This window comes from Diabrotica virgifera, chromosome 4 (assembly GCF_917563875.1).
Source record: "Diabrotica virgifera virgifera chromosome 4, PGI_DIABVI_V3a".
In the NCBI taxonomy this organism is placed as follows: domain Eukaryota; kingdom Metazoa; phylum Arthropoda; class Insecta; order Coleoptera; family Chrysomelidae; genus Diabrotica; species Diabrotica virgifera.
This window is the reverse complement of record NC_065446.1, coordinates 75,982,064-76,126,242: the sequence shown is the minus strand read 5'-3', so window position 1 is coordinate 76,126,242 and position 144,179 is coordinate 75,982,064. Positions and strand designations below refer to the sequence as shown.

The 144,179-nt window shown below is 32.4% G+C and overlaps 1 protein-coding gene across 1 annotated transcript; it reads right to left on the bottom strand.

The window, feature by feature from the left end:
- Nucleotides 1-60,718: 60,718 nt before the first annotated feature.
- LOC114332850 (uncharacterized) lies at nt 60,719-126,855 on the bottom strand. The gene is made up of 5 exons (XM_028282627.2): nt 126,622-126,855; nt 108,107-108,456; nt 90,537-90,810; nt 75,480-75,657; nt 60,719-65,167 (listed from the first exon to the last, which is right to left on the bottom strand). Exons 1-5 carry the CDS (start codon nt 126,659-126,661, stop codon nt 64,864-64,866), a joined length of 1,146 nt encoding a protein of 381 aa, XP_028138428.2. The 5' UTR covers nt 126,662-126,855; the 3' UTR covers nt 60,719-64,863.
- Nucleotides 126,856-144,179: the final 17,324 nt, after the last annotated feature.

Sequence of the window (144,179 nt, the reverse complement as noted above, 5' to 3'; positions counted from 1 at the left end):
AAAAATAGCTCTGGAAGATGCTTATAATAACCATCATAAGGAGAAAAACTTAAGCCGGGACCTAAAAGCACATGACGAATGTAATGTAACCAACTTACAAAAAGTTGCTTGTTTTGACCTACAAGCTGCTCTACCGACACCAAAATGAGACCTTTCCACTTTCTATTATAAACCTAAGCTGTCAACATTTGTCTCGATATGTCTCTATATGTCAACATTTGTCTCTATATTATGTGAACTTCAGAAAAAGGGGCTGGGAAATGTGCACAGCTATGTTTGGCACGAAGGAGAAGGCAGTAAAGGTGCCATAAAAATTGGTTCGTGCCTGCTGATGTATTTGGAACAGACATCTCTAAAAATTAATTTTGACGATTTGAAATTTATATTTTACTCAGACAATTGTGGTGGCCAAGGAAAAAACAAGTACCTAATTTTAATGTATCAGTACGCTGTAACTCATTTCAAAATTTCTTTTATAACTCATTGCTATTTAGTTGTCGGAAATACTCAAAATGAGGTTGACAGCTGCCACTCTTTGATAGAAAGAAATATTTACGAAAGGTTTAAAAGGGTGGCCTATTTATCTACCGACTCCCTACGCTATGCTAATCCGAACTGCTCGTTGCAAACAACCATTAAAAGTACACGAATTATGTCATAATGATTTTTTTGATCTGAAAATGTTAAATAATAAAACAGCGACAATTTTCAATGAAGATGTACAAGGAAATACTTATAATTTAAACGATATTTGTGAAATTCAGGTAAAAAAAAACTCTGGTACTCACTACTATTTTAAAACTTCATTTGCACAAAACGAGTACATATCAGTTGATACCACTAAGAAAAAAAAAGAAAAGCTTTAGAAAGCATGGATATTATAGCATTATAAAAGGCTAACACTGGCAGCCTGCCAATAACTGAAAAGAAGGAAAAAGACCTTATTAGCCCTCGTGGAGACAGGGGTGCTCCACCAATTCACGCTGATTTCTACCTGCAGTTAAAGCACTGTTAATCATGACTTTTCTATTACATATGAATATATCCTTTCTTATTTCGTTCTTCTTATAGTTGTTAATAAACAGATTTTTTCATTCAAGTAACTTGTAGTACTCTTTATTGAACCTTTATTTCAATTGATATGAATAACAAAAGAAAATGCCAGTTTTATATTTGCCTTAATTAGTCTTGAAAGACAAAATATTGATGTGCAATAGTGGCACAACTCAAAATAAGGGTTGAATTTAAGAGGTCTGTGTTACAATTCATTAAAGGCTACATAATCTTCTCCCAAATACACCAAAATTTATTTTTTTTTCAAAAATCCCAATCTAAGTAGTAAAACAAATAAGACAAAATTATTGACACTCAAAATTTAAACGCCCTTCTCTTGGCAAATTAGCAGTTTTTGGGTTGTGCCACTATTGCATACAGCCGACGATATAATATAATGCTTGCCCCCCCCCCTCCCAATCAAAATTTCAAATGACGCTCCTGTCATGCTTATTGATACAAGTATGTACATCCTGAAGTGATTCCAGTAAAAACTAGACTCCTATGGAAAATATCCATTACATTCTGCTTTTCAACTGATCCCTCCTGAACCGTATGGCATAAAATACAAAACAAGATAATAAAACGTAGATAAGAATCAAATAATAATATTCAAAAATTCGAAATCAAGAACAAAAGATTAATGATGACTTTGTTGGAAGCTCTTGAACTGATCTTGTTCAGTAAGCAAATTACAGAATCGTTTACCATCATAGCCAATATTTTAATATGGCTGCTTTGTGACGTGGCTGGCTATATTTCAAGCGTAGCAATGTAAACGACAAAAGTTAAATTAATTTCAGTCATGGTTTCTAACGCGAAGGGGCTACAATTAACGGTCGATTGTCATTATTGTCTTCCTTTTCCGGCATCTTGAATTTATTCTTGCCTCACAAGTCTCCCACAGGTATAAGAGAAAGTATTAAGAACTTTCCGAATCCTTTTGTGTTATACGGTTGTTAGGTTAACGATAACTTTAGACAGAGCCGGGGTATGTCGTTAAAAAGAGCTCGACATAAAATTTTATTTCGTCGCTTTATGTTTGCTATCTAGAGAATGTGAATTAGTTATCTCATAAAAATTTTTAAATTTCGCGTTTATTTTACTACAAGTCAAAATATCTTTTGTTTAAAATAAGTTTTTATTGATATTTTTAAAATTATTATTTTTATTGTCTCTCTATAAAAATATAATAGACAAGGTGTTTAATAACAAACATTCAATTTTCATATTCAATATTATTCTTCTTCTTCTTTTTGTATAGACATGACCCTGTCTGTTTTTTCAATGTGCCTCTGGTAAGTTGTCGTTCCCTCGTTTTCGTGGTCTTCCCACTGATCATCTTCCTATTGGGGAACCGTCTCTCGCTGTCCTGACTACCCTCTTTGTTGTCATTCGGCTTATGTGGTCATTCCATTCTATTCTTCTGTTTCTTACCCAGTTATTAATGTTATCCACCTTGCATCTCCATCGTATATCTAGACTTCTAGCTCTGTCCCATAGAGTCTTACCATCGATTTTTCGAAGGGTTTTCATGTCCGCTGTTTCAAGCAATCTTTTTGTCCTCTCTGTGTCGAACCGTGTTTCTGCCGCGTATGTCATTATTGGTCTGATGACTGTTTTGTAAATTCTGCCTTTCATTTAGTTTCCGATATTTTTATTTCTCCATATTGTGTCATTCGGACAACCTGCGGTTCTGTTTGCTCTATTCACTTGACCTTCCACTTCTGTTTCGAGCTAGATAGTGTGATGCCTAGGTATTTAAACTCTATCACTTGTTCTATTATCTGACCTTCCATCTCCAATTTACATCTTATTGGATCTGCTGTTATAACCATGCATTTTGTCTTTTTTGAGAAAATTAACATGTTAAAGTTTCTGGAGGTTATGTTAAATTGGTACAGCATACGTTGTAAATCATCTTCACTTTGAGAGATTAGTATTGCATCGTCTGCATAGCAGATTATTTTAAGTTGTTTTTCTCACATATTAAAGAAGTATGTTTAGAGAGGAAGTGAAGATAAAATGTGAAGAAAAGAAGAAAGCCTTTTTACAATCCAGAACAAAACAATCACAACAGGCATACAATCACTACAAACGAATACCCGATATTAAACAATCTTTTTATCACCCCGTATATCACACAAAAGCAATTTGTTATTATATCTACACATGTGCGGGCTACTAATTTCGTTAACTAATTGCAAATCATACACAATATTTTTGGGAAATTGCACATTATTTTTATGGCTAAATAAAAACCTTTGTTTGATAGTCGCGTAGCCCCAATACTAGTGCCACAGAGAAAAATTTACATTAGAATCATTAATCGAGTCAATTCAAACAGTCAATATGTGGTTTTAAATACGTTCCTTCGATTCACTTCAAACAATCAACATGTAATCTCATCATGACTATCAGTAATGACTCAAGTTGTTTTAAAGGTGTATTAAAAAGTTACGCAGTTAAAATTTAACGACTCAACAACACATCTTTTATGCATGGCACCTTGTTCCGTGAACTATTTGCTGCGTTATATTATTATCGTATAAAGATATATAGTCCGTCCCCTATAACTTTCCCCATGCGGTACGATTTATTTTCAATCAAATTAAGTCAAAACATAAATTGAAACGAACGTCGATGTGTATATACATTTTGTATACTGTATACTATATACTACATACATCGGCGTACGTTTCACTTTCTGTTTTGACTTAATTTGATTGAAAATGAATCGTACCGCATGGGAAAAATTATAGCGGACGGACGATATGTCTGTATTCGTATGTAATGGATGTCCAAAATTTCACGTAAGATTCTCAGTAAAAAAGTGTTGTTAACAAACAAAAAGAGCTGAACAGCTACCAGCTAAGGGCTAGTAAAAATGGAGCGTTACATTAGAGAGCGGTTTCACTGTTAAACAATATTTTAAAAAGAATGAAAGTTTGGCGGACACAGTTCTAAAATTTCGTAATAATATTATGGGAAAATTGATTTAATTTCGGCCACTGAGTCATCTCACTTAAAAAATTCAGAGAGTCTGCATCAATTGGTGATGATAAATATACTGCTCGTCCTAAAACAAGCCTCCCAAACGTCAATATGGAAGCAGGGCGTGAGAGTGTTGGTGAAAGTCCAAGAGCATCAATTCAAATTGCAAGTTTTAAGAAGTTCTGAACAAAATATACTCATTGAAGATCTGAATCTTCATAGTCCAAAAGTTCAATTTATATAAGAATATGCTTGAAAGCTTCAATTACATATCAACCAGTAGATTCTGAGTTTACGAGAAAAATCATCCACAGGGATGAAGTACATTTTTACTTTCATGACTTTGTTAATCGTCAATATTGCTACATTTAATGTTATCTAGAACAGGTGTCAATAAAGCCACGATGGAGAATATGGTAGCCAACATGACATTAAAAAATAGATATGGATCATTGAACTAGAAGAACGCGAAGAATAAATACGAAAAATACCTTTATTTCAGTGCATTTGATAATAGCTTCATCGAGTAAATACATAGTGCACCAGTAAGGAAGAAAATCAATATCACATGCAAGTGGATTACTCAGATGCATAAGAGCAGAATAATATCCACAGATACGTATGACGGTACAATAAACCTGAGGGCACCCCTAGCATTTTAGGAGGTATATTTATTGTCACCAAAATTATAAAATTTAGTTGTTCATGACTTGACTCACGGGCTTAGCAGCCCAGGAATTTGAATCCAGCGTTTCGCAGATCACATTGTAACTAATAGTTACTAGGGAAAGTTGTCCAGTACTGCTGCGGATCAGATGTCCTTCATCATAATTAGAGACTGGAAAATATGCACTAAAAAATGTCTAAAATATGCATGCAATATGCATTTTAAAACAAGCTGAATATGCACAATTAACATGCAAATATGCATTTATATATGCACTTATTTTTATATGAATAATTTTATGGTTTACGTTAAATACATAAATAAATAAAAAATAATAAAAATAAATAAATAGGTTTGAATTTAAACCAAATTGTATTATTATTTCTTAATATATTTTTTTAACTTCAGGTTTTGTGACAAATAAAACGGCAAAATATTTTATTTTGACCACAAGATAAATAAGAGTACAATAAAATAAATGTACATATTTTTATTGTTACAATATTGATTCATATTTTCTAAACTAATATTATAAAAAGAGTACAATAAAACAAATTTACATATTTTTATTGTTACAATAAATAATCATATATTGATTCATATTTTCTAAACTAATATTATGTCTTCTATCTGTTAATATTTGTTTATAGGCAGAAAAAGATCTCTCAACGTCACAAGATGTAATTGGGGCATATTTAAACTTTGCTATTAGAGACGGATTCATATTAATATTTTCATCGAAGTTTCCAAAATTGATTATATTATTTATTGAACGCAATAAAGTGAAACCCTCATTTTTGTTTAAAACGTCATCAAGTTTATCTTTAATTTTTACTCCAATTTCCCCATTCAGATTTGTTATTTTCTGTTTAACCGAATCAACAATAGACATACTATTGTGAAGACATAAATTTTGAGCCTCTAATTTTGTAATTGAACTTTCAATGATATCGAAATTCGATTTTATATACAACAATTGATTTTTAATAGACTTTTCTTTAAAAATATTTTGACAGTTATCAATAGCGGTACAAGTCGGATCAAAACTTGAAGTAACGCTTTTGATGTCGTCGTAGTGTTCAGATAAAAATATAGCACTTTTAAGCCAAGTTCCCCATCTGGTTAATACTGGTTCTGGTGGTAAAGGAATATCGGGAAGCATCTCCCTATATACCTGTACACGTAGTGGTGCTTTCAGAAATACTTTTTTTACATTATTTATTAAGGTGTTTACATTGGGAAATTCAATTCTAACTTTCTCTGCAACTCTGTTTAGGCCGTGCGCCAAACATGTACAGTGAATTAAATTAGGGAAAAAGATTTTAAGATTGGATGCAGCTTTCATCATATATGAGGCGGCATCACTAAGCATTAATAATATTTTTTCAAATGGTACTTGATCAGGTAAAAAAAAATTTGTTAGGGATTCGTTAACAAATCTAGCTATTGTAGCATAGTTTGTTTTTTCCAAACATTTTACACTAATTAAGTATGAGTTTTTAAAATCGCCAGAGTCGTTAAGAACTCCAACAATTAGATTCGCAATTTGTCGACCCTTTGTATCCGTTGTTTCGTCGACGGAAATCCAAAGATATTCGGCTTTTAACTGATTTTTAATACTCGTCATCACATCTTTGTAACATGCACTGACATATTTTTTCCGAAGAGTTGAAGAACTTGGTATTTGAGCTGGTTTATCTTTAATCTTGCAATAAGTTTTTAAAAAGTTTTGACACGATTTATGTTCTAACTTGTGCAGAGGGATATTGCAGTTCAAAAAAAAATGGCATAAATCCTTTGCAAAGGTTTCTTGCCCAACTGACGTATTCTGAATCTGCAAACTGTTCTGTAGAATCTGCTGGCGAGGTTTATTATCATTTTTTGATAGCTTAGTTTGGTGAAGTGAAGTTTTTATGTGTTGAACTACTTGGAATTTCTTTTGACATGGAATCTGGAATATAATGATAATGATGTTTTAGATGTTTTCGTAAATAGATACCTACATTAAAATGATCAAACTTTTTAAACCTCCCCCAATTTTTTTTTATTTCTCAAAGTGAAATTGAAATCGTCAAACAATAAAGTACAGTCAGTGTACCGTAGTATACAGGGTGGGCCACTCTCAACACCTCGCTCTGTATAAGCCAAACCGTTGCGAACTTTAAAAAACAGTTTTTGAAGAAATGGGACGGTTTGTCATTTTAGAATAGACAGACACATAGATGTGCAAAGAAGTTTGATAAGTTTAAAAATCTATTGAAGTGGAGAACTTACCTTTTTATCACAAATGGTGCAAAACATACTTTCACTGTCGATAACTTTTAGATGATTGTTACTTCCAATCCAACTTCTGAGAAGACTTGATTTTTCCCTTGCTACTTTAGGCATTTTCACAATAATAATAAAATGATTTTTTTACACAGTATAGTCAATAACTTGCAATCACAAAAGTTGAATAATCGGCGATTGATTTAAGACTAACCATTCATAAAATAAAATAATCTATCCTACCCTTAAAATGCTTAAAATTTCGTTTTGGTTGGTTTTCCCAGAATAATTCATAGTTGGCCGACACCAGCAGCAAGTACAGGTAATATTTGTAATGTTATTCAAAATATAATCGGTATTTACTTAGGTAATTTGTAAATTCTGAGAAGTCTATAAATCTTAAATATCCGGATAATGATACCTGCAGCTATAAATAACGCCCATTATGTTTATGGGTACAACAACAAAGGAGCTTAACAGCAAAATATTTACTTTCACATTTTATTTTAATGGATGTTGATGTTACTAATATATACCTTATTTTTAAATGGGGTAGAGTAAATTCCCATCAAAATATGCATTTATATGCTCTTAAATCTCCAAATATGCAAGGCATATGCATTTATGAAAAACATGAGAAATATGCAGCATATATATGCATATGCATTTTGCATATAATCCAGTCTTTAATCATAATATAGACAATTGGTGCCTGAAAGAGAACCTCTCTAATAACCCTTCCAAAACTAAATTAGTAACCCTCTCTAATCAAAAGGAAGCTTACTGAACTTCTTTTTTTTTTCTTGTGCCACTCCTATCGGAGACTGGAAATCATCATGGCTATCCTGACCTAAATAGTTCATTAGTGGTGCAGTCAAACCACTCTCTCAAATTCCGCAACCATGACATTCTTCTACGGCCTGGATTCGGTTTTCCTTCTATTTTTCCTTGCATTATATTTTGAATTAATGCATATTTATGTCCTCTCATCGGGTGACACAAATATTCGAGTTTTCTTTCTTTCTTTCTTTCTTTCTTTCTTTCTTTCTTTCTTTCTTACTGAACTGAGTGAGTTTCTATTTTTTGGGAAGGGACTAGAAGAACCAACGAGTTCAAGTATCTAGGAGTAACTCTTGAGTCCAAACTCAATTGGTACATTTATATTACCAGTATAAACAACAGTAATAGTGCTACTCGACTCTTCTGGAACTGCAGAGGAGTTGTAAGTAAAATCTGTGGCTTTAAACCAAAGGTAATCTGTTGGCTACACACATTAGTGATATGACCGACAGCTACTTCTAGTTCGGTACGTTGTAATAGTATCTTTAGAGTCTATCACAGAATTATGTTATAGTAATAGAGAGTATATAGTAGAAGTGTTAAGAACTTTCCGAATCCTTTTATGTTATACGGTTGTTAGGTTAACGATAACTTTAGACAGAGGTGTGTGCCGTTAAAAATAGCTCGATATAAAATTTTATTTCATTGCTTTATGTTTACTATCTAGAGAATATGAATTAATTATCTCGTAAACATTTTTAAATATCGCCCTTTATTTTACCACAAGTCAAAGTATTCTTTGTTTAAAATAAGTTTTTATTGTCTCTTATAGACAAGGACTATAAAACTAGCAATTAATGACTGCAAGTTATGAAGTAATAATTAGTCAAGTTGTTTTGAAGGTGTATTAAAATGTTGAGCAGTAAATATTTAACAACATAGCTTTTAAGTACCTTACCATATTTTGTACATTATATGGTGCTTATTCATGTATATCGCCGCTTCGCAAGAACGTAGGCTTAAGTCAAAAAAGACGATTTTAGAGGAGAGGCATTTTAAAATTTTATGGAAATGGTTATGAGCATAACTTCTAATAAGTTGTTACTTTAAAGAAATTACCTATAAAATTTTGTTAGAAATATATCTAAATACAAACTGTGATAACTAGATAAATTTATAAAGTGTTTTTGTTAACCCCTATTACATTTGAGTCTTTTTTCCTCAGAAGAATTTACTTTAAATTTGTTACAACGCTGACCTAACTAAAAAAAGGTCCTTATTTTAGAGAGAATTTTCACAAAAACTAATCGTAAGTAACCCGTGTTGAGCTGCCCCCCCCCCACTTGCAAAAATCAAAAAACAAATAGCCCTGATTTATGAGCTATTTATGAGCTCTCATATTCCGTAAACTAAAAATTTTGAGCTCGTTCCACTGAGCAGGAATTTGATACTTTACTACTTAAAAATAGGAATATTGAATCGGTTTTTGCGGCAGAATTACGAGCTATTTATGAGCTCATGAAGTTATATAGTTTCGATTTTTGAGCTTATCCCCTTCACCCCCAAACAACCCTTTAATTGATTTTACTTAAGAGAAAAATGCTGAGAAAACTTAAAATATGTCGTATTGCGGATATAATTCCTATAGCTTATACACTCTAAGAATAAACTATTAAATCACGTGCATTTCGATTATTGAGCTACAACCCCTTCGCAAGAAAACCACCCTATCTTCCCGGCTTAAGAGAAAGTTGTACTTAAAATGCATTAAACTAATTATTTGGCGACTACATATCATTGAATAATTTATAAGCTTCCAAATTACGCGCATTTAGATCAGTAAATTGCAATTTATTTTGTATAGTGCAGTCACTGAAGGTAAAAATCAACGATTACTTTCAATTTCGGTGACCCTTCATCGATTTTCACGAAAATTGGTCAGTGGTTAGAGGATACGTCAAGAAACAAAGGTGACATGGTACCACCTTGCGCCTTAACCCTAAGGGTGGATACCGCCCCTTCTCGGGGGTGAAAATTATTTTATTAAAAATAACTGCACAAATGAAGTTATTAAAGATCAAAGATTTTAATTATTTGTGAAAAAAATGCATGTTATGAAGCGGTTTTTCGTAAATCACTGAAAAACTGTAAGTTTTTACAAAAAAGTTAATAGTAGTTTAATTCGTATAGCTTATCTTCTAAGAATAAACTCTTAAATGACGCGCCGTTCCATTATAGAGCTACAACCCCTTCGCAAGAAAACCATCCCATATTCCCGGCTTAAGAAAGAGTTGTACTTAAAATAATTTAAATTGATTATTTGGCGACTACATATCGTTTAATAATTTATGAGCTTGCAAAATATACGCATCTCAATTATTGAATTGCCATTTTCTTTCTATAGTGCAGTCACTAAAGGTAAAAATCAACTATGACCTTCGATTTCGTTAAATCTCCATTCATTTTCACGAATTAACAATAACAACTTGGGGTTTTAACCTGGGGTATATGTCACCCCTTCTCGGGGGGAAAATTACTTTATTAAAAATAACCCCACAAATCGAGAGAGGGACAAATTGTAAGCAAAATTTGTTATATAATGTGATTAAAATAAATCAATACTTTTTGAGTTATTAAAGATCAAATATTTTAATTTTTGTGAAAGAAAATGCATGCTTTAAAGCAATTTTTCATAAATAACTCAAAAACTGTAAGTTTTTACAAAAAAGTGTTTATCACTAAAATTGAAGCTAATAAAAAATATAATAAATTGCTTACTTGAAAAACCCTTTAATGTTAATTTAAAGTAAGTTATTGGTAATTAAATGTATATTTTTTTCTGCGACTGTTCAAATCTAAGGATTCAAGCTTAAATAACGGGAAAGAGATGCATTTTATAACTTAGGTACTAAATACTTGTCAAAGTACTTAGAAATATCTATCAAAAATGAGCTCCAGAAAAAGTTGATAGCATCAAAATCCGCTCACCAATTTTCGTGAAAATGAATGGAGATTTACCGAAATCGAAAGTCATAGTTGATTTTTACCTTCAGTGACTGCACTATAGAAAGAAAATGGCAATTCAATAATTGAGATGCGTATATTTTGCGAGCTCATAAATTATTAAACGATATCTAGTCGCCAAATAATTAATTTAAATTATTTTAAGTACAACTCTCTCTTAAGCCGGGAATATGGGATGGTTTTCTTGCGAAGGGGTTGTAGCTTAATAATCGAAAGGCGCGTGATTTAAGAGTTTATCCTTAGAATATAAGCTATACGAATAAAACTACTATTAACTTTTTTGTAAAAACTTACAGTTTTTCAGTGATTTACGATAAACCGCTTCAAAACATGCATTTTTTTCACGAATAATTAAAATTTTTGATCTTTAATAACTTAAAAAGTATTGACTTATTTTAATAACTTTATATAATAAATTTTGCTTATAATTTGTTCTTTTATAGATTTGTGCAATTATTTTTTATAAAATAATTTTCACCCCGAGAAGGGGCGGTATCCACCCTCAGGGTAAAGGCGCAAGGTGGTACCATGTCACCTTTGTTTCTTGAGGTATCCTCTAACCACTGACCAATGTTCGTGAAAATCGATGAAGGTTTACCGAAATTGAAGGTAATCGTTGATTTTTACTTTCAGTGACCGCACTATACAAAATAAATTGCAATTTACTGATTTAAATGCGCGTAATTTGGAAGCTTATAAATTATTAAATTATATGTAGTCGCCAAATAATTAATTTAATGCATTTTAAGTACAACTTTCTCTTAAGCCGGGAAGATAGGGTGGTTTTCTTGCGAAGGGGTTGTAGCTCAATAATCGAAATGCACGTGGTTTAATAGTTTATTCTTAGAGTATATACGCTATAGGAATTATATCCGCAATACGATATATTTTAAGTTTTCTCAGCATTTTTCTCTTAAGTTAAATCAATTAAAGGGTTGTTTGGGGGTGAAGGGGATGAGCTCAAAAATCGAAACTATATAATTTCAAGACCTCATAAATAACTCGTAATTCTGCCGCAAAAACCGATTCAATATTCCTATTTTTAAGTAGTGGGGGGCTGACTCAGCCCCCCCCCCCACTAAAGTATTAAATTCCTGTTCAGTGGAACGAGCTCAAAATATTTAGTTTGCGGAATATGAAAGCTCATAAATAGCTCATAAATCAGGGCTATTTGTTTTTTAATTTTTGCAAGTGGGGGGGCCAGCTCAACACGGGTTCGTAAGTACAAGATCGGTCGTCCTTGACGAGACGTACAAGCACACAAATTTAATGTGCTTGTACGAGAGCACAAATTGCTTCATATTCTGCGCTATTCTGCGGCGTAACTAACTTAAATCTGTATTCATACGAAAATATTAAGTATTTAACTAATTTCGCGCTAAACAAATATAGACACTTGGTGCCATCTCTTAGCGACTATTATTATTAACGTCATAGGTATTTATTTACGCGATAGATACTGTTATTTTTAGTTATAATATGTTACCGGCCAAATCCGATTTCAGGATAAACTAGTTTGTCCTGAACGCGATAGGATAAACCAGTTTGTCCAAAATCCGGTAGGATAAACTAGTTGGGCCTAGTCCAAACTAGTTGATTCTGATATAAATACGCACACTCCAGGATAAATTATATAGACTAGCATAAATAAACATTATAGTATACCAAGAAAGCCAAAATCAGTAGGCAAACTGAATAAAACTCTTTGTAATTGGAAAAATGATCATTTTATTAAAATGATAATGATTGGTCGTTCGAAATAATGGATAATAATTGGTAATATAAACAATCATACTATGAGAAGTAGAATGTGTTTTTTTATAAAATTAATAATTATACCTCACTTATAATAATTATTATTTATTTTTCCATGATATGCTTTGGTGACACTTAGAATTGCGGAGCATCATTTCTTTGTTTTACTTGCATCTGTTAAAGAAGCTATTACCGAAGAGAAAGTTTCTTTATCTGAAAATGACATTCAAATAGCTAGAAAAAGTTTAGCTGATAATAGTGTAAAACAGGCAGGAAAATGAAGGCAACTTTTGACAAGTTTCATTTACCAGCCAACAGTGAAGATAATTTGATTATACCAATTCCAGATGTTGACAAAGGAGAAGTGATCTCAGAAACATTGGAGATATTATTAAGATCCCTGGCAAAGGTTTTTACAAAGTTGGCATCAAACATGGAGTAATTAAATTAAATTGGAATAAATCCTTTGTAAAAGGTATAAAATTTTATTAAAATCCCTAAAGGGCTACATCAGAACAAAACGTTTTCGATTTTATTACAAAATCATCATCAGTGTAAGACAGTCTGTCAACTCAGTTGCCGTAAAGTCATCTTAATGTAAGCAACTCTATTTTTTGTATCCCACATGTTGGGAAGTTAAATACCTTACCTTAGTTCATTATTCCTGTTGCCATTTGCCCATCACAAGGCATTTTATGTAAATATGCATCCATAAAACATAAATTTTATATTTGAAGGGTTATTATCCCGATATTTCTTTGGTGGCTCAGCTAGCATTCAGACTGTCTTACACTGATGATGATTTTGTAATAAAATCGAAAACGTTTTGTTCTGATGTAGCCGTTTAGGGATTTTAGTAAAATCTTATACCTTTTACAAAGGATTTATTCCAATTTTTGTGATTGATGGTATACAGCCAACTACATGAAAAACTTTCTTTCCTTGTGGATTTTAATTAAATTAAAATAAGTGCCGCCAAAGAATTCCATGGAAAAATAAATAATTATTGTTTTAGGTACAATTATTACTTTTATAAAAAAAACAAAGCTTTTATGTTTGGCCTAGGCCAAACTAGTTTATCCTACCGGGCCTAGGCCAAACTAGTTTGTCCTGAAATCGGCTTTGGCCGGTAACATATACATACATATCGCACAACGGCGCAAACAGTGTCATAAGTCAAAAAATCAAGGTATCGAGAAAACGACGTTAAAATTTGTGCTAGAAATTTTCTGGGTTTAATTCAAAAACTTTGCCACAAAAATCATACAGTCATTTCTTTATAAATTGCAAATGTGGTCCCAGAAAATCGGCTTTGTTTTTTCTAACAACAAGACCTACTCTATGGTCTTTAGTAAGAATAAAATCAATAGCAAACCTATAATAACTCTAAATGATATTAACATAAAACAAGTAGATTCAACAGATTTTCTGGGATTGCGGTTCGATAGTCACCTGCCATGGACTGATCATATCAAAAAAATTGCATTATCTTGTCAGCCAAAAATAAACCTCCTTAAAATGCTTTCTAACAGATATTGGGGAGCTAAAACCAATACTCTGTTACATTTATATCAGTCACTCATCCGAAGTAAATTATATTACGGTGCAATATACTTAGTCCTGTCGCCAGGGGGGGTACAACGGCCTCCTTAATTCAGATGGACTTACCCAAGTTTTTTTATTTATTTTGACCCGTAGAATACGAATTTTTTGGGTAACAGGTGATCCGGATGTCGATAAGATTGTTATAGACAAAGAACTTGAGGAATTACATAACAGTGATTTCTCGCAAAACAAAACATCTTTTTGTATTTTTTGGGTCAATCTAGGCAAAAAATGCTCTGACAAGTTTTTTCGTAGGATGCATAGTTTTCGAGGTAACCGCGGTTGAACTTTCAAAAAATCGAAAAATTGCAATTTTTGAACACGAATAACTTTTGATTAAAAAATAAAGTAGCAATTCTGCTTACCGCATTTGAAAGTTTAAGTCAAATTATATCGGTTTTGATTATTTGCATTGCTAAAAATTTATTATTTTATTGGTAAACAAAGCTATAAACACCTAGTGCGTGAGTGATGTTTTCAATGATTTCTCATTTAAAATCGAACGAGTAGGTACAGTAGCTACAAGTGCAAGCGAGGCAATTTCTACGTAGCATGCGTTAAAACGCATGTATTAGGCACGGGAAACACTATGTGTTTATAGCTTTGTTCAGCAGTAAAAAAATTAATTTTTAACAATGCAAATAACCAAAACCGATATAATTTGACTTAAGCTTTCAAATGCGGTAAGCAGAATTGCTACTTTATTTTTTAATCAAAAGTTACTCGGGTTCAAAAATTGCAATTTTTCGATTTTTTGAAAGTTCAACCGCGGTTATCTCGAAAACTATGCATTCTACGAAAAACTTGTAGGAATATTTTTTCCTTAAAATGACCCAAAAAATACAAAAATATGTTTTGTTTTGCGAGAAATCGCTGTTATGTAATTCCTCAAGTTCTTTGTCTATAATCTTATCGACATCCGGATCAACTGTTACCCAAAAAATTCGTATTCTACGGGTCAAATTATATAAAAAAAACTTGGGTAAGTCCATCTGAATTAAGGAGGCCGTTGTACCCCCCCTGGCGACAGGACTAACTACTCAACTGCTAGCAATAATATGCTTCAAATCTTGGACATTATCCAAAGCACATATTTAAGTCTTGTACTAGGTGCTTTTCGTTCTAGTCCAGTGGCAAGTCTTCAAGCTGCACTAAACGAACTACCTCTATTTCTAAGAAGACAACATATGTCCTTAAAATACGCTGCTAAACTGTATATGTAATGATATCCGTAATCCTAACTACCGGCTCCTACACACAAATTACATTTCCCACGACTGTAGCAAGAAATCGAGGTATTTAAACTTTAAAGAACTTATAGCGAGTTATGGATATAATACTAATTTGTTTAGATATTTGCTATCCATAGCCCCAACTCTACCACCCTGGACAATTAATACTCCATACATTAATACTTCTTTAATGTCCCACCCAAAAAACGACACAAGTCCCATCCTCATTAAGAAATTCTAAATGACGACTATATTAAGATTTTCACTGACGCTTCAAAAACCGAAATTGGCTGTGCCGCAGCATTTACAACAGATTCTATGGAATACGCTATACTAATATATATTTATTGCAGTGTATTTACTGGAGAAGCTATTGCAATTTTAAAAGCACTTGAATTTTGCCAAACTAATACAGATCCTAATATTCTACTAATCACAGATTCACTATCAGTACTTCAATGCATAAAACAGATCTATCCATCTCATACTCTTATCCAAAAAATTAAATGTATGATATATTGTATGCAGAGCAGAAATATAAACATTCACTTCCTTTGGGTACCTTCACACATAGGTATTTCAGGTAGTGAAAAATCGATGCCCTAGCACTTAAAGCAACTACTGACGAACACATTGATATTATCTAAAGAATTCCAATCGCAGATATCAACTTGAATAGCTCAAAGCTTGAATTGTTGGGATACGAATAGCTTAAAGCTCAAAGAAACCAAACCTTACATCAATATCCAGCTCCAGCTCCCTGAATAGAGAAGAGAAAAAGTGGTAATAAACCGATTAAGAATTGGGCATAAAACATTAACCCTTAAGTACTTAATCACCAAAGAGCTACCACCGCAATGCTCATACTGTAGATGCCTAATAACAGTCCACCACATTCTTACAGAATGTCCACTTTACTCGTATGAACGAAGCATCAACAACATTTCTGAAGAACAAAGTCAGCTGAAGAATATATTAAATTATAATTTATTCAGTACAATTTTAATTATCTTAAAGATATACATTTATTTCGTAAAATGTAATAATTATATTGTAATTGTTCAACATCCGCTAATAGTATGGTATAACTAGACCCAAACCCAGACATCCAAAGTGAAAGTTATCCTCCAACACCAAATGTTCTATATGGTCCACATAATGTTCAGAAAAAAGTCACACCATTTTGAGCGTCCGGTTTGGGAGGGAGATGGGGGAGAAATCGGTAAATTAGTAGTTTTTTTACGGTTTTCGTCAATATTTCTAAAACTATGTTTTACCGTAAACAATGTTCTATACAAAAATGTTCTAAATAAAATGTCAAACAAAAAAGGTCCTATACATAATTGTTATAAAATTAACAGTACCAGAGTTACGGAGGGTGAACATGGAGGTATTCGATATTTTTTATATCTATTGGGCAACTTTCTACTGATTTTCTTTAACAGGATTATATTTTATAAATCAAATTTGCTATTTCAGTGGCCTATGGTATGTTAATGATAAGCTCTTGAAGAAACGTCAACCTCACCACCCAAAATTATCATCAATTGACCAAAAAATATAAAAAGTATCGAAAACCTCCACTTTCGCCCTCGGTAACTGTGCAACCGTTGATTTTATAACAATAATGTATCGGACCTTTTTTGTTTTAAATTTTATGTAGAACATTTTTGTATGGAACATTGTTTACGCTACAGTATAGTTTTAGAAATATTGACGAAAAACTTAAAAGAAAACTACTAATTTACCGACTTCTCCCCCATCTCCCCCCCCCCCCAAACCCGACGCTCAAAATGGTGTGACTTTTTTCTGAACATTATGTGGACCATATAGAACAATTTGTTGTAGGAAGAAAACTTTTATTTTGGGTGTCTGGGTTAGGCCTTTTTTTGGACCAATTATACTATACTACCTCCGTAACTTTGGAACCGTTCATTTTAGAAGGATTATGCATAGGATATTTTTTATTTCAAATTTAATGTAGAACATTTTTGTATAGAAGGTTGTTTATGCTAAACAGCACAGTTTTAGAAATATTGACGAAAAACCTAAAAAACTACGAATTTACCGATTTCTGCCCCCTATCCACCCCAAACCCGACGCTCAAAATGGTGTGACTTTTTTCTGAACATTATGTGGACCATATAGAACAATTTGGTGTTGGAGGATAACTTTCACTTTGGATGTCTGGGTTATGCCATCTTTTGGATCAATTCTATCATACTATAATAACAACTATTAAAATTAGTATAATAACAACTATTTTAGTCATTTACAAGGTTTTTGAAGCACTACAAAATAGTGTATTAATTCTGCTATAATTATTAAAAATATTTATATTTTTTTTTTAATTGTGACAATATATATTTAAAGTAACGAAAAATTTACGAAATATTATTTATTAGAAGTGGTTCTTGCAGTAGAGAATATAATATTATTATTATATGGTTAACAGACTTATACTTTTTAATGATATAACTTTAAAAATACAAGTAACAACATTAAACAAAGAATATCTAAAAAGGAAAGATAAATGAGTGATAAATGTGTCACTTTTCTTGAGCACATACGGAGATTGTTTTGAATAAAGAAATCCTATTTACTGTCTTAACTCGACAAACGACACTTAATGTACATCTTATAGATGGACAAATGCCTTGCATAAGTCGATATGTGACACTTTTTATGTTCCGTGCATCGGTGATTTTGGTTAATCACATAATAGACCAGGGCACATCTGTAAAAATATTAGTACATTTGGACGTTGAAAGGTGACTTAAATTTTTTTGCCGAAATTGCTTGAAAATAACTCAAATAATAATATTTGAGTTATCCTTCCTCTCAAAAAGGTCCGGAACATTGTTTAAATAATCAAAATGTCAAAAAATTAAGGAAAAAATCGATTTTTTTCTTCGTTTTTTGATTATAACTCTAAAAATATTCATTTTCGAGAAAAGATGTACTAACATAAAAGTTGTGCAATTCAATTTTCTACAATATAGAATTAGTTAAGAATTCCAAAAATAGTCACCCTTGTTGCAAAATAGCAATAATTGCGAAAAAACATACAAAAACAAGTATTCGCATTTTACGTTTTTCAACCATTTATGCTACACTTAGGAACTTCATATTTCCCCCAGAAAAACTTTATGATACAGTAAAGCAGTACTGTAAATTTCATTAAGATCGGTTCAATTGATTTTGCAAAATAAATTTTGCAATCCAGCTTTCGCAAAAAAAAATCATTTGTTCAAAATGTTACAGGACTGAAACTAAAGCAGATATCAAGTTGAAATTTGTTTTGCATATAGAAATGTACTGTACCTTTCATTTGGTATTTGCAAAACTAAAATCGATTAATTACCACGGTGTCAGGAATTTTTTTAAATAAACATTAATTATTGGTGCTACGCGCAGGACAGCGGATAGTTTGCTCTGATTGGGCATTCCAATGACCTTTGATAATGATTGATACATTTTATTTTTTATTACATTTCGAAATAAATAAATAAATTTGTTTATTGCAAAATCAAAACACATACTCTATCCTTTGAAATAACACTTTTATAGCAAAAATTTTCATTGTTCATATATTTTAATTAGAGAGTTTATTATTTTTAAACATATGCAATTGTTTAAACAATATTTCACAAACAGTAATAAAATTAGTTTCATTTTTGTAGAATTAAAATATTAAAATACAACAAAATATAGAGTAAGAAAATAGTATAATAGATAAAGATTGGAAGAAATTTTGGTGAAAATCAACTTGTGTGAATTGAACACCGCTGTCCTGCGCGTAGCACCAAAAATTAATGTCTTTTTTTTTAATTTTCCTGACGCCGCGCCATGGTAATTAATCGATTTTAATTTTGCAAATTGGAAATGAAAAGTACAGTACACTTCTATAAGCAAAAAAACTTTCAACTTGCTATCTGCTTTACTTTCTGTCCTGCAACATTAAAAAAAATGAATTCTTTTGCGAAAGCTGTATTGCAAAATCTATAAAACCGATCTTAATGAAAGTTACAGTGTTATTTAACTATTTCATAAAGTTTTGCTGGGTAAAATATGAAGGTCCTAAGTGTAGCATAAATGGCTGAAAAACGTAAAATGCGAATACCTGTTTTTGTATGGTTTTTTCGCAATTATTGCTTTTTTGCAACAAGAGTGACTATTTTTTAAATTTTTAACCAATTCTATATTGTGGGAAATTTAATTTCAGAAATGAATAGTTTTAAATAGTCCATGTGGTGAGACCGCTCCCGTCGGAAAAAAATTTCTGATTCGGTTTCTTTGTGGATTCCTATTAAAAAATGTCCCCTTTAAAAAATCTGAAGGGTGCCGGGCGGAATTTTTGGGCAGAAATTGTTTAAACAATTTTTTTAAACAAATACAAAAGATCATGTTTTTTGCTCTGGAAAATATATTTTTAGATTTTTTGGGTCAATCTAAACAAGAAGGGTATCCTGTAATTTTTCTCAGAAATTGATAGTTTTGGAGTTCTAGGCGATTTAAAATCAGAAAAATGCGAAAATATGCATTTTAGAGGCTTAAAAACTCATATTTAAATTAGTACTTTTGAGGTTGCCGGATACTTAGATTGAAGACTGAATATTCAGCTTTAAGATTCTGAAGAGTGATCACGTCTAGCATTAATTTATACCGTTGTTTTTTAATTGTTAAATATGCGTCTTTATCCGATTTTTTTGTCGGTGCGGCGCGCTCCATTTCAAAAATCTCCTATTTTCATCCGAAAAATATTTTTTCTAGATTCTTTGAGACATTCTAAATAAAATAAGTTTCATGGTATTTTTCTCAAAAGTTAATAATAGTTTTTAAGTTATAAGCGATTCAAAAAACCCGAAAAATGACAAAAAACGCATTTTCGGATATTAAATCGCTTATAACTTTAAAACTATTAACTTTTGAGAAAAATGTCAAGAAACATTTTTTATTTAGAATGTCCCAAAGAATCTAGAAAAAATATTTTTCGAAGGAAAATAGGAGATTTTTGAAACGGAGCACAAAAAAATCGGATAAACACGCATATTTAACAATTAAAAAACAACGGTATCAATTAAAGTCAGACGCAATCACTCTTCAGAATCTGGAAGCTGAATATTTAGTCTTCAATTTAAGTATCTGACAACCTCAAAAATACTAATTTTAATAAGAGTTTTTAAGTCTCGAAAATGCGTATTTTCGCATTTTTCAGATATTAAATCGCCTATAACTCGAAAACTATCAATTTTTGTGAAAATTTACAAGATATCTTTCTTGTTCAGAATCACCGACAAAACTCAAAAATATATGTTGCGAAGCAAAAAAAACGTGATCTTTTGTATTTATTCCGCCCGGCACCCCTCCGATTTGTTTAAAGGGGACATTTTTGAATAGGAATCCACAAAGAAACCGAATCAGAAATTTTTCCAGACGGGAGCGGTCTCACCACATGGACTAAAAGTTATAATCAAAAAACCAATAAAAAAATTGAATTTGTCCTTCATATTTTGACATTTTGATTATTTAAAGAATGTTCCGGACCATTTTGAGTGGGAGAATAACTCAAATATTATTATTTGAGTTATTTTCAAGAAATTTCTGCAAAAAAATTTGAGTCACCTCTCAAATCACGTCCATCTCAAAACAGATGTACCCTGGACTATAATGACTCTAGTTTTATCTAACGACAAATACTTTAACTATAAACGTAACACTTTTGACATAAGATTTTGTAGTTTTATTAAACTGTGGTGTCATAACACTGATTTTTTTTTAGTTGTGACACTATTTTGAGCAGAGATGCGATATGTATATACTTCGCAAAACCTATTAAATCATAAAAACCTCCAAACCCATTATTTACGAATCAACGAAGATGCGCGAAATTATTTTGAAAACTGCTGGAACTATTGTAATGTTTCAAAGAGATTTTGAGATATCTTACTGTTAAACTGGCCTGCTTACAGTGGAGAATAATTGTATTGTTTAATAATTAATAATGACAAAAAAGACTGTTCAGATTGTTACATTGCTGGAAAATGGAGCAAGCCACAGGGATGTGGTAAGACAGTAATTAAATGTTAGTCATCCAATTGTGCAGAGAAGTTACCAACGGTTTCTTGAGACCGGATCTCATCAACGGCGACCCGGTACGGATGTAAAAAGATAACAGAGAAGATCGCGTTCTCACTATTACTGCCTGATGCTGGGACTATTGAAATTGAAAATGGTTATTCATTTTTGATTTACATGTTTACTTTGATTGGAGTACAAAGGGAACCATTCTCTTTGGAACTTTACGGCGCTGAGCAGATGGGACGTGAATTATAAATTATAAAATTCCCTCATCTTCTTTAGTCTCAGCATTCGTTATGGCTTGCAAATTTTAGAAGCCTCGGAAGTGTAACCAGAGAAGGTTCCCATTGTTTTATTATTTTATGTGCTATTAGATTGAAAACTTAGTCTTTTGCTAGCAGTTGCCGCTAGGGCATCCCTGCCATTTCGTTCGTTGCAATCCGTAACTGCACGTCGGGTTTTGTCCTGGTTGGCTCAGAGGGAGCAGCATATGTGCCTTCTGATAAGAGACTAATAAGTTTCGAAACCGGTAGAGGTGCTTGCTGCACTCTCTGATTGATCTAGACTATAATGCGGCTGTAGTTTCGTGTTGCAACGAAATTGAAAATGGTTATTCATTTTTGATTTACATGTTTACTCGGATTGGAGTACGAAGGGAACCATTCTCGTTGGAACTTTACCGCGCTGAGCAGATGGGACGTGAATTATAAATTATAAAATTCCCGCATCCCCTTTAGTCTCAGCATCCGTTATGGCTTGCAAATTTTAGAAGCCTCGAAGGTATAACCAGAGAAGGTTTCCATTGTTTTCAATCTGGTGGGATGTAGAGTAATATTTTTAATATTAGTTTATGGTTTATGTGCTATTAGATTGAAAACTTAGTCTTTCGTTAACAGAACAAGAGCAACAAGATCAATATAGCAACGGAGCCATTAGTTGCTGCTCCTCATAAAAAACGCAGACTTACATTTAATAATAATAGTCTCCCGTTTTATACCGCTCACGTGACTTTAGGAGTATAGCAGGGTAGTCTGCTATATCTAGGGCCTACGGTATATAAGGAAGGTAACAGGGCCAGTGCTACGCTTCAACCGCCTATTATTACCCCTGGTTTTACCCAAGGTACTCATTTTATTCAGGCTGAGTCGACCTGGGGCCTATAAACATTTAAAAATGTCTAGTTGTTCTTGCCGGTGGTAGGATTTGAACTCCGGACCACCGGTACGCTAGCCTAGCACACTACCACTCGGCTACGCCGGCCCTTAGACTTAGACTTACATTTACCGGTGATAAATCAATTGGACAATACACGATATTGATATAAATATCGTGTATTTTCGTATAGTATATTGGATAAATATGGTCCACAGAACGGCTTGAGCACGTTATGCTGCCTGCACTCGCGGTCAAACCGAGTTGTTTTCGGTGGTGGCTGAGTAATGTTTAGGGAAGTGAATTCTTTTGAGGCACACACTGATCTCGACTTGATTGAGAGGGGCACATTAAAAGCACACCGACATAATGAATATGCGTTATACGGTTATTAGGTTAACGATAACTTTAGACAGAGCCGGGTTATGTCATTAAAAAGAGCTCGACATAAAATTTTATTTCGTCGCTTTATGTTTGCTCTCTAGAGAATGTGAATTAGTTATCTTGTAAAAATTTTTAAATTTCGCCCTTTATTTTACTACAAGTCAAAATATCCTTTGTTTAAAATAAGTTTTTATTGATATTTTTATAATAGACAAGGACTGTAAAACCAGCAATTGATGACTGCAAGTTATGAAGTAATGGGTCAAGTTTTTTGAAGGTGTAAAAGTTATGCAGTAAAAATTTAATAACATAGCTTTCAGCACTACGCCATGTTTTATAGACTATCTACTGCTTATTTTATTATATTATTTTTGTATACATGTAATGTTATATTTCAAAATTAGTTTAAAAATAAAATAATTTTTATGTCAAAGGCCACGCGACCATAAATTTTCAAGACACTGTATATTTTAAATTTGTAAATAAAATAATTTAGAATTAAGAAGTGTTTTCGCAGAAGAGTGAACTTTTTTTTTTTATTAGAAAAAAGAAGTCGCATCCACCAAAGGGTTATTAGCGACGGAACAAAATATAAATAACAAAAGTAAACAACTACAGGTTGTACAGAATGTTTATGGATTTTAGATAATTAACTTTATTGTCGCAGGAATAGTTTTGACCTAGAGCCTGTGGTAGAGCGTTTGGGATCTTGTAGCGATGTCTTTCTTGGTCATATTTACTACAAACTATTAAAAAGTGTTCGACTGTTAATCGGACGTTACACTGATCGCATATAGGTGGATTACTCAGATTACTCTTTGTGAAAAGGTAAGAGTGCGTTAACCTGGTATGTCCTAGACGTAAACGCGCAACCGCAATTTGTTCTCGTCTATTGCGCGACGATGGAAACCACTGAGACACATTATTTTTTATTTTATTTAACTTAGAATTAGATTGAGACCACTCATTTCGCCACAAACACAACACTTTATTTTTAAAATAAGCTTTTAAGTCACTGGAAACACACTTGTCTATCGGCTCCGAAAAATCACTTAAAATTGCCTCTCGTGCAGTCCTGTCAGCTTCTTCATTTCCTGTTATTCCGACGTGTGAGGGAACCCATACAAATTGAACGCTTCTTCCATGTTCATGAGCTTGGGAAAGACCATGGAAAAATCCATCAATGTTTCATTGAAGTATCGAGTTGAATGTTGTTAACAGATTCGGAGTTAGCTGATACTGAGCAATTATCTACAGAAGAGTCACTGTCCAAGTCAGAAATCTCTTTCCCTAAATGGTTAAGAAGTTTCTTTTGAAGCTTTGTAAACTTAGTTTTTGTAGATCTATCATTTGCATATTGACAGCTGCTTTGTAAAAGATAGAGTAAACCAGGCATATCAGTTGTAAATTCTTTAACGACGCTAATAGCGTCGGGGGAGCCTTGGACATTATCAATCAGTAAGGACAATTGGTGGTAATTTAAAACGAATGGTGGGGTATGATTATCAATAAAATTTTCAAGAATTTCCCGTGTCGATGGGACTTTAGATGAGCGCGGTTTTTTTGGTTTAGAAGATTTGGGTTTTGCAAACAGATTTTGTGATGAAATTGCTGAGTCTGAAGGAGGAGTATCGATCTCACCAATACTGCGTTTTGTGGAAGAACTTGCGTTTTCGCAAGTGCTATTAGAGTTTTCACTTAAATGTTGTGGCTTTATTACCTTTGGAAGTACTGGAGCAGACTCATTGGTAATGACAGAAGTCGAGCTTGAAGTTTTGATTGTAAGATTGGTTGAAATGGTTGTTTCGGAAAGTTGTGGTGATGTATCAGTTTTATTGGAGTTTTCTGCAGTTGTATCTAATGGAAGAGGTGCTGATAGATTGGAGGATATTGCTTTAGGAGTTTGTGAAAACGGTATTGCCGCTGAATGTGGATGACTGAAAGTGTTGCTATGAGTAGGAGTATTAGTAATTTCTTGGTCATGGAGATTTGTAGGTGTAGGTGATATGCTCGGATTTGATAATGCATAACTTGATGACTGCTGAGTGTTTGGTAACTTGTGTAATATACTTGTTGGATCTGTTTGATTTGGTACTTCATTGTTTGAATCAATATGAGTTGATTCCGTTACTGAACTGTTATTGCATTGGGATGATATGTGTCCTGTATTTTTGCAAATAAAGCAGGTGAGTGTACCTTGTGACAAAAATATGCGGTAAGGTGTTTGGTCGAAATTTATTACAATAGAATCTGGAATTGGTGATGTTATAGGGCTTACATAAACTTGCCTCCGAAAGCTCAATATGTGACTATATTCGGGAAGAGTTGAGCTAATTTTCAGAAATGTTATTGGGGAAATAAGCTTTAAACCAATATTCTGTAATTCTTCAACTAATACTTGATGAGGAATTGACGGGCAGACACCAGACAAGACTAGTCTTTCTGCTGGAGAGACAAGTCTCCGTGCTGTTACAACTTCGCCGAGTACTTCTATAGAGTCATGTTGTTGCATGAAATTATCTACTACGGTTTTGTTTGCCAAATACATGCAGATTCTATTATAAGATAATCTAGATGAAAAAATAATATTTTTTGGGTTGATTATTGTGCCCAACGGAATTAAATAATCCTGCAGTTTAGCATTATCGATACAACTAAATACAATTGCTTGGGTCTTACTCGGAAAAGAATGTGAAGCGGCTGATGTATAACTGTTTGTGATATTCGAACGTTGATTTACTGGACTGGTTAGATCGGAAGGTGTGTTTACATTGTGTGAGGTCATTTTAAGCTGCGGTGGCGAAAGCTTCAGTCCGGCTCTGGTAAGTGACAAACCAACCGCATGCTAGCTAACCTCACAAAATGATTGAACGGTGGTGTATATTTATTATTTGACGTTTTCTTTTCACAATAATAAAGTAATAATTACGTATAGATGACTTACGTAGTAGTATCTAGTAGATAAACACTTTAATTTTAAAAAACTATTTAATAATACCACTTGTTTTAAATAAAAACTAGGAGTACAATATCAGTACAACTTCACCATACCTTGCCAGGGCCGGTCTCCAGAAGAGTGAACTGTTATAGTGATTTAGTTTCTAAGAACAGTTTGTGTTGATAAACATACTGTTTAGAGTTTAGAGGCTCAAAAGTAATGATTATACACGGCCTAAAATAATATGTCCTGGAAATTTAGATTTTAAGATACAAAGTGTTTTGTTTTATCAGACAAAAAATTCAAAAGAACGATTAGTGCGGAGAAACTTTTAATGTATTATTTAAAATAACCAACAGAGGATTATTTACAAATAGCCAATGCCTTTTGAATTGCTTTTCCCGAGTCAATGGGTAGTAAATATAGTAATATTGTGATATTGACTGCCAGCTATCTCGCCACCTTTGAATGGGCCTTCCTATTGCTATCTTCCCTATTGCCTCGTCACATGCTGATTCCACTCTCGTTGTCTCTGTCTTCCCCACCGTACTGTATCTTGTATGTTACAGAGATCTCTTATTCTGTCGTTCGGTATTCTGTCTCTCAGTCTTTTCCCAATTATTGACCTCAACTTTCTCATTTCTGATGTTCTCAGTTCGAATTTCTTCAATTAGTTCGTTGTTAATAATTACTATTTTGCATCTTATGGGTTTCCTCGGACACGCGCCAACTCGTACTCTTAATGACAAACTTTTTCAAATTAAAATGTACACCGGCCAATTCGTAACTTTTTTACTACCTGACTCTCCCAACTCGCAACTTTATACAGGTGAATTCGAAACCATTGTTTAATTCTAATACCACAGGTAGATAAGTTAAAAGGTAAGAAATAAATTTGAACAGTAACGGATTAAGCCAACACGGGGCATATAGCATATTATGTAAGCGAATGGTTCTTGGTTTGCTTAAAACATGTTGTGTATTATATGTACCTATAAAAAAATAACAAAAATTAAATTCTCTTAATAAAATAATTGAAACAATATGATATGTATATACCAGGGCGGATCTGTAAAAAAACGTCTATTTGCGGATGTGTGAGGTGGCATTCGGATTTTTGCAGATAAAGTTAGGTGACAACTTCAATAGTAATAATTGACTTATGCTCCTTCTCAAATATGCCCGGAACAATAATAAAAAAATTAAAATATTTAAAAATTTCGAAAAACATTAATTTTTCTAGTTTTCTTTGCTTATAACTTTAAAACGATTCATTTTGGAGCAAAGTCGTAAGGAAATAAAATAAAGACAGTTGAATTTTGTATGATATACGACTAGTTAAAAATGTCTTAAATTATTACAAAAATAGCAATGTAAAATAGTAATAAATACAAAATAAGGGGGCAAAATAAGCCTCTTTTTATTCAGTGTTTTTCAACAACTTTGGTTGCACTTAGAACCATCGTAATTCGCATAGAAGATCCTTATAACATACTTAAATCGTCCACCAAATTTCATTAAAATCGACCTGATAGATTTTGCGTAATAATTTTGCAATCTAAATGTTTTTAAAAAAGTTCAAATTTTTGAACAAAAAGTAGACCATGTAGAAGTTTGCTAATTTTTTCACATATAAAGAGGCTCTCTACCTATCTAATACACTTTACAGAATTAAAATCGGATTATCTAAGCGGCCTGAGCACTGTTTTAAAGTTATAAACAATTTTTTCGCTTATAAACAAATACAGTGTGGACGTTTGAGTTGAAATAAATTCATTTTCTGGAGAATGAGCGTATCTGGAGATAAATCCCGAAATAGGTCGATTTTTACTTTTAAATTCTAATTTTTTGGTATACATATCATACTAGTGACGTCATCCATCTTGATGGATGACGTCACTATCGCGACGTGATGACGCAATCGATGATTTTTTTTAAATGAGAATAGAGGCCGTGTATGTAGCTCTTTCGAAAGGCTATTCAATTTTGTATTCACTGATATAAAGATTAACATAATTATTTATACAGGGTGCCCAAAAAAAAATTTTTGAATTAATTTAATTAAGACAAAATAGCTATTTGTATAACAAGGGAGGAAAGTGCTACTTTCCTCTCGAGAATGAAGTTTACTGCCCGACGCGTAGCGGAGGGCAGTAATCATTCAAGGGAGGAAAAGGCACTTTACTCCCATGTTATACATATGGTTTTTCCACCTTCCTCAAATTTAATTTACTTTATTTTACTTAATTTATTTATGTAACTAACCAACAAAATTTATTAAAACTAAAACTAAAAAGTAGGTACAATATAACTGTCAACTGTCAAATATAAGTCAAATTATTAATGTAAACATTGTTAAATCAAAATAACAATTTACTGTTTTTTACCACTCTGCAAAATACAGGGTGTTTTATAAATAAACGTTAAAATGTATACTTACGTAATAGAAAATAGATATTATACAGGGCGTCAATAAGTTATATTTCATGAATGAAATACCATGACGTCACCTTTACTTTTCCTCCCTAGGGAGGAAAAGTACAACTTTGCTCCCCACAATCAGGTTCGGAAAAGTTTACTTTCGGTAGAGGTAGGTGGAAATAGTTATTTTCCTAACTAGTGCGGAAAGTGATACTTTCACGCACGAGACTGCCGTTGACCCGAACGATGCGATAGCGGAGTTCGGGCAAGCAGTCGAGTGCGGGGAAGACACTTTACACATAAGTAAGAACAATATTTTTTTCTAGGGCCGTACGTTTGGAAAAAATCTACAAAAAATAGAGTTATATCAATTTTTGTTTATAAGTGAAAATACACAAATTAATTATTTGACAAGGTTGACGACGATTCAAAACCATTGTAATTGTCCACTGATCTGACTTTTAAATATTATGTCAAAATAATTGTATTTCAACGAATTATTTATAGTAATTGCACAAGAGCTCTAAAATTATTGAATTTTTCCCGAGTGATACTTTGACAGTTTTAATTTCACGAGCCGAAGGCGAGCGAAATTATGTCGAAGTGTCATGAGGGCAAAAATTCTATATTAATTTTAGGGATCGAGTGCAATTTGTTGCGATTATTCCATGAATGAAACTGTTCAAAACCAAAATTTTATTGTAATTTATTTATGTAAGTACAAATTACTACAATTAAACACACAGTTATTATAAGTATTTGACGGTTGAAAGTCATCATTTTTATCATTTTTAAAACATTAATTGCCATTAATGTCACTGAATGTATTTTTTTCATAGCAACGAAGGGCATCTGACGTAATATACTTGACGACGGGAAATTATCAAAAATTATCAGTTTAATTTGTATTTCTGCAGCTTTCTATTGGTCAGAATCTCATATGAATGAAATAATCGCGCTAATTTCATTAAAACATGAACACAATAAGATAAATTTGAAATACATTAGTAAATAATATCTGAATATTAGTTTATTGCATGTATTATAATATATTACAATGCCATATTACAAGGTATTTTACTTTCCCGCACGCCATGCGGGAAAATTTACGTTCACGCACGCCGTGCGGGAAAGTGCAACTTTCGGAAACGAAATACGTGCGTGAAAGTGGCTCTTTTAGCACGGCCGTAGAAAAAAGAATGTAGGTAATCTATTTAATGCAAATTACATTTTACTGCAGTCAGAAAACAGAAAAAAATGTGAATTTGAAAAATAAACATTGCTTTTCCCTTAAATTAAATGTTAAAACTGCTCAGAGGCTGGTGGGTGGCAACTAATATTGAATTAAATGAAAAACAATAGTTGTTTATCAAATAAAACATTTTTTTTTTCTGTTTTAGGACAACAGTAAAATGTATTTCGAATTAAATAAATTATATACCTACATTCTTTTGTCTCAATTTAATTAAAAAAAATTTATTTCGACTTTCTCATGTAACTAGTCCAAGAGTCTCATGTAACTAGTCCAATAACTTTTACACCACCTTCAAAGAGGGTAATTTATACGAGTACATACCTGAAATACCAGTATTAGTTTATCAACATCGTTAGTAACTACTTAAGAAAAGAAAGTTACAAAGTTACCGGTAGAATAGTTGATGGGTTACCAAAAAATTATCTGGCGGCAGGGTTACCAGTTGGCCTGTAATTAGGATGGGGGATTAAAATAGTTAGGAATTCACCGGGACCCGTTCCCTCGACACTACCAGGAACTTGGTCTTAGCTGTTGATATTTTCATGCTGTAGTTCTTCGCCACTGTATTTTGTGCCATTCACTTTAGTTATCCTAGTTATCGGAGATTAAGATTGTGTCGTCAGCATGACAGAGGATTTTTATCTATTTTTCTGCCATATTTTATCCTTTTCCTGTACTTTTAATGTTTTCTATGATTTCGTACATTACTAAGCTAAAAAGCAATGGTCTCCAGCTATCCCTTTGTCTGATTCCCGAATTGATTTCTACTTCCGATCTAAATTCTACAATTAAAAACCAGTACATCATACCATAGGTGTTCTAGGCGGAGGCGAAAGTCCATATGGGGTAAAAGGTTTTTTTTTATTTAGCACAAGTGCCTCGACAGCTAAGGCCATTTACATGATACAGTTGATTTTACAATCAGATTATAGTGTAGTGTGTAGTGTTTGTGTTAATTAAATGTCTTGTTACTTAGTAAAGTCGACTAAGTTTTCGTTACAAGGAGACGCTTATTGTATCCGAAAGTTTGCAGTCCCTCCTGATCCTACAAGAATAAGAATTATTTTTATTTCTAATAAAGAAAATTTTTTAGCCAGCTGATATTCAAACTTACAACCCTTGGATCCAAAGGTAGGCTCTCTTCCCACTGTTTAAAACGTCTATAAGACTGTTTGTTAAACCTATATACTCTTGGTATATTATAAATTAATCAAATATACTTGACTGTGGCAAAAGACATAATGATTTTCTTCTAAGTAATGCTGTTTAACATTACCTTAATCCTTAATCCTTTTTTCGATTCTATTTGTGTGTAACTCATTCCCAAGCCTCGCTAGTTTTACAAGTTAGGAATAGATTAAATCACTCTTAAACGGTTTTAAGCTGTCTTCAAAACTAATTAAAACGAAAATCTTTATTAATTCGATTTAATTCATTAGAAGTCTTTTCAATTAAGCTTATTTAAATTAATTACATATATCAAAAAGAGAAAAGAAGTTTAAGTTCTAATTAAATGGGAATATAATTGTTGGAAGGACTAGGTATTTGAAAATATTTAATAAATGTATTGAAAACAGAAAATTTTATCCAAATATAAATAATACTAGGGGAGGTAAGGATGCTAAATTTGCAGTAACTAAAGCGTTATGGGGACCTACCTACATGGTTGTGAATATTAGGTCCTAAAACCAAAAAAAGTTAACCCTCCTAAGGCGGTGCTTAGATTCTTACGTAAACAACGGTGCGGGGTGCATTTGCACCCCATCTGTATATCCATTTTTTTTATATGTGAACGTCGGGAAAATTAATTTGAAAGATAATTAGGAGCTCTTTATTATAGTACGAAATATAATTTTAGAAAAAAGTACTCGTTTCTTCTTAAAAAAAATTATTATCGTCACAACACAAACACATGATATTTTTCACAGAAAGAGCAACACAAAGTTTTTACACACAATACAGTTATGCCGGGACTTTTGGTCTTTATTGTCTGCTGGGACCTTGTCCCGTAGCTCTGTTAGCTCCAGGTGGAACATCAGAAACGTCCAATTCAGGATACGAAATTTTCATCATTTGCACCCAAATGTCATTTTTTTGAAAAAAGCACGTAAATGCAAAGAGTTTTAAATGTTGTAATGGGTGGAATATATTTAGAATTGAATTTAATAGGAATAAAAAAATGGACAAAAATCAAAAAAATTTATTAAAAAAGATAGGTGAGAAAAACGAGGTCTGGGGTGCACCTGCACCCCGCACCGCCTTACGCGGGTTAAGTTAAGTTTTGCATTTTAGTGAGGACGTTCATTTTTCTAATTTAATTTTCCATTTCCAACACTAGTTTTTTCCGATTATAGAGCCATCTATCCATAATTAGAAAAAATGTTTTGAATAAAAGTTACTTATTTTTACGTAAGGAATCCAAATCTGCAATAAAAAAGGGGCTCCTATTTAAAAAATTTAAGTAACCTCCACCCCACCTTATAGAAGACGCGTTTGGTGTCATTCGATAGATTTTTCAAAAATATTGAATAGGTGTATTTTTCAGTTTTTGATGATCGTATGATCAGACCTGATGTTCATCTCGAATAATTGTAGACTCTAACCATATCTGTGGCATCATTCCAGTCTCGTATATATGGTTATAAATGTTTGTTAGTTGTGAGACATTGTCGTCATCCAGAAGTTTGAGTCAGTCTGATGGTACTTGGTCAGGGCCTGGAGATTTCCCATTTTTGCTCTGTTTGATGGCTTTCTCTACTTCCGCTTTTAAAATGCTAGGACCAGTATTCGTGTACTTTGTGGTGTTAAGTGGTGGCGTCGTATCCAGGAAGAGCTCTTTTATATAGTTAGTCCATTCTTCCTTTTTTTCATCCAAGTCGAGAATTATTTTACCTTTGGAGTTTCTCATAAAGTGAGGAGTTCTTTTTCTCTGAGTGTAGGTAATTTCTTTAAGCTTTTTATTTATATTAAACTCGTTACGCCCTTTCCTTACGCCCTTTCCTTACGCCCAGCTCAAATTGTCAGATTTTTGAAATATACACTGCTCTGTATGTGGGCGGCTGAAATGCAAAGTGGTCTAAGTCATACAAACCTGTTTCTGAGATAATTGATGTTTTTGATTTTTTGCAATAATTTTGTAATGACTGACTTTAGTTAAACAATTATTTTTTAGTTACTTTTGTACAATAATCTTTTATTTTTTAAAGCATATAACGTTTTTTTAGCGTGTTTTTCCTTAACGCTATAGCCAAAAAACTGACTTAGACCACTTTACCTTAAGTAAGTTTTAATACCAATTTTAATTAATTAGATGGGTAAAAGTGGTCTAAGTCAGGACTTAGACCACTTTACCGTAAAACGTGACTTAGATCACTTTGGCTTACATTAGTTGATACTTTTAGCTATCTGGGAAAATGAAAAATAAAAAAACTGGTAATAATAAAAAGTAGCTTACTTTATTACAGTTCAACTTGTATAAAAAGACATGATAGGCCTACATCAGATAAATGTTTTTTTTAATCAATGTTTTCGTCTTTCTCTGGTTCAGCCACCTCTTCCAGAAGTCCAATGTCCTCAACATCATCACCTGTGATCAAGTTACGGTAGAACTCATGATGAACGGGTGGAATATATTCCAAAAGGTCTAACATATCCCTTTTCTTCTTTTAGTCACAGGACGGGGAGCATTGTACAAGTGACTTTGTTCAATCAACCCAACAGGTATTTGGTCATTGTTTCGATTTTTCTTTGTCTTTTGTTTCGACCAAGCGAGAGACACTGATTCAAACTGTACATCTTTCTGTAGAGTTTCCTTGTAGAAAAGGACAAAAGGATCTTCTCTGATAAATCTGATCCACTGGGTTTTCAGCCAGTTGAAGTTTCCTTTATCAACGTTCACTGACCGTTTAGTTACAGCATCAACTAACTCCGTGGTGGAATAGAAGTCCTCTCTGTCCATTTTTGTTAAGTGAAACGGATTCTTACTTCGGCATTTCAGGATGGCCTCATTCCACTCATTTGGGGAATAAATTACCTGTAGCTTTTTCTGCGCATAGGACTCGATTGAAGCAAAGTCCGTGTCATTTGGTAAAAATGAATGGCCACTTACCATGTATTTCAAATCAATTACATCGATAGACGTTTCCATCTGTGTCAACTTTTGCATAGCAAGAGCAAAGTTCCAATTTCTGTTTTGTCCAGTACATGTATCTTTAGCCCTTGATAGCAAGTGCTTGGTTACGCAGGAACTAATCTCTTGGGAACCACGGGAAGCTTGGGTTTCGTCCCATGTGTACATAAACCCTAACCCATTTTTGAGTTCGTGACACCCTAAATTGTACAAATACATGTTTCGCTTATAATAAGCTATACCAGTAGTAAGTCTAGGAAATGGTAAAGCCTTTTCCAGGTCAAATGTGAACGCATAATAGTTTGGATCATCTTTTGATTGCTTTGCGTCTTCGTCCTTTGCTGACCTAGCAGCTTCTGCTTTTCTTAAATGCAGTTCATGCATTGCTTTCAAATGTTGTTTTTCCTGCTCATTTTGTAATACGTTCAATTTAGTTTTAAACACATCGCATTTTCCGCAAGTATCTTTTAGAGGGGAATGAAAATGTAAGTTGAACTCAGAGTTAAATGTGCGACGATACACCGCCTCACTGACAGGATCGCCTTTCCCATTACAGTATTCTAAATACGACTTGTACATAGCAGTGATGGTCAAGTGTGATGGTAAATACTTTCTGTTAGGGTTTTGAGTCCTAGTGTAATGCGATTGGTACGCAGGAAAAGAGAGTATAAAATATGTTCCCTAACAACATTCATACGATCAACAGCAATTTTGTTGGCTGGAACATGACAGCCACGTTCGTCCAATCCAGGTGCTTTTCCATGTTTTAGCTTCTTCAAGGATCGCGTCAATCGACCGTGGCTGATTTGAAAGGTGTCAACTAAATACTGTCTACAAACATTGATGTTGTTGCCATCCACATTATGAATGTAAAAATGGTTGGACGAGCTCTTGTTTGGGCGGGAACCATCCCTTGGCCGACGACATTTTGGGATTTCTTGCTTAACCAAGCCACACAAATAGGCATTTTGCAATTTGAAAGATCCCAACTTCCAAAAAACTGAAAAAGCATGTTTCCGTGCTTCTCCATCAATGTTATTGTCACATTTCTTTTTGCACAAGCACGGAGTATTTCTAAATAATTTTGCTAGAACTGTTTTACCTTTCTCTGTTTTATAGGACGAACCAGAATTCCTTTGCTTCTTTCAACAGCAACTGGAATCATTTCATCATGTCCTTCGCCATCACCATCACCAGCAGAATTTTCAGGGTTTCCAGAGTGCCGAGAGTCATCTGTAACAAAAAACACATATTCGTTTATACAGATTGAACTATAGCTGTACGCTCTAAAAAAAGTACCTATACTACATTCGCTCTCGCGAGATTTTTTTGACACTGACGTTAGTAATTTCTTTTTTGAAAAGTTCAGTTGTCAGAAGTGACTGGAAATTACTACAAAACCAACGCACCTGCTCATATCCAATATTATTAATAGTAAACAGACATAAAAATAACATAAACCTTACGCCAATCAATAATTATTTATTTAAACCATTATAATGTATGGATAGCAAATGAGAAAATTATTTATTGTACAAAATAAAAATATTTTGTAGAAATAAACTTCACAAAATTTTATGAGATTAGTAGACACTCCCACTATTTCTAATAATTCTTCTTTTTTTAATGAAAGATTAAGTTGATTTGAGTTGATTTTAGCAGTTAATAGTGTGAGGTAGGAATTTTTGTGTTGTATGTTTCCTATTCCGAATGTGTCAAAAAAAATCTCGCGAGGGCGAATGTAGTATAGTAATGTGTAGATCTAGGCCCAGCCCGGTACAAGTTTTGAGGTTAGGTTCATAATTATTTATTTTCTTACCTGAACTAAATTCATCAGAAGGTTGGAAGTCATCTGATCCTGAGTACTGAAGAACGCTAGGCTCACTAGGTGTATCATCGTCTTCCATCACCGTGAACTTTATAAACACAACATTAATTGGCAAAAGAAAGCAACTGTTTCAAGCCTCAGCTGGTATGACAAGTGAATGAACAAATCGATTTCAGGCAAACTGGTCTAAGTCTGACTTAGACCACTCTGCCGGCCGAATATACAGCTGACATCAGTCAGGCACAGTAAGCTTCTGCGCTCTAGCGGATTTTTAGGCGAACTACGACTTGGGTCTCTTTGCCATAAAATGAAATCAGCTGCTGGCAATCCAAATATGACCATAACTCAAAATGACAAAAAAAGTGACTTAGACCACTTTGCCTTTCAGCCGCCCATGTATAACTTACCTTATCCAATTCTGACGATTTCGAGTTTTTCTAAGTATATATTTTGTTTTCGGAACCCCCTTAACGAACTCCCCTGTTTTAAGAGCCAATATATGGTAGAGGTAAATTTGCAGGTACAAGGTTTCTCCCCATGTGATTTTCTGACGCGCTCGAGTAACTGCAAAATTCCCCGCTTGGGATCCCCTACCATTATACAAAATTAGATTTCATTAAGCTAAAATTAAATATAAGAATATTTAATGTATTGAAGAGTGTGAGATATTAGCAGTATGTTCATGTAATTCTAATTGAAAACACAGACAAAATGGACTTAAGAACAATAGTAAACTTTTACTGGAATCAAAAATTGTAATAGATAATGAACCTAGTTGAGAATTTGAAATCAGGAGAGGAGTTAGACAGGAATGCATTACGTATCCATTACTATTTAATGTATTATACTGAATCCATTTTTGAATAACTTTACTATCTGAAAGTGAAGGAATAATAATTAACGGAAGAGTTGTTAACACATAAGCTATGCAGATGGCATCGTGATTATGGAAAGCTGTGCTGGACAACTTCAACTACTACGAAACAAAACACCAGTTTCTGTGAAAAATGTGGACTAAAAATAAATATAAAAAGAATAACTATAAATAGTAATAATGTGACTGTACAGACGTGCACTAAAAATACAATAGATGACTATGCTGGCAAATGTGGCAGTCCTTAAGAGAGCAAATTCTGCTCGCCAGCTGCTTGATAACATCAAATGTATAAAGATGGCTCAGTTTGGCCTTATACGTAGCAAGGGAGACCGATATAAAATATAAATAACTTCAATTTATTATGATGGGTGAAGTCGAATCACGCTGAGGATTTGGTAGAAAACAGGCCCCTTGGTTGAAGAATATCACAGGGAAAGGACAGAAATAAAGAAAGCAGAGCAGCTATTTAGAATAGCTTGAGACGGAGACAGTTTCGCCATGTTAATCGCCAACGTCAAGGGGACTTGCTAGGGCACGTTAAAAAGAAGATATAATAATGACAAAAAAAATGTGTGTGTACTTTTTACGCACGTAAGGGCTTTTACTTCTGTTATATGATTTTAACGAAATAAATATATTTTAAATAGTTTATTTTTATTATATTTAAATATTAAACTAATTTTAATGCTTGCCACTTTCCAAAACTAAAAAAAGAATAGGAATGGTCCGGATTTGAACCCAAGAATTCTCGATCTCTAGCCGAATAACGCTACGAGCTCTCTGTTTTTATAGTCTCGGACAAAATAACAATTCACGGTAACAAACAGACGAGTGAAGTATAATAAATATAAATGTTTTAATAATACTTAGCTTATTCCCGAGGAAGACTAATCCAAAAACACAAAAATTATAATAAATAGGTATATTTAATAAAATCACTAACATATTCTTTTCGCACCTTTTTTGCACTGATATACTTTTTTATGCAGAATGTTGGAACCAGACGCAATAAGGTTAGCTGCTGTTTTAACAAAGTTGAAAACTGACAAAAAAATTGTGTTAAGTAAATACAACGGGTAATGTGTCTACAGTTACGACGCAGCTTAAATTTTTGTTATACAAACTTTTCATAATGTTTTAAAACAAAATGTTGATAAATATACTGAGAAGTTCTAGTATCCTGTTAAATATACAGGGTGTTTGGTAAAGTATGGGCCATAGCTTAAAATTAGCCAGTTTATCCACTTCCGGACTTATTTTTGACGTATAATTTTTCACCCCCAGGGCAAAAGCACACATCGACACAATATTACTTTTTTTTTCTTTGACTTGTTAGCTATGTGTTTGCCCAATTTCAAGTCAATCCAAGCGGTTCTTTAAAATTTAGAGGTTTTGCAATATTTTATCGTCAGGGAGCGGACTATTAATAATTTGGCGTTTGTAATCAAAATTAGTTAGATATACATATCGCACATCTAGTTCAATGGTACCACAAGTGCAAAACACAGTATTCTCGAGAAATGAGCAAAACGTTCTGTAGCAAACGCGTTATGCCCTGTAAATAATTTATTTTGAGAATGGCTGGCTTCAAAATTACAGTTTAGGTAGCAAATTATACAGTTGTTCGCTAGATCTTAAAAAAAATATTAAAAACAAAAAATTAATTGTATTTTGATAGTTATGGCCATATTGCATTGTAAAGAAAGTGATTTATAAAACGTTACCTAGAAGATAGGACGGCAATATAATAATGGTAGGGGAGCAAAGTATGCTAAATGTGCAGTCACTCGAGCGCTTTGGGGACCTATTGGGTTGTGAAGAGTAGGTCCTAAAACCAAAAAAAGTTAAGTAAAGTTTTCCATTTTAGTGGGCGCTTGCCATTTTTAATTTAATTTTCCATTTCCAACAATCGTTTTTTCCGAATATAACGCCATCTATCCATAATTTGAAAAAATATTTCGAATAAAAGTTACTTATTTTTACGTAAGGAATCCAAATCTGCAATAAAAAATGGGGACTCCTGTTTAGGATTTTAAAGTAACCCCCACCCCACCTCCGTGGGATGTCGTGTGTGGTGCCATTGTATAGATTTTTCAAAAATATTGAATAAGTGTATTTTACAGTTTTTCGATCTGATGTTCATTTCGCGAAATATCGCGGGATTCGTATTTAAAATATTAAATTTACCCCCACCCCTCTCCGTGGGAAGTCGTGTTTAGTATCATTCGATAGATTTTTAAAAAATATTGAGCACAGTTTTTTTAATTTTTCGATCTGTCATTTATTTCGCAAAATATTCGCTTTTTTCTTGTGAAATTTTGGGACTCGCCCATTTCCTTACGCCCGGCTCAAATCGTCAGATTTTTGAAATATACACTCTTTTGCTTGTATTTAACTTACTTTATCTTAATCTGACAATTTCGAGTTTTTTTAAGGATAGATTTTCTTTTTCGGGCCCCCCTTAACGAACTCCCCTGTGTTAACAGCCAATATATGGTAGAGGTACATCTGCAGGGTACCAGGTTTCTCCCCATATGATAATCTGACGCGCTCGAGTAACTGCAAAAATCCCCGCTTGGGCTCCCCTACCATAAAAAATCAACTAGTTATTACAAATAATATTTTTATTATTTTTATTGGAAGTTTATACAAACATGTTCTTAATTAATATTAACCAAGTCCCTATAAAATTTATGATTAACCGATATTATTAAGTTTTTATCGCACAGTTCCAAAAGATGTTGCTTGGTTTTTGCAGATATCGAGGGTGGCTTTATGTACGCTTTTTTTTTTAATTGATAGTAGATTGAGTGCCCTCTTTTGGATCCTTTAAGATGGACCTCTTTAAAGTCTTTTGCATTATAATCTGTTTTATAGAAGAAAGAGCCAGGATTACTTTTGTCAACATTAATAATTTGGATATCATTCCAGACTAACTTTTCATCTTTTGTATTCTTTGTAAAGTTTCTTCCAATTTTTGAACTGAGATCTTTAAAGTCATAAAAGTCTTCATCATAAAAGTCATAAAATGTCTGTTGACATTTCCTTTACATTGTACCGATTTCCTTCTTTTTTTGCAGACCTTGTGATAACAGGCTATTGGGATCTAAATGGGACCTGTTTTAAGTATTCTCTTCTTTTGCCTCTCAATGGTTGCGTGCATGGCGTCCCTTTCATTTTGGGTATGTCCCACTGTTAAGAAGTTGTGTGGGATTGATTTAATATTAATTTTTGCAATTGCATAGAAATATATGTAGTAACTATAAATTTATTTTTATTTTGCCCAACACAATTGTGCTATAAAATATGACGTTTTTATCATTACAATGAGTTGAAAGATAATCAAACAGATACGTAGCTATTTCGTTTGAGCCGCGGTTAGCAATAGCTTCGTGCTAAAATTAACAGTAACCACTCTTTTGTACCATCTGAAAAATTGTAAAATTGAAGCAGTTTAGGCGGCATTTATAGTAGAAGCTTGAAACAGCTCCACAAGGTGTTGGAAGAACCGCCTGTAAATCAAAACAAGCTACCAATACTTGAGGATCATCTCTTGCTTCTGTTACATCTTGTACTTTTTCTTCTTTGCTTCTGCATTTATTTTGGATATGTTTATTATAATTGTGATCAAGAGTAGCTTGCTGCTCAGCAGAAGAATTTTTGTATGATTCACAAACCGCGCACTGATCTTTTTTGGCCGAAAGAAACATATGTTAAACTCAGTTTTGAAAATATAACCGTATGTCATATTCCACCCTGAAAACTCTTTAAAAATTACTGTTTAGAAATACAAGTCTTATCCTGCATTAGTCGAGTTTGCATAATATATGAACGCTTAGCATTCAAGCGCCGCTCTAAATAAGGTTTTATTAGCAAAACTCGATTCTTCGCTTAACTAGGTATGACTGAACCAAATTAGTTCCCAGTTTATTTAGCTACTTTATTTTATGCAGAATGTTGGAACCAGACGCAATAAGGTTAGCTGCTCTTTTAACAAAGTTGAAAACTGACAAATTGTGTTCAGTAAATGTAAATTACAGCTTAAGTTTTTGTTATATAAACTTTTCATAATGTTTTACAACAAAATTTTTATGTGCTGAAAAGTTCTAGTATCCTGCTAAATATACAGGTTTTTGGTAAAGTATAGATCATAGCTTAAAATTAGCCAGTTTATCCACTTTAGGACTTATTTTGGACGTATATTTTTTCACCCCCGAGAAGGGGTGAAACTCACCCCCATGGCAGATGCGCACATCGACACAATATTACTTTTTTTCCTTTGACTTTTTAGCTATGTGTTTGCTAAATTAATTTCATGTCAATCCAAGCGGTTCTTTAAAACTTAGATGTTTTGCAATATTTCGCAATATATTTTGCAATAATTTAGATGTTTTTGCGTCAGGGAGCGGACTATTAATAATTTGGCGTTTGTAATCAAAATTAGTTAGATATACATACAGTGAGCGCGTAAAGTTTGGAATAAATTCATTGTTTCGAGAATGGACAATTTTGGAAAAAAATCCCAAGCAGGTGAATTTTTATTTTCAAATTGCGACTTTTTGGCTCATGTATCATACTAGTAACGTCACCCATCTGAGCGTGCTGACGTCATCTATATTTTTTAAATGAGAATAGGGATCGTGTGATAGCTCATTGAAAATGTAATTCAGTTCTCTATTCTGTAATATAAACATTACCATAATTATTTTTACAGGGTGTTCAAAAAAAATTGAATTAAATTTATTGACATCAAAAAAGAATGTGTGTAATTTATTTAACTGAAAATACATTTCACTGATATCATAAAACAGGAAATAATGTTTATTTGACAAATAAATATTGTTTTTTACTTAAATTCAATATTAAAGCCGTCACCTACCTTCCTCTTGACAGTTTGAACATTAAATTTAAGCGAAAAGCAATGATTATTTTTCAAATAAACATTTGTTTCTGTTTTCTGAGAGCAGTAATCATTCAGATAGATGACGTCACTAGTATGACATATATGCGAAAAAGTCCTAATTTAAAAATAAAAATTGACCTGTTTTGAGATTTTTTTCCAAAATCGTCCATTCTTAACAAAATGAATATATTCCAACTTTTACGTGCTCACTGTATATTAAAATAGAAAAACTCAATAAAAATTTGGTTGTTGGTTAATTGTATATTCCACATATATTATTCCGTCCTGAAAACTCTTTAAAAATTACTGTTTAGAAATAGTCTTATCCTGAATTAGTCGAGTTTGCATAATATATGAACGCTTAGCACTCAAGCGCCGCTCTAAATAAGTTTTTATTAGCAAAACTTGATTCTTCGCTTAACTAGGTATGACTGAACCAAATTAGTTCCCAGTTTATTTAGCTACTTTATTTTATGCAGAATGTTGGAACCAGACGCAATAAGGTTAGCTGCTGTTTTAACAAAGTTGAAAACTGACAAATTGTGTTAAGTAAATGCAACGGGTAATGTGTCCACAGTCACGATGCAGCTTAAGTTTTTGTTGTATAAACTTTTCATAATGTTTTAAAACAAAATTTTGATATGCTGAGAAGTTCTAGTATCCTGCTAAATATACAGGCTGTTTGATAAAGTATGGGCCATAGCTTAAAATTAGCCAGTTTATCCACTTCCGGACTTATTTTGGACGTATATTTTTTCACCCCTGAAAAGGGCTGAAACTCACCCTCAGGGCAAAAGCAAACATCGACACAATATTACTTTTTTTTTACTTGTTAGCTATGTGTTTGCCCAATTTCATGTCAATCCAAGCGGTTTTTTTTAATTTAGAGGTTTTGCAATATTTTATCGTCAGGGAGCGGAATATTAATAATTTGGCGTTTGTAATCAAAATTAGTTAGATATAGTCCGTCCGCTAAAACTTTTCCCATGCAGTACGATTCATTTTCAATCAAATTAAGTCAAAACATAAATTGAAACGAACGTCGATGTGTATATACATTTTGTATACTCTTATCACTGTTATACTATATACTACACACATCGGCGTACGTTTCACTTTCTGTTTTGACTTAATATGATTGAAAATGAATCGTACCGCATGGGAAAAGTTATAGCGGACGGACTATACGCATATATTAAAATAGAAAATCTCAATAAAAATTTGCTTGTTGGTTAATTGTATATTCCATATATTATTCCATCCTGAAAACTCTTTAAAAATTATTACTGTTTAGAAATAGTCTTATCCTGAATTAGTCGAGTTTGCATAATAGATGAACGCTTAGCACTCAAGCGCCGCTCTAAATAAGTTTTTATTAGCAAAACTTGATTCTTCGCTTAACCAGGTATGACTGAACCAATTTAGTTCCCAGTTTATTTAGCTACTTTATTTTATGCAGAATGTTGGAACCAGACGCAATAAGGTTAGCTGCTGCTTTTTGAAAACTGACAAATTGTGTTAAGTAAATGCAACGCGTAATGTGTCCACAGTCACGATGCAGCTTAAGTTTTTGTTGTATAAACCTTTCATAAGGTTTTGAAACAAAATTTTGATATGCTGAGCAGTTAAGGTATAATGTTCCTGCTAAATATATAGGGTGTCCCAGACTAATTTATCCACGCTATATCTCTTAAATGAATAGAGATTTTCGAATATGACAAAAACTGATATATTTTTACACTTTATTATGGCATAGAAAAATCGTCACCTAAATGTTCATTCTTTAGTTACAACCCCTAACTTTTAAATTTTTCAATAGCACCCTGTATATTTTTTTATAATTTTGAATGTGCTCTTCCATCATTGATTCAACAATTTTTTTAAATAAAATTTAAAAGGCCATAAAGTGAGAGACATATACTGGCTAATAGGAAAACAATCTCAGTTATCAACACAAAATAAATTACTCCTATACAAAGCGGTGTTGAAGCCAATTTGGACCTATGGGATAGAATTGTGGGGAACAGCCGCAAATTCTAATATTGAAATAATGCAAAGGTTCCAATCCAAAATACTAAGGATGATTTTAAATATACCGTGGTATATCACCAACAACGCCGTACACCGAGATGCAGAGGTAACTTATGTAAAGGAAATTATATATCGAATAAAAAAATACAAGGTCCGATTGCGGGAACACCCAAACCACCTAGCAAGGAACTTGATGCCCATGTGTGCAGTGCGCAGGTTAAAACGTAAAGTGACCAGTGATTTAGCGTGAGCTAAAAAAAAGTGCAGTGCTTATTTATGTTTTCCCAGGACCAATAATAGTTTAGTAGACTAACATTAAGAGCGGCATATTAATGGGTATGTTCGCCACATGTCAATAGTTTAGCCGACATAAATATTATTTAATGCTTGTTACTTTGTAAAAAACGGCAGATTGTAATAAATTGGGATGTCCATAAAAAAAAAATTAAGTTTTTTCGTAAGTAATCAAGAAAATATCATTTAACAATAAAACACTGAAAACGTTTGTTTTCTATACTTCCACAAAATTTATTATAATTATGTGACAACAGATGTTTCGGCAGAGTGCCTTTCTCAAGTTATTAAGTTTACTATGGGTTTGTCTTTTTAAATCTTTAACTGAAGAGGTTGAAGAGTGGGGAGTTGTTTGTCTCGAGTTGGTTATTCTAAATTATATCTGTATTTTTTAATTTGTTAATTTCCATAGATTCTAATAAAGATAGCTTAAGGCCTTTATTTTGAATATGCAGTATTTGAAACTCTTCATTAAAATAATGATTATGATTTAGAAGGTGAAGTGCGTATGTAGAAGTGTCTGTTTTTCTATTGTTGAAAGCCCTATTGTGTTCTGCTATCCATTTGTCAAAGGTTCTGCCAGTTTGACCGATGTAAGTTTTTGGACAGTCACCACAAGTTAGTTTGTAGACACCACTCTGTAGTTGTTTTCTCTTTCGGCATCTGTTGGCCGAACTTATTATATTATGTGTATGTATACATAAATAGCATAGAACGTACGCAACGCGTGTATAATATGTGTATAGCACTCCTTTTTGGAAAGGGAAAAGCATTGAGCTCGTAACTTACCTACTATAAGAAGTTTTCACTTCTGTCGGCACTCCCATGAGTGCTTTAAATTTTTTTCTACGACCTTTTTTATTTAGATTAGTAGACAAATATAATTTTCTACTACTAACATTATTAATTTAAAATCGAAAGATTTTATTTTTCATAGGAAATAGTTATTTATGTACCAAGTCAGTAAAGTTACTCTTTATGGAACTAGTCTGATATTATGAGCCGAGCGAGCCTAGCGAGCGAGGCGAATAAGAGACGAGTTCGATAAAGAGTCTTTACTGACGTGGTGCATACAAAATGTTATCGCCAACAATTTCATTTTGGTTATAACACTTACTTACAATTTAAAATTATTTTTTTTTTAATTTTAGACGTCATAATAGTTTCATGAGAGTGATGACAGATAACTTGTTCAAGATGGCCGCTTTGGATTTTTAATCGATATTTATCAATAATAGTTTTAATTTATTTAATATGCATATAATTGCAAATTACTACAGAATTTTCCTTTTTGACATTAATTTAATTGATAATATCGCCAATTGGGTACAATATTTTTAATAATTAAAGTAAATAAATTTTAGGTTCACTCAAATACTCGCCTTTAAGTCAAAATTTAAAAAATTTAGTTATATTTGCCTTTATATCATCTGCCGTAACTATACTATTGTAATTTCCTTGTGTTTTGTTATAATTGTCGTTATTGAATTCTTTATTTTCTGTATGTCACTGAAATCCTAAAATTGCTGAATGTCTAGACCACATCCGCGATATAACAGCGTAATAATTGAAAAGATGGTCACGGAAAATATTGTTTTCACGACATATAGTTCACGAGAGACATCACTTTTTTATGTTAGTTCCTACTAGTTTACCGTAAAAGTTATGAAATAAAATTTTCTCAAGACTTGATTTTATAATTACATATAATATGTACGTATACGTTATCCGTTAAAAGTACTATTTTCACCCATTTGGAAAAAATGTGAGAACCTTAAATTATCCAGATATGTCTGTCCGTCTGTATAAACACAATTCCTCCTATAGAATGACAAATGAGGTGTCGAATGAGAGCTTATAACTGAAAATGGTATTAGAGGTGAGAAATTTGACCTCGGACTTCCAGTTTTAGAGTTGCAACAAGAAGTACTGTTTTCTAGTCGCCGAAATAGTATCTAAAAGCGATATATTATTCAACGCGCTTAAGACAGACGGGAACAAGTATATGCTTCCCGTTTCATGGCTGTCTGTCAGTCCGTCTGTCAGCGAGTATAAATCCTCCCATATTAATGGAGGTAGAAGGACAAATGAGGTGTCGAATGAGCGCTTATTAATCAAGTGGTATTAGAGGTGATAAATTTGACTTTGGACTTCTGGTGTTAGAGTTGCAGCCGGAACCGGAACTACTGTCGCCGAAATAGAAGAGGCGATATATTATTCGACGCACTGTAACAAGACGAGAGCAAATATATACTTACGGTTTCATGCCTGTCTGTCCGTCCGTCTGTCTGTTTCGAATATAACTCCTCCGTTATTATACAGATACAATGACAAATAAAGTGTCGAATGAGAGCTTTTAACCCAAAGATTGAAACTAGAGATTGACGTAGAAGTACTGTTTTAAAGTCATCGAAATAGTATCAGGGATATACAGGGTGTTCAGAAGTTCTCCCGAAAAATGAAGACCAGAGATTCTTCAGATAATTTTAAGACAATTTAACCCAATTCATCCCGTCCGAAAGTGCTTCCTCAGGGAGCTAGAGCTCTTTAAATATGGCGTCTTGTAATTAGTTTTTTAAATACTTCTAGAACGCTTCTATTTAGAAAACGAAAACACATACACTTATATGCTTTCCAGAGATAAATCCATTTTATCAATAGCGAATTTCTAGTACCGGTCGTAGACGTCCGTTTTCGGTACGGCAACGGTTATTTTATCTCATAACTTTTTTGTCTTTAACTCTTAAGCATTTCTGACACTGAATTATTAAATTGTGAGGTATAAAATACTAAATGGTACTCTTTCTTGTCGGTAGGATGCACCGTATTCTCGAAAAATCGATTTGAAAATGTTTCGTTTGTTGAATTTGAAAAAATATTTTCAAAAAAACATATTAAAAAAAAACTGGTACGTTAATTTATCTTCCAGAGATAAATCGATTTCCTTAATTACGAAATTCTAGTACCGGTTTTATGCAGCCGTTTTGGGTAGGTCGACGGTTATTTTATCGCATAACTGTTTTGTCTTTAACTTTGAAACATTTTTGACACTACTTGAAGATGAAATTATGAGGTATTCTAGTACTAAAAGTTACTCTTGCTTTATGTCGGTAAAATACACCGTTTTTTTGAAAAAAATTTACAAAATCAAAAAACGAAAAATTTTCCTTACAGTTTAATCATCAATTATCAAAAATACTTAGAAGTTAAAGACAAAAAAGTTATGCAATACAATAACCATTGTTCTTCCCAAAAGGGGCGCATATGAGGGGTACCAGAAATTTATAATTAATGGGGTCACTTTATTTCGTGAAGATAAATAAACGTACCAGTTCTCGTTTTTCTAAATAGAAGCATTCTGGTGATATTTAAGAAAAACTAATTCCAAGACGATATCTTCAAAGGGCTCTAGCTCCATTAGGAAGCATTTTCGGACTGGATGAATTGTGTTCAATTGTTTAAAAATTATCCGAAAAATCTGCGGTCTTCGTTTGTCGGGAGAGTTTCTGAACACCATGTATAAGGGATTATTCGACGCGCCATAGCAAAAGAAGAGAACAAACGTATACTTTTGATTTTTATATCATTCCTTGTTAAAAAGTTGTAACCGGAACCTTTCTAACGAAAGTGTCATATTAACTGCACAGAAATACAAAATGTTTTCAAAGCCAAAAAATAATATATTATTATCTTTACGATATGTCCTTAAACATATTTTTATTTTTTGCAGGTAAGTTGATTCATCTATCTTCCGTAAATAAGTAAGTACAGTCAAATCTCAGAACCACGAAGTTTTTAGAAGAATATTTACGTAATTGATTAAATGTTATTAAGAGACATAAAATAGAACACCTTATTAGTTCAGAGAAATAAGGAAAAAAATAGCCTGTTGGTGACACAACCCCCTCCAGGCCGAAACCAAATTTTTTGGGTAGTGTGGACATCTATAATAATCACCTATATGTTTCCTGCAGCCGATTTTGATGATATACATAGTTTTTTTTTTCTTCCTTATTGGCTTTGGATTACTTGATCCATTCAGCCACGATAGATAATAAATTACTGTTTGCTACAATATTCCAAATATAATACATTGCATTACATAATACATTAGGTACATGTGCGCACATATAATACTTATGCACGCACATACATACATACATATGTAGAAGTGGAAACATTTAATTGACCAGTAGGTATACTCCTCATTCATGGCCCTAACCAACTTAAATTAATTTACAAATAATTAAATCGACAAAAAAAAAAACTACATGCTAATACTAAATACTAATACTAAATGCTAATAAATATATGTTTTTTTTTTACACAGCGATAAGGCTTCAACCCGGATCAACCCCGCGGAGGTTTACACCCTCTTTGTGTTTTTAATTTATTTTTTTCTCTTTTTTATAATTTATTATACTTTTTTTTATTTATTTTTTTTTTTAAGATTTAATTTTTTTATACATTTTTTTTGTATACATATTTTTTTTATATTTTTTTTTTTTTTTTATTTTTTCAAAATAAACTTTTATACAATTCTATTCTTATTACCTCCCTGCAAAATCTACTTAATGAACTTTCACAGGGAGACAATATTACATAATAAGGATAAACATAAAAAAACAATAATTATTGCTAAACACATTCAACCGGACTCATTCAGTGCAAGTTAAATTTTCCTCTTAGTCCTTTTTAAAAACTCCCAGATGATTTGTTTAATTTTAGAATTTCTACGAGACAAATATAAAAGAGAAGCATTATTTTGTGGGAAAGGTATTTCTTCTTGAACCAGATTGTTTATCAAAAACTTAATTGCAACATCATTATGTTTGCATCCAAACAACCAATGATTAATATCGTCAACATATCCATTGCAATCGCAAAGATCTGATTCGGATAGGTTAAATCTATAGAGGTATGACTTGACAGTGGCATGATTAAAGAGACATCTAATAAACATGGCATATATATTTCTATTGGGATAACTTCTGATAGCAAAAGGCTCAGTAGGTAAACTAGGGTGAATTTTGGTGTAGATATTGTTGCTTCGATTGCAGAAAGCGTGCCACTCAATATCCCAATTTTGTTTCAAACTTTTCTTGCGAGTAGCTGTTAGATCGCTTCTATCTAGCCAAGTTATTTCCGATCCTTTTAAGATTGCCTCTTTAGCAAAAAAATCTGCTTTTATGTTACCGGAAATACCAATATGTCCTTTTACCCAGACGAAAGTTACAGAAGTCTGTTTTTCCAGTAGCTTTAGTTGGTTTTCTAAAATTTTGACGACAAGGCTATTTTTATATAAATGTTTACGTGTGTTTTCTAGAGCTAATAACGAAGATCTTGAATCTGACATAATTACAACTTGCTTGTTAGAAATTTTTTTGTTGACAGCCCATTCTAGAGCTTGATAAATCGCGAACATTTCTGCAGAGTATATGGAACATTGTTTATCTAACTTGAACATCAAGGATTCTTGGTGATCCGGAATATATACAGCACATCCAACTCCCAATCTTGATTTTGAACCATCCGTGAAAATCCTGCATGGATTATCAAGCTTGGCTAAATGTTGCTGAAAGTCAACTGGATTCTCACTGTCAAAATTTGGGAACCAAACATTAACATTGGCATAAGATATATTAAAACTCGATTTAAAGAAAGTTAATTCACCTGGACTGTTTAGGTGCTGAGAAACGTTCGAGTATGCTACTGCTAAAATAGGAGAATTCCTGTTGTGCCACCATTTGTCGACAAGATTAGAAACAGAGATGTCACATATTTTTTGTAGTAGTTCAGTTTGGTTGGATATACATAGTTATAAACAATTAAAGATCAAAAAACGCTAAATTTTCACTTTTTTCGTTTATTGCCAAATGGCTAAGCATTTTAAACAAATTTGGAAGTAAGAAGCTCATAAACCATATAAAAAACTTCAACATGGCTTCCACTGAATACGCCTATCCTTATTGGTTGCTTAGAAAATTGGAAAATAATTCATAAATTTTGAGTTTTTATAAATATTCATAACTTATGTTAAAATGAACTTATAATCTTCTTATTACACGCAATGCTGGGACTTCTGGTGCTTAAATTACATACTAAATTTCATAATAATTGGTCAAATAGTTTAAAAGTTATTTAATTTGTTTATCCCAAATTAATTTATTTTGTAACACTATAAGTCAGAAAATGATGAAGTTACAGTAATACTTTGGATAGTTTATGAAAAAAGAAGATTTATACTAATAACTTAATTAAAAAATAATGACAAAAAATAATTCTAAGCATCGCAAAATTATTTTGCAAGAACATGTCGATTTTTTGCTTATAAACAATTAGAATAACTTTTTAACCATTACCCGTAGAAAAATTATTTTTTCACATTTAGAAAGACTGAATTTTTATACAAATTAAAAAATTGTCCTAGGACAATTAGGGACGAAGTTGCCGCCCCCCATTTTTTAAGTCACAGCAGCTTTCTTTATAACAATTACGAAATCAAATCAGTCACATTGGAAAGAACATACTTCAGAGTTTACATGTACCAAATATAAAAAATATATACTTTCAAACAAATCGTCCACAAAGCTTCAAAATGTGACCCTTAAAATCGGCCGGCCCCGAAACTTGGGAGATCGATGAGAAGGGGGAAGGAAAAGCTGTATCTCTTGTTCTCGCCTATGAATTTCGACGTTTCTTTTTTAATTTGTATGAACTTTTTGCGTACAGTACGAGTATGCATTATTTAAATAAATTAATTGTTATATACACCATCAAATTTGTTTAAACAATTTTTTTTTAATTTCCTTTAATAATATTTGAAGTAATTTTAATCACAAAACATACATATTTATGAATAATATAATAATACATAGTTTTTTATTAAACTTAGTAATAATTTAAAGTATGAAAAAACAAAATTATCCCATTCGATTGTTTCTAAAAATAGTATTGGTCTATGGAAATCAGAAAATCTCAAATAAACTAGGTTTTATTTTTTTAGTAAACATGTTATTAGATGAATGAAAAACTGAATTTACAGAACCACCAAAAAAGAGATAAACGCAATTGATTGGGGTTGGAAATTAAGCTAAGAACCTTTTGTGCCGATCCGATCAACAGATCTTCTTTATATCAGATATTTTATTAAAATAAACTATCTGCTCTTGCAAAACTGGTTGACCGAGTACTTGTTAGTACAGAGATATAAATAGTTTATGGACTTCGATTATCAAAACCTCAATGTTTCTCTATTATCTATTTTGGAGTTTCTTTTTTAATCTGCATGTACTCTTTGCGTACGTTACGGATATTATGTTTTTTGTTAATAAAGTGGTTATTTAATGAACTATGTAAATTGTGTAAACAATTTTTGGAAATTCTTTTACGATATTTTTAGGATGACTGTGTTGGCAATTATAGGAGTGGATCATATGCACTTGACTTTACAAAATCTTATAATAAATGGGTAACTGATAATTGTTACGTTTTTCATAAAAATACAAATATTCCTAGATAAACTTCCTTTAATTTTATTTTAATAGTCTTGCTACCATACCAAAATGTATGAAATATATTTTGTTTCTTGCAATCTTCAAATTATAACTTTCAATGTTGTAAGATACAATTATTACAATATTGTAGAAAATTTCTGAAAATAATTTTGTTCTTTTTATCCACTCCTAATTTTGTTACATTTCATTTTTCGTTTATCTAGTAGCATGTTTATCAAGAAATAAATCCTAGTTTATTTGAGATTTTTTATTTTCAATTTAATATTATAAGCCAATTTTAGATTTAGGAATGATTGAATAAGATTAGTAATATAATAATTACAGAGTGTAACAAAAATACAGGTCATAAATTTAATCGCATATTCTGGAACCAAAAATAGTTCGATTGAACCTAACTTACCTTAGTACCTAAAAACATGCACATAAAAAAAGTTACAGCCCTTTGAATTTACAAAATGAAAATCGATTTTTGAAAATATATAGAAGAGATTTTTTATTGAAAATAGACATGTGGTATTTTTATGGCAGGAGCATCTTACAAAAAAATTATAGTAAAATTTTGACACCCCATAAAAATTTTATGGGGGTTTTGTTCCTTTAAACCCCCCCAAACTTTTGTGTTCGTTCCAATTAAATTATTAGTGTGGTACTATTATTACAGTTAAAACACAATGTTTTTAAAACTTTTTTGCCTCTTAGTACTTTTTCGAAAAGTCAGTTTTTATTGAGATATTTTAAATATTCGTCAAATCCACCAAATATTTGTATAATATGGTTAAGTACGATTATGAAGACTTGGTAATCGTATGAAAATTTATTATTTATAATTTACATTTTTAGGCATATTTTGAACCATATTAAAAAAGAAGCCACATCTTGATAAAAGGTGCCTTATCGAAAAAATACTAAAAGACAAAAAAGTTTTAGAAACAGTAACTAGTAACAGTAACTTTTAGTGTTTAACTAATGGTGCCGCAGTAATAGTTCAATTGGAACGTACACAAACATTTGGGGGGTGTAAAGGAACAAACCCCCATAAAATTTTTATGTAAACAAATTTAAAAAGAAGCCGCAACTCGATAAAAACTGCCTTATCGAAAAAATGCTAAGAGGCAAAAAAGTTTTAAAAACAGTGAGTTCAACTAATGGTACCACAATAATAATTTAATTGGGTTGTACACAAAAGTTTGGGGGGATTAAGGGAACAGAACCCCCATAAAATTTTTATGGGATGCAAAAATTTCACTATAATTTTTCTTTAAGATGTTCCTGTCATAAGAATGATACATGTTCATTTTCAATAAAAAATCTCTAATAGTTTTCGATATATTGGAAAAAATCGATTTTCATTTTGTAACTTCAAAGGGCTATAATTTTTTTATGTGCACATTTGTATTAAGGTAAGTTAGGACCAATCGATCTATTTTTGGTCACAGAATATGTGATTTAATTTATGACCTGTATTTTTGTTACGCCCTGTATAACTAATATGTACGTTTTACAATAAAACTTACATCAAATATTATTAAAAAAATTGAAAAAAAATTGTTTAAACAAATTTGATGGTGTATATAACAATTAGTTTATTTAAATAACGCATATTCGTAATGTACGTAAAAAGTACATACACTTTAAAAAAAGAAACAACGAAATAAATAATCGAGAACCAGAGATACAGTTAACAGCTCCTTCCCCCTCTCATCGCTATCGTAAGTTTCAACGCCGGCCGATTTGAAGGGCCACATTTTTAAGCTTTGTTGACGATTTCCTTGAAAGGAAATCTTTTGTATACTTGGTACGTTAAAACTTTGAAGTATGTTCTTTCAAATGCGGCTGATTTTATTTCTTAATTGTTATAAACAAAGCTGCCGTGAATTAAAAAATGAAGGGGGCTAAATTTGTGCCTAATTGTCGTAGGACAATTGTTTTTCTTTCTAAATGTGTATAACAATTTAGTCTTTCTAAATATGGAAAAATAATTTTTCCACAGGTAACGGTTAAAAAGTTATTCTAATTGTTTATAAGCAAAAAATCGACATGTTTTTGCAAAATAATTTTACACTATTTATAATTAGTTTTTGTCATTTTTTTTAAATTAAGTTAATAGCATAAATTTTCTTCTTTCATAAACTGTCCAAAGTATTACTGTAACCTCATCGTTTTCTGACTTATAGTGTTGCAAAAAAAATTAATTTGGGAAAAACAAATTAAATAACTTTTAAACTATTTGACCAATTGCTTTGAAATTTAGAATATAATTTAACCACTAGAAGTCTCAGCATTCGTTTAATAAGAAAGTTCTAACTTAATTTTTACATAAGTTATGAACATTTATATAATCTCAAAATTTATGAATTATTTTGCAATTTTCTAAGCAACAAATAAGGATAGACATATTTAGCGAACGCCGTATTGAAGTTTTTATATGATTTATCAGCTTCTTACTCTCAAATTTGTTTAAAATGCTTCACTTTTTAGTAATAGACGAAAAAAGCGAAAATTTAGCGTTTTTTGATCTTCATTTGTTTATAGCTATATATATCATCAAAATCGGCTGCAGGAAACATATAGGTTATTAATATAGATGTCCATACTACTCAAAAAATTTGGTTTCGGCCTGGAGGGGGTGTGTCACGAGAAAAATCTTATTTCTCTGGACTATATAGCGAGTGAGCGCACCGCCAAAACGATGCACAAAAACACCATATAATCCCCCAATAAAAGACTAGTTATCCAGACCAGGTGTAATTTAGTATTGATATCATTTGAAACAAAAAACCTAAATATTTTTTACGAATGGCAGATAATTTGATATTAACAATATATTGCAAAATTATAGGTAGTAAGAACACTTCTTTTGCGTTAATTAGGTAACAACTTTGGTTTCTTGGCATTTTTTTCTTGTTTAGAAAATCACATTTTTTAAGTTATGAGCGATTTAATCGCGAAATCAGCCCAAAAGTTGGCAATTAAAAAAAAATCATATTTTGGTCTCTGTACGATAAAGCTTATGTGAGATTATGATTATAATCTCAGCGGGTAGGTACGGACTGTATGAGGTTTGCTAGGTTTAAGTGGGAATATATAAGAGTTTAACAACAGACAATATTAATATGTATACAAAAAGTCTTACCAAATTTCTATGAAGCCTTGTGGTGCTTTGTGTCTCGAACACTCATGCCGGTCACACACGAATTAACTATGTACCTATATCGTTTTGACTACCGCGAACTCATGTATGGCGTAACACTCGCGAATTAACTGTCCGTGCACGAATTGTGATTGTTCGTATCGGTCAACGGTTATTGACAATCTAATTATTGTCTTTAACTATTTAGCGAACATATGTAGACGAACGAAAGCTAGCACCTGCTAGAGAAAGATTACTAATTATGATGTTCGTTTTAGCCCAAAAGAAAGGCTGTTTACCCTCAGGCGAGCACTAGTAGAAGAGAATATATACCCTCTCGCTAAGGTGAGTGGTACAGATATACTGCCGTGCTAGGCCCAAAGGCGGTAACTAACATTTTAAAAAATGGTGGCAAAATCGATTTCAAAATTGAATGCTACAATTTTGGCCCGTTAGGGATTTATGTACTAACTAATAGATTTAATGCATCGATATATGCCCCAGTTTATTAAGGGAACCATTAATTATATAGTGAGTTGAAAGACTGATAGGTTTTGTACACACTTGAAATGAATGAAAGAAGTGAAAGAAGTATATTAAAGTGTGTAAATTTATTTTAATTTCCTTAGCTAAGCGCTTTCGACATAAAAGTCATCTTCAGAGCTAATGGTCAATATATAAAAAGTACCGGCTACTTAGGAATGTATTTTCTTGCATCGCATTAAGAAATTTGTAATTCAAGTGCACTGTACAACTCCGGCTGATGAAAGCTAGTTTTAATTTTTAGTTTTTCTATGGTAAAACAATAAAAACAACCACTGGGACGATACATACATATAAAATTTTTTTCATGGTAAAGGTTTTACCCATGGACTTCAAAATGGTTGGGTAAAACCTTTACCATGAAAAAAATTTTATATGTATGTATCGTCCCAGTGGTTGTTTTTATTGTTTTACCATAGAAAAACTAAAAATTAAAACTAGCTTTCATCAGCCGGAGTTATACAGTGCACCTGAATTACAAATTTCTTAATGCGATGCAAGAAAATACATTCCTAAGTAGCCGGTACTTTTTATATATTGACCATTAGCTCTGAAGATGACTTTTATGTCGAAAGCGCTTAGCTAAGGAAATTAAAATACATTTACACACTTTAATATACTTCTTTCACTTCTTTCATTCATTAATTATATTTTAAAACAAAGTTTTATATAAAAAGAGGTAGATACCGCTCAAACGTTTTATCAAAACTTACTATAATACTAAGCCTAATAGCGGTATGTGGTTTACAGTTGTGATTGATATGAAATAAAAAGCTTTTCTGTGTATTAAAGTTTATTAAAGTGAAAGAATTAAAGTACTATTAAATGTTATTATTTTGTTGAGCCACGATGTGACAACAACAAATTGACAATATTTAGTTGTCGTTATATCTGTTTTCTTTCAAGAGTCAATAAATATATATTGGTTCATTAATAATAATGTTCCATTTGTGATTCAACATAGACAATTAAATAGACAACCGAACAACATACCTTGTGTCTGGTACATACCAAAAAACCTATTTAGTATTACAATGGTGTTACCTCATAATTAACATTTTTTATAAAATCTTTTTTAGTGCGTCTAATAATTTGGGCGAAGCTGTACTTATACTAGGAAAAAAACAGAATCCCTTCAGATTGTTATAGTTGTTTAAACATCTGCGTTTTAAAGAATTCTTTAACTGTGAATGTGATTGTAAACCATACTTTTCACTTTCTATTCTCGGCTATTATATTCTTAGCGACAAAGGTTCGCTATTTTACGACATCTTTTTATAGAGCTTTACCTACCCTAATATTATTATGCATTGTTATATTATTGGGTATTTCACAATATCATATTGGGTATTAAAATACCATTACTTAATGTAATTAGGGCAAATTTTAACATTTTATTAATTGTATTGTACAAACTATTTATATGTTATGATTAAAATATGATCACATTGTCTTTTCACAACTCTTACTCGACTCTACTTGATTTTCTAAAAAAACAAAATATTTTAAGTCTCTTTTTCTAAAAATGCTTGTGGACAGCGTGTGGATATATTATTAAGTTTTTAAAACCTAATTAAAAAAAAAGGAATATTTTTAAATATGGTTAAGACAACATAATTGGTTAATTCTTGAAACACTATAAACAAAAATGAAAATACATTTCAATAGATATAATAATCTCGAAAAGTTCTTATCATCCTCGCTAATTATTTCTTTTACTAACGCAACTGTTTTAACTAACACAATAATTTAACCTTGTAAAGTTAGGCCGAATTTACTTCGTAATACTAAGGCGATTTGGCGGTTTCTAAATGTAGGCGTAGCATTCTTTAAAGGAGATTAGCGGTAAGTGCAATATGCTAAGGTAAATGGACGGCAACTGTAGCAGATACCGTCAAAACGCCATAGTATTTAACATTTACCGCCAAATGGCTTAGTATGTTAATTGAAAAGTGTAGATACCGCTAACAAAATTGCAATTTTATTTAAAATTTAATGCTTCTACAACTCCAAAGACTTTGTAAATATATACTAAATACCCTATTCTACCTAAAAATACCAAAATCTCGTTTTCGATAAAAAATCAGTTACCGCCTTTGGGCTTAGCACGGCAGTATAGAGGATGACCCTACAGCGAGCAATGGTCAAAGAGATCGTTGTTGACTGTTGACCCCCAGATGGGCGCTATTGAAATAGATCTTTTTTTTTTCTCACAACTTCGCAAATGTCCAAATATTGCCTATTGGAAGGTATGGAATTAAGTGGAGATGAATTAGGTAGTACTGAACAGGACAGGGTTGGCTTGAGATTTATTTAAAATTAAGGGTGTTATTACAGATTTAACACAGTAAAAAATATAATATTATTTTTTACATCTGAAAATTGAACAGCCTCTACTAATTTTATTCGTAACATACACCCTCGCAAAATGTTTGTAAAAACATATATTTTAACCAATTCCCTGCCGATAGAAGAGGATGTAACTTGGCGAGGAGCACGGTACACAGAGAACCGGTATGTTCGCACGCATGAAAGGCGAACGCGTGACGTCATGATAATATGGGAACCTTAATTTTCGTCCGGCAATGCTAAATGAATCGGTAATATTGTTCGAATGTTAAAATTATGTACCTATCATCGCTTTTTAAATAAGGAATTGTATTTTATAGTTTTTTACTGTCATTTTCCAATATGCATTTAATTTAAACATTAATTTCCATTGAAAAATTAATATTTTAGGTATATGTTGCCCAGTATACATTTACCATAGTACATATATTAAAAAAATAAAACAGAAATAATATAAACATTCACTTTACTTCTGGGTCTGTAAAAATGTTTTACATAAAATTGTGTCTACTTACTGTTATTCTAAATTGTTGAAAAATATTGGAATAAAAATAAAAACTTAACCACAAATTAATTAAGAAATTTTAAGTTTTAGATGAAGTACTTAGAACCAATTACTTGATGACTTTCAAATTTTATTTACAAAATGGAAAAAGGATGATTTTAAGTTAAACCAGGTTAGGAATCTAAAAATTTTAAGTGCGAACATTTTATTACACTGTAATATACATACATATACAGAGTGGGCACAATAAAACAGTCCACCTCGTTATTTCGCAGTATTTATTAGATTTTAAGGAAATGACGAAACAGGTCGATTTTTGATCTAAGTGGGATATATTTTTATGGTACATACATTTGTCAACCCCCTCCCTTCCACTTCCTCCGCCCCTTATTTTTAAATAGGGAATAGGGGTCGTGTGCTAGCTCATTTAAAAGGTTACTCGATTCTCGTTTACTTCGAAAAGCGAAAAACAATATTTATTTGTCAAATAAACATTTTTCTCTGTTTTCTGTCAGTAGTAGGACGTATTTTGATTTAAATAAATTGCATACGTTCTTCTTTTTGTGTCAATCAATTTAATTCAAAATAATTTTTCTTGGACACCCTGTATAAATAATGATGTCAACGTTAATATTACTGAATAGATAATTGAATAACCTTTCAAATAGGTAGCACACGACCCCTACTCCCTATTTAAAAATAAGGCGTGGGTAATGTGGAAAAGAGGGGGTTGACAAATGACAGATGTATGTACCGTAAAAATGTATCCCCCTTAGAACAAAAATCGACCTGTTTCGCCATTTCCTTAAAATCTAATAAATACTGCCAAATATCGAGGTGGACTGTTTTCTTTGGCCCACTCTGTATATGTATGTATAAAATGTTCGCACTTTAAATTTTTAAATCCCTAACCTGGTTTAACTTTAAATCAATTATGCATATTAATACATATTATGTATATTAATAAAAATAACAAATTTGCGAGAAAAGTTTTATTAATAGGAATATTAGAATTACTATAATTAAAATCATTTTTTAAAATTAGAAAATTTAGATATCTTCTTGTCAAGTGCTCTCTGGCTGTTTTTAAAACTTATTTTTCTGTTAATATCCCTCATTCTAATGTATGTTCGTGTTCTTCACATGCATAATATCACCTCAACGGCATTATAGTCACAGTTTTAATAAATTGCTATAAAATTAATAGTAATATTATAATAGTTTTAAAAATACACAGTTATGCTAATAAACAACAATTTGTAACTAAAATAATATAGAATTACTTCAATCGTTAACAGCTTAATATTTTAAAACCGCCTCAATCTATTCACTTTCAACGACACCACATACGAAATAATGCATCCAAACAATAAGCAAATATTGAGTTTTTGTTGCTACGTAACGTAACGCATCTCCGTATACGTAAAGCAACTAACGTGTCGTAGAGGATGAATGTTAAAATAGGTAGTTTTTGTAACTGCCTTAACGTAACGTAAAGCAAATCGTAAAGTCATTTTTAAATTCCGTTGACATTAAAAAAATAAAACAATGTTCACACAATATACAATTTTAATATACAAATGTAAAAAAAGATAAATGAATGATGAAATTGTATGGTTTTAATTGCTTCTATTTAAATATAAAAATATTATTTTTCTTTAGGTTAAAATTTTTTATTTTTGTTTATACCTACTTTTTAGTTGTAAATTATTGTACCTACATCAGAATTCCAGTATAATGTAAATAGTTTGGTAATATTTATTTGAAAATTTTACTGAAACTAGGTCATTTGTTTATCTAGTTATTAATTGTGGTGATCATTGTATTTCTTAAATTTATACAAGATTTGTTTGTTTTGCTTTGTTAATAGACAACTTAAAAACAATAAAATTTTAAATCTATTATGAAGTTCCAATTTCCAATTACAAACGCAGAATAATTTTACTCAAATAGACTAAACCAATAACCAATATAACCTTAAAATGTTTATAAACGGGTAGTACGCTGATGAAATGTTCATTTGGTAGGTAATCGGGCAAGATCCTCGTGTGCATTCGGTGACTTTCGTCTCGATAGGGATGCGTTCTCACGTACGTATCAGAGCGTTACTTTAGGTAATACGTATCGAGATACGGGAGTTCAACCATTAATGCGCAAGCGTATATGTCAAAAAGATGCGTTACGTTTACGTATTTGTGTGCACAAAAACTCCCTAATATCTGTTAGGTTCTCACGTGACGTGCTGCGCGGCCGAGGCATACCGGTTCTCTGTGTATCGTGGCTAGGAGCCAGTTTGTTGAACGGTACCCAACTTAAGTAACCGTATCACTCGCTAGCACGTGAACGGCACCTGCCTGAGGTAAGCACATCACGGGCTGGCGCGTGATTGGCAGCGAATGAGTTAACGTTGTTGTTTTATATTCCTTTTTAATCTCTTCGTATAACATTTCATTTAACCCGCGAAAATTTACATCGAAAAACAACCATTTTTGCTGTTTCTTGCATTCTTCTCCTTCTTCAGCCTGTGTTCGTCCACTGTTGGACATAGGCCTCTTCCATTTGCTTCCATCGATTGCTACTCTTGGCAATTCTCATCCACTGTTTGCCCGCGACTTGTTTGATATCATCTGCCTACCTCTTCTGCGGTCTGCCTACTCATCGCCTGTTCTCTCTTGGTCTCCAGTTTGTTAGTCTCTGTGTCCATTTTTCGGGATTATCTCGGGCAACATGTCCGATCCATTGCCACTTGAGCCTTGCTGTACGTTCTGCGACATCAGTAATCTTTGTTCTTTCACGAATGTCGATATTTCGAATTTTGTCTGTTTCTGTCATGGGGGTAAAATGCAGATTGAATATTATGTCTTCATGGTAAAATGCAGATGAATGTGTATAAACTGATAAACAAATTTTTTAACCCTTAACTGCCATGGCCGAAAATATTAACATTTATATCATGGCAGAGTCAGATTTGCCCCCGTTGTTTTTTGTATAAAAACACCTTACTTTTTGTACTAGCTTTTATTGGAATTTATTTTGTTTACAACTACTTTTAAATTTTTACAGAAAAAAACAAATGCGGTTAACCCCTAACTACCGACATGGATGTTTTAGGAGGTAGACTCAGACATATAGTATGTCATACCGTTGCCTATTATCCTTTGTTTTCAATAAGAATTTGTCTTATGTCACTGTATTTGTTTCTTTACATCAATTGCGGAATGATTCTTTTGACTGCTGTAGAATAAAATACTGCTCCAAATAAACTAAACTTTACTTTTTCAAGAAAATTATGAACGCATGCATTTATTAAAAAAATGGTGGAGGTTCTTACCAAAACCTTTATAACCTGAATTCCAAAAAAAACTTGAGTATTGGTAACTCAAACATAGTAAAATAGTGCTTTCTACTTGAAGATAGGACAACTGGATGAATTTGCTGCCATAATAATAGCGAAAGAATACACTTTACTGCTTTTAATTATAGAAACGTAAACACTGACATGAGGTACGTGATACCACAAGAAAACTTTACGTCAACGTAGCTCAACGACTAAACCATACTAAAACTGCAGCAGTTGAGAGCAGGTACAATTACACACCACTTGAAGGTACACAGATGGTGTTCTAGAAATCTTTTATAAAAGAGGTTATACAACAAAATATATTTTCGGCAAGGTATGACATTATGACAGGTTAAGGGTTAATATCAAATCTACTCAGGAGCACTAGGTGGTGTGGTCAAACTAAAATAAAATGCAATTTTGTTTTGGTAGTGGTTAAATTCTTGTATAACCAAGAATATAGCTTTTTTTTTCTTGGAGTTATATGACTACGGGGCCTTCAAAGCTTATATCAGCGAATAATATCAGCGACCTACACCAATTTTGCTCATTTATTTTACAATATATTTTCCGATAACTACTTAATATTTTCTATCCTACTTAATGAATTTAAGAGGAAACAGTAGCGATCAACAGGTAGCGAAAAGGCGTTCCAAGATTGCGGCTGTAATTTTGAATATTTTCTCGAGATATTTGGCACACGTATTCGTAATATAATAAAGAATAGCGGTACAGAGCCCAATTTGAAAAATATGTTAATATGTGGAAATTACTCGGTAATTAAATACAATATTAAAAAAACGAGCCTGTACTGCCATTATGAAGAAAAAAAATAAAATTTCTTCAAATAACCTTTTTTATCCGATGCTATATTTTGTGTGATTTTGGAACTACTAATGAAATAAAAAATTTTAGTAGTTCCAAAATGACACAAAATCTAGGCATCGGATAAAAAAGTTTATTTGAAGAAACTTATTTTTTTGTTCTTCTTAATGGCGGTACAGGCTCGTTTTTTTAATATTGTATTTAATTACAGAGTAATTTCCATATATTAATATATTTTTCAAATTGGGCTCTTTAAAACGCCATTCTCTATTATATTACGAATACGTATGCCAAATATCTCGAAAAAATATTCAAAATTACAGCCGCAATCTTGGAACGCGTTTTTGCTACCTGTTGATCGCTACTGTTTCCTCTTGAGGATTGATCACTACGCCAGTCAATGGGAGCAAGGATAATTATGTATTACCTCCGAATTCTATCCTACTGCATGGATTTTAATGAAATTTTGGGCCTAGCCTCTACTTGTCTCCTAATTCAAAGTCTACCCTACGCCGATGTGTGCTTTTATCTTGGGGGTGGTTCCCACCCCTTTTGAGGGGTGGAAAATTTTCTGGTTAAAATAACCACGAAATTAGCTAGAGAACCTAATTCTAAGCAAACACTGTTCTATTTTTTTTTAAACTCAATACTTTTTGAGTTATTCGTGGTTGAAAATTGGCCATTTTCATTGAAACATAATACCTTTTCGAACGGTTTTTTGCGAATACCTTAAAAACTATGCATCTGACTAAAAAAACTATAAAATAACATTTTTGTAGGTTATAAATAAACAAAGAGACACTTGCCTTCATACATCTTCTAGTTATAATACAAAAAGAGATATGGTAGGTGAAAATAGTTTGTTTTTTGGTATATTCCCAAATTGGTCTATTCAACTTGAAATAACAGAGAAACGGTCGATTTTAGGAGTATAATGCTACCAATATCTTTTGTAGTACTTGAAAAGACCTTTAGAATAAGCTATATTAAAGGTCCATTACATTAAAACTAAGCGAGCTATGCTGCAAACAAAATTGATAACTATTGTGTTTTAAGAAAAAATGAGAAGTAATTTTAACCCCCATCCACCAAAATGTAAATGCATCGTTTTCCTTCTACAATACCTTTTATTACAGTGTTATTTCTATTCAAAAAGTTGGACGTGTTTAAACTGGATGGTTTTTTGAAAAAAAAAGATCAAATTATAGAGCGCATTTTTAAATTTTCATAAAAATCTTTTTTCTCCATGTAACTTGAAAATGATAAGAGATACAGTAATGAAAAATAAAAAGGAAATTTTTATCTGAAAAAATCCTACATTTTTGTGCGGTATCTTTTTTCGTATCTCTTATTATTTTCGAGTTACATGCAGAAAAATAAGATTTTTAAGACAATTTAAAAATGCGCTCTATAATTTTATTTTATTTTTTTTTTAAACAATTCATTTCAAACCAGTCCAACTTTTTGAACATAGAAATAACACTATAATAAAAAGTATTGTAGAAGGAAAACGATGTATTTAAATTCTGATGCATGAGGGGTTAAATATACTTCTCATTCCTTCTTAAAATACATTAGTCATCAACTGTTTCGCAGAATATCTCGCTTAGTTTGAATGTAATCGACATTTAGTATTACTCATTTTAAAGGTATTTTCAAGCGCTACAAAAAAGTTTTTTGTATCATTATACACCTAAAATCGACCGTTTCTCTGTTATTTCAAGTTGAATACACCGATTTGAGCATGCAGCAAAAAAACAAAGATTTATGAACGAACGAACCTCTTTGTTTTTTTTTGTAACCTACAAAAATTTTTTATATAGTTTTTTGTTAGATGCATAGTTTTTAAGGTATTCGCAAAAATCCGTCTGAAAAGGTTTCACTTTTCAATGAAAATGGCCAATTTTCAACAACGAATAACTCAAAAAATATTGAGTTCTCAAAAAATAATTATAGAACAGTTTCTGCTTAAAATTAGGTTCTATATCTCCTCTTCCGTGGCTATTTTAACTATGGGCCATTCCACGAGCATACGCCTGCTTTGGATTACTTCGACAACGAATATTTTACTGTACAACATAAGAAGTACGAAAGTAAATGGCGCTAATAATTATTCCAATAAACAACAATGTAATTTGCAATTTACTTTCGTTCTTCTTATTTTGCACAGTAAAATATTCGTTGTCGAAGTAATCCAAAACAGGCGTATGTTCGTGGAATGGCCCATAACACATTTTTCACCCACAAGCAGGGGTGGGAATTACCCCCAAGATAAAAGCACACATCGGCATAAAGTTGACTTTGTTTCTTGAGCTACTCCCTACTTACTGTGAAAATATCAAGTAAATCGATGTAATAGGATGGAATTCGGAGTCAAATACACTCATTGACTGCCCTACACTGGGAATGTAGCTTTTTTTCTATTACAATTTTTATCCATGTTATAATGAGTTTGTCTCTGTTTACTTTTTTCGTAGTAAATGGAGAAATTGGAATTTATTAATATATTTTTAAAATATGGTTTTGCTTGCCTTCGATTCAGAGGGATGTACAATCGCTGAACAGCTGTTTCTGTCATTGCAGGCTTCCTCAGCAGCGCTAGCGTGCACATTTTTAAATCGAAAACCACCTAGTCCATCTATTTAAGGGAAATTTCAAGCTGTCCGGCGATTGTGCATCCCTCTGAATCGAAGCCAAGCAAAACCATCTTTTACTTTTATTTTTACTCAGATTTGAGTACTAGGAAGTTTCTTTCTGTCCTTTTCCTTGACGAATGAAAACGGAATATGACTGGATATATTAGAGTCCTTTTTGTTTTCTATGTTCGTCGTCTGCGGTCTTATAAATTGTAAAAGTGGCAGATTAAGTATATACCAGAAATAAATTTCAACAAGAAAAGTTTCAGATTTAAATAACTATTTAAATTTTTATTAAATGGTAAATCCTGCATCTGAGACTTTTCAGTTTGTGTAATTTATTTTTATTAGACATGTGTATATGACGCTGTATTAGAAGCTTTCATATGTGAGTCAAATAGTTGCTGTTGTGTTCTAGCACTCCTACCCTTTAATAGCTTAAAACATGCTATTATACCCAAAATAATTAAACAAATAACTGTCACCGCCGCATAATAAAATATCTTAATATTGGTACGTGAAAACCAAGACACGGAACAATGGACGTCGTCTTCAATCAGTGCTAAATAGTCATCCACGATTTTGGAAGGATCTTTTGATTCGCATTTAGTTAATTTCGAGACGCTGCAGTCGCGGAAAGACTTGAAGGTGCTGCAACAAAATAAATTTTACAGAAATACACTTCATAATTGAACTTTTTTAAATAGGCGAGGAAATAAAGCATTATAGTCCAGAGAAATAAGATTTTTCTCATGACACATCCCCCTTCAGGCCGAAACCAAATTTTTTGAGTAGTATGGACATCTATAATAATAACGTATATGTTTTCTGCAGCAGATTTTGATGATATACATAGTTATAAACAAATGAAGATAAAAACGGTAAATTTTCGCTTTTTTCATCTATTACCACAAGCATTTTAAACAAATTTGATAGAAATAAACTAATAAATCGTATAAAAAACTCAATATGGCGTTCGCTAGATATGTCTCTCCTTATTGGTTGCTTAGAAAATTGCAAAATAAATCATAAATTTCGAGTTTTTATAAATATTCATAACTTATGTAAAAATAAACTTAGAACCTTCTTGTTACACAGAATGCTGAGACTTCTGGAGCTTAAATCATACCCTAAATTTCAAAGCAATTTGTCAAATAGTTTAAATGTTATTTAATTTGTTTATCCCAAATTAATTTTTTTGCAACACTATAAGTCAGAAAATGATGAAGTTACAGTAGTACTTTGGATAGTTTATGAAAGAAGAAGATTTGCACTATTAATTTAATTTAAAAAAATGCCAAAAAAAATTCTAAATATTTCAAAATTATTTTGCAAGAATATGTGAATAAAAAAATGGGGGGCTAACTTCGTCCCTATTTGTCCTAGGACAATTGTTTTTCTTTCTAAATGTGTACAAAAATTTAGTCTTTCTAAATATGAAAAAATAATTTTTCTACGGATAACGGTTAAAAAGTTATTCTAATTGTTTATAAGTAAGCAAGAAATCAACATGTTTTTGAAAAATAATTTTACACTGTTTAAAATTATTTTTTGTCATTTTTTTAAAATTAAGTTAATATGTAGTATAAATGTTGTTCTTTAATAAACTGTCCAAAGTATTACTGTAACCTCATAATATTCTGACTTATAGTGTTGCAAAAAAAATGAATTTGGGATAAAAAAATTACTCACTTACTTACTTAATCAGTAGAACCATTTTTACCTTTCGGTGTTGAGCAGTTTATAATAGGATTTATTAAATTACAGTAATTTACAATCTTCTAAGGTGTCCTAGCTCTTAAGAGGCTACAGTAGCGATCAACAGGTAGCAACAAACGCGTTCCAAGATTGCGGCTGTAATTTTGAATATTTTGTCGAGATATTTGGCACACATATTCGTAATATAATAAAGAATGGCGGTACAGAGCCCAAATTGAGAAATATATTAGTATGTGGAAATGACTCTGTAATTAAACACAATATTAAAAAAACGAGCCTGTACCGCCATTAAGAAGAACAAAAATATAAACTTTCTTCAAATAAATTTTTTATCCCATGCCTAGATTTTGTGTAATCTTGGAACTACTAAAATTTTTTATTTCTGACAAGAAATCGAACATAGTGTAACTAATAACTAATTCGGCAACATAGAGAAATTATCACTGTCATTTTGGCAAACCTGCGTCAGATCTTCTCTAATCTGTTCTGTCATCTTTATCGATATCTGTTCAGTGCCATAGTGTGTTAATTTAAGAATTTGTTATGTGGTTTCATAGGAAAGTGATGTTTATTGATAATTAATGTATTATATTTTTGTTGTTGTTGTATAAGTTGTTGGCCTCTTTGAAAGAATAGATTGTTGTTAATTGTGAGTTTTAGTTATATGTAGGTAGGTAGGTAAGTATATTTTACGTAAAAATATTTCGAATTCTAATTTGAGGATATAAAGTTTTAGGAGGATTTTTTATTCTAAAAATATTATCAATAGTTTAACAAAATGGGAAAAGTTAATCAAACGAAAAGTAAAGCGAATCCTTCCAAAAAAAGTCCATTAAAAACCGTGCCAAAATTATGAGAACATTGAAATTTGTTTCGCTTCACAACGAAAAATGATTATTTATTATTGTTTTATTATTAGATATTTCATGCAAATACCTATCTTAACATAAAATTTTCACCCATTTTGGTTTATTTTTTTTATATTTATTTACTAATAATAAAATCATGTTCTATTAATTCCATTTAGCTCTAGACTATGATATTGTCAAAATATTAATCTTAGATAATGTCAAAGATTACCACTGTTGCCAAAGTTTAGGATACCATCTCCCGAAGTTATATTTTGTTGCTACCTGTTGATCGCTACTATTGGCTCTTAACCCTTAAACGCCCAAGGGTGGGTAAAAACTGTCCACCAAATGCGTATTCCCTTGTAACATATTTATTACGTGTTTAATTTTTTTAAAAACTATTTATTTTTAAAAAGACAGCCCATTGTCGAATGTTAATTTGGTTCTACCAATATTTTTGAAAATAAAAGCAGCATCTTGAGTTAAATATGGATGGGCATAAAAAGTACACCCTTGGCAAAACTTGTTACTAAAGGTTTCTATATAATTTCTCGTTGGTAGGAAGATAATCCATATAATTATCGATGTATATTATCTACATAATTATCCGCCAATGAGGAGGCTGAAAGAAAGAATATGGAGAAAATCGACAAATCTGAATTACTGGCATTTACTGGTATGTTAATTTTGATGTAAATTGTAATTTTGTTGTAAGGTTTGTAAATTGTTTATATTAATATTTTAGAAGATGCTGTGTTTATTAAGCATAAGATTCTTAAGTTTAATCCATTTTCAACGACTCCCAATAAATATATTAGCTATTTTCGAGGTGGACATTTTTTACCCATCCTTGGGCGTACATGGAACCTAAAAAAGGTTGGGCGTTTATGGGTTAATGAACTCTCTCCATTTCTTCCTATTGGATGCCATCTGTGTAGCTTCCTGCCAAGTCTTACCCTTACTCTGTAGTACCTGCGAGACGTCACTGTACGTAATTTACCGTTTTTTGATCTTCATTTGTTTATAACTATTAGACTTAGGCAAATATGCAAATTGCATATTTTGCATATAATGCCTAAAAAATGCAAAAATGTCAAATTTTGCATATTTTTATAAAACTGAGCATAAAGTGCATATAATTTGAACATTTGATGTTAACTATATATTTTTATATTCAACCTTACAGATAGCATGAAAATGCCAATATTTAATTTTGTTTTATAATCACTTGGTATTCAAATTCTTGGTATAGTAACTAATAAAAGACAGCGGCTTATAGTTTTGTCACGTTTTGTCCTGGAATTAAGGGTTTGTGTTTGCCAGTTTATGTCTCTAGGTAAAAATTTTTATTTTGACGGTGAGTTTCACTTGGTTTCACTTTTGTTGTAAAATTGGAGGCGTAGACAACGTGTATTTCTAATTGTGAATAATTAGTGTGCTTTGAAAATGCCGAAAATAAGCAATGGTTCAACTTGGATAAAACCTTACAAAGAGCTATCTATGGATATGGATAAAGTTTATTGCTCATGTTGGGGCAAAACTGTAAGTACATACGTATTATTTTTTGTTATTTTAAAAATTTACACGGTGGTACAAACAAAGATTTTAAAATTGGAGATTATGTTTAAGAAAAGTACCGACACAAGGCTAGTTCGCAATAAATTGATGTATTTTTTCTTTTTTCAAGCATTTTTTAAACTCCTTGTGATACAAAATAGGACACCTATTTAAAATTCAAATCATTCAATAGTCTACTGAAAGGTCGCTAACAATTTTTTTCCAACAATAGCATAGTTTGCTTTAATTTTGCTAAAAATAAAAACATATCATATATTGGACTTAATTAATTAAGTGCTTTTAATTTATGCTCACAGTATTTTTTCTTTAAATGTAAACAGAAAAGACCAAGAGCCTCTTGTAAATATTTGGGGGTTCTTCCTTCTTGCACAGTAATTTCTTGACATTTTCAAGATTACTACACCGATTTTTATTTGATTTAATTTAAATATTTTAATTGTTATGCAAAAACAGTTCATTTTTAGTTTATTTCTACAATCTTAAATTTTAGAAATGGGTAAAACTATAGAATATTTATATTCTTTTTTAGATTTTATCTGAAAAAAGAAATTCAAAGAGATCAGCATGTCAGAACCACGAAACATTTAGCTAAAAAAGTAAAAACCACATCCGGTGAAAAATATCAACCTTCAGGGTCCAAGTGCTTTCAGTCAAGTTCCAAAAAACAAATCGAACAAGAAACTTTTAACGAAGACTTGTGTCGTGCATTAGTATCTTCTAATATACCGCTTTCAAAATTATCTAATGAAAACTTTAGTTCTTTTTTTTTAAATATTGCAAACAAAACATTCCCAGTGAACGAACTCTAAAGAGAAATAATGTCAATTTGTTATACTCCTCAGTTATCCACAACATAAAAGCCGAAATAGGTAATAATTACTTTTACATAGTATGTGTGGACGAGACCACTGACTCGTCAGGAAGATACATTGTGCACTTATTGATTGGTGTACTTAGCGATGAAACCTTTCCAAAATCTTATTTAATTTCCTGTAAGCAAGGGGAAAAAACCTACGCTCTAAGCATTAGCAAACTTTTTTCTTCCTGCTGCTGTGCCTAATGATAAATTATTGCTTATTTTATCTGATGCCGCACCATATATGGTGAAAGCAGGAGAAAATTTAAAAATATTTTATCCAAACTTAATACTTGTCACCTGTTTAGCACATGGAATAAACAGAGTTGCGTAGGAAGTAAGAAAAAAGTTTCCACTAGTTAACAGTTTAATAGAGAGCGTCAGAAAGGTATTCCTGAAATCACCTGTAAGAAGACAATGTTACAGAGATATTATTCCTGCTGTTCCACTGCCACCGCAACCCATTTTAACACGTTGGGGAACATGGTTGGAAGCAGCTAATTTCTATGCTGATCATTTTGTTGATTTAAAAAAATAATTAACCTTTTAATGGATGATAGTTGCCAATCTTTATTGGAAGCTAAGCAAGCCTTCCAAAATAACACCCTCCAAGAGCATCCGTCATTCATAAAATCAAATTATAGTTTTGTTCAGAAAACTATAACTCAATAAGAATCTTCCAAATTATCATTGTTAGAGAGTACAGTTTTAATAAAAGAATTTGAGTCATTGTGTCAAAACGTTAAAGGTACTATTGGAAAGGAAATTTTTAAAAAATTTAAAGTAACCATGGAAAAAATAGTGGTTACCAGGTTCCTTCTGAAGTGGTTCAAGTACTAGCTGGGACATTTTCCGAACCACTTAATTTAGAACCATCTATTATAGTCAATTTGAAAAATGCCCTAGTTACATCAGCTGATGTCAAAAGAAGTTTTTCTATTTACAAATATATGTATTCAGAGAGAAGCCATAAGTTTTTATTAGAAAATTTTGAACATCATTTGATAATCTATTGTTACCACAATTCGAAATAATATTTAAGTATATGTTAAAATAATTGTATATGTATTTATAATATTGTAAGTATTTTTGTAAATAAAAAAATATTGTAAATCTTTTTTATTGCATGCATATTTTCTAGATAAATATGCATATTTTGCATAAAATACTGCATATTTTTGCATAAAATACTGCATATTTATGCGCATATTTCCTACTTTTTTATTTGCATATTTGCCTAAGTCTAATAACTATGTATATCATCAAAATCGACTGCAAGAAACATAAAGGTTAGTATTATAAATGTCCATATTACTCAAAAAATTTAGTTTCGGTCTGGAGGGGGTTATATCACCAACAGCATATTTTTTTCCTTATTTCTCTGAACTATTACACCTCTAATTTCTTAAAGTAGGACGGACCGTTATGAAACCTTTTGCATTCGATTCGGGAAAGCTTCAGGAAAAAATCTGACCGATTGGCATGAGGGACAAATAAAAATGCATTGTTGTAGGCGGAAAATTAATTTTCTAAAGTGCATATCAAAAGTGTTAAAAAAATCACAACTCGGAAAATAATCATGCAGTTAATTCAATTTTCATACTCGGGGGTTTTTGAGGTTGCTGAACAAGAATATCGTGTCGGTGAAGCTGGTGCCCAGTATCTACGTTGCATCCTGGAGTTTTATGGAAATTCGTTATGAAATAGTTGAAATTTATTATATCGGGGATTTTGAGGTCGCTGACCACAACTATTGCATCGAAGGTGCTGTACGGGATACCTGATGCCAGGTTTCTACGTCATCTCCTGAAGTTTTATGAACATTTGTGTTAAAATATTCATTGAAGATAGTTGATTAATTGAAACTTGTCATCCCGAGGTTTTTCAGGAAGCTGAACACGAATATCGTGTCAACGAAGCTGTAAGAGGTAAATGGTACCCGGTATCTCCGTCGTCTTCTGAAGTTTTATAGAAATTCGTTATTAAAATAAACTGCGCGTCATAGAAAACGGGCACCCTAAAAAATGGGTAATTTTTGAGGTTGCGTATCTCCTAAATCTATTGTCCGATTTAAGTGATTTTTTGAATATCTTATAGCCTTATTCTTTGTCAATATCCCTGTTATAATATTTTTGCTAAACAGGTAAATTTTTATTGTATACCGGGTGTACAAATCAAACTGTGTTTTTTTCTCAAAGTTCGCAACATCCTGTGGAATATCTTAGCATTTATAAAATACTGAAATTAAATCTCAACTATGGCCTCAGGTTTTCTCAACATTCTGTTTTTTTATTCATTCGCTTATGTTGGATAATACAAAAGTTAGGTACTTTAACAATAATTAGCCATGTTCTTTTTCAGTACAGGGTGTTTCTAAACAAGTGCGACAAGCTTTAAGGGGTAATTCTGCATTAAAAAATAATGACAGTTTGCTTTATAATCGTATGTATTCAAATGCTTCGTTTGCGAGATACGGGATGTTGAATTTTTTCTTACAAACTGACGATTTATTTATTGCTTTAAAACCGGTTGAGATATGCAAATCAAACTTGGTGGGTTTTAAGACGTAGTTATTGCACATTTTTTGACATACAATTAAGAATTTTATATTCACCATTGGCGTGCATACTCTCGATCGGTCATATTACCAGTATGCACGCCAATAGTGAATATAAAATTCTTGATTGCAAGTCAAAAATTCGCAATAACTATCTCTTAGAACCTACCAAATTTCATTTGCATGTCTCAACCGGTTTTAGGGCAATAAAATAAATCGTCAGTTTGTAAAAAAAATTCAACATCCCGTATCCCGTAATCGAAGCATTTGCGGACATAAATTTATAAAGCAAACGGTCATTATATTTTCATGCAGAATTGCCCCTTAAAGTTTGTCGCACTTATTTACAAACAACCTATACTGATGAAAAACACGACTAGTTGTTAAAGTACATAACTTTTGCATTATCCAACGTAAGAGAATTAATCAAAATGCAGAATATTCAGAAAACCTGAGGCTATAGTCGGGATTTAATTTCAGTATTTTATAAGGGCTAGAATATTTCACAAAGTGTTGCGAACTTTGAGAAAAAAAACACAGTTTGATTCGTACACCCTGTATACAATGGAAATTTACCTGTTTAGCAAAAATATTATTACAGGGATATTGACAAAGAATAAGGCTATAATATAATCAAAAAAACACTTAAATCAGATAACAGGTTAAGGAGATACGCGAGATCAAAAATGACCCATTTTTTAGGGTGCCCGTTTTCTATGACGCGCAGTGTAGTTGAAATTTATTATCTCGTGGTTTTTGAGGTCGCTGGACACCAATATTGCATTAAAGGTGCTCTACGAGGTATCTCGTGACCGGTACCTAGGTCATTTGCTGGAGATTTTTGAAAATTTGAAAAATTTTTTGTTTTTGAGATCGCCGAACCCAAATATGTCATCGACGATGCTGTACGAAGTACCTCGTATTTACCCTCGTACTGGTATTTACATGGTCTCCTTGAGTTTTATGGAAATTTGTTATGAACAATATTAAAATTTAATATTTCAGTGTTTTTGAGGTCGCTGAACACGAATATTGCATCGAAGATGCTGTACGAGGTACCTGGTGCCCTATATCTACGCCCCCTCCTGGAGTTTTTTAAAAATTCTTTATTGAAATAGTTGACACTTGTTAACCCGAGGGTTTTTGATGTCGCTGAAAACGAATATTGCTTCAACGATGCTGTACGAGGTAACTGGAATGTGGTAGTTTTCAAAAAAAAAAATAGGAGATAACGTAGATACCGTGCACCAAGTACCTAGTACAGCATCTTCGATGCAATATTTGTGTTCACCGAACTCAAAAATCTAACGAGTATAAAAATTGAACTCATTTCCATAATTAGTTTCCTAGTTGTGAATTTTTATTTTTTGACACTTTGAGATACTCTTTGGAAAATACATTTTCCGCCTACAACAACGCAATTTTCATTTGCCCTTTATGCCAATGGGTCAACTTTGGAAATTCTCCTGAATCGAATGCAAAAGGTTTTATAACGATCCGTTATATTTTAAAAAAGTTAGAGGTTTAGGCGATTTTGAAGAAAATGTGCTTGAAATATTGACTTCAACGCCTACCGCCCCCCTTAAGGAAAGCTATGACACGATTTTGATAGGCAGCCTATGCTAGAAATATTTGTAAATATATGAAGTTTAATAAAAAAAATGTTTTATCCGGAAAGCAGATGGGTACAGATCGACCTATATTCGGATCTTAGACTGTTAGTTCAGAGAGCGCAACCAGCACGCTTAGGCTTTTTTCATACTTTACGACTTTGGTCGTCACGACAAACGGTCCTACGACCGTTTGTCGTGCTCATCGGACTTTCACACTTTACGACAGTATTCATCTCATTGTCGTAGAGAGCACAGGGCGTAGAATGAATCGGACAAAAATTTATTATTTATACATAATATATTATGTATACATAGAAAAAGTTCTTTGAACATCTACAGATGTGATTGGTGCGTATTTAAATAATATAGACAAATGTGCCGGTACTATTTTACAACAAAATAATTTTGGGCTTTCTGCAGAAAAACATTAGTTTATTACATGGCAGGTGTAACGATGAGTTTTCCCGCTTATCTCCTGAGCCTAAGGGATTAAAATTCTTATGATCTATTGAATTATTAGAGTTTTATTATAGCTCTGTATACTTCATATAATTTTGCTTAAGATAGGAAGTAGCATGAAATTTCACTATAGTTTATCATAAGAAGTAAAATAAACAAAGATAAGCAACATATCTTTAAAATGAGCATTTTTATTAAAAATCCTAATTATAATCTTTTGTAATTAAATAACATAAAAATAATAATTGTTCTGAAGCTATTTTTTGTGGTCTCTTATGCAATTTACTATTTTAGTTGGGAATAAGCCACAATTTTATTTTATGATTAAGTTTATTTGACGTTTCGATTTCCACTTCGGAAATCGTTATCAAAATACTGCTTTTTCTTCTTCTTTTCTTTATCTTCATGAGTATTACCGTTACATGCCATAATTATTTCAAAATATATTATTAGATTTGTACTTTATGTTCTGCTTTAAATAAAATCTAGCAATAAAAATGTTATTCAACTAGTTATACATTAAAAATAATACAATTAAAAATGTTGCGTTTACATAACGTTGGAAATTATTGGGCTAAAAATTCAGGTTTATAATCTACTATTAGTATACTATTATGTAATGTAACATAAAGTATATACAACTTACCAAACTTAGTTTTCTCCTGGTCTTCTAAGTTTTCAAAATTAGGGTTAACCTCCAATAAAACTTCACGCCATGCATTCCTTGTCGCATTTCTGTCTTTATACACATCCAAAGTTTTGTCCCACAATACTGGTCTACTTTGTACCAGTGCAATTAAAAATTCCCCATCTTTATTGTCTGCCATTATGTACGTGCCACTGGATTCACTGGTACTACACGACTAACTGTCGTTAAGTATGGAAGCACTAATTTATGCCCGTGGTTCACTGATAGCACGGCACGACGCGACCGTCGTCCATTGCAGTGACATTGGACGACAGGCGAGGAGCAACGGCACGACAGTTAGTCGTGGTCGTCCTGTGTGAAAGGCTCCGTACATTTCTGTATTGGACTAATGGAATGTACGACTAACTGTCGTTACGACCGTTGGTCGTGACGACCGAAGTCGTAAAGTGTGAAATAGGCCTTATCGTTGATTAGATAGTATTTGTCTTCTTCGCTTCAGCATCCATATGGCTTGCAATTTTTAGAAGCCATGGAGGTGTTACCAGAAAAATTGTCCAATGAGTTCAATTAAATATCTTTTAAATATTTTTATTAGGAAGAAAACTTTGACTTTTACTTTTGTAATCATTTTCAAAAATGGACGATGTACTGTGGACTATAACAAAACAAATAATAACTTACCTACAACGCGCGTCATCTAAACTCTTCCCAGTCAGTAGCTTATACGTATCGGCGTCCTTATATATCTCCTTAGTTTGTATAAATTGTCCTATTCCGTTCTTAAAGTTATTTTGACATTCGTTAAGATCTTTGCTGACTAAGCTGAAACATTGTTGTACAGACCCATTGATGACTAATGCTAGAAAAGTAAAAAGGTAAATTTGAATTTAATATGCATTTTTTTATTATCGTTATCATTTTAGTTACAACGAAGAGAGAAGAAAATAATAATACAATCCCATATTAAAGTTATGTGAATGGAAACGCATGGATTTAGTACTCTGTAAAATTAGTAATTTTGTGTCAACTATAGATTGTCTTTTTAGTTTTGCATATAGCCATAAAAACAAAAAATATATAGACTTAAAATTTTTATTGTTTTTCAAAATAATATGTCCCAGCAAGATCGATACAGTTTTGCATACGTTCAAACCAATTGGTAAAACAGTTATTCCAGTCTTCAGCTGACACCTGCAAAATGGCTGTTTTAAAGGCATCGATGGCTTCTCCTGGCGACTGGAATCGCCGCCCACGCATTGAATCCTTGATTTTTGGCACGTGAAGAAGTCGTTGGGGCTTAGGTCGGGGCTATACGGTGGATGGTTTAACAAATCGATGTTTTGAAGCTCCAAAAACTCGATTGTCTTTTGTGCAGTGTGAGCACTTACATTTTCATGATTAGGATGATTTGCCGTTGTGTGTTGCTTTCTCGGAGTTACGCGGTAATTTCTGGCAAACAAACGGTTATAGCCAATCAGAAGTAACAGATCTTCGATCTTCTAGAGAAATTGTTGCCACATGACCAGATTTTGACACAAAAGTTGCGACCATTTTCTTTGACACACTTCGAGGACGGATTACTTTTGTTGGTTTTTCCTCATCTTGAAACACCCATACAGCGGATTGGCCTTTATTTTCCCATTGGTAGGAGTAAATCCAAGATTCTTCACCACTAACATTACTATAAACGTTTTTTGAGCTTCCTTTGTGAAACTGTGTCAATGTTTTTCGACACCAATTGACGCGAGTCGCTTTTTGCTCTTCTGTGGGCAAATGAGGGATCCAGCTACAAACCAACTTCTTAACACCCAGTTCTTCATGTAGGATCTGTTGTGATGCTTCATTCCCAAACACAGAAACCATTTCAGCGTGACACTGCTGTTGCGATAACCCTCTCCGAAAATTGTAAAAAATTATTGCTCGAAAATATTTTCGGTTAAGATCCATTTTTCGACCGACTTGCTAATTTCAAAAATTAACTGTATCTACACGACTTGTTGTATCGCAGTGAAATTCTCGATTTATGTCAACAAAAGATTAAGGTTACGTTTGTGTCGGGAGATTTTTAGTGGTGGCGCCCACTGATAAAAGACAAGCCACTAGTAAATTTATACAATATTGTTGGTGAATACAACCTGTTCATTGCTTCTTCTTCTTCTTCTTCCTCTTGATAAGCAATTCTGCTTGTTCATTGGCCGATTGATACCTCTATGGAATATTGTCACTCCATCTTTTGCGCAGTCGGAGGATACTTGTATTTTGTCGGACAGAACTTCCAATTGATCTGTTACCCTTTCATTAAACTCTCATCCAAAAATCAGACCAGACTGGTATTTATGCATCAACTGGGCATTTTAATAAGTCCGACATGTGGAATATGTCAAATGGCAGTAATTATGTTGGTGATAAATAGCAGTCTTATTTTTGCATGAGAGTTTAATGAAAGGGTAACAAATCAATTATTGGCAGTTCTGTCCGACAAAACACATGTGACATTTTCGTAGTCTAAGGTTTCAAATTTTTAAACTGTTCCACAATAATTAAAACTTCCCCTGTTAGAGTTTTCCCGTCCATCAAAGTTTGTCCGACTAGACACCATTAAGCTATTAACAAATTTTCAGTTTGCTATTAATCAACTTATTTCGGTACGCGGGACGCAGGGCTATAACCTTAATAGTTTGGTTTAATTTCTTCTGGATTTCTTCGTAAGGATGTAGTGGCGTCATGTAATTTGTTTGACTTCTTCTTTAAGTGCCATATCCACGACGAAAGTTGGCAATCATCATGGCTATTTTAACACTCGAGGCAGCTGCTCTGAACAGTTGCCTTAAGCTGCAACCAAACCATTATTTCAGGTTCCCCAACCAGGAAACGGTTCTCCTTCCTACGCTTCTCCTATCCTCTATTTTTCCTTGAATTTTCATTTTCAACATTCTACGATAGACCCACATTTCAAATGCCATTATACGCTTCGAATCTGCTTTTTTGATGGTCCAGGTCTCTGAAGCGTAGGTGGCGATAGGAAAAATTAATGCTCGAACAAGGCATTTTGTATTTTTGTAATGTCAGTGTTCTTCCATATTTTTGTAAGTTTGGCTGTTGTCGATCTGGCCATTTTGATACGTCTACTGACCTCGTCTTTGCATCCTCCACTGTTAGTAATAACGGAGCCTAAGTAGTTAAATTGTTTGAGCACCTAATGGCAGGTAATTCTTCTTCTTCTCGTGCCGTCGTCTAACGAAGGTTGGCGATCACTTTTTCAACGATTCTCTAGATTTTACAACGTGAACTATTTGTTCAACACTGATGTTAGTCCAATATCCAATATTCCTGAGCCAAGATTTTTTCTTTCTTCCCAAGCTTTTTTCCCTCTACTGTTACACATTACGAAATGTGTGGCCCAGGTACGATGTTTTCTTTATTTAATTGTGTTCATCAACTTTCTGCCATGTCCAATTCGTCTTAACACTTCTTCGTTTGAGACTTTTGCAGTCCAAGTAATTTTCAGAATACGTCTATATAGCCGCAGTTCTAATGCCTCCAATTTTATTGCCGATTGCGCTTTTAGAGTCCATGCTTCTACCCCATATATTAGTTGCGACCAAACATAACATTTGACAAACCTCAATATAATGGCCAAACTCAATTTCTTTTTTGTAAATATTTACTTGTATTTTAAAAATCCTTTTCCGGCTATTTCTATTCTGATCTTGATCGACCCATCTTGATATAGTGCAGCCGATATGTGAAACAATTGTATATTTAATGATAAAGTATACAGGGTGAGTCATGAGGAACTGTACATGCTCCTACCTCGTATAGAGGTTCCTATGGGGAATAACAAATGACTAAAGACTGGATTATATGCAAAATGCATATGCATATATATGCTGCATATTTCTCATGTTTTTCATAAATGCATATGCCTTGCATATTTGGAGATTTAAGAGCATATAAATGCATATTTTGATGGGAATTTACTCTACCCCATTTAAAAATAAGGTATATATTAGTAACATCAACATCCATTAAAATAAAATGTGAAAGTAAATATTTTGCTGTTAAGCTCCTTTGTTGTTGTACCCATAAACATAATGGGCGTTATTTATAGCTGCAGGTATCATTATCCGGATATTTAAGATTTATAGACTTCTCAGAATTTACAAATTACCTAAGTAAATACCGATTATATTTTGAATAACATTACAAATATTACCTGTACTTTCTGCTGGTGTCGGCCAACTATGAATTATTCTGGGAAAACCAACCAAAACGAAATTTTAAGCATTTTAAGGGTAGGATAGATTATTTTATTTTATGAATGGTTAGTCTTAAATCAATCGCCGATTATTCAACTTTTGTGATTGCAAGTTATTGACTATACTGTGTAAAAAAATCATTTTATTATTATTGTGAAAATGCCTAAAGTAGCAAGGGAAAAATCAAGTCTTCTCAGAAGTTGGATTGGAAGTAACAATCATCTAAAAGTTATCGACAGTGAAAGTATGTTTTGCACCATTTGTGATAAAAAGGTAAGTTCTCCACTTCAATAGATTTTTAAACTTATCAAACTTCTTTGCACATCTATGTGTCTGTCTATTCTAAAATGACAAACCGTCCCATTTCTTCAAAAACTGTTTTTTAAAGTTCGCAACGGTTTGGCTTATACAGAGCGAGGTGTTGAGAGTGGCCCACCCTGTATACTACGGTACACTGACTGTACTTTATTGTTTGACGATTTCAATTTCACTTTGAGAAATAAAAAAAAATTGGGGGAGGTTTAAAAAGTTTGATCATTTTAATGTAGGTATCTATTTACGAAAACATCTAAAACATCATTATCATTATATTCCAGATTCCATGTCAAAAGAAATTCCAAGTAGTTCAACACATAAAAACTTCACTTCACCAAACTAAGCTATCAAAAAATGATAATAAACCTCGCCAGCAGATTCTACAGAACAGTTTGCAGATTCAGAATACGTCAGTTGGGCAAGAAACCTTTGCAAAGGATTTATGCCATTTTTTTTTGAACTGCAATATCCCTCTGCACAAGTTAGAACATAAATCGTGTCAAAACTTTTTAAAAACTTATTGCAAGATTAAAGATAAACCAGCTCAAATACCAAGTTCTTCAACTCTTCGGAAAAAATATGTCAGTGCATGTTACAAAGATGTGATGACGAGTATTAAAAATCAGTTAAAAGCCGAATATCTTTGGATTTCCGTCGACGAAACAACGGATACAAAGGGTCGACAAATTGCGAATCTAATTGTTGGAGTTCTTAACGACTCTGGCGATTTTAAAAACTCATACTTAATTAGTGTAAAATGTTTGGAAAAAACAAACTATGCTACAATAGCTAGATTTGTTAACGAATCCCTAACAAATTTTTTTTTACCTGATCAAGTACCATTTGAAAAAATATTATTAATGCTTAGTGATGCCGCCTCATATATGATGAAAGCTGCATCCAATCTTAAAATCTTTTTCCCTAATTTAATTCACTGTACATGTTTGGCGCACGGCCTAAACAGAGTTGCAGAGAAAGTTAGAATTGAATTTCCCAATGTAAACACCTTAATAAATAATGTAAAAAAAGTATTTCTGAAAGCACCACTACGTGTACAGGTATATAGGGAGATGCTTCCCGATATTCCTTTACCACCAGAACCAGTATTAACCAGATGGGGAACTTGGCTTAAAAGTGCTATATTTTTATCTGAACACTACGACGACATCAAAAGCGTTATTTCAAGTTTTGATCCGACTTGTACCGCTATTGATAACTGTCAAAATATTTTTAAAGAAAAGTCTATTAAAAATCAATTGTTGTATATAAAATCGAATTTCGATATCATTGAAAGTTCAATTACAAAATTAGAGGCTCAAAATTTATGTCTTCACAATAGTATGTCTATTGTTGATTCGGTTAAACAGAAAATAACAAATCTGAATGGGGAAATTGGAGTAAAAATTAAAGATAAACTTGATGACGTTTTAAACAAAAATGAGGGTTTCACTTTATTGCGTTCAATAAATAATATAATCAATTTTGGAAACTTCGATGAAAATATTAATATGGATCCGTCTCTAATAGCAAAGTTTAAATATGCCCCAATTACATCTTGTGACGTTGAGAGATCTTTTTCTGCCTATAAACAAATATTAACAGATAGAAGACATAATATTAGTTTAGAAAATATGAATCAATATATGATTATTTATTGTAACAATAAAAATATGTAAATTTGTTTTATTGTACTCTTTTTATAATATTAGTTTAGAAAATATGAATCAATATTGTAACAATAAAAATATGTACATTTATTTTATTGTACTCTTATTTATCTTGTGGTCAAAATAAAATATTTTGCCGTTTTATTTGTCACAAAACCTGAAGTTAAAAAAATATATTAAGAAATAATAATACAATTTGGTTTAAATTCAAACCTATTTATTTATTTTTATTATTTTTTATTTATTTATGTATTTAACGTAAACCATAAAATTATTCATATAAAAATAAGTGCATATATAAATGCATATTTGCATGTTAATTGTGCATATTCAGCTTGTTTTAAAATGCATATTGCATGCATATTTTAGACATTTTTTAGTGCATATTTTCCAGTCTCTACAAATGACCATTAAAAAGTGTCTGCTCCCCTTGTTTAATAATATACAGGGCGAGTTTCGCATTTTGACAGAAATTTATATTCGTCATAATTTTTGAACAGTCAAATCGATGTGTCTATTATTTTGGTCAATCGTTACACTATTACCACCTAATCAACTGATTTATTCAAACTAGAAAAAAATCAGGTCCGGTTTTAAAAAATTAGTTCGTTTGAGTCTTAGCAAAAATTTCACACTGTATACGCTTTTTGAAAACTCTAATATGAATTTTACAAATCAGACAAATAGGCAATTAAAATTGCATATTTATTTTTCCCCACACGATAATTTAATTTTTTATAAAAAAATCAAATTTGACTATGAATTAAAAGTTTGGTAAAGTAAACCATAGATTTAAAAAAATTAACTTTTATTACAAAAATTAATTTTTTTTAACAAATATTTGTTATATGTTACCACCAAATCAACTGATTTATTCAAACTAGAAAAAAATCACGTCCGGCTTTAAAAAAATAGTTCATTTGGGCATTAGAAAAAATTTCACCCTGTATACGCTTTTTGAAAACTATAATATGAATTTTACAAATTAGACAAATAGGCAATTAAAATGGCATATTTATTTTTTTTCTCACATGATTACTTAATTTTTTATAAAAAAATCAAATTTGACTATGAATAATAATTAAAAGTTTGGTAAAGTGAACCATAGATTTAAAAAAAATTTACTTTTATTACAAAAATTAATTTTTTTTGAACAAATATTTAATTTATGTTACCACCCAATCAACTGATTTATTCAAACTAGAAAAATATCAGGCCCGGATTTAAAAAATTATTTCGTTTTGATCTTAGAAAAAATTTCACCCTGTATACCCTTTTTGAAAACTCTAATATGAATTTTACAAATTAGATAAATACACAATTAAAATGGCATATTTATTTTTTTCTCCACACGATTACTTAATTTTTTATTAAAAAATTTAATTTGTCAAAATCGGAAATTTAACCTAAAAATGAAAAAAAAAAAAAGATGAAATCAAGGTTTAACTCTCTACAACGTTCCATTTAATAATTTTTTTTCTGAAATTTTTAACAACACATATCTCTTACCATTGTGAAGACTATGACAACTGTCGTAGACTTTCAGTTTTCTTCTCGTAAAAGTTATGAATTTTTAAAAATAAAAGGTGCAGCTTCGTGAATTGCAAAGTTAAATCGCGAAAATTAAGTAGTCCTGTCGCCAGGGGGGGTACAACGGCCTCCTTAATTCAGATGGACTTACCCAAGTTTTTTTTATATATTTTGACCCGTAGAACACGAATTTTTTGGGTAACAGTTGATCCGGATGTCGAAAAGATTGTTATAAACAAAGAAGTTGAGGAATTACATAACAGCGATTTCTCGCAAAACAAAATATGTTTTTGTATTTTTTGGGCCATTCTAACCAAAAAATGTTCCCACAAGTTTTTTCGTAGGATGCATAGTTTTCGAGATAAACGCGGTTGAAATTTCAAAAAATCGAAAAATTGCAATTTTTGAACCCGAATAACTTTTGATTAAAAAATAAAATAGCAATTCTGCTTACCGCGTTTGAAAGTTCAAGTCAAATTCTATCGGTTTCGAATATATACATTGCTAAAAATGTATGTGTTTATTGCTAAAAAAAGCTATAAACACATAGTGTTTCCCGTGCCTAATACATGCGTTTACATGCATGCTACGTAGAAATAGCCTCGCTTCCAATTGTACCTACTCTACCTACTCGTTCGATTTTAAATGAGAAATCATTGAAAACATCACTCCAGCACTAGGTGTTTATACTTTTGTTTAACAATAGAATAATAAATTTTTAGCAATGCAAATAACTAAAACCGATATACTTTGACTTGAACTTTCAAATGCGGTAAGCAGAATTGCTATTTTATTTTTTAATCAAAAGTTATTCGGGTACAAAAATTGCAATTTTTCGATTTTTTGAAAGTTCCACCGCGTTTATCTCGAAAACTATGCATCCTACGAAAAAATTTGTAGGAACACTTTTTGGTTAGAATGGCCCAAAAAATACAAAAACATGTTTTGTTTTGCGAGAAATCGCTGTTATGTAATTCCTCAACTTCTTTGTTTATAACAATCTTATCGACATCCGGATCAACTGTTACCCAAAAAATTCGTGTTCTACGGGTCAAAATACATAAAAAAAACTTGGGTAAGTCCATCTGAATACAGGAAGCCGTTGTACCCCCCCTGGCGACAGGACTAAAGTGAAAAAATTTAAAATTTATCTATTTGATCACGTCTATGTTAAACTATAGAGTCCAAATAGAAGTGTTATCGGGAGTGTTAGATCTAGACGTGTTATAGAAAAAAAATGGTAAAACTTTTAATTTAAAAAAACGTTGTTTAATTTTTTTTATTTTTATGGTAAAATTGCGATTTTAACAAATTTAAGTTTTTAATAAAAAATTAAGTAATCGTGTGGGGAAAAAATAAATATGTCATTTTAATTGCCTATATGTCTAATTTGTAAAATTCATATTAGAGTTTTTAAACAGCGTATACAGGGTGAAATTTTTTCTAAGACTCAAAGGAACTAATTTTTTAAAGCCAGACCTGATTTCTTTCTAGTTTGAATAAATCAGTTGATTGGGTGGTAACATAAATCAAATATTTGTTTAAAAAAATTAATTTTTGTAATAAAAGTAATTTTTTTTTAAATCGATGGTTCACTTTACCAGATTTTTAATTCATAGTCAAATTTGATTTTTTTATAAAAAATTAAGTAATCGTGTGGGGAAAAAAATAAATATGTCATTTTAATTGCCTATTTGTCTAATTTGTAAAATTAATATTAGAGTTTTCAAAAGGCATATACAGGGTGAAATTTTTTCTAAGACCCAAACAAACTAATTTTTTAAAGCCGGACCTGATTTTTTTCTAGTTTGAATAAATCAGTTGATTAGGTGGTAATAGTGCAACGATTGACCAAAATAAGAGACACATCGATCTGACCGTTCAAAAATTATGACGAATATAAATTTCTGTCAAAATGCGAAACTCGCCCTGTTTATTATTAAACAATGGGAGCAGACACTTTTTAATGGTCATTTGTTATTCCCCATAGGGGCCTCTATACGAGGTAGGAGTATGTACAGTTCCTCATGACTCACCCTGTATATACTCCATCTAATTTACTTACCGTTGCACGTCATCCGCGTCATAGCCCGTGACGTCACATGATACCAACATGAAATATTTAGGCGGTAGGTATGTTCTTTTTTAGAATCACTTTGCCGAGTACACTGGCATTACAGCCACTAGGCATATTTTATTATATACGCGTAGAAATAATATTTAAAGATTTCTATTAATGTTAACTTAAAGAAATACACAATAACATGTTTCATTTAATTAGTATAAATCGATTTTAAAGCGTTTTTATGAAACATATTTGTTCAGAATACACTGTAACTATAATCGAACCAAGGTGATATTTTGGCATAAATTGGTAGCATTTATTTGACAGTTGCGGTGATGACACTTCATATTTGTTTATATTCTTTACTATAAGTATTTGGTTCATTATATTTACTGTTTTTATTATGTACTTTAACGTAAGATTATAACTTAATTTTTTTTTCTATTTCTTAAGCTTTTATTTATTTACTTTGAATATTAATTTGTTTTGCTGTATAATCCACTTCCACAAAAATTGTGTGATGTATTTGATTTAATATGAATTCAAGAATTTTTTGTAATTGGGCAACAATGTCAACTTAGATCTCTAACGTAGATAATGACGTGCACCGGTAAATAAATTAGACGGACTGTAATTTGGACAACATAAACTACCCATATATTTAGGTTCAAATTTAGATGAGGCCATCTTAGATTTTGCCTTTTACAAAAATGGCGGGCATTCAAAATGGCCACTATACATATGTGACTAATAGCACTATAACTTTTGAACGACGCGTCAGATTTCAACCAAATTTGGTAAATAGGTTCCTTTTTTAATGTATGAGGTCAAGGTCTTAAACCTGAAGAATCGGTTTACCAGAAGTTGTGTTTTTCCTGGTTTTTCTGTAAAAATATGTTGTTTCCTTTTTCAATTCTTTCACCCAGGATGTAGTAATTTTTCAAAAAGGTAACACCGCCATTGAAAAAAGTGTAAAAAATTTTTTTAGGAAATATTTTGAACTTTTTAGTTATGTAAACTACCATTTAATAAATGCATAACGTATATTCACATGTACCTATGGGCGGCAGATTCATTTTGAATGCCCGCCATTTTTGTAAAAGACAAAATCTAAGATGGCCTCATATCTAAATTTAAATCTTTGTATGTTTAGTATGTGTGGTCCAAATTATATGCTTCTACCATTAAATGCACAATAATCCTTATATTATTATTATTTGCACGAATCTATCGCACATATGTACCTACATGTGAAGATAGGTTATGCATTTATTAAATGGTAATTAATACAGGGTGTCCCGGAAAATAGTGCGTTCCTTAAAGGTATAGGTAGAAGGCACCATGTAGAACAAAAAACTCTTATAACATTTTTTTCTAAATTCAACCGTTTGACCAAAAAACTATAAAACATTTTGGAACGCAAATTCAAATCTGGCAACTCTGTGAAGTACAAAAATCTAAACGTAAATAGTCCCATGTTTAGTAAACAGATAATTTGGAAGAATCCTGTTTAGTGTCAACGCCGAAAATGTTTTTGAATCGTGTGTTCATGAGTAATATTATGATATTATGTTGTTTATTTATGGTAGATCAATAAATGGAGAGGCATAATACCTACTAAAATTCTTTCAAAATGTTTTGCTGGAATTTCTCGTCGTATGAGTGCATGTTACTCTATGAATTCATGTGTTCGCAAAAGTGGTGGTTCAGTTAAAACATGTGTTTTCATCTTAAAATATGTAAGTATCATTCGTTTAAAATTATGCCATATTTCAACTACATTTTAAAAAAATTATAGTAAACAAAAATAGTAAGTATTAAGTTGGATTATTTTAAATACTGTAAGACACAAACGAGTTCTTATTCACCAGTGCGTAACATGTTGCCGGATTATTTAATTTTCTGAAGATTAAAATTCAGGTATATGGAAACCAATGTAATCTTTTTTTTGGAAATGGTTAACTTTAGAAAAAAATGGTATAGGACTTTTTTGTTCTAAATTGTGTATTCTATCCATACCTTAAAGGAACGCACTATTTTCCGGGACACCCTGTATAACTAAATAGTTCAAAATATTTCCTAAAAAATATTTTTACGCTTTTTTCAACGCCGGTATTGCCTTTTTGAAAAATTAATATATACATATATAGGGTAATGTTAGTATATGTTAGTCAAAGCCTGAATTTCAGGCACTCCTAGGTTTGACTAGGCAATCCTCAGGTCTGACTGACGGTCTTAGTCAAAGCCCGAAATGAATTACAGTTTCGGCCTTTGACTAGTCAAACCTACGAGAGACTAAGTTGGTCAGGCAAAGGTCGAAATTTAATTTTATGAAATCGGGGTTTGACTAGTCAAACCCCGTCTATTATTTTTATATTTTCGCAATTAAAATAAAATTGTGTTTATTCTCACATGTTAAGGCATAATGGCATTTAGAGTTACACAATACGTAAGACGTTAGACATTTTACACTTACATAATTTTGAAGAGCATTACTTATTGCAGTAGCATTTTATAAAGCCTTGTCCTCCAAATTTAGAATCTTTTGTACTTATTTCTTTTAGAGACAGCTTACCGTTGGAACTGAAATCTTTGAGATTAAAAAAATTCTCTTTGCATTTTCTTATTTGATTTCTTGAAAAAATGTGTGTTTATTGTTCCGTTTTTGGTACCAACTCTATATAAACCGTCAATTGGGTTATCTTGTATGATACTCAAAATATTTCGAGCATCTTCTTTGGCTCTATCAAATGGCTCTATCAAAGGCGATACTTGAAATATTTTGGGTATTATACAAGATAAAACAATGGACGGTTTATATAGAGTTGGTGCGAAATGCGGAAAAATAAACACACTTTTTCAAGAAATCAAATAAGAAAATGAAAAGAGAATTTTCTTAATCTCGAAGATGTTCCAGACGTTAAGCTGTCTCTAAGAGAAATCAGTACAAAAGATTCTAAATGTGAAGGACAAGGCTTTATAAAATGCTACTGCAATAAGGAATGCTTTTCAAAATTATGTAGGTTAAGGCCTAACGTATTGTGCAACTCTAAATGCCATTATGCCTCAACATGTGAGAATAAACACGATTTTTTTTATTTTAATTACGACAATATAAAAATAGTAAACATTAAAATTAAAAATTACGTTTTATTAAACCTAATATAACAAATTACGACATTTTAATAGCTGATCGAGGTTTGACTAGTCAAACCCCGATTTCGTAAAATTAAATTTCGAACTTTGCCTGACTAACTTAGTCTCTCCTAGGTTTGACTAGTCAAAGGCCGAAACTATAATTTATTTCGGGCTTTGACTAAGACTGTCAGTCAGACCTGAGGATTGCCTAGTCAAATCTAGGAGTGCCTGAAATTCGGGCTTTGACTATAACATATATATCGCCTTCCGGCAACGATACCGGGACAACTCAAAATTGGTCATTTTTGAGATGTCTACACTAACATATAGAGGATTTTAAGCTCTATAATCCGCGATGACTGGGACATTTCTAAGTGCAATACTCTCCGAGTGAGGGCACAAAGTCTCCGAGTAGTGGGCTAACGCTTATATCCGTCGTGCACCTATTGAATTTTCTCAGTGTGTATGCCACAATGATCACAAAAATATTCATAATAATGAAATGATTCTTCCAAGAATACTGGGACAATTCAAAATTTTTTCAATTAATTGCTAATTATTAACTCGAGTGGTACCAAAAATTGCCAAAATGAACTGAAAAACAATCTTTGATATCAACTGAAACAAAGAACATAGTTTAAGTTAAAAACGAATATAACTCAAAGCATACAATAGCTGTGAAAAATGACAAAATCTTGCAACTCGATTTTCTCGAAACACGTTTTTTTGAGTTGTCCCGGTATCGTTGCCAGAAGGCGATATAGAGGGTGAAAGAACTGAAAAAATAAACAACATATTTTTACAAAAAATCAGGAAAAACACAACTTCTGGTAAACTGATTCTTCCGGTTCAAGAAGTCGACCTTATACATAAAAAAAAGAACCTATATACCAAATTTGGTTGAAATCGGACTTTTCGTTAAAAAGTTATCGTGCTATTAGTCACACATGTATAGTCGCTATTTTGAATGACCGCCCTTTTTGTAAAAGGCAAAATCTGAAATGGCCTCAAATTTAAATTTGAACCTTTCTCTTTGTAGTATATGTGGTCCAAATTATATATGCTTCTACCATTAAGTACACAATAATTCCTATAATATTTGCACGAATCTGCCGCACATAGGTACATGTGAAGGTAAGTTATGCATTTATTACATGGTAGTTAATATAACTAATAATTTTAAAATATTTCCTAAAAAAATTTTTACGCCCTTTTTAATGCCGGTATTCCCTTTTTGAAAAATTAATATATACAGGGTAAAAGAATAAAAAAAAAGAATGTGTGTGTACTTTGTACGTACGTATGAAGTTATACTTCTATTATATAATTTCAACGAAATAAATATACTTAACAGTTACAATACAAAAAATTAACAATAATTACCAAAAATTAACCAAAACTTAATAGTGCCAAAAATTAAAAAAAAAACAAAAAAAAAAGAATATATTATGAATCGTCCGGGATTTGAACCCGCGATCTCGCGATCTCTCGATCTCTGGTCCAATGCCCTACCAACCAGGCTATCAAGGCGCCTCTTTATTGACGTTTCGCATATACATAATTACACGTCACGGTGACAAGTGAAATATAAAATAGATATTTTATTATTTTACGCCCAATGAAGACAAATCTAAGGACACAAAAATTATAATAAATAATACATTTACTAAAAAACACTAATATATTATTTTAATGGCTTATTTGCGCTGATACATAATTTGAAACATTAGCAACGAACAACATACTATTGAGCCTAAAGAAATAAATTATTAATCACCTAGGTAGATCTTGGCCATAGAAATAAGTTACTTTAAACTGCAGTTAAATATATATCGCAGTAAATACTTAAGGCATTATAATAGCTGCACATGACGAATAGAGGAGAATTCAACATAAGGTTAATTCTAGCTTGTGTATTTCTGAATGTAATCGAATTTCTTACTGGATAAGACGGATAAGATTATAATAAATATACAATAAAATGTTTTAATAATACTGATCTTACTTCTGAGGAAGACAAATCCAAAGACACAAAAATTATAATAAATATATTTACTAAAAAAACTAATATATTCTTTTCGCATCTTTTCTTGCACTGATATATTTATACATAACTAGAAAGATTTAGCAACTAAACGCCATACTGTCTATGTGCGCATGCGCGCAGTATTATGAAATTTTACTCTCAATCGCGCCTAAAGAATTATAACTTCAAAAACAACATATTTTTACATAAATCATCAGGAAAAACTCAACTTTTGGTAAACCGATTCTTCCGGTTCAGAGCTCGATCTTATACATCAAAAAAAGAACCCATATACATACCAAATTTGGTTGAAGTCGGACTTTTCGTTTAAAAGTTATCGTGCTATTAGTCACATATGTATCGTCGCCAATTTTAATGCACACCATTTTTGTAAAAGGTGAAATCTGAGATGGCCTCATATCTAATTTTGAACCATTACATGTGTAGTGTATGTGGCCCAAATTATATGCTTCTATCATTAAACGCACAATTCTTATAATATTTGCAGGAATCTGCTGCACTAATATATTTAAAGGTTTATAGTTGCTCCGAGGTATTTATAACTGCCGACCCTCTCTAGCGGTTTACCATCCAATGTCAGATGTATGTTGTCAACAGGGTTTTTTGAGATCACCATGTATTTGGTTTTGTTTATATTTATTGCCAGTCCCATCTTTTTGCTTTCAAGAGGCAGGTAATATCAACTAGAAAAAGAGAACGAAATTTTAAAATACTTACTCGATATACGGTCCTCAACGCAGAAGAAACTCTTGGACTCGTCGATGAATTTAAGTAAACCATCAACAATCTCTTTTAGATCACTGTTCAAACATTCCTTCATTGAACTCACAAGGGGGTTAATGCAGTTATGAATTTCGGGCCACACCTTACAGAATTCTTTGACATCAATTTGGCTGATAGCAATGAGTCCAGAGTCAATCAATTGTTTCGCGATCGTTTCTATATAATCTGCTCTGCTACCGAGGCAGATTTTAGCTTGACGGTATATTTCCTAAAAATAAACAATGGTTCATAGACGAGCGGTACACCCCCCCCCCCCCCAAAAAACGCTTATTTCTCGAGATACTGACTAATGTGAATGGCTAATTTTGCTAGTCTGCTTTACAGGAACTAACAGACAACTTGACCAATTTCCATCATACATTAATTCACTTCATAGTAATATTGAGTTCACAATAGAAACAGAACAGAATAATTCCATAAACTTTCTAGATGTAACGATTACCAGACTACACAACAAACATGAGTTCTCCGTATATCATAAACCTACCCATACTGACACAACTATACACAATTCATCATCCCATCCTACATAACACAAATTAGCAGCCTACCATAGCATGATACATAGACTGACAGAAATTCCTATGACAAAAAATAACTTCGAGACAGAACTAAATATCATTAGACAAATAGCAGTAAACAATGGCTATAACGAACAAACAGTTAACAACATTTTAAACCAAAAACTCCATAAGAAAGCCTTGAAATTAGTGTATCCACCACCACAGAAAGAACCCAGTACCTTCTGCTCTCTCACATATACTGGCAAAATAACAACAAAAATAGCCAGATACATAAAGAAAGGAATAACACCAGCTTTCAGAACTAACAACAACTTAAGTAAACATATTAAAAACAATAAAAGCCGAAAGAGAAAGCAACTACAGAGTGGTGTGTACAAACTAACTTGTGGTGACTGTCCGAAAACTTACATCGGTCAAACTGGCAGAACTTTTGACAAACGGATAGCAGAACACAAAAGGGCTTTCAACAATAGAAAAACAGACACTTCTACATACGCACTTCACCTTCTAGATCATAATCATTCTTTCAATGAAGAGTTTCAAATTCTACATATTCAAAATAAAGGCCTTAAGCTATCACTTTTAGAATCAATGGAAATTAATAAATTGAAAAATACAGATATAATTCTGAATGACCAACTCGAGACAAACAGCTCCCCACTCCTCAACCTCTTCAGTTAAAGACTTAAAAAGGCAAACACATTGTAAAATATATCACTTGAGAAAGGCACTTTGCCGAAACAGCTGTAGTAATAACATAGTTGTAATAAATTTTGTGGAAGTATAGAAAAACAAACGTTTTTCAGTGTTTTATTGTGGGCTAATTTTGCTTATACATTATATTTTTGATAGTGCTGAAAACGAAAATGAGGTTTATTTTGAATTTTTTTGGTGAGGGAACATTGTCAAAATCGCAATTTTACTATAAAAATAAAGAAAAATGAAATCACGTTTTTTGCGTTTAACACTTTGGCTACCAATGATACTGTGATGATTCTGCGTTGTGGTACTATATGTATCACCGGTGATCAACCTTCTTGGTTTATTTTTGGACCATGTGTATCACCGGTGATACCATGCAGAGTATAGTTTTAAATTACCATTAATATCATTGGTATATCAAATCGAACAGAGTGTGCAGATGGGATGTAAGTGAACCTAATAGCATGTCGGACAAGTGGGCATCACGGATGACTCATCTTAGTCAAGTTTCAAAAGTATTAAAAAAATAGCATGATTTGACAAAATTAACACAATCACGCATTGTTTGCTAGATATTTCATTATAAAAAGTTACAGAAATAAAAAGATATATTTTAAAAGATAAAAAATAATATCTTAATATCTTTTTTGAAAACATTCCAAACATATCTCCGGAGCATTTGGGCAACTATTTAATCCATACTCTGAGCTCGCCCATGTATGAAAAATTTTCTGTTTCGGTTTCTTTACGCATTCCTGTTGAAAAATATCCCCTTTAAATAAATCAGAAGGGAACCAGGCGGAAAATATGAAAACTATACTCTTATAGTTCATTCATATACTATTGTGAATCACCGGTGATCACAAGCAAATCCCGCATAAAAGTTATTCCATTATTTCCGGTGTTAATTTAGATCATCCAGAGCGACACCTATGAATCGGAGAATAAATTTATAACCGCAGTGTGATTGGTACCAGGCAAAAGTCTATGCAAATTTATGCTGGTATATCAGCGACTAAAGCTGATGTATTACCGGTGATTCATATGGTACCCCAAGTGTTAACCCACTACAGCTCTGTTCCATTTTAATATTTCTTTCTGAAATTTTGTTAGTATATATCTATCACCGTTTTGAAGACAACGGGATCTGTTCAAGCTTCAGTCTTATTCTAATAAAAGTTATGAATTTTTTAAAATAAAAGTGCATATTCCTTATTTGCAAAGTTTAGTCGCAAAAGTTGAGTAACGAAATTTGAAATTTTGCTTTATAATAACGTTTATGTTAAAATATAGAGTGCAAAAAATTTCCTATTCAGGAATCTGCACTTTTTACTTTAAAAAACTCATAATTTTTATCATAATAAAACTAAAATCTTTAAACAGTTTCCATTATCTTCAGAAAGGTGATAAATATATACTGTAAAAATTTCAAAAAGAAATTTTAAAATGGAACAGAGTTGTAGCGAGTTAAACGCAAAAAACCGTGATTTCATTTGTTTTTATTTTTAGGGTAAAATTGCGATTTTGACAATGTTCCCCCACATAAATTTCAAAATAAAAATCATTTTCGTTTTCAGCGCCTTAAAAAACATAAAGTATGAGCAAAATTAGCCATTAACCACACCGTGGTCAGTACCTGGTTATTTTGGGGGTGCGTAAGATATACACTGTGAAAGATATACACTGATTACCTATGATTAACTATTTAGATGGGAAATAAGCCACAATTAAATTGAAAAAATAATTTTATTTTTTATTCTACCATTGAGATAAATCTAACAATGAACAAGAAAGAACAAAGAATTGCATTTATAAAATACCTTGTGAATGCGAACAATTTTATTTAGTTATTAACGTTAGAATTAAACGTTAGAATAAGTGAACATCAGCCTTATATTAAAAATAGAGAATTTGATAGATCTCATATATGTCAACACGCATGGGATAGTTCAGTGGAGAGATTCAAGTATAGTCCTGAAAGTACCAGAAAGTAAAAAGAGAAAAATCAAAGAAGCGGCTCTAATTATGCAGTAAAATGCAGTAGGATGTGGTTACCCATACTGAAAGAGGAAGTCAACAGAAATAAATTACCACGATTAGTAAGTCAATAACCTATCAAGTTAGTACAAATTTTATATTTTAGTATTACTTATTGTATATCTATGTATTATTATTATTATTATTTATAATTTAAGCATATTAAAGTCAGAATTTGGTATTAGTTTTTTTAAAGTAAATTAAATTTAAGAACAAATACTTACGATGTCGGGATAGTATCACGAGGTTTTTTTCCTGGTTTTCCCTCGTGATTTACTATGAAATCTCTAACGCGAGAATTTTACTGTCATCGTTGCATTTGGTTGTCTTTTTAAAGACAGATCACATGATATGATTTTTTTGTGACGGATACTCTTGAGTTGGGATTGATTTTATGTAATCGAATGAACTATATTTTAATAAAGTCGTCCCAGGAACGCAACTCATAATCAATATTGGCGATATCATTTTAAAGTTTTCTACATTAAAATGTATAAAATACATCTGAATTGCCAATATAAATGAGTCAGATTAAATAAATTATTAGAAGATTTTTTTTACTTAGCAACAACATTTTTGTTTATTTTAGTAGTATTTTGTATTTTGACAACTAAACCCGATTTGGGCTTCGAAACGCTAATAAAATAATTTTTTCAATTTAATTGTGGCTTATTTCCCATCTAAATAGTTAATCATAAAAATGTTACAAGGAAATAGCTTCAGAACAACTGGTTACCTACTTATTTCATTTTAATTTGATTGATAGGACTTCCGATTTTAAAAATTCTACCGAAAGTATACTGTTTAGTCACCGGAATAGTACAGACGATATATTATTCGACGCACGTTAGCAAGGCGAGAACAAATATCTAACTCCGGTTTCATGACTGTCTGTCCATCTGTCCGTCCGTCCGCGAATATAACTCATATGTTATTAATACAGATAGAATGACAAATGAGGTGTCGAATTAACGCTTATAACCCAAGCGGGTATTAAAGATGAGAAATTTGACATCGGACTTCCAGTTTTAGAGTTACAACTGGAAGTACCGTTTTAATGTCACGGAAATGGTATAAGCGATATATTATTCGACATATCTTAGCAAGATGAAAACAAATACATATATGTATATACATATATGTATATACATGTATATACTTTTCGTTTTTATATAATCTCCTGTTAAAAGGTTCTAACGGGAAGTGCCATATTCATCATCATCATCATCACACAGCCAAATTTGTCCACTGTCGGACATAGGCCTCCTCAAGATGTCTCCACCCCTGTGTCCTGGGCAGCTGCAATCCAGTTTGTCGCTATTCTCTTTATATCGTCGGTCCGTCTGGTAGGTGGTCTTCCACGACTTCGTTAGTCCGCCCTTGGCCGCCACTCTAAGATCTTCCTTGTCCATCTGTTGTCTCTCTGTCTTGCGACGTGTCCTGACCATTTCCACTTCAACTTCGTAATGCGCTTTATGATGTCTTCCACTCCAGTTCTTCGCCGTAACTCATCATTTCGTATTCTGTCTCTCAGAGTTAGGCCAAGCATGGATCTTTCCATTTTTCGTTGTGCTACTTGTAGTTTTCTTATTGATGTTTTAGTCAATGTCAGTGTTTCAGCTCCATAAGTAAGCACCGGAAGTACGCACTGGTTAAATGCTTTTCCTTTTAGCTTTATTGGGATGTTTTCCTTGAACACGACTCTTAGTTTGCCATATGCTGCCCATCCTAAAGCTATTCTTCGAGATAATTCGCATGTTTGGTTGTCTCTACTTATTTCTATTTCGTGACCCAGATAGATATATTTGTGAACTGTTTCGATATGGCAGTTTTCTAGTGTCAGTGGTCCGCTAGGTACTAAATTGGTCATCATTTTAGTTTTCCCAAAGTTTATTTCCAACCCTACTTTTTGAGAAACTCGTTGTAGTTCTTGCAGCATTTCTTGGGCTTCCTTTAAGTCGTCGGTTATTAAAACTGTATCATCTGCAAATCGTAGGTGGTTCAGCCTTTCGCCATCGACATTCAAACCTCTGTTTTCCCATTCTAACATCTGGAATGCGTGCTGCATTACGGCATTGAATAGTTTTGGTGACATGTTATCTCCTTGTCTAACTCCCCTTTTTAGTTTAATTTTTGAGTTTGGGTATAGAGGTTTATTGCTGTTGTGGCATTTGCATATATATGTTGAATAATGTTGGAATATCGGTAGTCGATTCTACAATCTCTCAAAGCTCTTAAGATGGCTACCATTTCGATAGTGTCAAAGGCTTTTTTGTAGTCAACAAATACTAGAACTAGCGGCAAGTTGTACTCCACAGTTTTTTCGATTATGACCTGTAGGCAAGTTAGATGGTCATTTGTACCATACCCAGGACGGAAGCCTACCTGTTCTCTAGGTTGGCATGTTTCTAGCTTGTTCTCAATTCTGGCAGTGATTATTCGGGCAAACAATTTATACAGGTGGTTTAGAAGACTGATTGGCCTATAGTTTTCGAGGTCTGTTTCATCTCCTTTCGTATGTATGAGGAGCGTTATAGAATTATTCCATTCAGCTGGTATGGCTTGGTTTCCTAAGCATATATTGAAAAGGTGTTTGATTGCCCTGATGAGAGCAGAGCCTCCGAATTTTCTTTAAATTATGATAGATTTCAGCCGTTGTAATCTCGGGAATATCCTCTGAACCTTGATTCATAATTTTTTGTTCTGAATGTTCTGTAGGGTTTAGGTCAAGTTTATTTGTATATAGTGTTTTATAGAAGTCTTCCACTATCTCTAGCATTTCCTCTCTATTGGATGTTAGTTTGCCATTTTTCCCTTGAGTCTGATAATTTCTTTCTGCTGTTCGTCAATTTCCTTCTTAATATCTTCATGCTCTTGTTATGCTCGATTTTCTGCGAGATTTTCTCATTTTTATATGCCCTTATGTCCTTTCTAATAGCTTTAGAGACCTCTTTGTTTATTTTATTTAAGCTTTGTTGTTCTATATTCTTATCTTTTAGCATTTCTCTTCTTTCTTCTATTTTAAGTTTGGTGTTAGCAGTGATTCTCTCCTCTCTCTTGTTGGCCGTACAACATTTCCTTTGAGCTTCTGCTATGGTATAGTATTTTTACTACAAAAACGTTATTACGTAGGTCAAAATTTTTGACGTAAGAGAACTGTCAAAACATTAGAATGTGACTTTTCATTATTGCTATGTTTATTATAAACACGGCAATAATGAAAAGTCACATTCTAATGTTTTGACAGTTCTCTTACGTCAAAAATTTTGACCTACGTAATAACGTTTTTGTAGTAAAAATACTATATTAGTAATTAATTTATTTAGCTGATTTATGTCATTTGTAGGGGGTCTGTTTTGTAGATGTACAGTTATATGATCTGCAAACTCTGTTTCGTTTTTTGGTTGTGACCATGCTTTCATTTGTTTCTTTCTTATTAGTTTAGTTCTCTCTTTGTCGATGTTAATTTCTATTCTAGCGCGAACCATTCTGTGATCACTTCCTGTTGTGAAGCTGTTTAGGACAGTGACATCCTTAACTATAAATTTTTTGTCTGTAATTATATAGTCAATTTCATTTTGCGCTTTCCCATCCGGGCTTCTGCATGTCCACCTTCTATGATGTTTTTTGTAAAAGAAGATATTCATTTCATATAATTTGTTCTGAAGGAGATAGTTTAATAAAGTTTGTCCGCGTTCATTTCTTCCATCGCTGCCGAAGTTTCCAAGTGCAAATTCTGGCGGATCGGATTTCATGCCAATTTTTGCATTCATATCACCACATAGAATTGTAAAATGGGTGTGATTTTCTTTCAGGGCTTTCGTTACTTCGTCATAGAAAATGTCTATTTCCTCTTCGCTGTGGTCTGTGGTTGGTGCATAGGCCTGTATTATTTTGATGTTGTATCTGTCGTTTAGCTTTAGAATGGTGTATATTACTCTAGTGGATATACCATGTATTGTAACGATTCTACTGTAAAGCCGTTAGTGTAGGAAACAGAGGTTGAACCTTGCAAAATGGACACAAGTCCGGTTTTATTTTTTTTCTGGTAGATCAAGGGGTGCTTATTATCAGACTAACTTTTTCTGAAAAAATTTCGCCCCGGAACCCCCTTTTTCACCCCTTTAAAGGGGATAATTTGTGGTTTTTGCGGAACGTAGCCCTTCCTGTACGTTTTACAAAAAAATTTTTTTATAGAAATATGAAGAGGACTATATTTTATATGATTTATTTCCCGACAGCATATGTCTATCATCCACCGTTTAGCGGGGGTGGCGCCCCAAAGTTGACAAGTTTTTAAAAAAGATGTTTTTAAAAAATATATATTTTCCCCTAACTGTAACGGAAATTAGGAAGAAATCCTGCGACAAGTATTCACAAATAAATGACAGATTTTTTGGTATAGGTTCCACTTAAGGGTAATTAGCCTATTTTTAATTACAGGGTGTTACATTTTAAAAAACTCCTTTTTATACCATCTGAACCGTTTATGCTAGAGTAAAAAAACTTTTAGCGATTACCCACGTACTGGTGCTATTTACAAATTTGTATAATTTACCCCCATTTTTTCCTCGGAACCACCCCAAAAAAAGAAGAATTAATAAATAAAGTGATTTTCTTGAAATCCTTCACACACAATGCCCTTTATTAATATGCTTCATATATCATTCTGTGCACGTTATTATTATTCATGCATGGACACCAAAAGCGATTTCCTAGTGCAACCCCTGTAGCCAAAAATAAATAAATAAAATGGGGGTTGAAACTTTTTTTTTGTTTTTTGCTTTTTGATCCATACGGGCATATGCTTCATCAATAGTGCTTTTTAAAAATATATATGGTTATTGCAACATTCCTGCGGAAACCACCCCTATCCTTGAAAATATACTGCAGAAACTACCCCTATCCCTTGGCGAGCATGTTTTTACGATTTTCTCATTACCTATGCATTCTTTTTAAACAAAACTTATAAAAGGTTAAAGACCACTATTTACTCTAAAAATTAGGTTCTATTCATTTTTTTCGTATAAGCAACCGTTACGGCACAGTGGCGCCGTAAACTTCGTGATATGCTTTGGCGGGCTCCAGTTTTTGTTTTTTATTTCGTCACTTGTTTGTTTTATCGATAAAGTACTTATGTAAAATAAAACAACACAGTGTAAGCTACAAATTATGACCTATACACATTTTACATTCTTTGTCCCCCAAAGCCACAGTGTTGGACCAAAATAAATTTTTGCATATTTTCGCCACCTACACGCATTTTATTTCATTAATGTTACCTTAATAGCACAATATTTACCCTTAAGTGGTCGCTAAGCAGTGGCGTATCCCGGGAGGGGTGATGGGGGCGATCACCCCTCCCCCTCAAACCAAAAGTGATATTATATTTAAAGATTATAAAAATATTCATTTATTTTTATAGAAATACTTATATTATTATTTTTATAATGATGGCGTACTTTTTATGTTTTAGCGACAGTGGCGGATCCAGCATCGTTAAGGGGGGTGCCAATTGGCTAAATTTCTATAAAAATAAATGAATATTTTTATAATCTTTCAATATAATATCACTTTGGGTGTGAGAGGGGGGATGATCGCCCCCATCACCCCTCCCTGGATCCGCCACTGCTTAGTGACCACTTAAGGGTGAATATTGTGCTATTAAGGTAGCATTAATGAAATAAAATACGTGTAGGTGGCGAAAATATGCAAAAATTGATTTTGGGCCACCACTGTGGCTTTGGGGGGCAAAGAATGTTAAATGTGTATAGGTCATAATTTGTAGCTTACACTGTGTTGTTATTTTACATAAGTACTTCATCAATAAAACAAACAAGTGACGAAATAAAAAACAAAAACTGGAGCCCGCCAAAGCATATCACGAAGTTTACGGCGCCACTGTGCCGTAACGGTTGCTTATACGAAAAAAATGAATAGGTCCTAATTTTTAGAGTTAATAGTGGTCTTTAACCTTGTATAAGTTTTGTTGAAAAATAATGCATAGGTAATGAGAAAATCGTAAAAACATGCTCACCAAGGGATAGGGGTAGTCTCTGCAGTATATTTTCAAGGATAGGGGTGGTTTCCGCAGGAATGTTGCAATAACCATATATATTTTTGAAAAGCAGAATTGATGAAGCATATGCCCATATGGATCAAAAAGCAAAAAACAAAAAAAAGTTTCAACCCCCATTTTATTTATTTTTTTCTTGGCTACAGGGGCTGCACTGGGAAATCGCTTTTGGTGTCCATGCATGGGTAATAATAACGTGCACAAAATGATATATGAAGCATATTAATAAAGGGCATTGTGTGTGAATGATTTCAAGAAAATCACTTTATTTATTAATTATTCTTTTTTTTTGGGGTGGTTCCTAGGAAAAAATGGGGGTAAATTATACAAATTTGTAAATAGCACCAGTACGTAGGTAATCTCTGAAAGTCTTTTTACTCTAGCATAAACGGTTCAGATGATATAAAAAGGGGTTTTTTAAAATGTAACACCCTGTAATTAAAAATAAGGCAATTACCCTTAAGTGAAACCTATACCAAAAAATCAGTCACTTATTTGTGAGAAATTGTCGCACGACTTTTTCTTAATTTCCGTTACAGTTAGGGAAAATTATATATTTTTTAAAAACATCTTTTTTAAAAACTTGTCAACTTTGGTGCGCCACCCCCGCTAAACGGTGGATGATAGACATATGCTGTCGCATAATGAATCATAGAAAATATAGTCATATTCATATTTCTATAAAAAAATTTTTTGTAAAAGGTACAGGAATGGCTACGTTCCGCAAAAACCACAAATTACCCCTTTTAAAGGGGTGAAAAAGGGGGTTCCGGGGCGAAATTTTTTCAGAAAAAGTTAGTCTTATAATAAGCACCCCTTGATCTACCAGAAAAAAAAATAAAACCGGACTTGTGTCCATTTTGCAAGGTTCAACCTCTGTTTCCTACACTACGTTTATTTATGAGGAAACTTACACCTTCCACTGATTTGTTATCTTCACCAACGTGATAGAATATATGGCCAGATTTTAGTGTCTGTAAGTGTTCACCATGTCTTCTTACCTCGCAGAGCCCAATTACGTTCCACCTGATCTTTTCCATCTCCATCTCCATTTCAGTGATCTTGGCATCCGATAGTAGCGTTCGAGCATTATACGTTGCGATATTCATCTTAAATAGTCTCTGAGTCAAGGTTTTGTCCCCCCGAATCCGAGATCGTGGGACAGACTGATAAATCATTGTGAGATTCTGGATTCATCCTACTCACCTGGGGTAATTTTTAAATCTTGACATTATTTGACATTATTTGGGGGGGGGTAGGGCAAAATAAAACACCACGCCTGCCATGCGGGTTGGTGAGTTTTAGAGAAAGAAGTAGAAGGAAATATAGTGACCCGTCTGCCCTTGTAAACCTAATAGCCATTCGGGGTCGGAAGAAACAAGAGTTAGCCAAGGGAGGCTGATAGGAAAGATTAAAGGCATTTTACTCAAGACCAGTTGAAGAAGAGTAAAATGTGAAGGCCCTTATGACCCGCTAGGTGCAGTTTATAAGCGTATGAATATTAATACACCTTGTGTATTATTACTGTCATATTACTGGCATTAGTGCCATATTACTGTCGCAGAAATAGCAGGTACATGTTACATAGCAATGGACGCGTATTGAAAAGTCGCAGTCGAGTTGAATCTTTAGTTCCGATTTTGCAGTCATTTTAGTTTAAACAATTATGACCGAAGTTTACTATAATTAAATCAAAACCAGTGAAATCGTATATCAACCGACGCAAAGTTTCACGAAAATATCAAATATCGACTTCCGGTCAGGGATGAAACTACCGATGGAACAACCGGGGCAGTGCTTGGGGCCCCCGGTCAAGACGGCAATCCCGGGGGCTCCCGTTTGGTTGCTTGTGCATAGATTGTAACGAGGTCAAATAAACTTTTTAAAGTACTTCCAGTCAAGTTCTACTTCGAGTTGTCCGATTGTAATAAGTACACGGCATATTAATTCTAACAACTTCAATTGTTGATTTTAACCTGGTTCACCGGCACCATTACAAAAAATTTGTCTCAAAATCTCTCCATGAAGTCACCTCATTTTCTTTGCTTTCAAACCACAAAGCAGCCCCGTCTTTTAGCTGACTTCTTATAATTTCTTTGCAGTCTTCAAAGTTCTACATATGTTAGAATTTGTTTTTTAAGGTTTTAATGAATGGTACCGGATGTCATTTTCTAATATCCCCGCCAAATTGGAATATGCTCTCATTAAAGCTGTATACAATTATTTCTCGACAGTTTCCTCCTTTTTGACATTTTCCTATCTCCTTCATTTTGTCTTCCACTTTTTCTATGTCGAATTTTAACGCATTATCGAATTTCTCTTCCACCTTTTCAATTTTCTATATCTTCCCAGCAATCTTGTTTACCTCTTTCTGCATTTTCTCTAAATAAACCTTCATATCTTATTCAAAGTGACTCTAAAACCTCTCCATCCAACACGCTGGGCTGGAAGATTTGATGCAGTCAATACATTGAAACACAGATTTTGCGATGTTTTGAAATACCTTTGAAGTCCAGTTCAGACAAGTAACAAAAAAAATGGAAGAGGCGAAGCAACACAACTGAAAAAAAACTAGGTATAACTCGAATACTTTGGAAGCGTTAAGATATTTTATTTTTTGCAACAAAACGGTGCGTCGTATAAAAAAATGGGAAGATAGATTTTTTGTCGCAAATGGAACGAGGAATTTAAAAATGATTGTTAATTTGAAATATGTCAGTGGCGTACCATCTTTTTTTCTTTAAAAAGTTCAGACCATTACCCGTATGCGCGCCAATGATGAATATAAAATTCTTAATTGTATGTCAAAAAAAGCACAATAACTACCTCTTAAAACCTGCCAAATTTTATTGCAATGTTGCCAGTAGTTCCGGCAAAATCGTAAAAAATGTGTAAAATTTTGTTTTCTTCAACGCCGTGTATCTTGAAAATGGATGGCGTTACAGAAAAATTTTATTAGGCAAACCCCAATTATTTCTTACTTTTTTACCTATTCTAGTGACAGTGTTACCTTTTTTGAAAAATATGTATAAAATTGTATCAAAAAACGAAAAAAAAACCGAAAAAATGCGGTTTTTTATTTTTAAACGTACGTTTCACCAATTTAAAAAACTGGAAAAATTCAGGGTGAATGATTGTGCAAAAATACACATTATAATTGATTTTCGTAAAAACGAGTGTCTTAGTTTTTTTTTCAGAGTTATTTAAAAGGTTAAAATTGTTCTAAAAACTCGAATCTCCCGCCAAAAAATGTAAAAAAAATTTTTCGTATAGATCTTTTTGAAACTTACAACTTTTTTAAATAAAGTTTTTGGCTAGCTCTTAACGCGGCTGAGATAAAAATAAAAACATAAAAAGCCTAATTAGGCTCTAGGGGGGTCACGTGACCACCTAGGGGGCTAAAAATTTTAGAAAGTGAGTTCCTCTATATTTGCTCTAAAGTGACCTATACGGAATTTAAATTGAGTTGGGGGCACTTTTCACCATCTAACCCGGCTAGGCCCTTTGTTTTGTTAATAGTTGTGCAAAATAAAATCCTTGAAATCCTCAACATAGTCTTGAAAACACTGCAATCAAAATATTTGGACCTTTTAACAGCTTACAGTTTACTTGAAGAGAGCATCTTAAAACTAACTGAAATCAGAGGACAATTGGAAACCTTCTTTATAGAGGGGAATACCAGTAGGGTTCGCTCCAAAAATAATGCAGAAGACGAGAAAACATTTCGATGAACTGTGCGAAGATGAAAGACTGCAAGACGTGGGAGTCATGCTTTAGAGTATCCGTGTTTTACTCAATGATCGACACATTTTGTCATCAGCTAGACACTTGCTTTCAAGGAATGAAAGCAGTGTTAGGTACGTACCGAATTGTTCAACCTTATTTTATTTTGAATGCAAACGAACAAGACCTACAAAACGAAGCCATCAACTTCGTAAAACGTTTTTCAGATGAGAGATGGGGAGTATACCCCCACTTCTGCTGGGGTGTAAACCCCGGGACTCACCGTTAGGGGGCCCCAGATCAAGTTGGCCCCGGGACTCCCAACATCGTACTTACGGTCCTCCTTCCGGTTCTACTTTCCATCACTTTGGGTGAGTACCTAGGACTTGTGAAGTCCAATTACTTGTTATTTTATTATTTGTTACGAGTTTCAAAACCATCACAAAAATGAGGTATTACTGTAGCCGTTTGAAAAATTTCTAGTTTTGACCATCGTGCAGTCAGTTGAACGTTTTCACTTCGTTGAACCTCCATCGATTTTCATGAAAATCGGTAAGCAGTTAAAAAATGCATCAAGAAACAAGTGGCATGGTGCCAACTTGGACTTTCATCCTGATAGTGAATCCTTGAGTCACCTCTCCTCGGGTGTGAAAATTATTTTACTAAAAATAACCCCACAATTCGGTAAAGAGATAGAGAGAAATTCTAAGCAAAATTTTTTATAATATTATTATTCAAGGTGATTCAAAGAGATCAACACTTTTTGAGTTATTAAACATCAAAGATTTTAATTTTTCATAAATAACGCAAAAACTAGTAAAATTATTGTTTACAAAAAAGTTATCATGACTGAAACCTAAGATCAGTAAAATAAATTATTATAAATTATACACTCACCGGCACAAAAAACGGGCACCCCAAAAAATAGGTCATTTTTAATGTCTTGTATTTCCTAAACCTGATGTCCGATTTAAGTAATTTTTTTATTATGTTATAGCCTTATTCTTTATCAATATCGCTGTAATACTATTGTTACTAGACAGGTACATTGTCATTGTATACAGGGTGCACGAATCACACTGTGTTTTTTTCTCAAATTTTGGAACACCCTGTGGAATGTTCTAGCTTTTATAAAATACTGAAATTAAAACCCAAGTATAGCCCCAGATTTTCTTAACATTCTGTTTTTAAACGCTTTTATTTACTTCAATAGTTTGCATCAAATTTTTAGACGTTAATTTGACTGACTATTTCTTCAATGCAAATGAATGAAAATTTGCAGACATATGCATTCGCGCGTACAATACACGAATAGTCAATAAAAAAAATTTTATGTTTATTAATTGTTTAAATAAAAAAAAAACGATTTTAATGGAAAATGCTTAAATTCTCTTGTTTTTTACAATGTAGAAACTTGAGACTTTTACGGATTGTAGCTAATGATATGAACTATACATAGTTTCACTTTTTACGTTAATTGTTTACGTTATGTTTAATAAATAAACAATAAAGTTTCAAATTTTGAACGCTCATACATTTGTTTATATACAGGGTGTCCCGGAAAATAGTGCGTTCCTTTAAGGTATGGAGAGAATACACAATTTGGAACAAAAAAGTCCTATACCATTTTTTTCTAAAGTTAACCGTTTCCAAAAAAAAGTTAACATTGTTTTCCATATACCTGTATTTTAATGTTTGGAAATTTTAATAAACTGGCAACATCGTACGCACTACGGAATAATAACATATAACATAATAAGAACTCGTTTGTGATTGTGATTAACAGTATTTAAAATAATCCAACCTAATAGTATGTAATACTTATGTATTTACTATTTGTTTACTAAAATTATTTTCTTTTGAAATGTATTGAAATACCTATTGCATAATTTTAAACGAATTACACATCTTTTAACATAAAAACACATCTTTTAACTGAACTAGTATTATGTATTTAGTAAGGTTTAAATGGGTTGAATGCTGAGTATTGCTGAGGGCTTTAACTGAATTATATAGTTTTAATAGTTTACAGTGGAACTTAAATACACCAGATAATGTCTCAGTAATTTGTTTACTTGTGAACTGAAATAACTAAGTTGTACTTACTTGAAAATAATTATTATACCGAATAGATGTTTCAAGTAACCTTTCACAAACACCATTCATAGGTAATAACATAATAGGTAATACACTCACTATTCGAAAACATTTTCGGCATTGACACTAAACAGGATTCTTTAAAACTATCTGTTTATTATCTACCTTCTATCTATTTATTTACATGGGACTGTCTATGCTTAAATTTGCATACCTCACATAGTTGTCAGATTTAAATTTGCCTACCAAAATACATTTTAATTTTTTGGTCAAACGGTTGCATTTAGAAAAAAATGTTATAAGAGTTTTTTGTTCTACATGGTACCTTCTACCTATACCTTTAAGGAACGCACTATTTTCCGGGACACCCTGTATAAATCAACGTTTATTCGTGTCAAATTTCAATACGATACGAAACAAAATTTCAGCCAAAACTCGAATTCAAAAAATTCGTGTTTTTATCGTAGTCTTAGAAAAACCACCGGTAGAGACGTTTTGTGCTACAATTAACATTAGAATTCGTTTTGTCGTATTAATTAATTAAACGCTTTCCTTTAGTTCAATCGTTTGGGTCAAATCTTTGGACGTTAATTTGACTGCCTTTTCTTCAATGCAAATGAATTAAAATTTGCAGACATATGCATTCGCGGGAACAATACACGAATAGTCAATAAAACATTTTTTGTTTATTAATTGTTTAAATAAAAAAAAACGATTTTAACGGAAAATGCTTAAATTATCTTGTTTTTTACAATGAAGTAACTTGAAACGTTTACAGATTGTAGCTAATTATATGAACTATACATAATTTCACTTTTTACGTTAATTGTTTTTGCTTACGTTTGCAAACGTTATGCTGCATAAATAAACAATAAAGTTTTAAATTTTTTGCCGATTCCGACTACTTTTCATGTTTGTGCATCATATGTTTTATACATATTTTAATAAACATGACGTTATGTTTTAATGTTTAAAAAGTGTAAGACTAAAAAGTAAAAAATATGAAAAAAATATTTTTAAAAAACGCTTTTCTTTAGTTACGAGTGACTAAAATTAAACATATTATAAATAAATCAACTAAAAAGCAACAAATAAAAAAATTGAAAAAGTCTAACATATTCGTTAAAGAAAATCGTGGTGCAAAAACCGTTTATTCGATGAAGAGGCGCCACGCTTTTCTTTGACGAATATGTAAGATTTTTTCAATTTTTTTTTTGCTTTTTAGTTGATTTTTTTATAATTAGTTTAATTTTAGTCACTCGTAACTAAAGAAAAGCGTTTCTTAAAAATATTTTTTCAAATCTTTTTAGTTAATTCATTCGCTTATGTTGGATAACAAAAAAGTTAGGCACTTTAACAACTACCCCTGTTTTTCGTGAATACAGGGTGTTTTTAAATAAGTACGGCAAACTTTAAGGGGTAATTCTGCATGATAAAATAATGACAGTTTGCTTTATAAACTTATGCCTGCAAATGCTTCGTTGCCGAGATAGGGGGTGTTGAAATTGTTCTTACAAACTGACCATTTATTTATTGCTCCAAAACTGTTTGTGATATGCAAATGAAATTTGGTAGATTTTAAGAGGTAGTTATTGTGCATTTTTTGGCATACAATTATGAATTTTATATTAACCATTGGCGTGCATAGGGGATATATCTAACATGTTTATACCGGTATGGACGCCAATGGTAAATATAAAATTCTTACTTATACGCCAAAAAATGCGCAATAACCACCTCTTAAAATCTACCAAATTTCATTTGCATATCACAAACCGTTTTAGAGCAATAAACAAATCGTCAGTTTGTAAAAAAAATTTCAACACCCCCTATCTCAGAATCGAAGCATTTGCGGGCATACGTTTATGACGCAAACTGTCATTATTTTATCATGCAGAATTACCCCCTAAAATTTGCTGTACTTATTTAAAAACACCCTGTATTGACGAAAAACAGGGGTAGTTGTTAAAGTGCCTAACTTTTTCATTATCCAACATAAGCGAATGAATCAAAAAACAGAATATTAAGAAAACCTGAGGCAATAGTTGGGTTTTAATTTCAGTATTTTATACAAGCTAGAACATTTCACAGGGTGTTCCAAAATTTGAGAAAAAAACACAGTTTGATTCGTACACCCTGTATACAATGACAATGTACCTGTCTAGCAACAATATTATTACAAGGATATTGTTAAAGAATAAGGCTATAACATATTAAAAAAACAACTTAAATCGGACATCAGGTTTAGGAAATACAAGGCATTAAAAATTATCCATTTTTTGGGGTGCCCATTTTTTTGTGCCGGTGAGTGTAGCTTATTATAATATTACTGTTTGTTCACTTACACTATTCATATTTAATATATCAGGATGTCCAGCATTGCTACATTCCTCTTGAAGGTATTCCAAATATGCATTCGGATCTTTCGGTACGTCCTCCCAAAAATTGCTACCATCTAAACTTATTGGCTTATATTGGTTAATATCAAATTGATTAATATCATATGGCTTAAAATTAAATTCCGGTATGTTTAGTTTGTTCTCTTGTATATCATTGATTCTTTTATGTATTTCCCCAAAATCAATATTCGGCATGTCAAATCTGTCAATATCAAATTTATGCCTGTCAAATCTGTCAAAATCGATATTCTGTGGATCAAATTTATTAGAATCAATATTCTCCATGTTACTGTACCCTAAAATAAATGGAACAAATAAATTTCTGGAAGCTTAAATTTTATAGGGGAGTGCATATAGATTTTCACTTCGGAAATAATCAAACAAGATATAGTGCAGTCACTGAAGGTTTTCACCTCCGATTTAGTTAAACCTCCATCGATTTTCATGAAAGTTGGTGAGTAATTAGAGGATACATTAAGGAACAAAGATGACATGATACCAACTTGCGCTTTTACCCTGAGGGTGGATGCCACCCCTTCTCGGGTGTGAAAATTATTTTATTAAAAATAATACCATAAGTCGATAGAGGGACAAATTATAAGCAAAATTGGTTATCTAAAGTTATTAAAATAAATCAACACTTTTTGAGTTATTAAAGACCAAAGATTTTATTTTTTCGTAAAACAATGCATGTTTTAAATCGGTTTTTTACGTATAAATCAAAAACTATAAGCTTTTTCAAAAAAGTTATTATTACAGAAATTAAAGATAATAAAAAATTTATTACAGTCCTCATATAAAGAACTAAACTAATGTTAGTTCAAAGTGAGTTATTGGCAATTGAATGTGTATTTTCTTCGACGAGTACTCAAATCTAAGTATTTAAGCTTAAATAACGGGAAAACAATGCAATGTATAAAATATTCCTGTTAAATATCTGCCAAAGTACTTCGGAATACCTATCACACGAGCTTCAGAACAAGGTAATAGCGTCAAAATTAAGCAAGTTATAATGAAAATTAAAAAACCGTTTCGAATTTTTTAGGCAAAAGTGAAAAATTAAACATACGCCATTTCCATAAAAATTAAAATTTATAGTAATCCTGACAAGAACTTCTTTAAATTAGCATAAATAATGTTTTCGGTAATGTTGACCGGCTTAGAATGCATATTTTTGAAAAAAAAAGATATAAGTTAAAAAAATCATAATTTTTAAAATTATTGTATTTCTCATATTCTTTTGATAATAACTCCAAAAATACTCAATATACGTAAAAAATAATAGATAACCGAATTTTAGTATTTTATGTGCCAAATATTTTACGTGTTTTACTATTTCTATAGGGTAAAAAATAACCGAGATAGAAACGTTTAAATCTTAAATTTTGCTGTGGGAACCATGCAACCGGGGTCACTGAACCTTTTATTTTTAAAAAGGTAAGGGGTTTAAAAGATTAGGTTCAACGTGGTTAAATAGCACCTGGAATTAACTTTCAATTAGTTTTTAGATGAATCTGATATCGTAAACACGAACGGAGTTATTAAAAAAAATAACATTTTTTGGAAAAATTTTTAAAAGATAAATTTCGAAAAATTTTGGAGCATAAATTTTAACGCTATCAACATGTTCGGGGGCTCATTTAATAGATATTTTTAAGTGCTTTGACAAATGTTTAACAAGTTTATGTTATAAAATGCATCAATTTCCCGTTATTTCAGCTTGAATACTTAGAGTTTTCTACTCGCCGAAAAAAATATACATTTAATTACCTATGTATAACTCACTTTTAGTTAACATTAACCCGGCACCTGCCACGTGGCTTTGTAAGACGTCAACTGCCACGTGGGGTGCTCACAGCGCCCTTAAAAATTTTCTATGTTCTACTTGTTTATAAACAAAATAATGTATTGAGTTACATAAAAATATAAGAAAAACATGTTTTATTACCTTATTAGCTACTGCTACTAATATACCTACTAAAAATAAAAATAAAAAATATTAAAAATAAAACTAAAAAGGTGTTATAAGCAAATAAATAAGCAAATTAGCAAGTACCAACCCATAATAAATGAAGTTAAGTAAAATATCTAAAAAAAATAAGATTTATTGAGTATACAGACTATATTAATAATTTAAATCAGTTATTACAATAAAAAATGTAAATCTAACCTATTTATCAAAAACACAAAAAAAATTTAAAACTTAAACTGCCAGATGATGACACCCCGATTCGACTTGAGAGATACAGCGAGTAGAACTTTTTACTTTCACATGTATATAAACTAACAAAAACAGTTTTAGAAAAATATAAGCTTGTTTGAATTATTCCGAAACAATGCATATTTTCGTTCTAATTGCACTCCCCTATTAATAATATCTCATAATTTATTATCGGCGTTTTTATATGTATGCTGCATATGTCCTATATAAAAAAAGAGATTATTTAAAGTTTTGCTATTCAAGGAAAGGTGAAACCTAAGCGACTCCATCTTTAAACAAATAAATATATAAAAATAAAATCTTTGCACTTCTTAAGTCGGAAACAAATTCTCTCTTATACCTATACCCTGTCCTAAAATTTGCAATAGTCCATTCTTTCACGGTTTTTGCTCTAAATTTTAAAGAACCGCTTGGATTGACACGAAATTTGGCATACGCATAGCTTACATGTCAAAGAAAAAAAGTGATATTGTGCCGATGTGTGCTTTTGCCCTGGGGGTGACTTTTACCCCCTCCTCTTGGTCGTGAAAAACTATATGTCCAAAATAAGTCCGGAAATGGACAAACTGACTAATTTTAAGTAACTTTTGTTCTATAGAGTTTTTTCGCCAAGTCAACACTTTTAGAGCTATTTGCGAGTGAATATGTTCATTTTTCAACAAAATAACTACATTTTTAGACGGTTTTTCACAAATAACCCAAAAAGTAAGTATGCTATCGAAAAAACGTTCTGAGAAAAAATATAGCATGTAAAAAAGTAAAAAAATGGTGTACACTTTAGGTCTCTGGACCTCGTAGAACCAGAGTTATAGCCAATGAAAAATAGATTCATATTCACCTAATTTCATATAGAATATTTCGAAGTAAAATATCCAAAAAATTAAACACTTTTTGGGGAAAATTCATTATAACTTTTTTAAAGTGTTTAACAAAAGCTTTATTACTGTTTTTATAAAAAGTTCCTAGCATTAAATTTGAGCAAGTTACGCTCAAAATAAAGTTGGTCCCTTTTGTTTTGGCAAAAAAAATCCTGAAGACCACCTCCTTATTATCAACTTAAATGAAATTAATCGTTACCGCTCCACAAATTATTTTACTTATGTTGTGTTTACATGATCTGTAAGTTTCATCGACTCAAAGTGCTTATTTTTGAAAAAAATTTGGTTTAAAAGTAAAATTTTTAAAAATTTTAATTTTATCTCACAATAAAACACTGAAAAACGTTTGTTTTCTATACTTCCACAAAATCTATTACAACTATGTTATTACTACAGCTGTTTCGGCAAAGTGCCTTTCTCAAGTGATATATTTTACAATGTGTTTACAATATTTTACAAAATATCACTCGAGAAAGGCACTTTGCCGAAACAGCTCTAGTAATAGCATAGTTGTAATAAATTTTGTGGAAGTATAGAAAACATTTTTCAGTGTCTTATTGTGAGATAAAATGAACTTCCATCAAGTAATGGTCGAATCCATCAATTTTAATTTTGTAAAATATGCTTTTTTTCAAAGTAACTTAAAAATCATTAGATACCAAAAATCTCGAAAAACAAAAAAATAAGCATTGCTTTTCTGAATATCATGTATGTTTTTGTTTTTCTGTTAGACAAAAATTGATCAAGATTTGGGTTTTCTAAATTTGCATACATTCGTGATCAGTGATTCGTTCAACCCCTTTTAACTACAGCCCTTTCAAAAATAAGGACTTTGAACCGACGAAATTTACAGAACATATAAAAAATACATACACGAGTCAAGAAACTTGTGAAGTCGTAACGATTAAGTTCATTTGAGATACTAATTAGGGGGTGATTTTCCCGATTTTTTTACCAAAAAAAAAGACGATCTTTATTTTGCGCGTAACTTTTTTACTTTTGATGCTAGAAATTTTTTTTATAAAACAAAAATGAAGCTTTTTCTAAACACTTTAAATAAGTTGTAATGAGTTTTCTCCGAAATGTGTTTCATTTTTGGTTATTTCACGTTAAAATATTCCATTTGGAATTTGACAAATATGAACCAATTTTTAATTAGTTATAACTCTGCTCTTACTAGGTATAGAGACGTGATATATACACCATTTTTTTAAATTTTTTACCGGCTATATTTTTGCTACAAATGTTTTTTCGACAAAATACTTATTATTTGAGGTATTTGCGAAAAACCGTCGAAAAGCGTGGTTATTTTGTTTAAAAAATGAACATATTCACTGGCAAATAACTCGAAAAGTATTGACTTAGTGAAAAAAATCTATAGAACAAAATTCACTTAAAATTATTTAGTTTATCCACCTCCGGACTTACTTTGGACGAAAAATTTTTCGCCCCCAAGAGGGGGTGAAAACCACCCCCGGGGCAAAAGCACATATCGGCACAATATCACTTTTTTTCTTTGACTTGTTAGCTATGTGTATGCCAATTTTCATGTCAATCCAAGCGGTTCTTTAAAATTTAGGTTTTGCAATATTTTACCGTTAAAGAACGTACTACAAGGAAAAAGGCCGATGAATGCAGAGACATGCAGTCCAGAGAAATAAGATTTTTCTCGTCTTACATCCCCCTCCAGACCGAAACCAAATTTTTTGAGTAGTATGGACATCTATATTAATAACCTACATGTTTCCTGCAGCCGATTTTGATGATATACAGATTTATAAACAAATGAAAATCAAAAAAAGGTAAATTTTCGCTGTTTTCGTATATTACTAAAAAGTGAAGCATTCTAACCAAATTTGAGAATAAGAAATTTATAAATTATGTAAAAAACTTCGATATGGCGTTCGGTGAATATGTCTATCCTTATTTGTTGCTTGTAAATTTGCAAAATATTTCATACATTTTGAGATTTTATAAATCTTCTTAACTTATGTAAAAATTAAGTTAGAACCTTCGTATCACACGGAATTCTGAGACTTCTTGTGCTTAAATTATATTTTAAATTTCAAAGCAATTAGTCAAATAGTTTAAAAGTTATTTGATTTGTTTATCCCAAATTCATTTTTTTGCAACACTATAAGTCAGATAATTATGAGGTTACAGTAATACTTCGGACAGTTTATAAAAGAAGAACATTTATACTATTAACTTAATTAAAAAAAATGACAAATAGTAATTTTAAATAATGTAAAATTATTTTGCAAAAACGTGTCGATTTTTTGCTAACTTATGAACAATTAGAATAACTTTTTAACCGTTACCCGTAGAAAAACTATTTTTTCATATTTAGAAAGACTGAATTTTTATACATATTTAGAAAGAAAAACAATTGTCCTGGGACAATTAGGGACGAAGATAGCCCCCCCTTTATTGAATTCATATGTTCTTGCAAAATAATTTTGCAATATTTAGAATTATTTTGTCATTTTTTTAATTAAATTAATTTTGTAAATCTTCTTCTTCCATAAACTATCCAAAGTATTACTGTAACTTCATCATTTTCTGACTTATAGTGTTGCAAAAAAATTAATTTGTGGTAAACAAATTAAATAACTTTTAAACTATTTGACCAATTGCTTTGAAATTTAGGGTATTGCTTAAGCACCGAAAGTCTCAGCACTCCGTGTAATAAGAAGTTTCTAAGTTAATTTTTACATAAGTTATGAATATTTATATAAACTCAAAATGTATGATTTATTTTGCAATTTTCTAAGCAACCAATAAGGATAGACATATTCAGCGAACGCCAGGTTGAAGATTTTTATACGATTTATCTTCTTATTTCATATATCGATAATCTTCTTACTCTCAAATTTGTTTAAAATGCTTAACTTTTTGGTAATAGACGGAAATAACGAAAATTTATCATATTTTGATCTTTATTTGTTTATAACTATTTACATGATCAAAATCGGCTGCAGGAAACATATACATATACCTAGGTTATTATTATAGATGTCCGTACTACTCAAAAAATTTGTTTTCGGCCTGGATGGGGTTGTGTCACCAACAGGATATTTTTTCACTTATTTCTCGGAACTAATAAGAAATCAATAATATGCATTTCACAACACATCAATTCATCAAGGCAAAATCAAAAAAATTGTTTCCTAGTACTCAATACGTGAGTAAAACGCACGTAGGTAAAGGCATTTAATATTTAATTGCGATTCAGAGACCACTACCATCTCTCTATGGTCCATTTCAACCTCTGAGTATCTTCAAGAGAGCCTGTAGGGGTGCTCTGACTCTAAATTAAATCTTTTCGCCAGGTATGCTAATTACAATGAAATAATTAACGTTTAGACGCAATAGCGACCTCTATTAAAGGAAAGGCGAAACTCAAGCGACTCCATCATTAAACAAATAAATATTTAAAAATAAAATCTTTGGATTTCTTAAGTAGGAAACAAATTCTCTCGTATACATGTACCCTATGGGGTAGTCAAGGGAAATCTATAATACGTGTGTCTTTTTAGTTTTGCATATAGCCGCTTAGAGGGCGCCACCACTAAAACCTTTCAACACAAACGTAACCTCAATATTTTGTTGACATAAATCGAGAATTTCATTGCGATACAACAAGTCGTGTAGATACAGTTAATTTTTAAAATTAGCAAAACGGTCGAAAAATGGATCTTAGCCAAAAATATTTTCGAGCTATAATTTTTTACAATTTTCGGAGAGGATTATCCCAGCAGCAATGTGACGCTGAAATGCTTTCTGTGTTTATTAGGAGTGAAGCATCACACCAGTCAACTATTTCCCGCTGGTACTGCGAATTTCAACGTGGTCGCTCCAGTCTCAGCGACGAATCCAGGCCAGGTCCATTCAAAACAGCAGTCACACAGCAAAACATTGATGCGGTTCGTTAGCTAATTAAGGATGACCACCGTGTAACATACCGGGAGATAGAGGCATCATTGGTCATTTCAAAGACCTCGATCCAAAAGATTCTACGTGAAAAACTGGGTGTTAGGAAGTTGGTTTGCCGTTGGATCCCTCATTTGCTTCCAGAAGAGCAAAAAGCGGCTCGCGTTAATTGGTGTCGAAAAACATTGGAACGGTGTAACAAAGGAAGCTCAAAAAACGTTTACAATATTGCTAGTGGCGACGAATCTTAGATTTGCACCTACCAACCGGAAAATAAACACCCATCCGCTGTGTGAGTGTTCCAAGGTGAGGAAAAACCAACAAAAGTGATCAATCCTCGAAGTGTCTCAAAGAAAATGGTAGCTTTGTGTCAAAATCTGGTCATGTGGCAACAATTGCTCTAGATGATCGAAGAACGGTTACTTCTAATTGGTATGTAACTGTTTGTTTACCAGAAGTTATCACGAAATTCCGACAAAGCAACACAAAACGGCGAATCATCCTACATCATGACAATGCAAGTGCTCACACTGCACAAAAGACAGTAGAGTTTTTGGAGGTTGAAAACATCGAATTGTTAAACCATCCACCGTACAGCCCCGACTTAAGTCCGAACGACTTCTTCACGTTCCCAAAGATCAAGAACTCAATGCGTGGGCGGCGATTCCAGTCGCCAGAAGAAGCCATCGATGCCTTTAAAACAGCCATTTTCCAGGTGTCAGCTGAAGACTGGAATAACTGTTTTACCAATTGGTTTGAACGTATTCAAAAGTGTATCGATCTTGGTGGGACATATTTTGAAAATCAATAAAGTACTTTAAGTCTATATATTTTTTGTTTTTATGGCTATATGCAAAACTAAAATGCCAACCTATCTATGCATTTCACAATACATCAATTCATCAAGACAAAGATCAACAAATTTGTTTTCTAGTACTCAGTACGTGAGTATAAACGCAGAAAGGCAAAGGCATTTAATATTTAATTACGATTCAGAGACCACTACCATCTCTCTATAAGCCATTTCCAACAAATATTTATTTGTTGTATTCACCCAATTTTGAAAAAATGTGAAAACTTTGAATTATCCACGTCCGTCTGTCCGTCTGTCTGTAATCACAACTCCTCCGTCAATATACCAGCTATAATGACAAATGAGGTGTCAAATGAAAGCTTATAATCGAAGGATGGTACTAAGGGTGAGATATTTGACCTAGGCTCTCTGTCCGACCGCGAATATAACTCCTCCGTCATTATACTAGGTAGAATGACAAATGAGGTGTCAAATAAAAGCTTATAATTCAAGGATGGTACTAAAGGTGATAAATTTGATCTAGGCTGTCTGTCCGTCGGTCTGTCCTACCGCGAATATAACTTCTCCGTCATTATATCACGTAGAATGACAAATGAGGTGTCAAATGAAAGCTTATAATCCAAGGATGGTACTAAAGGTGAGATATTTGACCTAGGCTGTCTGTACGTCGGTCCGTCCGACCGCGAATATAACTCCTCCGTCATTATACCAGGTAGAACGACTAATGAGGTGTCAAATGAAAGCATATAATCCAAGGATGGTACTAAAGGTGAGATATTTCACCTAGGCTGTCTGTCCGTCGGGCCGTCCGACCGCGAATATAACTCCTCCGTCATTATACCAAGTAGAATGACAAATGAGATGTCAAATGAAAGCTTATAATGCAAGGATGGTATTAAATCTAAGAAGTTTGACCTAAGCTGTCCGCCCGTCTGTCCGTCCGACTGCGAATATAACTCCTCCGTCATTATACCAGGCAGAATGACAAATAAGGTGTCAAATGAAAGCTTATAATGCAAGAATGGTACTAAAGGTGAGATATTTTACCTAGGCTGTCTGTTCATCGGTCCGTCCGACCGCGAATATAACTCCTCCGTCATTATACCAGGTAGAATGACAAATGAGGTGTCAAATGAAAGCTTACGATGCAAGGATGGTACTAAAGGTGAGATATTTTACCTAGGCTGTCTGTCTGTCGGTCCGTCTGACCGCGAATATAACTCCTCCGTCGTTATACCAGGTAGAATGAAAAATGAGGTGTCAATTGAAAGCTTATAATGCAAGGATGGTACTAAATGTGAGAAATTTGACCTAGGCTGTCTGTCCGTCTGTCATTCCGACTGCGAATATAACTCCTCCGTTACTATACCAGGTAGAATAACAATTGAGGTGTCGAATGAAAGCTGATAATCCAAGGATGGTACTAAATGTGAGAAATTTGACCTAGGACTTCCGGTTTTAGAAATGCGACCAGAAGTACTCTTTTAAAGTCACCGCAATAGTACACGTGATATATTATTCGAGGCTACTTCGCAAGAAGAGAACAAATATATACTTCCGGTTTCATGACTGTCTGTTCATCTCTCTTTCCGTCCCCAAATACAACTCCTCCATTATTAATAAAAATAGAATGACAAATGAGGTGTCGAATGAAAGCTTATAACCCAAGGATGGTATTAAAGATGAGAAATTTGACATCGGGCACCGAAATAGTTTAAGCGATATATCATTCGACGTGCCTTAGCAAGATGAGGAAATTTTTGGTTTTGGTTTTTATATCATTTCGGCTTAAAAAGTTCTAACCAGAAGTGCCGTTATAGTCGCAGAAATAGTACGTGTAATCAATCGAATCGTATTGAAAAGTTGAGTTTTAATCTTTAGTTCCTGTTTTAAAATCATTTCTGTTTAAACAAAGATGACCCAAAGTTTAGTCAAAATGACTCAAAATTAGTAAAATCGTATATCAATCGACGCAAAGTTACACGAAGCGTTCAAATATCGACTTTCAGTTCTACTTTCGATTACTTTGGGTGAAAACCTAGGACTTACGAAGTCCAATTACTTGTTTAAAGGAAAGTTACACGTTTGTGTCGGAATGTTTTAGTGGTGGCGCCCTCTAAGCGTCTATATGCAAAACTAAAAAGACACACGTATTATAGATTTCCCATGACTACCCCATAGGGTATATGTATACGAGAGAATTTATTTCCTACTTAAGAAATCCAAAGATTTTTTTTTAAATATTTAATTGTTTAATGATGGAGTCGCTTGGGTTTCGCCTTTCCTTTAATAGAGATCACTATTTCGTCCAAATGCTAATTATTTCATTGTAATTGGCATACGGGGAGAAAATATTTAATTTCGAGTCAAAGTACCGTTACAGGCTCTCCTGAAAGTCGTAAAACAACACAAAATCGGGTCACATGGAAACAAATCTAGGAATTGTATTCCTATTATTCAGGGTGTCAGTAAATAAGTATGATAAACTTTAAGGTATATACACGAAAAAATAATGACAGTTTGTTCGAAAAATGTATGTCAGCAAATACTTATTTTCCGAGACACAGGGGTGTTTGAAATTTGGTGAGTTTTAAGACATAGTTATTGCGCATTTTTTGGAATACCAATAAAAATTTTGTATTTATCATTGGCGCGCATACGAGTAATTGTCTAAATTTTTTTAAACACAAAAATAGTACGCCACTGAGGTATGTCAAATTAAAAATTATTTTTAAATTCGACGTCAAATTTATGATAAAATCCTTACCTGCCTGATTTTCACATGATGTACCATTTTTATGCAAAAAATAAAGCATCTTTGTGCGTATTTTTCATTTCGTAATACATTGTCAAGAACTATCAAATATAATAATACCTACTAAACTAGAACAATAACAGAAAATATTACTAATAAGATTTTGACTATAGTATTTTTACTACAAAAGCGATATTACGTAGGTCAAAATTTTTGACGTAAGAGAACTATCAAAACATTAGAATGTGACTTTTCATTATTGCAATGTTTATAATCAACATGGCAATAATGAGAAGTCACATTCTAATGTTTTGACAGTTCTCTTACGTCAAAAATTTTGACCTACGTAATATCGCTTTTGTAGTAAAAATACTATAGGTGCAAAGCTACAAAAATGTTCAAAATGACATCCTTCACTGATGACAGAAGAATTTTGTATTCATCATTGGCGCGAGTAAGGGGTAACTATACTACTTAAAAAAATATATTACGCCACTGAGATATGTCAAATTAAAAATATTTTGTTTATCATTTTTGAATTCATCTTATAATTTGTGACAAAAAATTTGTCTCGTCTATTTTTCATATGAGGCGTCGTTTTTATACAAAAAAATAAAATATATTAACGCTAACAAAGCACTCGAGTTAGTTTCCATATGAATAGAGACTTATTTGAAATACTTTGTAAACGTATGTTTTATTCTTTTCCATAAAAACGGCGCCTCTTGTGAAAAAAAGGCAAAAAAGGTTTTTTGTCGAAAATTGAATGAGCAATTCAAAAATGATTTTCTTCTTCTTCTTCTTTAGTTTATTGACCTCCACCTACTTGGGTATTTGGCCAGAAATGGTTTTTGATTTGACATATCTCAGGGGAGTACTATTTTTATCTTTAAAAAATTCAGACCATTACCGTACGCACTCCAATGATGAATTTAAAATTCTTCTGTCACCTCTAAAGGAGGACATTTTGAAAATTTCAATAGCTTTGTACAAAGTTAAAATCTTTTTAATGATATTTTCTGTTATTGTTCTAGTTTAGTATTATTGTATTGAATAGTTATTGATAATATATTAAGAAATAATGAAAAATACGCGCCAAGGTATTTTACTTTTTTGCATAAAAATGGTTCACCATATGAAAAAAAGACTAGAAAGGTGTTTTACTATAAAATAAACGAGCAATATAAGAGTAGTTTTTAATTTAAAATATCTCAGTGGCATGCTATTTTTATATTTAAAAATATTGAGACGATTACCCGTATGCGCTCAAATAATAGATACAAAATTATTAGTTGTATGTCAAAAAATGCGTAATAATAGCATCTTAATATCCACCAAATTTCAATTTCATAGCCCAAGCAATCTTAGAGCAATAAATAAATTGGCAGTTTAAAATAAAAATTGCAACACCCCTTATCTTGGAAACGAAGCATTTACTGAGATACGTTTATAGAACAAACTTTCATAATTTGTAGAATTACCCCTCTAAGTTCGTCATACTTACTAACACCCTGTATAAATATTTATTTTAATTAATTTTTATTTGTTTTTTTACATATCTCCACAAAGTACTTAAACATATTACTTTTTTTAAAACTACCTTTTTCAGAAGAACGTGAAGTTACATTAAAATACATGATTATTAATATTATTTACTATTTACTATAGTAATTAAGACAGGTTTTAGTATTTCAGTGAAATAATTAGAAATACAATATTGAAAAAATAGTATAAGATACGATACAATATAAGGTCGATCAGCACCGAACTGTTTAATGGATAAAAATTATTGGATAATATGTAATTTATAGTAGGGGAGGAAAGTATGCTAAATGTACAGTCACTCGAGAGCTTTGGGGACCTATTGGGTTGTGAAGAGTAGGTTCTAAAGCCAAAAAAAGTTAAGTAAAGTTTTCCAATTTGGTGAGGACTTTCCATTTTTAATTAAATTTTCCATTTCCAACAATCGTTCTCTCCGATTATAGCGCCATCTATCCATCATTCGAAAAAATGTTTCAAATAAAGGTTACTAATTTTTACACAAGGAATCCGAATTTGTAATAAAAAATGGGGGCTCCTATTTAAAATTTTAAAGTAACCCCCACCCCACATCCGTGGGGTTCGTGTTTGGTGCCATTCTATAGATTGTTCAAACATAATGAATAAGTGTATTTTTCAATTTTCGATCTGATGTTCATTTCACGAAATATCGCGGGATTCGTATTTAAAATTTTAAGTTTACTCCCACCCCTCTCCGTGGGCAGTCGTGTTTGTTATCATTCGATAGATTTTTGACAAATATTGAGCACGTATTTTTTAGTTTTTAGATCTGTCGTTCACTTCGCAAAATATTCGCTTTTTTCTTGTGAAACTTTGTGATTCACCCATTTCCTTACGCCCGCCCAAATCGTCAGATTTTTGAAATATACACTGTTTTGCATGTACTTAACTTACCTTATCTTAATCTGACGATTTCGAGTTTTTCTAAGGATAGATTTTTTTCGGCCCCTTAACGAACTCCCCTGTGTTAAGAGCCAATATATGCTAGAGGTACATCTACAGCAGCGATACTCAACCTGCGGCCCGCGGGCCGCATGCGGCCCTCTTACGGTTTTTATGCACCCCGAAGGCTAACTGAAAGACCTTGTAAATGATCAAATTGTTTTGAACTCAAGTAAGATAGTTGGTGGTAGCTTTTAGCATTTTTTATTTGCGACATAACAGAAAAACTTGCCGAACTTAATCGTCGTTTATACATTGTAAACAAAAAATTATTTTCGTAGTTGACAAAAATAAAGTATTTGCTTTCATGGATAAGCTAAAGATGTACATCGAAGAAATTAATATAAAAAATCTGCATAACTTTCCGACATTGGTGAAAGCTCAACAAGATGCTACTTATTTCTAATGTTCTTAAGCGTTAAATTTCAGAAACGATTTAATGATTTACGAAACATTAGGAGATGTCTTCTATTAATGGAAAATCCCTGGCACTTAGAAGTAGCAGCTACTATACAACTTGCGGCCGTTTTGATTTAATAGCACAAACTTGTCACATGAACTAATTAATTTTAAAAATGATACAAATCTGGAGACAATTTTTAAAGAAAAAAGAGACGCAAATCAATATGAAGAATTCTGGAAATTAGTACCGGATAACTATAAAACTCTCAAAAGTTGCGCTTGCTTGTTCCTCAAGTTGTTCGCTTCATCATACCTGTGCTAATCCTCATATTCAGAAATTAAATATGCAAAAAATGTTTAAATATCCTGACACTGATTCGCACCTGGACGACGTTGTTATTTCGCAAGTCGACGTTTCGGCGATTTTAAATCCTGAATCAGATCGATTTTTATTTTTAAATTATGATTTTTTTACATAATATATCATACTATCGTCATCCATCTGGGCGTGATGAGGTAATTGATCTTTTTTGAATGAGAATAGGGGTCGTGTGCTAGCTCATTTGAAATTCTCTATATAGAAATATAAACTTTAACATAATTAAGTATACAGTAAGCCCAAAAAAATTTTGTTTTAAATTAAATTAATTGACAAATTAAAGAAAAATGAATGTAATTGATTTAATTTAAAATACATTTTACTGCTGCCAGAAAACAGAAGACAATATATTTGACAAATAATAAACACTGCTTTTCCCTTAAATCCAAAGTCCAAACTGCTAAGAGGCAGGTGGTTGGAAGTTTGAACAATAAATTTAAGCGAAAAGCAATATTTATTTGTGAAATAAACATTTTTTTCTGTTTTCTGACAACAATAAGCTATATTTTGAGTTAAATAAATGACATACATTCTTCTTTTTGTGTCAATTATTTTAATTCAGAACAAAAATTTTTTGGGCATCCTGTGAATAACCTTTTAAATAAGCTAGCACACGATCCCTATTCTAATTAAAAAAAATCATCGATTACGTAATCACGCCCAGGTGAATAACGTTACTAGTATGATACATATGCCAAAAAATCGTAATTTAAAACTAAAAATGATGTTTCAGAATTTTTCCTTAAAGTCGCCGGCTTACGAAATAAAGAATTTATTCCTTTCATTTGCACCATACTGTATATTACTTCACACAGATTGCGGCCCGCAAGCTGTGGCAACAGCTGATATGTGGCCCAGGGAAAAAAAGGTTGAGTATCGCTGATCTACAGGGTACCGGGTTTCTCCCCATATGATAATCTGACGCGATCGAGTTACTGCAAAAATCCCCGCTTGGGCTCCCCTACCATTAGTATGTTAACAGTAACAATTATAAAAAACAAGGGCTGTCCGATCTAATTGTGTTCTGACTATAAAGGAATATCTAAATAAAGTAGACTAAAGAATGACTTTTTTTATAAAGTAAAAAAAATCGACCCGGGCAGATATTTTTTCAGATTTTTTTAATCATTAAAAAAATAAGGTCTTTTGTACTTTTTCTCTTAAGTTGATCGCTTTCGAGTTATAAACAATAATTTAGAACCGAATAAAGAACGACAGATAACTATTTTTAAGGCTCAAAAACATAATGTACGAGTAAGTAAAAAATATCATTTTTGAAATTACTACGAAATATAATTCTCAAATTCAAATTCAAACCTTATTCTATCAGTTCTTGAGAAGTAGGTATTTTGGACTAATTTCTCAAAATATTGTTTTTTAATTGTTAATGCGATCGTCTTCCCATAATAAACCTTCCTCATTAACAAGTAAAAAAAATATTTTAGAATAAAATATGGCAAAAATTCTTATGGGGACCTCATAGAAGAGAGTTTGTACTTAAAATTGTGTGCTTGATTATTACAAAAATAATATTTTTTACTAGCACTTTGAGCCCTAAAAATGGTAATTTTTCGTTCTTTTTTCAGTTTTAAATTGTTTATAACTCGAAAACGACCAACTTGACAGAAAAATTACAAAAGACCACTTTTGTTTAGAATGATCCAAAAAATCTAAAATAATATCAACGCGGGTCGATTTTTTTTAATTTGTAAAAAAGTCATTTTTTAATTAATTATAGTCAGAACAAAATTATATCGGCCACCCCTGGTTTTTTACAAGTTACATATCTAATAATTTTTATCCATTAATAGCCTAATAAAATAAAAAAAAATCAAAATCTAATTCCATACAGGTTGGAATAAATTGTATATCAAAAAAGTTTAGGTGAATACAAAAGATATTTTCAAAAAAGTATCCAAATCATATGAGGGGATCATTGTTTAAATAATTAAAAAGGGGTCATTTTTGCACAATATTTACTTTTTTAATTGCTGAGGTAATTTACATTTTAATGAAGGTCTTTAGGGTTTTTTCCTACAAAGCTGAAGGACAAATCTTTCACCTAAGACTTAATAAATTAAATTTGACCCCCTATTTATTTAAATAATTATATATAAATTTTAAAAATCAAATTTGTAACAAAAAATTTTTTGCGTTTTAAATAAGCACTATAAATTTATTTCATTTAATAGAAGAAGTTGCGCTATGTTACCACTATTAAGCAAAAAAAATTGGTTAAAAAATGTTTAATAATTTCTGAGATATTTAATTTGTTTTTCAATTGTTACTATATCTTTAATTGCAAAAACGCGGTTGTTACCAAAAGAATATAAACCTGCTTAAAATCTCATTACTTTTATTTTTATGTATGATTTCGATAAATGTATTGATAAATTAAAATTTCAATTTACCTCCCCTCTAAAATGACATTTGAAAATTGTTCTAATTTGTTTATAATTTGTTTTTTTAATAACGTCGCGGGGATTAAACATTTTAAAATGCTGTTCCGGTAATCGGGGTCATGGTAATTTTTCACTAATTAACAAATTTTTTTGTCGGTTTTTCTTCTTCTTTTTTTCCTTATAGTAAAAATATAAGTTTGCTTATAGAGGGGGTTTCATTAAGAATGTCCAATCTCTGAGTTGTCGATTCTAGACCTCAAAATATTAAGATTAAACTATAATCACTTTAATAAAATATGGCTCCTTACTGAATTACAGGGTGTTTTATTTAAAAATTTAAAAATTATTTTTGCTCAGAATTTTAAAACTATTCAACATATCCTTTTCATACTTGGTAGAAGGTGTAGGTACTATAAACCCTACGAAATTATGTTAAATACAGGTTTCCGGCTATTACCAGAGGCGTACGACAGGCGGACAGGGGAAAGCAAATGGTTGACCCTTCCCAAATTCTACGTCACTGGCGAAATTGCCATTTTAGCGCAATTTTTAAATTCTCCAATATTGTCTATGTAAATAATATCCTCTTTACTGGTAACGTAAAGTCATTAGATTTCGAGATATTTGAAGTTAAACATGTAACGGCACAGTTATTTAGTTATTTTGATTAATATATATTATATTGTGCCGCTTAATTTTTAGTTTCAAATATATTAAAACCAATGATTTTATCGTTAAGAATGAATAATATACTCTTCAGTCTTAACTATAACATCATTAGCTTTCGAGATATTTGAAATTAAAAATTAAACGGCACAAAACTTTAATAAAAATAAAATAACTGTGCCCTTACATGTTTAACTGCAAATATTTCGAAAACTAATGACTTTATCGTGACGAGTGAAAAGTAAATTATTTGCATTGAGAGTATGGGAGAATCCAAAAATTGCGCTAAAATGGCAATTTCGCCAGTGACGTAGAATTAGGGAAGGGTCAACCATTTGCTTTCCCCTGTTCGCCTGTCGTACGCCTCTGGTAATAGCCAGAAACCTGTATTTAACATAATTTCATACGGTGTACAGTACCTACACTTTCTACCAAGTATGAAAAGGATATGTCGAATAGTTTTAAAATACTGAGGAAAAATAGTTTTTAAATTTTTAAATAAAACACCCTGTAACTCAATAAGGAGCCACATTTGATTGAAGTGATTTTGGTTAAACCTTAATATTTTGAGGTCTAGAATCGACTACTCAGAAATTGGACATTCTTAATGAAACCCCCTCTATAAGCAAAACTATATCTTTTACTATAAGGAAAAAAAGAAGAAGAAAAAACAACAAAAAAATTTGTTAATTAGTGAAAAATTTCCAGGAACCGGATTATCGGAACAGCATTTCAAAATGTTTAATCTCCGTGACGTTATTAAAAAATCAAATTATAAACAAATTAGAACAATCCTCAAATGTCATTTTAGAGGGGAGTTAAATTGAAATTTGAACTCAACAATACATTTATCAAAAATATGCATAAACATAAAGGTCACGAGGTTTTACACAGTTTTATATTCTTTTGGTAATAACGGCGTTTTTGCACTTGAAAATATAGTAACATTTGAAAAACAAATGGAATATCTCATAAATTATTAAATATTTTTAACCAATTTTTTTTTGCTTAATACTGGTAATATAGGGCAACTTCTCCTATCAAATAAAATAATTTATAGTGCTTATTTAAAACGCAACAAATACTTCTTTGCAAATTTGATTTTTAAATTTTATATATAATTATTTAAATAAATTGGGGGTCAAATTTAATCTAGTAAGTCTTAGGTGAAAGATTTGTCCTTCAGCTTTGTAGAAAAAAACCCTCAAGACCTTCATTAAAATGTAAATTACCTCAGCAGGTAAAAAAGTAAATATTATGCAAAAATGAACCCTTTTTAATTATTTAAACAATGATCCCCTCATATGATTTGGATACTTTTTTGAAAATATCTTTTGTACTCACCTAAACTTTGATATAAAATTTGTTCCAACCTGTAGGAATTTACATTTTGATTTACATGTAGTGTAATATTATTTTACTAGACTAGACTAGAAAATCGGTGGAGATCGACGTAATATCGGATCCTCTACTAAAAATTATTTTTGTAAGATATAATTTGTAACTCACCTATCAATAAAATTACCAGGACTTTTCCAAGAAGCTTCATGATTTTGTATAGTCTAATTCACTAGAGTTAAAATTATAACTGAGCTAACCTACGAATGCTAGGTCTATACCACTACGACTTCTTCAGCTTGCTATTAGAAGCTAAAATGAAATCACAGCACACTATTTGAACCAGGTCCAGAATGATTCTCTTATACGTGCTTATACCAAGGCGGATAGAATGATAACCAACTATAAATAGCCAACAAACAAAATTTCCAACATTCAGACAATATCGTAATCAGTATAACCAGGTCAAAATGACGTAAATTTGTGGTAAAGTGGTAAAGAAAGTGATCAAATTTTCATAAAATCTCTTGATGTAAATATTACATTGAATAACGGTTTTTGCTCCAAATTTTAAAGAACCGCTTGGATTGACAATAAATTGACATACACATAGCTAAAAAGTCAAATAAAAAAAGTGATATTGTGCCGAAGTGTGTTTTTGCCCTGGAGGTGATTTTAACCCCTAATGGGGGGTGAAAAAGTATGGGTCATTCCATTTCAAATCACTCAATTTTGGAGCAAAAAAAATTTTGGACCTCTGATTTGTCTGAAAATTGGTATGTAGCTTCTGCGGGACGTAAAAATAAGATATTTAAGGTCAAAAAATCTTCTTCTTCTGTTTTTCTTAAAATGTTATTTTATGCGGTTTTACAGTGATTTGGTGTTTATTTATACAAATTTGCATTTTCTATCGTAAAGTATCAATGAAAAACATAATATTTTGATAGAAGGGCCTCAAAAATGTCATTATATGGCATTATAACAAGTTACTTTGATTCAAAACAAGATTTTGATAAAATTTTTTAGTGTAGAAAACGTTAAAATACCGTTTTTCACATTTTTCTCCATTCCCAAAATATATCGTAATCGATTTGGCTGAAAATTTGCCCAAAGATAGACAAAACATAGGACTTTAAGTGGTGAGAAGGATTTGAATTATATTACAATACCAAAAAAGTTACATGCTATATTATAGTCAAAATATAGGCGTCTACTGTAAGTACAATTAACTCAAAAATATCGACCTCACGACAAAAATTGTTAAAAATAAATTGTAATAATTGTAAATACGATTTGTTTGGAAAAATTTCAGTTCCTACCATTTTCGTCGAAAAGTTCAAAATGGCGGAGATATTGAGCAAACAGGTTCTCCTTTAAAATCAAGATGGCGGCTAACGTAACGGAGAAATTCATTCGTGATTTTAAATTTAGGCTACTATTGACTCCCCTAAAGATCAGAAAAATAAAATTTTGGACAGCTCGGCATTCAAGGTCAAATGCTATCCCGACTGGACTAATATATACTTTTGAGTCTGATATTACTGCATGTAACTTTTTTGGTGTTGTAATATAATTCATATCCTTCTAACCACTTAAAGTCCTATCTTTTGGCTATCTGTGGGCAAATTTTCAGCCAAATCGATGATGATGTATTTTGGGAATGGAGGAAAATGTAAAAAACGGTATTTTAACGTTTTTTATACTATGAAATTTGATCAAAAACTTGTTTTAATTCAAAATAACTTGTTATAATGCCATATAATGACATTTTTGAGTCCTTTCTCTTAAAATATTATGTTTTTCATTGATACTTTAAGACAGAAAATGCAAATTTGTTGAAATAAACACCAAATCACTGTAAAATCGCATAAAATAACATTTGGGAAAAAAAGACGAAGAAGATTTTTTGACCTTAAATATCTTAGTTTTACGTCCCGCAGAAGCTATATACCAATTTTCAGACAAATCGGAGATCCAAATTTTTTTGCCTGAGTGATTTGACATGGAATGTACCATAGACTGACTAATTTTAAGCAACTTTTGTTCTATAGTTTGTTTTATTTTATTTTTGTTTTTTCAATAAGTTAATATTTGTCCAGTTATTTGCCACTGAATATGTTCATTTTTTAACAAAAAAAAACACGTTTTTAGGCGGATTTTTGCAAATAACTCAAAAAGTAGGTATTTTATCGAAGAAAATATTCATAGCAAAATTATAGCATCTAAAAGAGTGAAAGAAAGGTGTATGTATAGACTCTCCCAGCTAGGGCTTACAATACCAGAATTCCGGGATCCCGAATACCGGGATCCCGAACGATTATGTCCGGTATTTCGGTATTAGCTTAATTTATAAAAAGTGAATTGATGCACAATAAACTTTCTTCTATGATATTTTTTCTATTACAAGAAATTATTTTTGGAGATAAACAACCAATATCATTGTAAAAAATATTTATTAAACACGTTTATTACACACACAAGTCAAGTATAGCGCTTTCTAAAAGCGTGAATATCGTTAATTTAAGGCGAAGGGTTATATCAGCTTCTACAACCAAATGATTAATTAAATCTCTTCTATATAAATACATAAAATGAGTTATATAGAAATTCTTAAATATTTAAATTTAGACTACTTTATTTTATAAATAAGCCGTAACTTTTATTAATCAGAATTGTTTTTACATTTTCAGATCTATTTTTCATTTTTTTTTTGTGTATTGTTGTGTATAAATTAGGTTCACTTATTTTCTGAACTATTAATAATAATTGAAAATATATAGCGGTCTAAATACAGAGTAATCCATGTAAAATATTTGTCACAGTAAGTTTCTTCTTCTTCTTATGGTGCCTATCCGTTACGGATGTTGGACACTAACATGGCTATTCTGACTTTGTTGACTGCTGCCCTGAAAAGTCCGGTAGTGGTTAAGTTAAACCATTTTCGCAGGTTATGCAGCCAGGATATTCTTCTTCGTCCTGGACCTCTTTTCCCATACACTTTACCTTGAAGTATGGTCAAAGTAGGTCATATCGTTGTTCATTGCGCATTACATGGCCCAGGTATTCCAGTTTGCGACGTTTTATGGTTACGACTAGTTCGCGCTCTTTACCCATTCTATGTAGAACTTCTTCGTTGGTAACTCTGTCTATCCAGGAAATCCTCAAAATGCGTCTATAGCACCACATCTCAAATGCTTCGAGTCTCTTCAGTGATGCTTCAGTTAAGGTCCATGACTCCACGCCATATAAAAGAACGGAGAATACGTAGCACTTTAGTAAACGAATTTTAAGTTTATCTTTGTATTAATATATATTAAAGTTAAATTAATTTACAAATAGCAAATTTCATAAGTAAAAGTACTATCCTATTATATGCAAAATTTATCCTAGAATCAAATATATAGTTTTTCTATTTGCACATTTTTTGTATCTATCTATTCCTACTCTCTATGTAATGTTATAAACAACATCTACTCGTTTCAAAACAAAATTTAATAGGTTTCATATATTATTTAATAACAAGTCGATATAACAACTGATAGTCCGGAAAGCCACTGCGCATCCGCTAGGAAAAATATTCTAATTCGGATTTTTTGCACAATCTTACGCAAAAAGGACCCCTTTTAACAAATTTGCATGTTGCCAGGATCAAAAGTTGGTCAAAAAGTTTTTAAACGTTTTTTTTGTTTTTTTCCTAAATTTATTTTTTTTGCATGAAACAATTTTTTTCTGTTCTTTGGATCATTCCAAACAGAAAAGGTCTTTAGTGACTTTTCTCTAAAGTTGAAAGTTTTTGACATATAAGCGATTAAAAATTGAAAAAATGTGAAATCGGCCATTTTTAACCCTCAAAAACTATGTGAAAAACTGAAAATTTGAATGTTGCCAAGGTAGGTAGATACTCTTTTAACATCGATTGATGAAATCCCGAAGAGTTTTTTGCAATACAATATCAAAAACCCCTTTGTTTTTTAATTGCCAATCAAGCGTGCGCGACACTATTTTCCACCGTTGCATGTGTGTATACAGTATGGTGCAAATGAAAGGAATAAATTCGTTATTAATTTCGTAAACCGGTGACTTTAAGGAAAATCCCAAAAAAGGTCTGTTTTTATTTTTAAGTTATGATATTGTGGCATAATGATACATAATGTGGCATACTAATGACGTCATCCATCTGGGCGTGATGACGTAATCGATAATTTTTTTAAATGAGAATATGGGTCGTGTGCTGGCTTATTTGAAAGGTTCTTTAATTCTCTATTCAGTAATATAAACATGTACATAATTATTTATACAGGGTGTCCAAAAAAATTTTATTAAATTCAATCATTTGGCCAATTGACAAAAAAATTAAATTATTCGACACCCTGTATAAATAATTATGTACATGTTTATATTACTGAATAGAGAATTGAAGAACCTTTCAAATGAGCTAGCACACGACCCCTATTCTCATTTAAAAAATCACCGATTACGTCATCACGCCCAGATGGATGACGTCACTAGTGTACTATATATGTCACAATATCACAACTTAAAAATAAAAATCGACCTGTTTCTGGATTTTTCCTCAAAGTCGCCGGTTTACTAAATAACGAGGGGACATGAAAGGAGCCTCCACGTAGATTGTGATCACTTGTGAATACAATCGGGCGTCCCCTGGAAACGAGTAATGTCGGCTAATCCTTTCAACACCGGTGCACCAACAACACAGATGCAATCAAAATCAAAACGGTCTTTATCAAGGCCATTTTTGATGACGACCTCAATTAATATTGAAGGACTATCAGCAGATAAAGAAGACCTATTGTCTAATATGTGCAGAGAACATGGTTTCGATGTTCTACTGGTTCAAGAAACCCATAGAGGTACTGCAAGCCGCAGACCAAGGATTCGGGGTATGAAGCTCATACTGGAGAGACCACACGACCAATATGGTAGCGCAGTCTTCGTCAGACCAGATATCGACGTAGCATCCACATCTCTAACAGATCAAAATGACATCGAGATCCTCACAGTGGAGATAAACTCCTGTACAGTAACGTCAATGTACAAACCACCAAACGCTGACTTTGCTTTTGAGGAACCGAATAACTTTCAATCACAGCAAATCAAATTCGTACTGGGTGACTTCAACTGTCACAGTGTCGCGTGGGGTTACAACGAAACAGATTCCAATGGCGAAGAACTAGAAAAATGGGCTGAAAGCATGAACCTAAAACTTATTCACGATCCAAAGCAGCCTGCGTCGCTCAACAGCGGAAGATGGCGCAGAGGTTACAACCCAGACAATATATTTGTCAGCGACAGAATTGGAGACCAGGTGACAAAAATCGTTGGAAGCGCTCTCCCAAAGACACAGCACAGACCAATAATTTGTCTTTCCAACGCGGCAATCAGATACGAAATTGTTCCTTTCAAGAGAAGGTTCAACTTTACTAAAGCAAAATGGGAAAAATTCTCTGAAACATTGGATCAAGAAGTTTCCCAGCTAGAACCTTGCCCTGATTCATACGATAAATTTGTAGAAATCGTAAAGCAAGTATCACGGAAATTTATCCCTAGAGGTTGTCGAACTGAGTACATAGCGGGGCTCAATGAAGAATCTAAACCCCTACTTAAAAGATACGAACAGCTATATGAAGAAGACCCTTTCTCGGAAGCGACAATACAGGCTGGGGAGGAAATGTTACATGCGATATCCGCCAACAGAACGGAAAGGTGGTGCAAGCTGGTCACGAGTCTGGACATGAAACAAAACAGCAGACGTGCCTGGAAGCTGATTCGGAATCTTGGCAACGATCCCGCTGCTCCGGCAGTCAACATGACAGAAGTCACACCCGATCAGATAGCCCATCATCTTCTAATGAACGGTAAGACGACATCAAGAAAGAACAAGGTGAGAGCTCAACGGAATATCGACGAAGAAAGAGATGTTCTAGGTACCTCTTTTTGTCTAAAGGAGATGAGAGGCGCGATCCATCAAATGAAAGATAATAAAGCGGCTGGCCTGGACGACATACGAACAGAGCAAATAAAGAACTTTGGACTAAAAACCGTAGAGTGGCTCGTAAAAATGATGAATTGCTGCATCCGTACATTACAAATCCCCAAAATCTGGAGAAAGCTAGAGTGGTAGCCCTCTTAAAACCAGGGAAGGATCCGGCGGATACAAAGAGTTTTAGACCTGTATCTCTCTTGTGCCACCTTTTCAAGGCCTTTGAAAGAATGATACTGAACCGGATCGCAGAATATGTGGAGACTAAAATTATTCCAGAACAAGCAGGATTCAGACCCGGAAAGTGCTGCTGCAGTCAAATTCTTAATCTCACCCAACATATTGAAGATGGTTTTGAACGGAAGGAAATAACAGGAGTAGCGTTCATAGACCTAACTGCCGCCTATGATACAGTTAACCATCAACGGCTACTCGCAAAACTCTACGAAACTACAAAGGACTTCCGACTAACAAGGTTAGTGAAATGTCTCCTCCAGAATAGACGCTTCTACGTAACGCTCCAGTCCAAGAACAGTCGGTGGAGGGACCAAAAAAATGGGCTACCACAGGGAAGTGTCCTCGCGCCGTTTCTATACAACATATACACCAGCGACCAACCCATACACCAACAAACAAGGCAATTTATTTACGCTGATGATACAGCGGTGGCAGCTCAGGGAAGAAACTTCAATGAAGTCGAAGTGAAGCTGACAGATGCCCTGGGAGACTTAGCTCTATACTATGATAAAAACCATCTGAAACCCAATCCCACAAAAACCCAGGTATGTGCTTTCCACCTGAGAAACAAGCATGCCCGAAGGTCGCTGGAGGTGGAATGGCGTGGTCAGATGCTGGAACACAACAAGACGCCAAAATACCTTGGCGTCCGTCTGGATATAACTCTGTCTTACCGATACCACTGTCAAGATGTTAAGAAGAAAGTAAGTGCCAGAAATAATATCATCCGCAAGCTAACTAATACAAAATGGGGAGCACAACCACACACTCTCCGCACTTCTGCCTTGGCATTATGTTTTTCGGCCGCGGAGTTTGGAGCACCAGTATGGGCAAACTCTGCTCACGCAAAGAACGTCGACGTGGCTCTAAATGAAACGGTCCGTATAATATCGGGTTGCCTGAAACCGACACCTATCGAAGAGGTATACCCCATTGCTGGAATTGCTCCACCACCAATCAGGAGAAAGGTCACGTCAGAGGTAGAACGGAAAAAGCAGGAGACGGACCGAAGACACCCCTTATATGACCACCAAACTCAGCCAAGCAGACTAAGATCTCGGAAAAGCTTCCTGAAAACATCAAGATCCATCCCCGAAGCGCCAGAGACGCGCCGAATACACCTATGGCAAGCGTCAACTACTGCGACACATTTTCCTCCCTCGGAGGAAATGGCTGCTGGACACAATTTACCGTATCCGACTTGGAAAGCGCTAAACAGACTAAGAACCGGCGTTTCACGTTGTGCTAGTAACCTGAAAAAATGGGGATACCAGGAGGACGATACCTGCGACTGTGGCGCGGTTCAGACCAGCCGGCATCTACTATCATGCACAGAGATGAGAGAGACCTGCACAGAACAAGACTTAATTATAGCAAATGACAGGGCCATCTATATGGCCAACCATTGGAAATACAGAATTTAAAGTTGTTGGTGTTCCGGACACGGAAAGTAAAGTAAGTAAGTACTAAATAACGAATTTATTCCTTTCATTTGCATCATACTGCATACACATGCAACGGTGGAAAATAGTGTCACGCACGCTTGATTAGCAATTAAAAAACAAAGGAGTTTTGAGTACTGTATTGCAAAAAACTCTTCGGGATTTCATCGATCGATGTTTAAAGAATATCTACCTACTTTGGCAACATTCAATTTTTCAGTTTTTCACATAATTATTGAGGGTTAAAAATGGCCGATTTCGCAATTTTTCAATTTTTAATCGCTTATATGTCAAAAACTATCACCAACTGATCACCATCACTGATCAGTTGCCTGTCACCTCTTATAACATAATGACCTAATTAATTATTACTTAATAACCCACTTACCACGTGTGGGAGTCAAATGTGCCCTAAAGCCACATCCATAGGAAATATTTCCATCCTTTGGATTTTACCATGGTTACATTTATATAAGACTTTTAGTCTATTTTTAAAAGGTTTTAACCTTTGTATTTTTGGGTGGTTCACCATGTTCTTGTAACACTGATGATGATGCTCTTGTTACAGAGCGAAAACGTTTTGTTTCTATGTTTGTAGCCCCATAAGGGCATTTTAAACTAATATACCTTTCAAACCGGCAAACAGGTGTACCTATGTTCTCAAAGAAATTGAAAGTGTGTAAAAAAATTTTTAATAATCAGCTAAGTACTTTCAACACAAAACGTGCCATCATCAGAGCTTCCTAAAAGGACATTTAAGATAAGAGATTTTTTATAAACAAAGGATTGAAAAAACTTACGTCCTCTTATAAATCCTTCATAGAAGAGTAATTGTTAAAATTCACATGATAAATCATGGATACTGGCAAAAGCCACAGATATCGGGTATAAAACCCTTAAAATTAAAAGTTTATCACATCTAAATTCTTTTTTAGTTTAAAAATTACAACATGGCTGCGTCAAACCATTGTGAGTTCACGTGAACAGCTGAGCGCTGTCATTCATTCAAATGATAAAGAAGGAACCACTAATTTATGCGCCCTCTATATTGGTATGTAAATAAAAATTAAAAATTAATTAAATTGAAAATGGCTAAAAGGCCATGTGTTGGTTAAATTAATTCTAAGTGAAGATACTAAATTTTTAAAGTTAAATTTTCAAAATTACAAATATTAATATTGAAGTGAAATGTTAACGTGTATGTAAGTTATCAAAATTCTTTTAAAAAACAAACCGTTATGGTTTGACCAAGTGTGGAAGAAGTTAGATGAAAACAAACCAAGGAGAAGTCTCATTTGTCAAGTTCAGAGTTCGAAAGCTGTAATTTTATAAAATTAACAAATTTACCAATAGATTAAGTCAAATCTCAAATATTCTACTTAATATGTAATCAATGAAAGAAAACTCAAGAATACCGAAAAAGTAATGTTCAAAATACCTACAGCAATTGTTGGGTATACTGTATACTAAACCAAAATTATTAAAGAAATTTCTTAAAGATAGGATCAAATTTACAATTTAATTAAATCTGAGTATTAACACAGTTTTGAGGATTTCTTTTCATTTCTCTACTTATTTCTAGATCTTCTAGTAGATTCATTTTATTATAGTTATTATTTGGTATGCTATGTAGGATCCTACTATCTCTTTGGGGACTAAAGCTGTATTTCGATGCATGCAAATGATGACCAAAACTAGATTTATCGACCTTTGAAAGATGTTCTTTAATACGTGTATCCAACGGTCGCATCGTTCTACCTACGTAGGTCACAGGACAGTCACCACATGACAATTTATATATGCCACTTTTAGAAGTTTTGTTAATTCTCTCTTTAGTATGAGAAAAAATAGACCTGATGCTTTCTTTATATTTAAATGAGAGTTTTAAATTAGGAATGTTATTTAAGATTTTGGCTATATTGTCTGAAGGATAACCTATGTATGATATAGATCTACACATAACTTCTGAATTGGAATTGTCAGGAGTAGCATTATAAGCTAGAGATCTGTTCCTTTTATTCCATAATTTGTTGAGTATGTTGTCAACCAAAGTCGGGGAGTAACCATTACTATATGCAAGTTGTTTAATAATACCTAATTCAGAAGTAAAATTTGTGTCTGATAATGGTAAGCTAAGTAAACGGTGGATATAGCAATAAAAAATGCCATCTTCTGTTGAAAAGGATGATTAGAAGATCTAGGGATAGTGTGGTCAGTCTGAGTTGGTTTTCTAAAGACTGAAAAACTTAATTTGTTCTCTATTCTAGTCAATGTTAGGTCTAGAAAATTAATAGAATTGTTAGACTCTAGTGAAACTAGAATATTTTCTGCATCAGAGGAATTTCCAACTATAATAGCTAACACATCATCCACATATCTGAACCAATACAAAATTTTTTGTAAAGGTTCAGGTTTTGTATTGATTCAGATATGTGGATGATGTGTTAGCTATTATAGATGGAAATTCCTCTGATGCAGAAAATATTCTAGTTTCACTCAATAATTTACATCCAGCCATAACATTCACTTTAGAAACAGAGTCTAACAATTCTATTAATTTTCTAGACCTAACATTGACTAGAATAGAGAACAAATTAAGTTTTTCAGTTTTTAGAAAACCAACTCAGACTGACCACACTATCTCTAGATCTTCTAATCATCCTTTTCAACAGAAGATGGCACCTTTTTATTGCTATATCCACCGTTTACTTAGCTTACCATTATCAGACATAAATTTTACTTCTGAATTAGATATTATTAAACAACTTGCATATAGTAATGGTTACTTCCCGACTTTGGTTGACAACATACACAACAAATTAAGGAATAAAAGGAACAGATCTCTAGCTTATAATGCTACTATTCCTGACAATTCCAATTCAGAAGTTATGTATAGATCTATATCATATATAGGTTATCCTTCAGACAATATAGCCAAAATCTTAAATAACATTCCTAACTTAAAACTCTCATTTAAATGTAAAGAAAACATCAGGTCTATTTTTTCTCATACTAAAGAGAGAATTAAAAAAATTTCTAAAAGTGGCATATATAAATTGTCATGTGGTGACTGCCCTGTGACCTACGTAGGTAGACCGATGAGACCGTTGGATACACGTATTAAAGAACATCTTTCAAAGATCGATAAATCTTGTTTTGGTCATCATTTGCATGCATCGAAACACAGCTTTAGTCCCCAAAGAGATAGTAGGATCCTACATAGCATACCAAATAATAACTATACTAAAATGAATCTACTAGAAGATTTAGAAATAAGTAGAGAAATGAGAAGAAATCCTCAAAACTGTGTTAATACTCAGATTCAATTAAATTGTAAATTTGATCCTATCTTTAAGAAATTTCTTTAATAATTTTGGTTTAGTATACAGTATACCCAACAATTGCTGTAGGTATTTTGAACATTACTTTTTCGGTATTGTTGAGTTTTCTTTCATTCATTACATATAAGTAGAATATTTGAGATTTGACTTAATCTATTGGTAAATTTGTTAATTTTATAAAATTACAGCTTTCGAACTCTGAACTTGACAAATGAGACTTCTCCTTGGTTTGTTTTCATCTAACTTCTTCCACACTTGGTCAAACCATAACGGTTTGTTTTTTAAAAGAATTTTGATAACTTGCATACACGTTAACATTTCACTTCAATATTAATATTTGTAATTTTGAAAATTTAACTTTAAAAATTTAGTATCTTCACTTAGAATTAATTTAACCAACACATGGCCTTTTAGCCATTTTCAATTTAATTAATTTTTAATTTTTATTTACATACCAATATAGAGGGCGCATAAATTAGTGGTTCCTTCTTTATCATTTGAATGAATGACAGCGCTCAGCTGTTCACGTGAACTCACAATGGTTTGACGCAGCCATGTTGTAATTTTTAAACTAAAAAAGAATTTAGATGTGATAAACTTTTAATTTTAAGGGTTTTATACCCGATATCTGTGGCTTTTGCCAGTATCCATGATTTATCATGTGAATTTTAACAATTACTCTTCTATGAAGGATTTATAAGAGGACGTAAGTTTTTTCAATCTTTTGTTTATAAAAAATCTCTTATCTTAAATGTCCTTTTAGGAAGCTCTGATGATGGCACGTTTTGTGTTGAAAGTACTTAGCTGATTATTAAAAATTTTTTTACACACTTTCAATTTCTTTGAGAACATACACCTGTTTGCCGGTTTGATCTTTTTAGAAGAGTGTACAAGTCATACAGTCTGTTTTAATTTAATATACCTTTTACCAGGACAAAATTTTTTTATTAAATTTTACATGTAATTTATGGTATACAGCCAGCTACAGGAAATTCTTCCTTGTGGATATTTTTATAATATGAAAAAATATTTGCTCGAGAAAAATATGTGGTCGGGCATGTATAATAGGGTGGAGCGGAAAAATATACTTTCAAATAATAATTTGCCTATATGCGGAAAAGTGGTCTAGTGTTGAATCTTAACTTGTGTCAAAATTTTTGCTCAATCGGACGTTATTTAGTGGTGCCCCCACCCACATTTGTGAATAGACGCTTTCCATATATGTAAAGCAGAACTGTCATTAGGTAATAATTTTTTTAACTTTACTAACGTACTCACTAAATTTGAACTATTGTTTGTTAGGTAATATAGCTACAATTTTGATGGCGGAAGTCAAATTATTATGGACAAAGGATCATTACCAATAGTGTCCAAACAACAAATACTGCATTTAATTAAAAAATATTACGAAAAAATAGGAAACATCAAAAAACCTATTAAATCAAGAATAAGAGATGCACATTTTGACAATTGCGCTTGTAAATGTGTTAATTTTCATCGTGTACTTGCAAACAAAAACTACCAAAAATACAGCGAAAATTTTTGGAAGATCAAAGATCTGAAAGAAAAATGGCTATTGGTTCAATTGATCTTTTGTCGACTAAAAAAAGTGAAAGATCATTGTATAGAAGACAAATTAGAAAGTTCTGCAACTTCTACGAGTACATCGCCAAAAAGCTGTTTAACAAGTGGACATTTGAAATTACCAAAAAGAGAAAATATAAAACCACGTGATTGTGTACCTTTGGATACACTCCACTTAAAACAAAGCAAATGCGAATTCGGCTACCAAGCTTAGCACAAGCATGTGAGAGAACTGGCGTTTCTGACAGATCGACTGCTATTATAGTAAGTTCGGTTCTTAAAGATATGGGAATGGTAACAAATGTTGAAAGTCAAAACATTGTCGACAGAAGTAAAATCAGAAGAGATCGAAAAAGAACTAGAAAATCTTTAATTTATAAAGAAGACCAGAAGATTTTGCAGGGTATCTATTTTGATGGACGTAAGGATAAAACGTTAGTTCAAATCCAAGTTGAGAATCGAGCACAAAAGAGAACCATAACCGAAAAATATATTGTGTTAGTTTCAGAATCAAACTCTAAGTATTTTGGACATCTTACTTTACAATCTGGTTCAGCAAAAATTATTGCAAACAATTCATTCAATTTCTTAAAATCGAAATGTGACTATTCGACTTTGGTTGCAATTGGATGCGACGGAGCAGCCGTAAATACTGGCGTTCACAATGGTGCAATTAGCAAATTAGAACTTTATATTAAGAAACCATTACAGTGGTTGATTTGTCGTTTACATGGAAGCGAGCTGCCATTACGACATTTGATGAAGTATTTGGATGGAGAAACCGCAGGGCCTACCAGATTTTCCGGTGAAATAGGAAAGCTTTTAGGAACTTGTGAAACCCTACCTATTTTTGAATTTCGAAAAATTCAGTGAACTTCCTGAAGTAGATATTAATACATTAAGTACAGACCAAAAATATTTGTACGAAATAAGCAAAGCTGTAGTAATGGTATCGTATCAGACAGCTTAAAATATCGACAACCGGGAAAGATGGCACGTTCGAGTTGGATTACAACAGCAAACAGAATACCGAGTACCAATTTAAATATTTTGGCAACTTATCTGCAAAAGGTTTATGTTCCCACTTGGTTTTCAATCAAAGTAACGCCAGAAGTTAAATATGGGTCAATTCATTTATTTAATATCGCAATATGTATCGCTAAAACTAAAGAAAATAGTGAATGAAGTCATCAAGGTAATGGATATTATGCACATCCAGAGAATATTCTCGTGGCCATGTTGGGTGATAAACGACCCCACATCCGAGAGCTAGGTTTGAGGCTCATATTAAAGTCTAGAAACGGCCAAGAAACCAAAGAAATTCGCCAGTTTAAAATTAAAACTATTAATTTTGGAGCCAAAGAGTATTTTGACTTAATTAATTGGCAAACTACTGTAATGTCAGAACCACCAATAACAAGACAATTGTCAAAAGATGAACTTAGAAAAATGATTGATGACACTACTTCAAATAAATTTGAAATTCTTAAATTCCCTTGTCATTCTCAGGCAGTGGAAAGATGTGTCAAACTAGCGACAGAAGCATCATTATTGATTTGTGGAGCTGAAGCAAGAGATAGATTCGTAAGAAATAGAGTTTTGTCAAGACCAGTATTACCTAAGTTTGGAACAAAATCCGATTTTTTTCAAACTTTACAGAAAATAATTAAATAAACTATTTTGTAGTAAGTTCTGAGTTGAAAACAAGCAAAAACAACATTAATATAAAATAAAAAAGTTATGTTTTTTTTCAATATTTTTTTTTTAATTTGCAAATTTTTAAAGTTCTGGGGACACCGGAAGATATTATTCTATAAATCCCAAATTTTGGATAACGTTTTGCAATTATATCTAACCACTTTTCCACATATAGACATATCAATTTGTAAAAAAAATTTTTTCTAGTTTTTCGCCCCACCCTAATGTGTAATGTTTAACTACGCGTAAGACAATTAAAAAATAAACACGAAAAAATAATGCAGCCGACAGATATTCAGACGTAAAATACAATAGCATTATTGCACGCTTCTTCTTTCTTTCAGCTTGTTCTGTGGGGGCTACCGATCAACATCTGTTAAACAGACGGGGTCGTGAATTGCAAGTTTTTAGAATTCCCTCTTGTCTTCTTCGCTTCAGCATCCATCTGGCTTGGAAATTTTAGAAGCTATGGAGGTGTTGCCAGGAAAATGGTCCAATGAGTTTTCAATTAAATATTTTTTTAAAATATTTAGAATATTTTTAAATGTTTTAAATATTTTTATTAGGTTGAAATTTTTGACTTTCATTTAGCAGATGCCGCTAGGCACCTACTCCCTAACGTCGGTTGCAATGCGAGGATAAGCTCTCGAGATTTCGTCACTTGGGTCAGAGAACAGTATACCTACGTCTCTCTGATGATGACTCCAATTAGAGTCGAAAATCGTCGATTTAGAGTGCTGGTTTGCGCTCTCTGAATTAAGTGAAAATTAGGACAGTTTTGCCTTCGCATTGCAACTGAATAAAAATGGTGTACATTTTTATGTTGAATTTCAGTTTAGAGACTACCATGATTAACAATTTAAATCAGTGTAAATAAATAAGTATTTATTTTTCGCGGAAATTCACAAAAGAGTTGCAATCTTTTTGAGGGCACAAATGCACTTTATATTTAGTGTAAGTCCATCTAGACTTGCCCTTGCAGCCAACATTCTTGCACCATCCAGAAAGGGACATCCCAGTGTGCTCAGGCATATGGTTTATATATTATATAATAATTGCACCGATGCACGAGGCCTTACTTCAGTCCTAGTTCGAATCAGTTGAATAGGAATATCATCTTTTGAAAGCCTCCCAACTTTCTTTCTGGAAATGTCATTGCCGTGCTTGACAAGCACCTCCTCTGCCTCCATTTTAAAGTGCAGTTAGTCTATTTTTTGATTGATTATTTTCACGGCCAACCTAATAAAATTTCATGTAATTTTTGTTGGAGTAATTAATGCTTGACTTAAAGAATCACGAATAACCCACAAACTAAAGTAGTTAGCCACACGGAATGCTTAAGAAATAGAAAGTACCAAATGTATACCTACAAATACAAAAGAATCGACAGGTAAAAACAAAAAACATGCAGAAACTATCGTTGATAGAGACAGATAGAAGGTGAAATCCTTGAAAAGGATCGAAAACTGTAAAATATACAGACCGGCAAAATTAACGGAACACCTTTAAAATGGGACATGTTAGATGTCTAGAATTTCCTAACCTGTTGTCCGACTTGAGTGATTTTGTTAGTATGTTATAGCCTTATTATTTAAGAATATCACTATAATAATATTGTGGCTAGACAGGTAAATGTGGTTTTATACCGGGTGTAACAATCATACTGTATTTTTTCCTTAAATTTCGGAACATTCTGTGGAACATTATAGCGTTTTATAGCAAAGATAAAATATTGAAATTAAAACACAATTGTAGCCTAAGGCGTTCTTAACATTCTCTTGTTTGACTCCTTGGCTAATGTTCCATAACAAAAAAGTTAGGTAATTTAACAGCTAGCCATGTTCTTCATCAATACAGGGTGTTTCTAAATAAGTGCGAAAAATTTTGAGGGGTAATTCTGCGTGGAAAAATAAAGAACGTTTGCTTTCTAAACATATGTCCGCAAATGCTTCGTTTCCGAGATACGGGATGTTAAACTTTTTATTACAAAGTGACGAATTATTTATTGCTCTAAAACCGGTTGAGATATGCAAATTAAATTTGGTAGGTTTTAAGAGGTGGTTATTTTATAAGCATTTTTCGACATACAATTGAGAATTTTGTATTCACCATTGGCGTGCATATGGGTATAAATATTTTAGATACATCCCGTATGCACGCCAATGGTGAATAAAAAATTCTTAATTGTATGTCAAAAAATGCGCAATAACTACCTCTTAAAACCAACCAAATTTTATTTGCATATCTTAACCGGTTTTATAGCAATAAATAAATCGCTAGTTTGTAAGAAAAAATTCAACATCCCGTATCTCGAAAACGAAGCGTTTGCGGACATATGTTTGAAAAGCAAACGGTCATTAATTATTCATTCAGAGTTAGATACCCCTTAAAGTTTGTCGCACTTATTTAGAAACACCCTCTATTGATGAAGAACATGGCTAGTTGTTAAAATACCTAATGTTTTATTATCCAACATAAGCAAATGAATCAAAAAAGAAAATGTTAAGAAAGCCTAAGGCTACAATTGAGTTTTAATTTCAATATTTTATATATGCTAGGATATTCCACAGGGTGTTCCGAACTTTAAGGAAAAAACACGGTGTGATTTGTTACACCCGGTATAAAACGACATTTATCTGTCTAGCTTAACGGTATCTACTGGGAAAACTTTGATGTATGGGAACACTGGAACAGGGGAAGTTTTAATAATTGTGGAAGAGGTTACAGGTTTCCAACGTCAGACCATAAAAACGTCCCATGTATTTTGTCGGACAGAACTTCCAATTGATTTGTTACCCTTTTATTAAACTTTTATGCAAAAATCAGACTGTTATTTATCACCAACATAATTCTTGTCATTGTACAAGTTTTACGTGTCGAACTTATACTTTACACTACCTAAATTACATAAACACTGGTATTCGCCATACAGATCTACAAGTTTTAAAGTTTCATCTTCGGTGAACTTCATTTTCACTATTTACACAAAACACAATTCCAGCCAAAATGACAGCGTACTCTCCTACCTACTCTACTCTACCACTTCTACCAGAATTGAGCGCGTTCCATGGGTAGAGACCGCAGGCGAGTGGACATTTTGGCGGTTTTATTTTTTATTTAGCGTATGGCTTAAGTAGGTATATCACAGAATATATTTAGATTTATGCATTATACAATGCATCACAAACAGATGTCCAATTTTTTTATATATTCGATTGACCCTTCGGTTGCCATTACAAAGTCTATAGGGTCGCCTGTGTATGCTCTGCGTGGGCAGTCCTGAACAATGTGACTGATCGTCTGTCTTGCAGCGCCGCAGTCACAAGAAGGCGAGGGGAGTTTACCCCATCTGTGGAGGGAGTCGGTGCATCTTCCACAGTTTGTTCGAATTCGATTAAGGGCTGCCCAAATCTTACGGGGACGTTC

What these genes read in the sequence shown, in the direction of transcription:
- LOC114332850 (XM_028282627.2), bottom strand. Translation starts at nt 126,661, where the DNA reads ATGAAGCTTCTTGGAAAAGTCCTGGTAATTTTATTGATAG. An exon ending in CGTTGAGGACCGTATATCGA is followed by an intron (nt 75,658 to 90,536) that starts GTAAGTATTTTA and finishes TTACTTTTCTAG; the next exon opens with CATTAGTCATCAATGGGTCT. An exon ending in TTAGATGACGCGCGTTGTAG is followed by an intron (nt 65,168 to 75,479) that starts GTAAGTTATTAT and finishes ATTTTGTTGCAG; the next exon opens with CACCTTCAAGTCTTTCCGCG.